General features: G+C 35.8%; 4 protein-coding genes across 20 annotated transcripts; 1 reads left to right on the forward strand and 3 right to left on the reverse strand.

Annotated features, from left to right (window-relative positions):
• Positions 1 to 24066: 24066 nt before the first annotated feature.
• Positions 24067 to 63234, reverse strand: LOC105034423 (alternative NAD(P)H-ubiquinone oxidoreductase C1, chloroplastic/mitochondrial). 9 transcript variants are annotated; one of them, XR_830154.2, is made up of 12 exons: positions 62919 to 63234; positions 51424 to 51617; positions 49100 to 49195; positions 42188 to 42254; positions 41852 to 42061; positions 41090 to 41187; positions 38630 to 38845; positions 32314 to 32718; positions 32161 to 32237; positions 25939 to 26042; positions 25004 to 25107; positions 24067 to 24906 (listed from the first exon to the last, which is right to left on the reverse strand). XR_830154.2 is itself a non-coding variant. In XM_010909586.2 (11 exons), the coding sequence occupies exons 1-11, from the start codon at positions 63082 to 63084 to the stop codon at positions 25100 to 25102; spliced, it is 1641 nt and encodes a 546-aa protein (XP_010907888.1). In that variant the 5' UTR covers positions 63085 to 63234; the 3' UTR covers positions 24067 to 25099. The 9 variants fall into 9 exon arrangements, 7 of the variants coding, with proteins under 7 accessions (XP_010907888.1, XP_010907884.1, XP_010907880.1 ...); XR_012136224.1 differs by having other exon boundaries at positions 24067 to 24110; positions 24218 to 25107; XM_010909586.2 differs by having other exon boundaries at positions 24067 to 25107.
• Positions 63235 to 89726: 26492 nt separating this feature from the next.
• Positions 89727 to 94667, forward strand: LOC105034422 (uncharacterized). Of its 6 annotated transcripts, XM_073248108.1 has the most exons (10): positions 89728 to 90089; positions 90213 to 90362; positions 90990 to 91103; positions 91231 to 91347; positions 91478 to 91960; positions 92078 to 92442; positions 92538 to 92637; positions 93094 to 93153; positions 93303 to 93386; positions 93464 to 94667. In XM_073248108.1, exons 2-10 carry the CDS (start codon positions 90303 to 90305, stop codon positions 93581 to 93583), a joined length of 1503 nt encoding a protein of 500 aa, XP_073104209.1. In that variant the 5' UTR covers positions 89728 to 90089; positions 90213 to 90302; the 3' UTR covers positions 93584 to 94667. The 6 variants fall into 6 exon arrangements, with proteins under 6 accessions (XP_073104210.1, XP_073104211.1, XP_073104209.1 ...); XM_073248109.1 differs by lacking the exon at positions 90213 to 90362 and having other exon boundaries at positions 89727 to 90089; XM_073248110.1 differs by lacking the exon at positions 90213 to 90362 and having other exon boundaries at positions 89727 to 90089; positions 90999 to 91103.
• A 19297-nt stretch (positions 94668 to 113964) lies between these two features.
• Positions 113965 to 119872, reverse strand: LOC105034421 (zinc finger protein ZOP1). 4 transcript variants are annotated; one of them, XR_012136460.1, is made up of 7 exons: positions 119713 to 119872; positions 116183 to 116383; positions 115787 to 115898; positions 115091 to 115186; positions 114522 to 114945; positions 114165 to 114259; positions 113965 to 114049 (listed from the first exon to the last, which is right to left on the reverse strand). XR_012136460.1 is itself a non-coding variant. In XM_010909576.3 (5 exons), the coding sequence occupies exons 1-5, from the start codon at positions 119719 to 119721 to the stop codon at positions 114572 to 114574; spliced, it is 768 nt and encodes a 255-aa protein (XP_010907878.1). In that variant the 5' UTR covers positions 119722 to 119872; the 3' UTR covers positions 114361 to 114571. The 4 variants fall into 4 exon arrangements, 2 of the variants coding, with proteins under 2 accessions (XP_010907878.1, XP_010907877.1); XR_830153.2 differs by having other exon boundaries at positions 113965 to 114259; XM_010909576.3 differs by lacking the exons at positions 113965 to 114049; positions 114165 to 114259 and having other exon boundaries at positions 114361 to 114945; positions 115115 to 115186.
• A 13349-nt stretch (positions 119873 to 133221) lies between these two features.
• LOC140853303 (protein ANTAGONIST OF LIKE HETEROCHROMATIN PROTEIN 1) lies at positions 133222 to 135114 on the reverse strand. Its single transcript, XM_073247759.1, is given in 2 exon segments — positions 133222 to 134448; positions 134451 to 135114. Coding segments are annotated over 2 exon segments (1443 nt in total). The 5' UTR covers positions 134935 to 135114; the 3' UTR covers positions 133222 to 133489.
• Positions 135115 to 144179: the final 9065 nt, after the last annotated feature.

Genomic DNA, 144179 nt, shown 5'->3' on the forward strand with positions numbered 1-144179 from the left:
GCTCGGTAAGGATGCGATCCTTAATTCCTTGTCCAAGTCCTTCCTCCTATTTCTTACTCATTTTCGAATGACAAAGCCTGTAGTAAACTACCACGGGTTGTTGGGGTTGCTGCAGAACTTTGAGAAGGATCACCAGCTCCATAAGGAGTCGGTGAATGTAGTGGGAGGGTCTTCTTCTCGTCGTCGACCCTTTGGGAAGGAGAAGAAGAACAAGAAGAAGAAGAAGAAGAAGGTGCAGCCTCATGCTGGGATGGTTGTACAGGATCAGACCAAGAAGCGCAAGCCCGACCAGAGCCAGGCGGAGTGCTTCTTTTGCAAGAAGCAAGGGCATTGGAAGAGGAGCTATCCTCAATACATTGCCGCCCTGGATCCGAACAGGCCGAAGAAGAAGCAAGGTAATTATATGATAACTCCTTGCAACTTTTCCATTTGTGATAATACTGCCTGGGTATTGGATACTGGAAGCCCTTATCATATTTGTAATTCGATGCAGGGTCTGTAGGTCAATAGGAGATTTGATGAAGGCGAGAGGTTCCTGAACGTTGGAGATGGAAGCAAAGTTCCAGTTCTAGCTTTAGGAATTATGAGTCTTGTAATCAATTCTCGTAATGTAATTCTGAGTGAATGTCACTATTGTCCAAGCTTTTTATTAAATATTATTTCTGTAGGCCTTTTGACCATGTACGGTTATGATTTTTTAATAAAAAAAAATATTTGCAATATCATTTTGAATGGTGTTACAATGTTTGTTGGACAATTAAATAATAGAATTTACTTACTATCACAGCCTGTTAATGTGGTTCAAAACTTCAGTAAACGTCCTAGAATAGATAATGTGTCAGAAGTCTACCTTTGGCACTGTAGGCTAGGTCATATCAATAAGAACAGGATAAACAGGTTGGCTCAAGAAGGAATTCTTGAACTTGGTGATTGTGAATACTTCCAACCTGTGAGTCTTGTCTTCTTGGAAAGATGACCAAGTCACCTTTTACTGAAAAAGGTGAGCGAGCCAGTGAACTCTTGGGTCTGGTACATTCTGATGTATGTGGATCTATGAGCTCAAGTGCAAGAGGTGAATATTTCTACTTTATAACCTTCACAGACGACCTATCGAGGTATGGGTATGTCTACTTAATGAAGCATAAGTCGGAGTCCTTTGAAATGTTCAAACTATTCCGAAATGAGGTAGAAAAATAAACTGGGAAGTGTATTAAAATTCTTCGATCTGATCGAGGAGGTGAATACCTTTCCAATAAGTTTCTGACGTATCTAGGGGAGAATGAGATTCTCTCTCAGTGGACTCCTCTTGGAACACCACAGCATAGTGGTGTGTCTGAAAGGAGGAATCGGACCTTATTGGATATGGTTCGATCCATGATGGGGTTTGCTGGTCTGTCGATCTCTCTCTGGAGATACACGCTCGAATCGGCTTGTTACCTTCTAAATAGAGTTCCGAATAAGTCTGTAGCCAAAATGCCATATGAGATATGGATAGGACGTAAGCCAGTACTCTCGCACCTTAGGATTTGGGGGTGTCCGGCTTATGTTAAACGTTTAATTACAGACAAGCTTGGACCTAGGTCTGAGTGTAATTTTATAGGGTACCCAAAAGAGACCAAAGGGTATTATTTCTACCTTGCTAATGAGCAAAAGGTGTTTGTCAGCCTTAAGGCAATCTTTTTAGAAAAGGAGTTTCTTAGTGAAGAAACTGTTGCCTCTAAGGTCAAACTTGACGAAGTTCGACAGGTGAAAAAACCGACACATGTTACTGAACCTGAACCGGATTTGATTAGATCAAATTCGGAGCCCATTGATTATGCACCCTTAAGGCGGTCTGGTAGAGTACCACATCAACCGGACAGATACTATGATTTCTTGATTCGGGATGGCGATCCTGTGGAACTTGATGAAAACGATGAGGATCCGATCACCTACATGGATGCAATGCAGAGACCTGACTCTAAGAAATAGCTAGAGGCCATGAAATCTGAAATGGAGTCCATGAAGGTCAACGATGTGTGGACAATGGTTGACTCACCCAAAGAAGTGAAACCCATAGGGTGTAAGTGGGTCTTCAAGAGGAAGAGGGCACAGACAGAAAGGTGGAGACCTATAAAGCCCGTCTGATTGCCAAGGGATATCGTCAACGTTATGGTATAGACTATGACGAGACGTTTTCTCCTGTGGCAATGCTTAAATCCATTCGGATTATGCTTGCGATAGCTGCCCATCTAGACTATGAAATCTGGCAGATGGATGTGAAGACAGCTTTCCTAAACAGAGAGCTGGATGAAGAGGTGTATATGATGCAACCTGAAGGGTTCACATCCACAGATGAGTCTAAGGTATGCAAGCTACAAAGGTCCATTTATGGACTTAAGCTGGCATCTCGGAGTTGGAACATACGTTTTGATAGGACGATCAAAACGTATGGCTTCGTTAAGAACGGAGAAGAGCCCTGTATTTATAAGTGGGCTAATGGTCCAGTAGTAGTATTTCTTGTATTGTATGTGGATGACATTCTCTTAATCGGGAATGATATCCCTGCATTACAGAGAATAAAGATTTGACTGTCGTCACAGTTCTCTATGAAGGATCTGTGAGAAGCTTCCTACATCCTAGGGATGAGGATCTATAGGGATAGATCCAAAAGGTTGCTTGGCTTATCCCAGTCCACGTACATTGATACTATGCTGAAAAGGTTCAGTATGGAGAATTCCAAGAAAGGCTATCTACCGATAGGCCATGGAATTTATCTCTCGAAAAGGAATTGTCCGACAACACCTCAAGAGAGAGAGCGTATGGGTAGGATTCCATATGCTTCGACAGTGGGATCTATCATGTACGCCATGACATGTACACGACCAGATGTGGCATACTCACTAGGGGTAGTGAGTAGATACCAATCTAATCCAGGGGAGAATCACTGGAAGGTTGTTAAAACCATCCTGAAGTATTTAAGAAATACTAAGGATCAGTGGCTTGTATATGGTGAATCGGATTTGAGACTTATAGGGTTTACAGACTCTAGTTTCCAGTCTGATCGCGATGATAGCAAGAGTATGTCAGGATTTATTTTTATGCTTAATGGTGGGGCTGTCTGCTGGAAGAGTTCCAAGCAGCACACTGTGGCTGATTCAGTATGCGAGGCGGAGTATATTGCTGCATCAGATGCTGCCAAAGAAGAAGTGTGGTTGAGAAAATTCATCACCGAGCTCGGAGTAGCACCCTCCCTTGTTGGTCCAGTTTTGCTCTACTATGACAGCTCTGGAGCCATTGCTCAGGCGAAGGAACCGAAGGCACACCAGCGGACGAAGCATATTCTGCGTCGCTACCATCTCATTCGGGAGATCGTGGATCGAGATGACATCGACCTTCAGAAGATCGACGGAAAGGAGAACCTGGCCGACCCATTCACTAAAGTCATTGTGGTGAAGGAGTTCAACGACTACAAGTCGAAGATGAGTATTAGATACTGCACCAATTGACTTTAGGCTAAGTGGGAGATTGTTGGAAATAGTGTCCAAAGCCAATTGTCAACCTGTTGACGGTTGTGCTCCTTTTGTATTAGTACATGAATTATAAATAAATAAAAATTATTTTGATATTTTTTTCATCACAAATATTTCATCTTCTAATGAACTCCTGTGTTGTGGTGAAGTCCTTAGGACTATTTAGACTCGACAAAGGAGGATTTATCGCTTAGTCCTTAAACCTGTTCGCGATCAAATGATACGTTGTTACCAAGGACGACAATGTTTATCGAGCATAGGTCGTTGTGTGCCATATGGGTTGGTTGTCCTCATAACCAAAGAGTACAGAGACACTGGTATGGCATATAGGTGAGATGTAATGGTACATCTGCACTGAACGTGACCGACTCAGGAGCTATTTTTGCTGTCAAGATTTGCTCCAATGGGATATGGGTATAAATGTCCCTCCAACCTGAGACCGCCACGGTGACTTGCAAGCAACTCACTGCACTTAGGCACTGGACTATCTGAATTTTTAATTCAGTGACGGAAGGCTGCTGGGTGTAGTCAAGTACTTGACTTGTCGGTGCGTGTGTCAAGATGGGATTGACCACTCCACTTTAGGAGCTGTGTACAGTCGTATTTTAATTTAGTAAAATCTTGACCAGGGTAGTCCTAGTGAGGAGTCACAGGACTAATTGAGTTGAGCACGATTCAGATGATCTCATCAGGGTTAACAGTTTAACCCTGAGTCGTCCTAAATATAGGGGTCAAAAGGGATGAATTATATAGTAACCATATTCACGTAGGTTCTGAGTATTGCAATTGTAACTATTCGACTTATCCGGACATCGGGTACCATTGCTAGATGGTCACTTCGATTAGTACAGGAATTGGTTCCGGTGCTACCGGCTTAGGTTCGAACCTGCGGGGTCACACACATTAGAGGTTCCTTTCTGATCTGATGGCTGATTATGAGTCTTATGTGTTTGGGACTCTATGATTGAGAATTAAGATTCTCTGATCATAAGTTCCACACATTTTGGGTACTGGGGTCAAAATTTTGAATTTCAAATTTTGAATTTGAAATTTGAACTCTTCGATCAAGGTTCATATTGATGGACTTTGATACCCGATTGCCCATCGGATTTGGACTCAATAATTATGAGAAGTTTTATTATGATTTGATCGCTAATTAACTCAATTTGATTGAGTAATTATTTTTGGATCAAATCCAATTGAATTGGATTCAGTTGGGTTTGACCCGATTAGGTTAAGAGTTGACCTAATCGTCGAGATGGTTTGGTCCCTGATTTGATCAGGGGTTGGGCTTAGTCAATTTTTGATTTGATTAAGATTTTATTGAGCCTAATTAAGCCTAATTAAGTTGGTTTAATTTAGTCTAATTGTGCTTAACCTATTTGATTAGGTTGGTTCAATTAAGATCAAACCATCATTTGAATTTGAATCCCTGCACCACCTTAAATCTCTGCACCCATTTGAATTCACGAGAAGAAACTTCTCGTGAATTTTTTCTCACGCAAAGCCCTTCTCACGCCCACTCTTGTGCGCCAATATTTGAATAAAGATGATTAGTTAGCCATTCAAATTCAAAGCGTGTTTGAATTTGAATGGATAACTTATCTCTTGCGCATACATGACATTATCCACTTTAGCGCCCCACATCTCACACGAGAAAGAGTTTCTCGTGAAACCTTTCCACGCACAAAGCAGACTCGCACCTTCTCTTCCCATGCCCAAGTGGATAGGGATGAGTTGGTTTTAGTTTGAATTCAAATTTGATTTGAATTCAAATGTGTAACCACTTGTCTTTATCCTCTCACGCGGATAAGACACGTTTTGAACTATTTTAAAAGAGATAGGGAGCTGGGGCGTGCGTAAGAAAAATTTTGAGAAAGAAAGTGGGGGAAGCCTTGTGCGTGAGGTGAAGGTCCAAAACCTTCCGAGAGAAAAAGAAAGAAAAGAAAGAAAATTGGGCGCAGGATTTTTGGTGTGTACCCTAGGGTTTCTACCTAGGGTTCGGGAAGTGAGATTGGTGTGCCACGAGTGTCGTGAGTCCACCAAATTTTAGGGAGAGATTCATCAGCCTCTCAACCAACCGTGCAGATGATCCAGAGCATCCGAGGAGTCGGCACACATCGATCGAAGGAGTTCGATCAACATCAGCCATCAAAAGGGTGAAATCACGAACTAGCATTCGTGAGGAGTCGATCAGATGGGAGCTTCGTGTGGACGATCCACAGAGGCCAGATACTAGTGTGGCTACGACGTGATGATCAGAATCCTCCGACGGTGATCAGATTATGGTGATCGACTACCCGCAAAAGGTGATGTGTTCTGAACACAGTACGGTACAAAGTTTACTGTTTCAAATTTGAATTTTAAATTTAAATGCATGCTATTGTGTCATATTTAGATCCTAGTGTAGGGTTAACTAGTATTAATTAATGAGATTAATTAATAATTCTGCTGTAAAATAGTAATTTTAAAAAAGTTTTAAAATTACCATTTTACCCCTGCACTGAATTTTTGCTTCACATATAAGCTAACTTGATTGAGAATTGAATTATGGGTCAAACGGAATTGAAGAGTTGACTATGTCTAGCTAGCACTACACATGAGGTTCAGGTTCAATCTCGAGGATGAACAATTTCTATCTATGATCCATGGAATATATGAAAGATTAAATTTAAGTACTAATTAATTTTAGATTAGATCTGAATTAATTAAATTTAAATAAGTTCAAAATCTAAGTTAGACTTGGTATAAAAATTCTAAAGAGCTTAGGATTGACTGCCTTTCAAAATTATTTCAAACTGGCTTTGAATCGGATTCGAATCGGATCAGTTTTGGATGAGATATGAGTATTCCTACTTGCACCGAGAATACTCACTCATGAAGTATGACCAAAAATTAGTTTGGTGCTTATTTGGGACGTCCCAAGTGGGTGTAGGAGTGGGTACAAAGTGGATGTCATAAATGATAGCAATTATATCTCATATAGGAGTCCTTCTTTCATGAGTATTGGACCAATTCAAATCAGATTTGAATAAAGAGTCCTTCTCTCATTGAGTCATGAGAATCATCTATAAATAGAGAGGATTTCTACCTATGGATGAAAGAAGAGAATAGAATAGCAAACCAATCAAATTAAGAGAAGAGAAAAAGAGAGAGAGACAAGCATGTGAAGAGAGAGGTCTTTCATCTTCTATATCTCTCTCTTTGTTGCCGCCTCCTCTCCTTGAACGTAGATCCTTCTTGGGCATCCTATCTATTGGTGTGAGGTGTCACATCATCACATCTCATTCCTTGATTGATTATGTATGCGAAGCCAATTGGATTAGAGTTCATCCTACTTTTCTGCAGCGTCTGATGTGCATGCGAAGTAGAGAATCTGCATATCCAGACCTTCATAAAAGTTTATATCAAAAAATTTGAGATTTAATTTCTAGTTCACTGTGATTCAAGTAAGGATTTGATCCTTAAACAAGTAGAACATTAGAAAAAATTTTTAGATATAACCTGGGCATTCTGGAGGGAAACTGTTTCCTTCTCTTCAACTGATATTTTTTATGATTATTTATATGAGATATAATTAAGATTTTTTATGTGACATTAAATTTCATTTAAATCTATTTATATAAAATATCTGATCTTATTTTGATTGGATTAGAGGTACCTAATTAATGGTTGATTGAGGTTGTTATAAATCTGTTATAACAGAATTCTACTGTTGCTGAATTTTTGATAAAAAATAACATGAATTAAAAATTTATTTTAAATCTATTTTAATAAAATTTTAATTTTATTATTTTTTATAAAATAAAAATTATTTTATATTTAAATTAAATCTATTTCAATGGATATTTAGATCTGAATCCTATCATAATTCAGTACTGCACGAAAATAGATTTTATCAAAAATTAATTCTTTTGTATTCATATTTGCATCTAATTATTTTTCTATTTGATATCAAATCTAAATTTGATATTTTATAATCAGTATAAGATAAGTTTTAGATTTGATATGATGTATATGATACATCAAATCTAATTGGATTAAATGAAGAACATAATTGATAAGATCAAAGATATGTTCAAAATATAAAATAGTTTTATCAATAATTGCATGTTGATATAATTATATATGAAATTAGATTTCAGATCTTAGTAGCTTAGTACTCGGATGGATGAGATCACCAGATCGTCCGGCCATAAGAGAATTGAAGAGATTAATCTCTTTTTTACCTATTCGATGGGTTCTCTTATGATGTGTAGGGGTGTCGTTGTAATCCAATTTCATGAAAAAAAAATGAACAGATTTTATGTATTATTTTGATCATAAATATATTTAGATTAGATCTAAAGTGATTTATGATTCATTATAATAGGATAAAATTTAGATATAAAATTATTTTAGATTCGAATTATATGTTACACATGATGTAATTGGTATTGATCTAAAAGTTATCATGATACATGAAATGTATGAATGAAGTTTAGATCATGCCTATGTATGTTTAATTGTTAAATATATTATAAAAATTTATTTTCATGTGTTGAAATATATGGTATGCTTCACTTGAAATCTTTATAGAATAGTTCTACAAACTGAAACACACGTTTCACACATAATTTTGAATTAAATTTGAATGATCTAGAATTGAGAATTGAAGATCATTAAGACACCACATAATATGATGAGCAAAGAGTTAGTATGAATCAGGTCCTTTTAATAGGCTAGACCTAGGGTTAGGAACACATATGGACCAAGTAGAGAAATTAATTAAATCTAATCAAGTGTTGAATTAGATTAGGTCAGTATTTTTCTAAATCAATCTCAATAGTTGAAGTTTGATCAAGTCCATGTGTTTGACCCTAATAAATAGACCATGATCATGGCTCCATAGTTGAGTCCGAATCTTCTGGTGTGCCAAATTGAAACTAATTAATCAGTTGATATCTAAGGTAAGTTTGGCAGATTCGATCAAGTGATTTTTAATTGAGAGCTATTCACCTAGATGCGTCCACGATGAGTTAAGGACAGATCCCTCCCGCTAATATCACTTACCTGACCAACATGGTAGATTATATTTTGATTAGGTCACTAGTCGATTCGTGCAGACCTATGCCACTAAGATGAATTAGTGTGACTGATTTATGTGTCTTTAGACCAGCTTATGTTTAATCCTTTATATGACTTGGTGAAGTTAGTGGAAGGATTTGCAGCTTACAAGTCAACTTCTTCTCTTATTCTCAGGTCAATAAAATCAAATCCTCTAAATTATTAGGTCTATAAAGTGATAAAGTTATGAGATAACTTGATCATTGCCTCCCATTAAGGTGTGTGATAATGAGTCTAATATTTCAAATAGGCATTGGAGGCACCACACACCTGGTGTCTATTACGTATTGAAATTGTCATTCATCATATGACCATCATGATGTACCTTCAGATCAATGCTCAGGTTGGTCGAGCCACACTCGGATCTGGACATTCATTTGTTGGATGTACTTGATATGTCATGTTAATGGTTGGACCTAATCAGATTTTCAGTGGAGGCGCCACATGCCTACTGAAGGAAAGTCTGGGGCAAAACCCAATGCTAGAAGTTATTTGGAGAAATAATTGATTATGAATCTACCCATAGATATACTAGGATTGGTCGAGCCACACTCGAACCCGAATGCAGTCCGTATGGATTCTAGTACCTGCTAAGAAATTAATGTAATTCTTCGAGTTGGAGGTAGAGGCTATCAATTCGTAAAAAATAGTGGGAGGACCTTTAGACTAAAGTCCGTGTCTTTAGGATTAAAAAAATAATTCATATACTAATAGGCTAATATTTTCTTCTTTTAGTTATGGTCAACATACTATCCCTCCGTTCGCTGTTGGACAGCGACAAGCTCATCGGATCCAACTTCGATAGCTGGTATTGAAAGTTGAAGATCGTATTGGAGCACCAGAGGATTTTGTATATTCTTACAGATCAGGCACCTTAAGAACCTGCAGTCAATACTTCTCATGCTACGAGAGATGCTTACATGAAGTAGCTCAATGATCACACGACTGTGCGTTACGTGATGAGGGCAGCTATGAACGATGAACTTAGTCATAAGTTCGAGGATGCGCAGCCTGAGGAGATGATTCAAATATTGAATGAGTCCTTCGCACCCCTGAGGATGCGGAGAGACATAAAATCTCCTGCGCAGTGTTCAATACCCGTATGTGAGAGGAAGCTTCGGTCACTGATCATGTATTATACATGATTGGGCAGATTGAACATCTTAGCAAACTTGGCTTTCCGTTGTATGAACAGTTAGGCAAGGATGCTATCCTCAATTCACTACCAAAATCTTACCTATCCTTTCTCAGTCATTATAGAATGATGAAGCCTACAGTAAACTACCATGGTTTGCTAGGGTTACTGCAGACTTTTGAGAAGGATCATTAGCTCCAAAAAGAGCTAGTAAATTTAGTGGGAGGTTCATTTGCAGGGCGTCGATCCTCTAGGAGAGGAAAGAAGAAAAAGATGCAAAAATTTCGTGCCGCCGATCCCAAGTAAAGCAAACCGTCAAAAGTTAACAAGAGCCAGGCAGAGTGCTTCTTCTGTAAGAAGCTGGATCATTGAAAAAAGAATTATCCTACTTATATAGCCACCCTTGACCCAAACAGGCCTAAGAACAAGAGAAAGAGGCAAGTGGTTGCTTCACAATGTATTTATATGATAACACCTTGTAATTTCTCTGTTTGTGATACTACTACCTGGGTATTGGATATCGAAAGTCCTGTTAATATATGCAATTCGTTGCAGGGACTGTAGGTAAGTAAAAAATTTCAAGAGGGCGAGCGGTTCCTTAACGTTGGAGATGAAAGTCTTGTTCCAGTTCTGGTCTTGGGAACTTTGCAATTTGTTTTCGAGTCCAGTAGTGTCATGTTAGATGATTATCATTATTGTCCCTCTTTTATGATGAATGTCATCTCTGTAGGCCTTTTGGCCAAACTTAATTACAAGTTTATAATAAAGGATAATTTTTGTGATATCATTATGAACGATACTACAATTATGCATGAACAATTAAAATATGACATATACATAATATCACGATGGCCTGTTAGTATAATATACATACCTAGTAAATGACCCAAAATAGATAATGTCAGCGAATCCTACCTTTGGCATTGTAGGCTTGGTCATGTGAACAAGAATAGGATTGACAAGTTGATCAAGGAATGTATCTTTGAGATAGATGATTGTGAATCATTGCCTATCTGTGAATCTTGTCTACTTAGTAAGATGACTAAGTCATCTTTTAAAGAAAAAGATGAAAGAGCCAGTGATGTCCTAGGTCTAATACATATTGATGTATGTGGGTCTATGAACATAAGTGCCAGAGGAGGATACTACTACTTCATTACGTTTACAGATGATCTATCGAGGTATGGGTATGTCTATCTTATGAAGCATAAGTCAGAATCATTTGAAATGTTCAAACAATTTCATGCTGAAGTAGAGAAACAAATTGAAAAGAGTATTAAGATCCTTCGGTTAGATCAAGGAGGTGAATACCTCACCAGTGAGTTTCTGATATATCTGAAAGAGAATAAGATTCTCTCACAATGGACCCCTCCTGGAACACCACAACATAATAATGTATCTGAGAGGAGGAATCGAACCTTGTTAGACATGGTCCGATCCACGATTGACTTTTTCAGTCTACCAATATCTTTTCGGGGATATGCTCTGGAGACTGCCTGCTATATTTTGAATAAGGTGCCCAACAAGTCTGTCGATAAAACTCCATATGAGATATAGACTGGACGTAAGCCGGTACTCTCACATCTTAGGGTCTGAAGGTGTCCAACTTATGTCAAGCGTTTAAAGAGAGATAAGCTTGGACCGAAGACTGATAGATGCTTGTTCGTAGGGCACCCAAAGGAAACTAAAGGGTACTACTTCTACCTCAATGCAGAACAAAAGATATTTGTCAGCAGTCAGGCAGTCTTTTTGAAAAAAAAATTCTTTGGTGAAGGAGTTAATGCCTGTAAAATTAAACTTGATGAAGTTCATGAGGTGGAAGAACCGACACATACAGAATTGGATTCGATTGGTGAATCAAATTTGGAGCCAGTAGAGGCACTATTAAGGAGATCCGATAGAGTACCACGTCAATCGGACAGATACTATGATTTTTTGATCCAGGACGGTAATCCTATTGAACTTGATGAGAACGATGAGGATCCGATCACCTATATGGAAGCCATGCAAAGGTCTGACTCTTAAAAATAGCTTGAGGCCATGAAGTCTGAGATGGAGTCCATGGAGATCCATAGTGTCTGGACACTAGTTGATCCGCCCGAAGAGATAAAACCCATAGGGTGTAAATAGATTTTCAAGAGAAAAAGAGGAGCAAACGAGAAGGTAGAGACCTATAAAGTCCGTCTAGTTGCTAAGGGTTACCGTCAGCGTTATGGTATTGACTATGACGAAATATTCTCTCCAGTGGCAATGCTCAAATACATCCGGATTATGCTTGCTGTCGCTGCACACTTAGATTATAAGATCTGGCAGATGGATGTCAAAATCATTTTTCTTAATGGAGAGCTAGAAAAAGAGGTGTATATGATACAACCTGAAGAGTTCACATTCACAGACGAGTCAAAAATGTGCAAGCTGAAAAGGTCAATTTATAGACTTAAGCAGGCATCGAGGAGTTAGAACATGCATTTTGATAAAGTAATTAAAATGTATGGCTTCGTTAGGAATGAAAAAGAGCCTTGCATCTACAAATGAGCTTGTGATTCTATGGTCATTTTTTTTTGTGCTGTATGTGGATGACATATTGTTTCTAGGAAATGACATCCCGACTTTGCAGAGTGTGAAGTTATGATTATCATCATAGTTCTCCATAAAGGACTTGGGAGAAGCATCCTACATCTTAGGGATGAAGATCTATAGGGATAGATCTAGAAGGTTACTTGGATTATCCCAATCCACGTACATTCACACCTTATTGAAGCGGTCCAACATAGATAATTTCAAGAAAGACTATCTTCTGATAGGCCATAAAATTATTCTTTTCAAGAAGGATTGTCCAACAACTCCTGAGGAGAGAAAGCACATGAGTAAAATACCATATACTTCGACAGTGGATCTATCATATACGCTATGATATGTACGAGGTCGGATGTGGCCTATTCACTAGGAATAGTGAGTAGGTACCAGTCAAATTTGGATGAGAAGCATTAGAAAATTGCAAAAGTAATTCTTAAGTATTTGAGAAATACTAAAGACCAATGGTTTATCTATGGAGACTTTGATCTGAAATTTGTGAGATATACTGATTTCAATTTTCAGTCAGACTGTGATGACAGCAGAAGCATGTCGGGCTATGTATTTACCTTGAATGGAGGAGCAATTTGCTGAAAAAGTTTCAAACAACATACTGTGGCCGATTCTATATGCGAAGCGAAATACATTGCTACATCAGATGCTGCAAAGGAGACGATGTGGTTGTGAAATTTTATTATCGAGCTGGGAGTTGTACCTTCCATTGATGGTCCTGTCCTGCTGTATTGTGACAGTTCTAGTGCCATAGCTCAAGCAAAAGAACCTAAGTCACACCATCCCACTAAACATGTTCTGCACCGCTATCACCTAGTGTGAGAGATCGTGAATCGAGGTGACGTCGAGCTTCAGAAAATCGACGAAAGGAGAACCTAACCGACCCTTTCACTAGAGCTCTCGGGATCAAAGAGTTCAATGACTTCAAATAGAAGATGGATATAAGATACTGTCCCGATTGACTTTAGTCTAAGTGAGAGTTGTTGGAAATTATGTCCTAAAACCAATCGTGTGACGATTGAGTTCATCCTTGTATATAAATTATTGATTATTGAATAATAATTATTCTGATATTTTTCATCACAAAGTGACATCTTCCTTGAACTCTTGTACTGTGATAAAGTCCCTAGAACTATGCTACTGTACGATAAAAAGAGAATTTATCGTATAGTTCTTAAACAAGTTTGCGACCAAATGATACGTCATTATGGAACAATGACGTTTATCGAATGAAGGTCGTTGTGTGCCATATAGGTTGGTTGTCCTCTTAATCAAAGAGTATAGTGATACTGGTATGGCATATAGGTGAGATGTAAGGGTACATCATCACTGAACAAGTGACTCACCTGCTGAGCATTCTGCTGTCAAGAGTTGCTCGTGAAACACATGGATATAAATATCCTTCAGATCTGAGATCACCATAGTGACTTACAAGCAAATCACTGTGCTTTGGTACCGAACTATCTAAATTTTTAATGCAGTGACGGAAGGCTATTGGGTACAGTCAAGTACTTGCAAAGTCTGTGTGTGGATCAAAATGGATTAACCTCTCCAGATTATTAGAGTTGATGTATCACTATATTTTAATTTAGTAAAGTCTTGGTCAGGATAATCCATGAGATGGATTTGAAAAGTTGAAATATAATGTGGATGAAGCAATCTCGATTGACAGTTAACCTAAGACCATCTTAGAGCATCCAAGGTCAAAAAGATGAATTATGCGGTAACCATGAGTATGAATTTTGAAATATTCTTTTGCGATAATTCGACCTATCTGGACATCGAAAATCATTGCTAGATGGTATCTCGATTAGTGCAGGAATTAGTTCTTGTGCTACTGGCTTAGTGTTTGAACCTATGAAGTCACGCACACAAGTCAGACAAAGTAGGAAGAAATTGACCTATGTTTATATATCCAATCTGAAAGTACTTAACTTGATTGAACATATAAGCTAACTTGATTGAGAATTGAGTTATGGATCAAACGGAATTGAAGAGTTAACTATGTCTAGCTAGCACTACATATGAGATTCAAGTTCAATCCCGAGGATGAATAATTTCTATCTATGATCCATAGAACATATGAAAGATTAGATTTAAGTATTAATTAATTTTAAATTAGATCTGAATTAATTAGACTTAAATAGGTTCAAAATTTAAGTTAGATTTGGTACAAAAGTCCTAAAGAGCTTGGGATTGATAGCCTTTCAAAATTATTTCGAACCAGCTTCGAATCGAATTCGAATCGGATCTTTTTGGATGAGATATGAGTATTCCTACTTGCACTGAGAATACCCACTCATGAAGCATGACCAAAAATTGGTTTGGTGCTTATTTGAGGCATCTCAAGTGGGTGTGGGAGTAGGTGCAAAGTGGATGTCATAAGTGATGGCAATTATATCTCATATAGGAGTCCTTTCAAGAGTATTGGATCAATTCAAATCAGATTTGAATAAAGAGTCCTCTCATTGGGTCATGCGAATCATTTATAAATAGAGAGGGTCTCTACTTATAGATGAAAGAAGAGAATAGAATAGCAAACAAATCAAATTGAGAGAAGAGAAAAAGAGAGAGAGACAGGTATGTGAAGAGAGAGGTCCTTCATCTTCTACATCTCTCCCTTTGTTGCTGCCTCCTCTCCTTGGGTGTGGATCCTTCTTGGGCATCCTACCTACTGGTGTGAGGTGTCACATCATCACATCTCATCCCTCGATTGATTATGTATGCAAAGCCAATTGGATTAGAGTTCATCCTACTTTCTTGCAGCATCTGACGTGCATGCAAAGTAGAAGATCTGCATATCCAGACCTTCGCGAAGATTTATATCAGATAATTTGAGATTTGATCCCTAGTTCACTGTAATTCAAGTAAGAATTTGATCCTTAAACAAGTAGAACATTAGAGAAAATTTTTAGATACAATCTAGGCATTCTGGAGGGAAACTGTTTCTTTTCCTTCAAAATATGTACAAGGATAAGTATCTCAGTGGTCCTTTTTCTCTTGTCCCATAAGAGTAGCTTGGTCATATTTTCTCAAAGAGATGATACACAAACTAGATTTGACTCAACAGTCAATTAGCCCAAAGGCCCATATTCTCCAGTTTGTTAATCATTTCTTCTTCAATATGACGTAGCCTAAGGGTCTACATATACTTTAAGATTTATCTTAATTTTGAATTTCTCAGATCTAATGGCATTCACTCTTTACTTAATTAAGTTCACAGATACATCACTATGTAAATGATAGAGACCGTCTCTCAGAACTAAATCCAAATGATGATCGTGAAGGACAGATATCCATGGCCACAACAGCAACTGTTGCCTTATAGCCAATTCAAGGGTTACTTCCTCAGTCCTCTACCTTCCATCGACTCTATCTTAGAGTCCACAGCTTAACTGAGAGAAGAAAAATCATAAGGATAGCATTGAGCAATCTTGACATGCCTACTCTAAGCGTGTCTTTGTTTCTTCAGGCTCTCCAAGTATTTACCTCTGAACTCTTTTAAGATTCTTTTGTTATCAACACTTTGAACAATTCAAATAAAGCGCCATGATGATCTTTCATATGGTAGTTTACCATAAACTACCCATAAAACTAATCAGAGATTGCAGAATCAAATTTATAAGCAATTCCTTATGCATGGTCATATCGAGCCTTTTAAGCTCCTTAATGTCCTTGATCGTTATCAAATAACGATCATAGACTGACTGCCCTTCACGCATCATATGCGCTGTGCGACTCTGATCACCTCATAATATTTGCAGATGAATCAATATGTCGTAAGCAGTAAACATGTGCTCATGCATAGCACCTATCTTAATTATCATTATCCATCCACTAATCAAGTATAGTTCGTTGACTATGGGTTGGACAAATTAGTAACATCAGAATAATCCGGTAGAAAATATAGCTTAATCTTCTAAAATTAAGAATAATTTTTAAGTTTGTGAGCCAGTCTATGTAATCAGTTTCGATTAATCGATTGATATCTAGGATTCCAGTTAGAGGATTGGAAGTTGACACAATGAACAACAGAGAGCAAAGATTCTAATTGGATATTTGTACTTATTTCAATAATTTACTCTAGAGATTTTTAAATGCAAAAAGAGACTCACTATTTTATCAGATCTCCCACATTCTCTGGGTAGAGAAATAAAAATTCTGATATGATAATTAGATTTTTAGTAGATGCTGCGGTCCCACCGATGCTGTGCACCTCATCTAACAGTTATTGGTAACACGAATAAACACCGATGCATGGATAACTTTTTGCCCAGATGCTTTCCTAAGCATATTGTAGCCACTTGGTCTCTAAGTCATGTGGGCTCACCTAACAGTTATTGTCCGCACTCCTTAGTTAAACCAGACCCACCATTCACAAGCAAGTACAAAGCCATCATTGGATCCCTCACCTAATAGTTATTGAGCCCAACTTCATTTTTACCTCATAGTAACTCTTTGCTAATAAAGTGATTGCATGTTCCCGATGCAACTGAACCACTGTAACCAGTCGAGAACAATCAACACCGATCGCACGCCCGCACATCAACAATGGTGGAAGACCTTGAACTTAATATTTGATGGAGAGATTTGGATTTAGGTCTCATCTAATCAGTCATCACATGATTGATATAATTAGCATAGGCTAGATCAAACACCAAGCAACTATATTTGTAACTCAATCTTCCAAATTGGTCAGGTAAGTGAAGATTAATGAGGATCCCCCCGTTGCTTTCCTTAAACATCAATAAATTGACCAGATAAGCAAATAAAATCAATTAAATAACTACCTTTCAATTACTTGCCTTAGACACAATTGGACAATTGATCCAAATGGGTTAGCTTAGGTGAATCAGGCTAAGCCACAGAGTCGAATTAGATCTTTAAGTTAATCGATTCTACATATGGATGTCAATCGATTCGATCAACAATAATTGTATGATCTTAGACTCTATTGACCTTACCTTAATCAATACTTGACTTGATTTGATCAACTGCTAAATCGATTCTAACCCAATGTAATCAAATCAAAAATTTTTTGATGTAATCTAATTACATGACCTAATTTGATATACCCATGACCAATCCCTCATACACAAATACTAATTTTAGATCTTAAATCAAAATTTTCAGATCTAAATTCTTTGCATGAAGAGTAAATTTTGATCTCGAAATAATTTTAGATCATGCATATAAATATGTATCACATACATAAACAAGTTCAAGTCATAGAAATAAATTTCAACCCTAAACATGCTTTCATATATATGAATTAAAACAAACCTCGAAACTCTTTTCAGATCTAAATAACAAAACATATATCACATATATATTGTAAAAATTAAATTTAAAAATTAATCTACTTGAAAATTTTAACATCATCCTAGGACAACCATACAGCATAACAAATTATGCCAGGACAACCTTATGTCAGAACGACATCGAAACCTTTCAGATCTAAAATTTTTTTCTATAAATTTTAAATCTAAATCTAAATCTCATGCATATGATGTAGCTCTAATACCACTGTTAGAGTTTTATGATTTCATGCACGTATGATTTTACAAAATTAGTATGCAACGAAATTTAAAATTTTTTCAGATTAAATCTAATTTAATCTAAACATGCATAAGATCAAATCTTCAAACTATAAATAGGATCATCATATGTGAGATAAGACTCAGATATATAAATCAAAGAGAGAAAAATAAATATAAAATATATCTGGACATGGATCAATCTTCAACGCAAACAGATGATCATGGATGTCTTCCGAAGGTTCCTTTTAGCCGTACAAGCATCCAGCCTCTACGGATAGCACTACGAACATGAAATAAAAGATGAACCTCTAGGTGCAGTTAGTACGTGATACAGTCCCTCTATCGTGAGTCTCGACCAGATGGCAAGTCATAGATGAATCGTCAAACCTCAACATCGGTCATATGATAAATTCAATCAGCTCGAGTCTATATGTGATTTTATAAAAACTCTTTTCCATCAATCATACTGCCATGGCCATAGACTTAAGGACTTAGCTTCTTAAATCCCATAAGACTACTCCCTTCTGCTAGGATCGATAGATCCCATCTTGATGCACATCCTACTCTTACAGTAGATCAATTATCGCCAACATCCACTACAAGGGCTCATTGAGATCCATGTTGATATGTCAGTCAAACTCCAGCAGCCTCACTGCGAGCAGTAGTGCCATCTCAGATCAAAGGACCAATCATACAACTGTAGCATCGAAAAAATCACTAACAAATGAGCAGACATCTATGTGACTTCTCATGTTAGTCACGCTCAGTGCTAATTATTCTCTAACAACCATCTACACTCTCGTTCCAGTGTCTCTATACTGCAGACTCGAGATCCATCTGTCCGAAAGAAGCAATCTATGTACTGATCTATCCGGATCAATCACCATCCCCATGATGATCCTATGACCAAGAGCAATTTAAGAATTAACCATTAATGACACATGTCTCAAATTCTCAACTCTTTGAGAATATGTGTCATCATCTTGTTAATTCCTTGGATGATTTATGGACACATAAATATGAATGATAATATAACTACCCAATAAGTATAAAATCATATCCTAGAGATATGAAATACGTCAGTCAAGATTGACTTCTAGAACATATATCCAACGGTCCCATCCCCCTTTTGCTATAGACCCAAGTTGACCATGGTAAAGGAGCCTTGAATTACCATGCTAGTCAAGTAGCGTATCAACTCATCAAGCTGGTCCTTATTGAGAATCTCTAGAATTCACCATCAATAATCTTTATCAAACAATCTTAGCCTTGATTGCATCTCTACTCCATGATCAACTAATCGAGTTACTTAGATCAGATTTATTTGAAGCCACCAAATGTTGTCACTCGGCCAACCATCCCCTTGTTTTTTCTTCTTTCTTTTTTCTTATTTTTCTTTTTCTTTCTCCCTCATTTTCTTTGTATTTTCACTCATTTTCTTTTTTCTCTCTTTTCTCTCCCTTTCCTTATTATCCCTTGAACTTTATCACTCCACTAGGAAATTACAAGATTGGAGGGATTTTCTATAACACATGGGGCCACCTAGCATGCATTATGTGATGAAGGTATAACTTTTGAAAATCTTACATGAATGTGACTATCAAAGGCAAAATAGAGGTTTGTTCTTAGCCATCCTCATCGGAGGGGGAGAATGACGATAGAAGATCCATAATTATTACTTCCTCTCTTCCCCTTTCTCTCCATCTCTTTTTTTTTAATTTTTTATTTAATCTAATTTAAGGTCTGCTATAGATCCTCTTTACTATAGCCATGGAGTCCAATAGGGGTTCAGCTCCTTGGATGGGGTCATAAAGGCTGCTAGCGACCAATTAGGATGATAGGTTGCCCCATGAAATTTTGATAGACAACATTTAACTTAAAAATAAAAAATAAAAAGCTTTAATATTGAGCTATATGGGGTAATATAATTAATTATATGAAGATGAAGCTATTGATGCTCTTGGTTTGATGCCAACCTTATTGCAACATGAAAGAGGAACTGGATGTGCTTTTTGTCACATATGAATAGCACCTTGGTTTTTCAGACCTAGCTCTGAGTAATCTCGATGGGAGAATCTCACAAGCATTCTCAGATGAGTTGGGGATTGAGTTTATATAGCATCCTTTTATAATATACCTTACCCATCAAAGACAGTTATAAAAATTAAGATAGATGCTATCTCCAATACAATTATGCAGAAATTATCCTTGTCGTAACCATCATAAGACATATCTCATCAATCTAATCAAGGAGGAGTTGGTTTATGATTCATAGGGTTAGGTATAGGATGAGTATAAAAATAGATTTATAAAATCGCTGATTCAAGTCATCATAATATAAAATCTAATAGGGAATTTAATGGCTAGAAAATCTGATAATAATGGACCTATAAAATCATTGATTCAAATTATCATAACATATAAATTAAATAGGACATATGCGATTAAATAGGAGGCATAAAAGAATAGAAGAAAAATCAAAATATCCAAGATGAGATTTGTGAAATATCACATCTAAAAAATATAGGTATTAAATTTTTCACATACCAGCTAATGAGGCCATCCGTAGAGACTTTAATGGATGAACATCCTTCTATTAAAGGCAAGGAAGAAGAATAATAGGCAAGGAAGAGCAATGGTGGCCCAAAAGAAATGGTGGTATTCTAAGAAGAAGATTTTAGGGCATGCCGTAATATTTTCATACTAATGTTTCACTACAAGATAATGAAGCATTACTGACACAAAAAATGACAAATTTTGATGCTAATAAGCGTCACCAAGAACAATTCCGATGCTTTCAAAAAATATCAGTAAGTAAAGTGTGGAAACTAAACTTACCGACACTTTCATGGAGAGTTATTAGTATTTTGGTGGGAAAGAAATACCATCCCTATAACTAAGGCACCCAAAAGTCCCGCACTCCTCCATCCCATCATTTTTGCTTACTGTGGTATCATTTTAGAGGCAAACAATTAGCAATAGCACTTACAAAGTATTACCTTTAGAGGCAGATATTATATTCTAATGATATTTATAATTCGTTAGAGCATGAAGTATTTTTTTAGAGGCATAATATTGATGTTGCCTCTAAAACAGTAACATTAGAGGTGCTTTTCTTTTTTTACCTCCATAAAAGAGTCGCTAAAATATACTTTTAGTGTAGTGATAGGATCCTTTCAGTCTATCAAATTTGCCTCCCAATAAAATATTACTTGATTCATGAGCAGAACTTAATTATGTAATAAATATTAACCTTGATAATTTATGAACTAATCTCATACTCTTCGATATCCAAGTCTCAAATCAAATAGGATCTCTTATATCTCGTTATCCTTACTAACTCCATCTAACAAACTTATTTTCCATAATTCTCTATCTTCCTCTCTAATAGTCTTATTCACTGCCAATCTCTCTCCCACTTTTATTTTTTTATTTTTTATTTTTTATTTTATTTTTATTCATTAATAATATTTACTATTTGTTATCTAATTTTTTTGTACTAAATGCACATCGTGCATGTATCTAGATGTTAGGTTGACTAAAGTAGAGTTGTCTCAAGATAATGAATCTGATGAGGAAAATTATATCAAAGTTAATGTTTTTTTGAGGAAAATGTCAAATTAATCTTGTAATTCAATTTTGACATCCATCTATATGCCCACTTGTTCACTCTTCTGATCTTGAATATTGAGAGTCTCCTATATTAGTTATGAAAATCTTTTACATGACAAGTATTGGCTAATATTACTGGAATTCTCGAACAGTTAATATACTTGAAAGTTAGATGCTCTAACTAGTTGCATAGGTTCAAAAATTGAGGCCAAATTAAATTTATCATTCTTGATAAAATTGCTTTACATGTATCTCCATGGGCTTCTGTCGTGCCTTCTAAATAAGCAATGAAAATTAACTTGTTTAAATATGTGTTTTACGTTTTTTTTTTTTTTTTTTTTTTTTTTTTTTTTTTTTTTTTTTTCAAATGTGAATGGGCCTTTTTCTTAAGAAAATAAAGAAAAACAAAAAGAAAAGTTGTGTGATGAATAAGCGAGCACTCAATTCGTTTTTTGAGGTCAATATATTTTAGAGACCTATGAACAAAGACTCTCCTCCATGTCACCAAAAAAGGGGGTTTTTTTTATATTTTGAAAAAAAAAAGAAGAAAATTTTATTTCTGACAAGCAGGTTAGAAATTTTATCATTTTAACCCTATATATTTTAATTAATCATAGGATCTTCACAATCTATTTTGAAACTTAATGTAAGCTCAAGATCTTTGCAACTGTTATGTATTTGGATAAGTAGCACTCCAAATTTCTAGAAACAACAAAAGAGATTAAGACTTTCTCCATTGGAATGAACAAAATGAAAGTATAACAGAACAGAACAGGAGATGACCCAAAGTTACAGCTTATGAAGAAATGAAGTCACACAGCTGATGCGTAACTTTTCATTTCCTCGTTGAAGGCTAGCTTGAGAGATATCTGGGTTATCATAGCAATTCTCAAATTTATGAGTATTGCTACTGGGGCTAAACAAATTCCCCATTTGATTTCTGATCTGGTGTGGCATGATGGTATTTGTGTTATCTTAGTGGGTTCGGTGCAATTCATGAGTGATTGGATCATTTTTAAGATGCCACAACTGATTGATCATTAGCTTGAGAAAGTATTCTCTAAAATGTAGAGGTAAAGGTGGCAATCGGCTGGGTCAGATCAACTAGTAGAGAGAAATTTCCAATTTGAAACCGACTGATTTATTAAACAGATTAGCAATCAAAACTTGAACCCAATTTGTTAAATAAACAGGTAATCTGATGTGACCTGCATAATAATATGCTTAATAAATAGGTGAGAACAAGTCTACAGTAACCTTGTCAATCATATTATCAAGCTGACAAATCATGCAAGTGTTGCTGTGCGGTCCAATGACACGTATATCCATCTTTATCTCAAGAAAATAAAGATGTACATGTAAATCTAGTTTGTGATCTACCACGCTATGAGGATTGGTGCAATTCAAGAGGCAGCCTCGATTCAGAGGGTTGGATCATTTACTGGGCACCATGTTAAGTGTCAAATCAGATTATGGACCAGCTTGTGCTTAGATTTTTCCCAAATCAGTTACTTTCTAATAGCATTTTAACAGAAGAATCTCTTGTCACACGAACGTTTGCACAAAGTAAAACATTAAAGACCGTTTGGTTGACGAAAATGGAAGAGAAAAAGGACGTTCCTAAAAAGTAGAGAGAAGGCCTCTTATTTAGTTAGAATTTTAAGAGAAGAAAGGTGGAAAAAATTATTCGCATAAAAAATTATTTCTCATATTTCATGAGAAGTGAAAACCATAGGAGAGATGGATTTTGGCACTTTTCATGGGATGAAAAATGGTGATACTCTTTTTTTTTTTTAAAATATCCTTTTAAGATCTATGGCTAAGATTTTGTACAATATCAATAGATGTTACGATGAAATACTGAATAGCGATATAATATTATCCTAATATTCATATAAATATAACATTAATATTATAATATTTATTATATTTTAATAATATTTTAATATTTACATTAATATAATATTTTTATTAATATTAATATAATACTTATATCAATATATTAATATTTATGTTAATATAATATTATATTTAATATCTATATTAATAAATTTATTATATTAAAATATTAAATAAAAATATATATATTATTATGTTAACATATAAATTATTATAGTCTAATATTATATTATAATATATTAATATTATATTTATATTAATATATATATTATTAATGTTTATATAAAATTTAGGAGTAGAAAAATATGATCTTATATCTATTAAGAATATAATACATATTTTATATAATTTTTTAAAAAATAGATGTTCAACTAAACGTAAACTATTTTGCAATTCATCATTTTTTTATGATTAATCATACATACCAAATCCTATTCTCAAAAATTTAGTTCCTGGAAGTAATTTTTTTAAAAAAAAAATTTTTTGCGAACCAAATAAATCCTAAAACCTTTTACCCAAATAGAAAAAGGCCAAAGACTAATGCTTTAGTAAGCCAAAATTCTGGTTCAAAAAAAATCACTCAACTGGTATGCTGCTTTTCCATTACTCTTTTTGAACTGTTTTTATAAGCAGTGTTATGACCATAGCGTTGCTCAAAGCTTGCTCCCAGTCCCCATCAAGAAGTTCAGCATAAAATTTTGGTTTCACTCCATTACCAGCCTACACTTGAGAGTTGTTCGTGCAGCACCATGCATTGAAAGATTTTGAGTTTATATAAGACTAGGACCATGGAAAAAGGAATACTGAACTAAGCCTAGGTTAAACACCTCCTCCAAGCTTATGCACTACTGGTTTAGTAGAAGAATTCTCTGGCAGACTTAATGTAGTAGAATAGAAATCTCGCAGCACAGGATCATCTGTAATATAACCTACATACTGATCAAAATCTATTCCATCTGGCTGCCCTGGTAGCTTCTCAATCCTGTCATCTTCCATTAGCCTCCATGAGCTCCAATATATGTTGGGGAGTACGTCACAGCACTCTCCAGTTCAAGCAACTCCCATTAATGGCATTTTAATGGATCCATCTTTAGCTCAATTTGTGCTCGTATGCTTCTCCAAGGGATCAAAACCTATGTTCACATAAGCACTAAAAAAGATGGTGAGAGAAGAGGGGGACAACAAGGCGAGGAACATAGCTTTCACCCTTACGGCTCACTATTTGCCGCAGTCAGTAGATGTCAGAGGTGTGGAGGATCCCATAACAAGAGACACACAACTCGGATAATGGCAGAAGGCAGTTCCATGGAATCCCATGAGGCTGGAAAGTGGTAGATTGTTAACATATATCCTCTCATTGCGACTTGGATTGATTTTATCATCCTGGTTCTTGTGGAAAACCAGACCCAGTATGACATCATATTAGACTTCATGTGGAAGGATTTTTGAATCTTTTCAATATATGGTGACATGTCTTGTGATACCCAAGTTGCACTTCTGAGTCGTCTTGCTTGATCTGAAGAGAATGAACTCCAAAAATTTTAAAGAAGAAAGCAGAAGAAAAGGTGGGGAAATACCTATCAAAAAAAGCATGGACTCCTTCGTCTCCTCACATATTTGATGTATTAGATTTGTCTCTAGCCAGCATTTAGTCAGATATTTCCATGTGGTCTCTCATGCTTCAGTTTCTTTACACGACAGTCACAATTTCAGCCTTCTAAAAATGATTCAAATGTCATATTCAAAGTATTTTTTAAAGAAAAAACTTTGCCAAGTGTTTACAAAGAATACAAATTATGTAAGAACCAGGAAAATTTTACTAAAAATGACATTAAATTTACAGCAACATATGCAGTGAATGCTAGGGTAGCAAGCATGGCAAGCAAATCACCAAAAACAACAGGAAGAACTCTAATAGAATCTTCCATGCATAAATTACTTAGAAATCTATTTTCAATTCCTAAGAAAACTCAAAGAATCGCCTATACCATGAAATGATCATGACGAGAACAGTGGACATATGAACATGCATCACAAAGTAATGTTTTATTGTTTCACATGTTTTAGAAGCCATAGCAGTATTGGTTGTTCCCTTCATGTGGTTATTGAACCATAGATGCTGATACTACTAGAGCAAAAATATTATTCCATGCCCCGGCTCATCAATTTGCTTGGCACAATGAGAACTGCAGCAAAATGCTTCTGATTCATCCAGGGATCGCTATATTAGCGAAAAGAAAAATAAAGAGTAGAACAAAATATCAAATTAGGGATCTGTCCAGGTTAGGTGAATGTACGGTCTAAATTTCCAGATATATTATGGATTTATGAACCCGATATCACTTTGGTCACAGTGCTCTGCAGTGAGGCAACAGAATCCACAACAGATTTTGTAAGCCAACTTATCCCGACTTTTATTCGGTGTTCATCTGTAGGCAGTCTCAGGAGGTATGCTATCTTCCTTGCTGCAACATAGAATGTTCCTTTAACCTCCGTGGACCCAGATAACAATTAATCATGCAATGGATTAGGAGAGAAGTTTACCTACCAGCATGCCCAAGGGGACCCTCCAAGGTCAGACTCTCAATGAAACTTGGTGAGATTGCAGCATCATTCCTCCCAAGAGTCATCATCTCTCCCAGTTTCTGAAACCTGATAATTAAATGGACAATACACTATATTATTGCAATGACACTTGCTACTCTCAGTCAAAGAATACATATGATTTTGCATTTAGTATTTAGTTAACAATGGGAGACCAAGACAACTGATCAAGAGGAAAGCAAGATTCAGCCTGCATATACACAAAAGAAATTTGCCAAAGCAATTTTCTAATCTACAGCAGCCACTCCACTAAAAGCAAAACTAGCCGACTCTTGAACTCTGTAGAAAAGCTTAGTTTGAAGTTTGGACCTGTTTTAAATAATTTAAGGGACACTGCAGAGAAGCACCTAACCAGCAGACTGAGTATGAATACATTTTAACCGAAAAACTGATACTAGTGAAATAAGCACTTAGCTTCAAAACCAATTTCAATTTCTCAGGACTCTATTAAGAAGCATCTCCCCTTCCAGGGGAAATAGGGCTGCAGATAAACCAGAATGTTCATGAATAGCTCGGCCTCAGCTCGATAACAGGCCCATTCAAGCTTGTTCAGCTGGGAAACAAGCCAAGCTCAAACATATTTTAAATCTTGACTTGTAAAGGAGCAAAGCCTGAACATTCAGAATAAATAGAAGCTCGGCTAGTCTTGATAACAAGCATGTCAAGCTCATTTCAGTTTACAAATGCCTGAGTTTGAACATATTTTGTTAGCCACATCTCAAGCTTGATTACCCCTTTCATGATCTGAGACAAACCTGAGCAGCTTGCCACTTGGCTCAGCTCCAGCTTATTTGCACCTAAATGAACTGCAAGAAACATACTTACCCAACCAAAAAAAAAAAAAAAATCAAATTTACTGTCCCATCTATCACAGTTACATCATATATGCCTGCCACAGCATAGTCATCACATTCCAATAGACGAAAGAGTAGATTATCAATGTAGTTATTTCAATAAAGCACGAATCCATTCAGCTTCAACATTACTATCACCAAACTCCTTGTACCAAAAAAACTGATATCAACATTCCTAATCAAAAACCAAAACTAATGATGGAGCAGGATATCCTCGTCCACTTAATTTGGTCTACTTGCCGATGGAGTCTGTGAAGCCCCCAATATAACAAGCCCAGAAAACCCTTTTTCTGGGAGGCACACCTGATACATATCAGGTTACAAGTTTTTAACTTATTTTACCGTTTACAAAGGTATGTATGTGGAGTAAGAAATGCTATGAGATATTTGATTTGTTTTAGTTTATTGATTTGTGAAGGATTCCGACATACCTCTCTCTCTTCCTCTCTCTCTCTCTCTCTCTCTATCTATCTATCTATCTATCTCTATCCTCTTATATCTTCTACTCTCTTCATCTTCCTTGTGATCTACAAGTAATTTCTTAGTACCAAACCATCCTGAACCATCTGGCATACTAGATTGAATCGGTCGGTTATCAAGATGGAATAGTCTATCTATTCTGTTCATATTTAGACTTTACAAACCTTCACTCGCCTCTTGCTTGCCTCGGCTAGGGTTTCATCATCCCCACCACCACCAATGATGACTCAATACACTGCCCCCCCTCTCTCTCTCTCCCCCTCTCCCTTCTCTCCCCCTCTCGCTTGTCTCTTGTTCGCCCTCTCTATTCAAGGAAGCCCTATCCTCTCTCTCTCTCTCTCCTGCCTCTCTCTGGCTTATCTCACACAACTCTCACTCACTTGCCTCAGCTAGGGTTTTATCATTGTGGCACCCAGTAAGCATCTCTCTCTCTCTCTCTCTCTCAGAGTCTCTCTCCCTCACCCTCTCTATTCTCTCCTTTCTCTCTCTCCTCTCCCCCCTCCCTCTCCCTCCTTGCTTCCAATATAGCTCGAGTCAGTACGGTACATATTGGTACCATACCAAACAAGTCACTAGCTGGTATGATGCCCGATACTAGTTTGGCAAACCTTTTTCCTTACCATGTACTAAATTGAAGAACCATCTTCTATGCTTTTTCATCTTATGCAACAAAGGAGCAGCATGACGTATTCATACAAGCCATTTCAGAAGAGAAGAACTGATTAAGGAGAGTTTTGATTTGCATGTAAAAAGCAAGAAGTTTGATCACCTTGCCATGATGAGAAAACCAATGTTTTACACTTTTACTAGTATAGATTGGTTCCATATGGTACATGATGTATGTGTCTCTATACCAACACACAGCACACTATTGGAGTCAACACAGCACCCATACCATGCATCATACCAGGTCCCTATATTGCACCGATACCATACCAAGTTAATGCGGTACATCCCATGCCGGTCAATATGGGTCAGTACTTAAAACCTTGGAGAAAATGCTTAATAAACTTATATCTAAGAACACTCCAATTGTGAATTGCACATAAGGATGCACCAATCATTGAGGCACACACTAATCCATGATGCCACACATAAAACTTACAGGATTGCATAAATCAAAAAGTTTCTTATATCTACCAACAAGTATGCATGTGAATTTTGGCATTAATCTCAGTCCAACTAGCATGGTATGCAGGCAATCGAAAATTTACATCAGTGACTAAGAATACACTATTATTTGGCCAATAGAGCTCACTGAATGTTTAAGCCAAGGTCAGATCGAAACCGAACCCCATGCCGGCCAACTAGCCATATGGTTTGGTATGCCCCCATATTCAGCTTGAACCAACATGGCAAAGAAAGTGGAGCAGAGAGAGAGAGAGTCAAAGAGGAAAAGAGAGAGAGAGGGGAGAGAGGGAAGGAGAGAGAGAGGCTGGCCATCCACGGTGGTAGCCACAGAGGGCCGTAGAGGGCCACAGATGACCGTGGTGCATGGAAGGGTGAACCAAAGAGAGGAAAAGAGAGAGAAAGAGAGAGAGAGGAGGAAGGGAGGGGGAGGGAGAGCTGGTCGTGATCGACGGTGGCCGTTGGAGGATGGAGGAGGCCCTTAAAGTTCCCTTCCCTTCCGTCTGGTTGAAATATGGGCGAGTAGCCTCTATTTCTATCTCGAAATCGTGATCAATTTATTTTTTTGGCTACTTCATAGCTGTCTTCACTATGAAGCAATGAAAAAAATAAATCGATCGCGATTTCGTGATCGAAACAGGGGCTACTCATCCCTGTTTCAATCGGATAGAGGGGAGGGCTCTCCAAAAGCCTCCCCGACCCTCCGTCGGCCACCACTAGCCACGGTCGGCTCTCCATCTCCTTCCATCCCTCCCTCCCTCCCTCTCTGTCTTTTTCTCCCTCTGATTCACCCTCTCCCACACACCATGATCATATGCGGCCCCCCGGCCACCTCCGACAGCTTCCCCAACCTTTCTCTCTCCCCCCCTCTATCTCTTTTCCTCTCTTTCCTTCGGTGTTTCAGATTCTACACTGGAACCGTACAGGTAAGCCACCGGTATGGTTCGACACATCTTAAACTGTCCAGTTCGGTGAATGCTGGTTTAAGCCCACTTGGAGCTAGTTAAAAAATACCTACTACCTAGTGCTGTAGTGGTATAATTTGTTTGAGACTAGAAAATGATTCCTTTTGAACACACATGATGAGTTGAAGAACATCACAACATAAGTTATCAGCAAAACACAAAATCCATTCAAGTGATTGGAAGCTGAAAATAATGCATCTCCTATGTCCCAAGGATGCTAAGGTTCAGCTTTAGCAGGTTATCGAACCAAAAATAGAAAACCACAACTCTATTTCCCCAAGTGAATTGACTAACCCATTGATACTGACCTATTTGAATGACCCGAGTCTGCATTGGACATAAGGACCATGCTAAACTCAGGCAAAGGTTACATATCACCATTCTGTCCTATTACAGAGAATAGGGCAAATTTTCCAGCAGAGTTGTGTCCAGGCACAAGCAGATTCTTGGAAGCATGGTATTCCGTACCTGCTCGAATCGGTCGATACATCCCATACCGTACTGTACCGGTGGGAAACCGACACGGTTCAAGCCGATTTTTCGGTACATAGTCCGAATCGAACCGTATCGATCGGTTCGGTACGGTACAAGCCCGAACCGCGCAAAACCAGACGGTTCAATCCGGTTCGATGTGGTACTAATCCAGTTTGGTATGGTTCAGCACGGCTTTTTTTTTTTAGTGGTGGTGGGTGAAAATTTTTTTGATTTTTTTAATGTCGGTACGGATCGGTATGATACCGTACCGTACTGAGCAGAAACCGGTACAGATCTCGATACCAATTCCTGAAACTTTGCTTGGAAGTGTAGTTGTCTGAGGGTACAACTTTGGGGGTCAATACCCCTCTTGCATACTAAAAGAAAAAAAGTAGAAAAGACTCTCTTGTTGGTCTTTATAAGAGAAATGAGTCCTAAGGATACAAATTTGCATCTGACCAGGTGACTGATGTAGGTAGATAGTTGACTAAACAAATTTTAGATCTCTGAAATAAAAGTGTGCAGAAATATGCAGGCTATGTAGAAAAGAAACATAAAATTAAGTTTAACACTATGTCTATTCAACTATTCATTTGAGAAAGAAAATAGTATATCTATTCACAGCACAAAGCAAATAGTGAAACTTACAGATTTGTGTAGTGAAGAGAATCAACATATAAGAAGAGTATCGGCAAAAGAGAATTGCAGGAGAATGAAGTAGCGAAATTCTCCTACAAGCTTGTGGATTCAACTATTCATTTTAGGTGGGAAATAGTAAAAATTACAGATCCCTTTCATGCAGAGATCAACATACAAAAAAGAGTATTGAAAAAAAAAAAAAAAGCAGAATAGCAGGAAAAAGAGGAGAATATAAGAACCAGTGCGCAAGGAGAGGGAAAAGAAAGATAAGAGACAAGGAATTATAGGTTAAGAGGGAAGAGTTGACCGAACCTGGTGATCAATCCTTTTCTTTCACCCCCAAATGGGAAAAGGCAAACAAAAAAGAATAGATGCTTTCTTTCCATGCCCATCCATAGGAACTTTCCTATATGCTTCTCATGGCTTCTGCATGCAATCTAGAACCTTTTACAATATGAAGCGCATCTTTTGAATGAATCAGCAACTACCCCTTTATTTTTTTCACTAATTTGACTCTCTTAAGACCTGTGAAAATCTGCTAATAGTAAACAAACAGGACACCCAAGTTCCTATGGGAATCTAATAGAAAGGGAAATAAATCCTTTTCATGATTGACAGCATTACAGTAGGGCCATTGATCTGTGAATGGTATCTCACCCCCCAAAGAAAATTTCTAACTAATTTAAAATCATTTCAGAAATTCAATACTTGACATAGGCTGCTAGAAAGCCTTTTGTTGATGACTAAATCTGGGCTGCGTAATTGATCCTCTACTTTTGTTCCTTCAATGCTCTAAGTAGCAGATTGTAGAATCAAACGACGATGATAAACATGATGCAATGCTATCAGAGCCTCATCACCTCTCTAGAAAAAATTTTAAGGTAGTGGGTCTAGTCAGTTGCAGGCGGACTAGGGAATTTACAGCCACAACATAAAACTCATAGCTAGTGGATTGTAAGAGAGTTTGGAATAAATTCAGGTTTTACACTGTTTTCCAGAGAATCTGACCAAAGTCTGGTAAAACACACGATTATGCATATATAAGCTTAGACAGAAAGTTTCATAATGGTAAATATGGATTTAACTCTTAAACCAAATTGCATGGAAAATACTGATTGCAAAAGAATACTGAAGATTCAAAACCTACACTACTAGGAAAAAACTATCTTAGGTTGACAATTAGCTCCTGCATAATCCACTGTAGTAAGAAATGCTTTGTGCAATCTTAGGCAGTAAGAAATTTGATGATGCAGATGCAACCCTAAGAGTATGGTATCTGCAGTTAGATGAGTATCTCAGAGTGAGATGAGCTCTTGAAAATCTCTTTTGAATTAGCTTTCCTTTTTACTCTCTTTCTTCTCTCTGTGTGTGTGTGCGTGTGTTGTGTGTGTGGGTGGGTGTGCATGAGGGAACTGAAAAACCTATTCAGCATATTGCCAAGAAAATCGGATCATGGAATGTCTCTATGTCCATTAGCTAAACTGCATGCTGAACTTAAATATTAAACATATTAAATTAAAAAGAGTGCTTGGTAAATCCATATTCTAGAGTGCAATGTTCTGTTCCCAGTTATATTAGTCTGTCACTACTCACTAATGATTTTTTTCTGTAAATAAGGAAGAAAACCTGAATGGCAATAGAGGTCTGTCATTGATTGCTGCCCAAAGATTCCAACCAGCAAAATCTGCCTGCTGAAAAGCAACCTGAGAAAGTAATACCAAAAATATTATTACAGAATAGACAATTTTACCTGATGCACTAAGGTTAGAATCATCATACCTGTGCAGTGGCAGGAAGCAGCTTGCCAGAGGAATCCCTTAATGCTGCCGAGTCACCAATTGCAAATATTCGAGGATGACCCCTTACACGGAGAGTTTCATCTGTTTCTGCTTGCCCTCTACCATTCAACGGAAATGTGTTGGATTGATCAAATGGATCTAGATGAGGAATTACGGGCTTACATCCCACTGTCCATAACACTATATCTGCTTCCAAAATCTGACTCTCTAAGCCTCTTTGGGCTGGTTGAAGTTCCAAGATGAATTTATTTCGGTGATTCTTTGCATCAATACTCATTTCTTCTCCAATTCTCGTCATCCCAACTGAATCTTCAGATGCAGAAACCTCCTTTATGCAGCTAACAAAATATCCCAAGAAAAGCTGAGTTTTCCGAGATTGAAGAACCTGATGGTATCATTGACAGAAGCTCTAGCTGTGAGCATTTGTAAAAGAATATAGCTTTATTAATGGATTAGCTTTTAACAAGTCATGAATGGAGTTAAAGGCTTTAAAAGATATTAAACATAAGCATCATGATAATGCAAAAAAAAAAAAAAAACTCATTTGTAAAATAATAATGGTTGTAGTCCTTCTGCACCAACTCTTCTAGTTAATATGACTTATAGAACACAACTATCTGAATTCATTCTGGCCACGCTAAAGGGGCCAAGAATATCACAGATTCACAGTCAGTTGGGACTTCTTTTATTACATGTTTAATTATTGGGCATTTTTTGGGTACATACCCTCTTAAATATTGGAATTTGCATGAATATCTTCCCCAAATTGATATTTTTATGTATACCCTTATAAAACACATGTTTTGCAAGTATACCATTCTTTTTCCTTTTTTTGCATTCGTACCCATGCCATCTAATGCCATTAAGAAGTTAAGAGTTTAAAATTGAAACAACTTAAGTACCCTTAATTGGTAGACATGCAAAAAGAAACATTTATAAGAGGATACATTCAAATAGCAAATTTGCGAAGGCATTCATGCAATTTCCCATATTTAGAAGGGTATACATGTAACAAAGAATTCTAATTTTATTTTTGTCTATATCAACTTATTTTAACACTTAGATTAGTTTAATGCCACTTGATGCTTTTTATGAAAACACTGCTCAGAAAAAAGATACGTTCAATGATTAGATTACACAGAGTTATACTAGTCGTGATATTATTCTATTTTATTCTTCTTCATTTTTAACAACCACTATATCTTATTTAATCGAAAACCATCTTGTAATATTTATTATTATAGATGCATAAGTGAGCTGTGGGGAATGGATCAAAATATAGAAAGGGATTGAAATCTCTTAAAGGCACACAAAAAATTGCAACGATCAGGCTTCCTTGCTACTATTGTAGTGGAAGAACAACATCAAGTATTCCCGAATAAAGCCATTAAAAGACTTCAAAACCCTTCAAACTCACTAACAACATCCGCATCGATGTGGTAGAAGGCCATCCCTTATGTTGGGTACCTTAAGCCACTTTCTTTAGAGCTTCAATTTCCTGAAAGAAAAAAAGATCTAGTATATGAGGCCCATCTTGTCACAATGATTTTAAATCAACCACCTATGTGAACACGAGAATTTTTCCACTCTAAAGGATAAACATTACAAATCTCACAAACTAAAGATAAACATTACAAATCTCTCAAAAGGCTTTCCTTTTAATAACCCATGGAGCTAAAGGGAGGACTGAACCATCTTCATGTAAAAAAGGATAAAATGAAGGGAGAACTCCGGCGGCAATGAGAGGAACTTGGATTCCAATGGTGAGAACTATGGCAAAAGGAATAGAGGGAGAAAGGTTGCTGATGGTGAAGGGAATCAAGGGAATGGTTTTGATTTCAGACAGGGGAGTGAAAGAGAGGGATCGAAAGAGATTGGAAAATCTTTCAAATGAGGAAAATGGATTAGGGCAACCTTGACTGGAAGAGAGCAGCATATGGGAAGAGTGGAAGTTCAAAAGATCAGGTAAGTTCCCACTGAGACCTGTTAGCCTGTTACCTGCTTTAGAGGTAAAAAAGTAATTTCATAATTTTAATTAATTTTTAATTTAAATAAATATGATTTTGGCTAATAATGTCAGCTAAACCATTATGTCAAAGATATTCATGGAAAAATAATATTTTGTGAGAATAGGCATGCAAATATCAATTTTGGAAGGGCATCAAAGTTCAATATTTAGGAGGGTATTTCAAATAAAAAAAACCCACAGATTTTTGGGCATGTATACCCTCTTAAATATATGAAATTATATGAATATCCTTACAAAATTGCTATTTACCCATCTACCCTCATAAATGTTTGCTTTTGCATGTTTACCCACTAAGGGTATTTCGATCATTTCAATTTTAAACTGCTAATTTCTTAACGGTGTTAGATGGCTTGAATACATATGCAAAAAAAAAAAAAAAGGAAAAAGAAGGGTATGCGCGCAAAATAAGTGTTTTGTGAAGGTATACATGCAAATATCAATTTTGCAAAGTATATTCATGCAAATTCCAATATTTATGAAGGTATATATGCAAAAATCCCTTAATTATTCCACATCTTTCTAGCTCTGTAATAATCAAACACCTATAAAGTAGGAATGATGGGCCACCCACCCATCTTATCCTATTATCACACAAAAATTAATGAGTAGAGTTGCACATGACTTGGGTCTCCACATAAATTGATCACGATTCCAATGCAATCAGAAAACACCTAAACAAAACTATATGACATCTTGGGTTGGGTTCAGTTGGTTCCAAACCTAAACTTCACTCATATAAAGGGTAGAGCTTGCCACTTGTATACTGTGACTTGATCCAACATGCTGCAAAAAGTATGGACCATAAAATGGTTTGGGTAATAACCCAAACCGACCCAACCAAACAAAACAGATACATATGTTAATACATAGATACATATAAAATTAGGTACTTAGATACATGCATAAATATATACATTTTTTTTTTGTTGCTGCAAGCATGAAGATGTACATTATACTATATATCAAAGTGCCAATGCACTCTCAGTCATTAGGCCTTCATGGCTCTCTTACTTCACTAGAACCATTTTAGCCCACAATCCGAAGTACCAAACCCAGCAACAATACTCTTTGTTGGTTGCATTTTTCTCTTGTGGTCTACACAACCACAATTTGTTGTGCCTATATCTCCCCCCAGAATTCCCTTCCCCATGAAGAAGTCATAGATAAGTTAGAAGACATCCAAAAGAATTGAAAACTTGCACAAACTCTCTCTCTCTCTCTCTCTCTCTCTCTCTCTCTCTCTCTGTGTCTGTGTCTGTCTGTCTCTGTGTGCGCGTGCAGGGATAATTCTCCATAACAAGATTCTGAGACACCAAGAAATTGTTGAGGAATAAAATATTGCTCAGCTTCCAATTTAAGGAGACATGATGAACATTTGTGTGCCTTCCAACGGAGGAATAACTGTGTGCAAATGACACTATGACATCTCCCAGCAAATGACAGATAGCGGGTGAATCAAAAGTCATGTGGGCAACTCTACCATAAGGATTATATGAAATACCAGTGATGTCATTAAAAAGTGCGCTCCAACACCCCTCCCCAGGTGAACAAAGAATGCTGAAAATCTGTTTTAAGTAAAAAGCAATCTTTCAGAAAGCTATATAAATCGAGAAACAGTAAAAAGCCTATTAACCTAATATGACCCTTTGATATCATGATAATGATAATGTCTCCTGGTGCTGAGCCATGATCAAACCCAATCAGACACTGGCTCAGTCTCATTCGGCATCAGTCACTTTGGACTTACAATATACTAGAGCTTTATTAGATTTGACACATGCAGGAAATTGAAGAGCATTTGGTGGATGGTTGTGATCAAAGGAAAATAAAAGACTGATAGAGAAGGAAGAATCTTGGATTCTTTGTCTAAAAGAAAAGCATATAGTAGAGGAGTTTACAATGGATAATCGTGATTAGAAGAGGATAAGATTTGACTGATACAAAAAGAGAAAAGTTCTCAAAATTTTGTTTTGAAGAAAAAGGGACCTCAGAAATTGAGATGTACTCAAGATTTGTAGAGTATGCACAGTATTGGGATCCAACAGGAAATACAAGAAAAAAAAAAGTCTGATCACAGTTTTCATCTTTCTTCTTTTTTCTTTTGTGTGTGTGTGTGCAGAACTGAAAATGGGAATCCAACACCAAAAGGCTGTCCCACTTAAAATGGAAGATACAGATTGGACTTTATTATACCAATCAAAATTCCGACGGAAAAGATGAAAGCAAAGGCCATTGAGTTTGCCTAACAGAATCAATTGTAAGAACATAATACATAAAAACGAAATCTTATAAGTGCTCGTCAAAATTTCTGGAAAAAAAAATTACATGTGGATATGGTTTGTTTCAATTGATAATCGAAACAATGCAATGCACAGGAGTAGCTATATGAACCAAGATTCACCATTCCAGTATTGGCCTCATACCAATACAATGCCAGTAATGTCAACAGGCCCAATATGGAGGTTGGTTCGGCCTGTTGAGACTTAGTTAGATCCATGTACCGAGTCCTAGTTCGACACCAGTATGGTATAGTATGCCTGGTATGGCGTGTATCCATCAATATGGCAAACTTTATGAACTAATCTAACTTCTTGGTCAAACTTTAGTCTAGATAAAAATAGAACCAAGAAAGCAATAGAATGCAGCCACCAAGATGTAGTTGCTCCAAAGCATGGAATGCCAAGCTACCCCGAACAGTGCCGAACTATATCAATGACCAATTGGTACGATTTAGGCATTTGATTCAGAATGCCAGTGAAAACAGAGCGAGGGAAAAAGAAAGGGAGGAAGACAAAGAGAAGAGGGGAGAGAAAGAGAGGAAAAAGCCGACAGTGGCCTGCTAAGGCCGCTGAAGGCTCTGCAGTCCTCCACGAGAGGAGATTAGAGAGAGAAATAGAGGGATGGAAAGATGGTGGGGAGGCCACCAAGTGGCCGCCATGGCCGCCAGACGACCAAAAGTGACACCTATTTCGAACCCACATACCCTTGTTCATCCTTTTTTTTTAACGCCGATGCAGGGCGGGTGAACCCTATTTTGAACCTACATCTGTGGGGTCACTTTCAACTGTCTGACAACAACGGCAGCCTCCTTGCTGCCTTCCTCTCCCTCTATTTTTCTCCCTCCCCCTTTCTCTCTATCTCTCTCTCTAATCTCCTCTTGTGGAGGACTGTGGAGCCCCTCCAATGGCCACCACCGACATCTCTGCCAACCTCCCTTTCCTTCCCTCTCTCCCCCGCTCTCTCTCTATTCCTTCCTAGTTCTCCCTCGTTTTTGTATCAATTCATGCCCAATATGGTCCGATACAGGGTTGTACCAACTTGTTCCACTAGCCAGCCAGCACGGGGTTGGTTCCGAGTTGGCAAAACTTGCTTCAAAGTCTTTTTTCTGCTAACTTAAATGCTAAGATCATAACTGAATTATATTTAGCCATACATCTCTGCAACATATCACAAAGATGAGAAGAATGACCATGTAGAAAAACCAAGAGAAAGATGGAAACTTCAAGATTTGGAGGTCAAAAAGAGAAAAAACAAAAGAAGCATTAAAAGCCCAAAGACACAAGGAAGCATCCAAGTTTTTATTACTTAAAAATATACATATACCATACAAAATCATCATCCTATATGGACTACTATTCATGCAACCCTAAACCATGACAGGGATCCCAGACTCACTATGGAGGTCCTCTGATCAATGTTTTCTTACATGAAAGATAAAATTATAGGGAAATAAATGTTTCTGATTTCATTACTCTACATATCATAAAATAAAGAAATTTCACCCTGACCAAGGACTCAAACAATGAGATTATGACTCAAACAAGACAATAATGCAATTGACTGTCCACAGCTCTCAATCTTCTCTCAGTCCACAAACCACAGACTTGTATCTCAGTGACAGCAATAACAGACGTTCAAAGCTTGCCTCAGCCATTTAGAGATAGTTGGATTGCTTACAAATTATTTTTACTGATTCAGGATTACGAATTACGTGGATTAATTTAAGGTGGTTTGATGAATATTCAGGTTGATCAAGCACATAACTAATTAAAGTTGATTTTCTATAATATTGCTCGTTGTTCAGCACTTCAACTTGTATACCGGATAGCCGATGATAGACCTTAAATTCAAGATATATATGAGATGGCAAATACTATATCTAATACTACATGAATAAAAGCCTGAATCAAAAGAATAATGTGAACGACAAATTCATAAACCCATGAATTTGTATTCCATCAAAAATATACTCAATATGAATACTTACTCGGAGTGCAGCTTCTCTATTTCCAGGTGGAGCATTCGGACAAATGGTAGTTTCAACATTGATTGCTTGAATTATCCCTCTGTCTTCCAGTCTTTCAGAAATGGTAGCTGCTAACTCAACACCAGAGTAGCCACAGCCGACAATAGCCACATGTATGGGAGGTGAATCCTTACCAAATCTCTGTCGTTCCAATGTTGTTAACTTGCTGTTGACTTTCTGCAGCATTGGAGGTTCAAAAAAAAGAAATAATGAGGATATGGTAACCATGATATTTTTTATATGCGCACAGATAATGAAAATAAGAATACTTGGAAAGTCTTAGTGAACATCAAATCAACAAACAATAAATTACTAAATAGAAATTTAAAAAATTAATCATAACGAACTGAACAAGTCTGGCCTCGTCAAAATGGTCTGAGCCACACAAGTTATATTAATCTGTGTTTTCATTTTGGGTTGCATTGCAAAGACTTTGTTAAGAAGAATATGTTGACCAAAATCTCAACAATAAACAATTCTATATTATTACCTTTCTTTATGTTCATCAATTTGAAGCTCACCTTGAGGATTATGTCATTAGTAGCATTTATTCATCTACATAATCAATTCTGCTTATTTTTATTCTGGCTTCCTTCCCAGCATCCGAAGCAGTCAGCATAAACATTTCATGTTTAAATGCGTACCACTTGATACATAAGACTCAACCAAAAATCATTCTTACTGGGAAATCATGTTGACAACTTGCATGACTGGCAAATAACAGCATCTCAAAAGTTCGACCATAAATTAGAGAAGAGAAAACGAAGAAAGTTAGATGTCACGATGTCTATCAACCTTTCATGTAAACACCCTCAGCCACAAGTGAGATGATGGAAACAGGTTCTTCTTGATATGAAATAAATTCCTAGATATCTTCTACCAACAAAACCATTTTTTAAGCATCAGCACATTCTAACATCCAACCATCTATTATATAGAACTAAACCACATACAAAACCATATCTACACTAATCAACTGTTTCAGTGAAAAGGAGGGGAGGACTCAAACTAAGAACAGTTGCCCAACTACTTCAGCTTAGACATGCAAATTATCCAAATTCTGTTTCGTTTCTCAGTGAATCAAGAACTCCTTCAACAAAGACTTAGCATGGAGAATATATGATGTTCTATGTTCATATTGTTTTGTGCTCACACCACTCATTGGTGCCAAAGAGTGAGACTAATGTTCCACGTCAGTTGGGTTTACTTTTTGTAAGATATCCTTGTTTTGCTAAATAATTTTGAAAAATACTTCATTTGCAATTAGGCCATCACAAGATACCCAGCACAAAAGACATCTTGCAGTTAAAAATCTTAAATCTCAAGCATCTCATCAGGTGAGTGGATCAAAGCATTCTATGCCAAACTGCCTCCAACCACACAGTTTGGGGCATACCGAACCGAACCAGCATGAAACTGGGACAGTTCAGCTCTCACTTTTGTAAAATGAAGAGAACAGCCTCCGAACCAGGTGCTTCAAAGAAGAACGGGTGCGAACCGAGTGTTCGCACAGGTATGAACCAATTCAGGCCCCCCACCCTTCCAATAATAAAGAGAGGCCTGACAAGGCCTCCCAAGCCTTCTCAGGCCTTCTCATTTTTTTTTCAAGCCCCCCATTTCACCAAAAAACAGCTGGTTTCACCAATTAAAGTGTAGATCCAACCTAAGACAAGGTAGGGTAGCTCTTCCCCACCTCATCTCTTTTTTCTTCTTTTTTAACATCGAAAAATACCAAAAAATTGGAAAAATAAGGGGAGACCATGCCAAAATTTTTTATTATGGTATGATTTCATGATATATTGTAGAGCTATGAATGATCTACACAATGAGACTAATATATTTAATTTTTAGTAAAAATCTAAAATTTTTAAATTAAAAAATACTTTTGGATTAAAAAATTAAAAATTAAAATAAAATTCAAAAATAAATGTAATTAAAAGGTTGTTTAGGGGCATGCAAGTTACCCTCGAAGTGCTTTGAATGCAATCATATGCACAATGGCCTAAACCCAAATTTAAATTAATTTGAGAAATAAGAAGCCCTTAATGCATAAAATACTGACTTAATTGCTGATTTATTCATTTATTCAGAATTTCACGCTAGAAACTGTAACATCCCTTCCATTGTAGGAGAAGGCTTTTGGGTGCTGCACCATGGTTAGACCTAGGTTTATCTTAAACCCATATCCGTAACCCTATACTTCGGCAATCCCTATGCAGAACCCTTTCTTCCACTTGCATGCCCCTCTGGCATCACATGACCCACCACATCTGATATTGTACCATGTCAATAAAAGTAAAGCAAAACAATATTCAAGAAAAAAATGACTAGTTATTCAGAGAGAATCTTAATTTAAGATGTGCAACTTGTAGAAACAAAAATGATATAGTAAATTATATGCATAAGCTCTTCAGAACTTACACGAGCATCCTCCAAGGTCAAGAAAGGAAAGGCATATTCAGCAGATCCTGGAACAACATCAAGTTTTGCTTCAGCTCCTAAAGCTAGAACCAGCCTGGCTGCCCAGTTTTCAATTTAAAAAAAAAAAAAAAGCAACATCAGCAAGAACACAATGAAGACAAAGAACAAGATGGATGGTGAACTTAGAGATTGTAGTCTCTCTCCCCTCTCTCACACACGCGAGACAAACATGCACGCATGCAAGTGCAGACAAGGACATCCCAGAAACAAGATGGAGTCCACAAAATAAGACCATGCAGAAGGACCAGAAGTAATATCCACTCAAGACAACAACTCCCATGACACTGCTACATGGTATACTGTGTGTGCATCTATTTTGTATCTGTATATGCTATACTATTCAAGAAAACAATTTCCACAGTACATAAGAATTTTTTATAAATCTAATAGTCAGAATCAATGATCATTCCTTTACAAGTTGCAGAATCTTTACGTGAACAGACTAATAGAGCGAATTTGCTGTGGTTGAACCATTAGAGAAGGACATAAAACCAACAACAAGAAATCAAAGCACCCAACAGATCATTTGCGCATTCATATGTCCAGATATTAAAATGCTGGAATGGACATTTCAACTTGTAAAAAGAACAAGTTTTCTTTGAAGGATAGCAATAAAGACCAGCATTGAGAGACATAATATGATGCTGATGACAAGCGAATTGATAGACAAATACAAGGTCTTAACAAAGAAAGAGATTTCACAGCATTGAGGCAGAGACCAGTCATATTCAATGATTATCCCACTCTCAAGGTGAACCAATCCTCCAGAGCATGACCTTCCAAGCTCCCCCATTTCTATATGATTTAAGTGGTCCAGAGGCCGTATAAACTTCACCCTGTCTTTGACAAATTGCACGCTGGTGTTCTTCAGTAAGTCTGTAAATGACGGTGCTATTTCCCAGTCATCCACTTCTGCCATCCAGTGATATTCACCGAGAAAATTAAATATAATGAGTAATTATAAAAATTATGAAAGGAAATTACAAAGAGGTGAATAATAATAACAATGAACTGCTTTCAACTGCAAATCTTTAGTACCTCCAGATAGTAGTTCATATAACATTGGCTTAAAAACAAATTGATCAGACTGATCTACAAGCAGCACCTGAAATGTTTTAATAAATGACATTATATTGGAGCCTTAGCTGAAAAAAATCAAAACCAGAACCAAAGCAAAGTTATGTGAGCAAATATTGGTGAAATATATTACATAAACAGTAAATTACAATTACAGCTTACATTGCTTATAGGCAGCAAGAAATCAAGATGCAACAGCAGGGAAAGAAATGAAACAGAGCAGAAAGAGAGCAGAAAATACTAGAAACCCACCTCAAAATATTCTGCAACAGAAGACAAATACAGGCATTACTTAGGAAAATCATGATCTATACTCATTTCCTATGACAATGTCAAGATTGCCGAAAACCCAAAAGAAGAATTCCCATAATTTCAAGTCAAAATTGCCTCTTGAAAGACTCAAGTGCCATCCAAAGGCAACCATTACTGAATTATATTTCATTTCAGCTTACGTTGCGAAGAGACAGCAAGAAATCAAGATATACACTTGGAACAAAATTTACAAGCAAATCCAGATTTCCAATTATTTTGCAAGGACAATAACAGGCATCACCATGGTAAGGGTTTGAGAACTATACTCATTTTCCTATCACCATGTCAATGTTGCTACAATAGGACAGAGAAGAAATAAAGAAATTTTTTTTTCACATTCCCATTCTAATCAGATTCCCTTTTTAAAGAAAATGAAGTGGCACACAGAGACTTTCCAATCAAACTATGTCTCCTGGTTTGTGTATTTGAACAATGCGATGCTCTAGTAAGAATGGACAAGCAACATAATGAGTTCCAATGGTTTTGGTCTACATATACATTTTGGAAACAGAAGGAGATGGGCAAATGAACAATGTACAAGACAATCTGACAAAAACTTACTAATTATTTTTCTCCTTGTAACTTCATAGTATGTAGGAAAATCATTTATGTGGAATCATGGATCAATGAAGCCAGTGTTGCTTAAACTTTAAGATCTTTATCTGGTTGCTTAAATTTGATTTTGGCAAATCAGCAGGAACCTAGAGAGGACTGAATGCCTGGGCTGTAGCTAACTGGGCATTATTTTATTTAAGCAGATGGATAGGTGAACATACACATGCATCCACATGTGCATGAAACCTGAAAAATACCAGACAAAAAACTCATTTTTGTTTTTCAATTGTTTTTACTTCAATGAGTCATTATATCTGTTGAGTCAAGAGCTTATGGCTCGGCACGTGAGGTATTATCTGCTTTGACCTACGGCCCATAGTCCGGGGCTATATGGCCATTTTGGGCCTCATGGTTTTGCCCCTTAAAAGGCACCTCACGTAGGAAGGATGATCCCTTCCTATATAAGCTAGATTTTTCCTTGACTCCAACTAATGTGGGACTAATGATGCCCTTTCTTCTACACCACAATATAGCCCCCCCAGTCAAGGGGAGATCTGTATACTCCACAGACCGTGTCTGTGTACTCCCACAGAATGGTATTTAAGCGAAAGGGCCCCACAATCTGTTGAGAGTGATGCCCTTCCTCCAGCGTCAATATTGCAGTCAAGAGCTCATGGCTCGGCACGTAGGTATTATCCGCTTTGGCCTACGATTTATAGTCCGGAGCTGTATGGCCATTTTGGGCCTCACAGTTTTGCCCCTTAAAAGATGCCTCATGTGGGAAGAATGGTCCTTTCCTATATAAGCAAGATTTTTCCTCGACTCTAACCAATGTGGGACTAATAATGCTCTTCCTTCTACACCACAACAATATCTTAACTATTATAATTGAAATGAACTTATAACTCAATTGAAAGTGAAAATTACAAAATTTACAATACTTTTACTTCAACTTCTCTACTGTCTCATAGAAATTGGTGATTTCTCATCTCATCCAATGCCAAGGCTAGAGGGCATACCTCCAGTATCTTTACGTAGTTCTCTACCAATTGAAGACCCAACGACAATCATCCTACCACAAACAGACCTCAATAGCCCAATGACTGCGGTCCGAGCATCACCTCTTATTCCTCTTCCTTTCCCCTCTTTTTCGACTCATCATTTTTTTCTCTCTTCCTCTACTTTTTGCCCTTTTCTCCTTTCCATCTTTTCTTCCTGTTTCTCTATTTTTCTTTCCCTTTTTTTTGTCTTATTTCCATTTCTAATCTATTTTCTCTTTAGTGATCTTTTTTGTCATTTTTCATGTCAATTCTCTGTTAATCCTCCTCATCACAATGCAAACCACAAATAGTTGTTGCATGTTGAATAAACTTTTACTCGTCAAATATCACTTATAACTATCATGCTTGACTTAGTAAATGATATGAGATGAAATAGCATCTTCTCATTAATCTTAGCTCCTACCATGCTATAATGTGTATTTCATTATTTACAATTACGAATGTTTTTGGAAAAAAATGAGGTAATTTGACCATTGTTTTGTTCTACTTTGCCTTATCTAAGGATGGACCATGAAAATTGCAATCCACCTAGGCACTTAGGCGATCGGGGGTCCCAACCAACTAGGGACTACCAGCTACCTTGACAACCATGAACACTGTAACCAAATTCATACTTTGAAACCAAGGTCCGCGAACCGAAACTAGGACCTGTGCCTGCCAGCTAATGGAACGAGTCGGTATGGGTCCGTACTGGACCGAACTAGCACAAACCAACTGAAGAGAAGGGGAGAACCAGGGAGAAGGAAAAGACAGAAAGAGGGGAGGGGGAGGGAGAAGGGGGGAGGGAAAAAGAGGGTGGCCAGAGGAGACACCAGCAGTGGTCGGAGGAGACACCGACGATGGCCATAGGCGGGCCGCCAAGGGCTCTGCTTCCTCTGCCAAATCTCGGCCGAGAGAGAGAGAGATATAGAGAGGGAGAGGGAACAAAAAGGAGGGAGAAAAGCTGCTGGAGGGCCTTCGGCTAGCCGCCATAGTCACCGGACGGTGCAATCACGGCATATGACACTATAGACATGAAACAAGGGCCCCCTATTTCATGAGATTTTTTTTCTATTTCATGAGATTTTTTTTTTAAAAAAATCCGATCATAGTGAAGCCAGTAATGGATTTGCTGACTTCACTTAACTTCACTAAAGTGAAGTAGCACATTTATTGCCGGCTTCACTGTTTTTCTCATTTTTTTAAAAAAAAATCTAAAACAGTAAAGCCAGCAATGAATTTGCCGACTTCACTATTCATCATTATTTTTAAAAATATGCAATAAACTGAATAAAGGTGGTCACTCCTGTTCCACGGTCACAGCTCTGCTTATGCATTTTTTGCTGTCCGTGGCCATGGTGGTCACCTGACATCCTCCAGCAACCTTTCCACCAACTGCACCTCCCTCCGATATTATCGCTCCTCCTCTCTCTATCTCTCTCGATTAAACATTCTATCAAATGACACCGAGCCGCGGAGACCTCTGCGGTCCTCCGATGGCCTCAGCGGGCCACAGCCAACCTCCGATGTCGTCATCCCCTCTTTCCTCCCCTCCTCTCTCTCTTTCTTCCTCGTCTGGTGTTCCAATTTGCCCAGCCAAACCATGCTGGTTTGCTACTGGTACGGCTCAGAACACCCTAAACCGTCCGGTTTGAAACGGTTTGGCGAACGCTGCTTTGAAATACATTCTGTGTTTGATACATAGTATTGAAACTATTGACAGGGATGTAGATGGATTGTATTGGCCCATCAAACAAACAGGCCAACCCAACAAACTAATCAGATTTAGTTAGAAAAATATACACTACCAAGTCAAGCATGGATTCTGATTGTTTATACTGAAAATTAATCAAGTGAGGCCCCAAATCAACCTTAGCCCAATGCTAAACCAACCAGACCAATTTTTTCCACTCAAATCCCTCATTTCTCGTTCCCTTTCAATTTCTTCATATGAACCTGCTGCTACTTCCTAGGGCATCACAATGGACAATTAAGTCACAAATGGAAACAATTTAGTTGTATCTATACTTATACAATTATACCATAAAGACTTCGCAATATCTCCCACGCATCCTCATCCCCCCACCCTAGCGACCCAACCTCATAGAGATGGCATGGCATCAACCTAGGTCAAGCTTGAGTCCAAGTTAGAAAGATGATATAGATTAACCTCGACGCACCTATGACAACACCAATTGCATCTCCAACTAAGGGAGCTCATATATTGGTACTTCGGAGCTTATCAACAGTGGGTTCTCCTAGCTTTTGTCACTATATCTATTGAAAAAGGATATCTTTTTATCATTACTGTAAGCTTCCAGATCCTTGCACCACCCAAGCCCCTCAAGAAAAAAAAAAAATAGGAGTTCCATACCATCTTGGGAATAGAAAAAAGAGCCACTCGAGAACAGCAGAATTTCAGACAACATCAGATGGATCACAATGTACAAACTCATATTGCTGCATGTTATCTTTAGCATGCAAATTGTTTCGATTAGTAATGCACATCATGGATTTGATACATAGACACAGCCTTCATGAAATGGGGATTTTATACTGAAAAAATCATCTAAGTTTCATGGTCCAATCATGTTATCATGGTTTGAAGTATATCACAAACATCATTTATGCTCTTCTCTAGGCTTAATCTCCTCACGCCAAACAAAGCAAAATAATTTAATTCATCATACTTAAGACATCATTGGATAGTGATGTACCATACTACACTCACATGAAAACAAACTTGACCCTCTTCCTTCCTTTTAAGTTCCAGAAGGAATGCCTTAATCTGATATGACAGTTGATACAGACAAATCAAAATACTATTCCAGCACTGCAAAAAGAATATAGTATTCTTCCTACTACATTAGACATGCTTAAATTAGGTCGGATTCAATTTCTTGCTGAGTTTCTAGATCAAAACCATAGAGAAATTGCTCTATAAGAGATATATAGATATCTCTCCAATGATATTCTCAATGAAATAGAAAGTCCTCAATCTTTGAGTTTGTTCTTTGTAAATATTACACTGTAAGTATTGCATAGTATATCATTATAAAATAGTAGTTCCAGAATATGTTTATCTAATCTTATTTGTTCATCAAAGGCCTCATAGCATGATGCACATCCACACACTCCCAATAGTGCTGGTTCACAAATAGCATAATATTTAGCATATGGAGACATGTCTGACATAAAAGCATGTCAAACTGTGATGAAACTGGATCCAAATGAAATCAAAATCACTCAACAATACCTACCAATCAGTCTTTGAACTTAAGTGATGCAGCAGTTCTCCAGAAAGTTTTGCATGACACTCCAAAAGAAGGTTCATGAAACATAACAGGTGGTGAACTTTCTCAAATATTTCAACTTGTTATTGTTGAAAATCTGCCGAATTCTTCTTATGAGTTAATCAATAAGTAATGTTTTATTGAGACAAGTTATCTCTACTCATTCCTGCGAGATTCCAATCACCAAATAAGATGAAATCAAGTTCACCAATTACCACGTGACACCGGAGCGCCGAGGGATCACTTGCTAGATGAGTGGGGTTGAGCCAAAAATGGAGGCAGGACTGGATTGCATGGGCCATGGAACCGTGCAGGGTGCATATGCCCGCCACAAGGGTCGTGGGTCCCATATGCACAGATCGCAGATCCCACACACACAGATCTAGGAACCCAAGCTTGCTTTGTCTTGTTGGAAAAGTTTGATGTTAGTTAATTCTAAGAAGTTCTGATTTTTGTGAAACATTTTTTTTTTGTTGAGAACTTTTGATGTTATTAGTAAAGTTAGTAGTTAGGGTTCTTCGAGTTAGAATAAGATTTCGAATCCCACATTGGAAAACTGAAGAAAAGTCCCCTTGTACTACCTATAAGTACCCCTAATGGGGCTTCTCTTGTAGTCATGCTTGAGATATTTGAGTTATTGATTATTGAGAATTTTATTGTGGGAATTATTATTGCCTTCTCTCTATTCTCTCTCCGCCCTTCTGGTAGAGTGTGTGAGAGCTATATCTTTGGAGTGGCTGACTAAGATAGCACTTTTAGCCTCAGAAGAGAGTGACCGCCCCGCTCCTTTTTGAACTATTGTCCACCCATTCTAACACCTTGAGTCATACATACCATAGTAAAGTTTTTACCGCACCACAATCGGCTGCATTGACATATCCTTCTTCGAGTTTTCAGCTAAGTTCAAGACCTCCTCAACAACACTATATGTTTTATGATAGGATTTAATTGACAACATATTATCCTTTAACTCCTAAAATCTTTGAACAGATCCATACTCTACAAGTCTACAGTGACTCTCTCTCTATATTGTTCTATAAATTTCTTAATGACAATTCAATAATCCATACTCTATAGGCCTTCTTGAGCTTTGGTGCACCATATCACCTTCCTGCCCTTTATTCTGCAGCAATCAGTAGCTAATACCTCCCTATTTATGGAGATGCTAGGGAAAAGCATGCAATGCCATGGTACCTTTTATCAGAACCACAACATGCTATTTAGTTCTTGAGATTGAATTCTATTCTCAAGCATCCAAAGAATGGTTGTAAAGTGGTTCTGATCCACCAGAACATCATCCTTCACCACTAACAGCCACTTACCAAGAAGACAAGCATTTATGTTTAAGCCCCTCACTCTCTCTTTTCCTCTTCATACTCCATTCCACCAAAAAACTGAAGGTATAATGTTGGATATTCAAAAGATCCACTTAAATAGCATTTTGTTCCACTTATCCTTCTCATAAGATGAACTGGAAGAATTTATGATTGGAAAGGTATAATTCTTCAATATGATGGCCATACATAAAACTTGAGATATAGAAAATATTATGGCATTTTAAGTAGCATTAGTTCCACAAGGGTAAACAAAGCATATATGTTGGAACAGAAATCAGTTTCAGTTTTCAGTTTATCAAAAGATTGCATTTCAAGAATTGCAGCAATGCATTTTACCTGAGGCTTTCTATCATCAGGCCATACAAGAGACTCCAATCTTAAAGCAGTGTATAAGCCCCCAAATCCACCACCTAAAATGCAGACCCTTGGTCTCTGCAACGTATAACTGCCTCAATTATTAGAGGGGAAAAGAATCTAAATTATCGTTTATTTGTAGATCTGTCAGTGATGCATCTAATTAAGATACATATCAGTAAAATAATGTCATCGAGGATAATTTTCAAACCCTAAGAAAATGAAACAGGAGGATCTTCTTTCTTTTTTAAATCATTAAGTTCGTGATTCTTAATCAACTCAAAATACACATACCGAAGCACAACGTGAGATAACTAGCTATTCATTAAGGACAGATGCTTCATTGGGAAAAATAATTTAACACAAAAAAAAAAGGATAGACAGAATGTATGCATTACTAATATGCTGTGTTTTCAATGACTGCCTTGTTTGAACTAGATATAAAGTCAATAACAATGTAAAAGTTAGTGAAACAGATCTGGTTTAAATTAATTATTCCAATACAAGAAAGCATGTTTTAATAGCATCCACCCATCAATTTTGCAGGCAGAAAAAAGAATATGGGATGGGAGACAAATTTCTACATAAAGGTTTTCAATGAACTTCTTTAAAATAATAAAAAAAACACTTTATTCTTCTGGGACTTATGCTCTTGGATTATGTTCAGTTGGGGATTCCTCTAAGTAAAATGCAGAAAATCAACTATTTAAGAGGGTTAAATTCAAAGATGTGGTAATTAATGTTAACGCACAAGTTGTGATCAGCTTGCAAAGTGTGAAAGACTATATGAGTTTTTGCAATACATACCAAATACATAAATTCTGGTAATTCGGTCTACCTAAGTGAGAAATGAAATTATAACGCAAAAGAGGAACATCAGGAATAACCTGAGCTTTTTTGTCTAACTGTTCATTTCGCTGTAGAATTAAAGAGCAAGTCAGTTAATTGATCAAATCAATCATTTATTCAAGTTTAACGTGATTGGTTGATATTTTTGTTTTGTTATTCCAACAATAGCTGAAAACTGATTCTCATTCCTCTATTAGTGTCTTTTGGTAACTGTGGCATACTGGCATGGTGACCACATGGGAGAATAAATCAGAAAAGGTCACCATTAGCCGATGTTGCATCTAATGCAATGACCAAGTATAGCCAGATTTTTTATTATGATCGCCATCACTAATACAAGTAACCTAGTAAAGGAAGTCTGTCCCATATCAGATCTGGAGTACCTTTTCCAATTCAAAGAAAAGCCAATCACCTTGTAAGGTAATGATGGTTTGGAGCAGAAGTATCGCAGGAATTCAAGCCAACCATAGCGATTGCCATTGGATGGTTACCTCCCATAATCCACATTTGAAGTTTTCCCTATATGGTCTGTATTCTTTTGCTTTATTACAAAGAACTTGTGGACCAAGCCCTAAAGAAAATGCATTTTGTCAAAAAGTATAAGTCCAACTATATAGTTGTTCTAAAGACCCCATATAGGCAAGAGAAAATACCAAAAGCGCATGTACAAACCCATGTCCAAAACAGTCATGTCTACATGCACAATCAATGGCTGCTCTGTCGAAAGTCAATTAAGTAACCCAAAAAGTACATAAATGTGACATGCAGATCCATATATCAAAGGGTCATTGGTCAGCCAGGAGATCAGCAAAAATAAATTGTCTAAAATATTGACTTTCCTAATCAAATTGACTTCCTAACCAGATAAGATTCAGATACCTAATAATTAGGAGTTTGAATGTTAAAACACCTTATGATATTCAGAATTTCAGATTTAAATAAATCACAAAATTTTAAAAAGCTGAGATAAGTTATAATAAATTTAAATCGTATATTAACAAAGTTTGGCACCAAGCAATTAAGGGCATGTTTGGTTTGGGGGGTGGGTGTGCTTAGACTATGGAATAAGAATGGGAATGAGTGACTCACATTTCAGCCATTTGGTTCTAGGGAGTCCCATTTCCATTTCGATTCCTGAGAATAATGAGAATGCCCCAATCCCCCAAAATCCAATCCCTACTCTCCCTAGTATTCAAATCCAATTCCGATTCCAATTACAGACCAAACACATTTAGGGATATGGCCATTCCGATTCCTATTCCAATCCATTCCAATTTCAATTGCGAACCAAATGCGCCCTCAGTTTATCATTTGAATTTTGACATCACATAGAAAACAAGTACTATTTGTGAAAGCTTGATGACATTATTTGTCTAACTACATTTGGAACACAAAAACACCAATTTATAACTGGAAAAAATCCAAAATATTCACACTTGAAATATATATATATTGACCTGGTTATCTGGCCATGTGTATGATGGAAGTTCTGTTTCACCTTCAGAACTGTGTCGAACAAATCTGTTATCTTGTACTCTGGATGATGAAATACTGCAAAAGAACCTTACAGGAGTCTTGCCAAATATAGATAAATCGCTGGTGTATCTCCTTGTACAATCCAGAAACAATTTCTCCCACTGATTTTGAGTTGCTGAAATTGTTCATAACAAAGACTTGTTAACCAAAACATTGGAAGAGATAGAGTTATGCTTATTCTGCAATTCTCCTTGTCATGCAAATAAGAAAGACTTCTCTTTTCACTTAGAATGCAACTAGAAGATACAATATGCAACAGAACTCTTATTGTTAAAGAAGCCCAATAACTAAGGTGACATTCATCCTGTCAGCAAAATACCTGCACATACCATGTTAATGTCCAATCAGCACATGGCAGTGACATAGATGCATGCCTTGTTTCGTGGCAGTGCATTTGAAGCACTGCCATCACACAGCATTACACGTCCAATGCCAGTGTCAAGTCAATATGGCCCAGTACCCAACACCGTCACCTTAACAAATACTAAAACTAATAGTATTATCCGCATAACAAATTTAAATTGTGAATATACCAAGAAGCATCAAAATATAGTATCACAAGCCTGTGTGTGTGACATCATAACTTATTATCATTGTCAGTTCGTGTATTTTCTTAGATTTTTACAAGATGTATAAATATGAGGGGATTCTTTGGTGCATAACTTTCATCAGTCAATTGACCTTCTAAAACAGTTGGGTGAAGCGACCCTTCCTCACTTCCCAATTTCCCATTCCACTTCAGCCATTCTATCCTTCACTTATTCATTGCTCACTTACCACTTACCTATTCTACTTCAGCCACTCTATCCTTCACTGAGTCATTGCTCATTTACCATTTTCCCATTCCACTTCAGCCACTCCATTTACTTACTAATCCAGACTCCACAAAGTGTCAGCTTACCTCTACTCCAATATACTCTACCTTCATTACCCCTAGGTAGCACTGAGTAAAGCATCATCCCATTCTCAAGCAGCAGCCCGCCTCTCCATGAGAAGCAAAAAACAGAGCACTCTCTTGTGGATATGCATCACAGTATGTGTCTGTCAATCCATACATGGTACATCCTTGCTATTAGCACATACCATGCAAAGCTTGGAACCATAGATGGCAGGAGGGCCTGCCCCAGTGCCCTGCAAATCACAGGGTATTGGTTGGTGCCATCCTATGTCAAACTATACCAGCTCAATAAAGTTCTTGCACAGCTTGACACTAACTATTATGAAGCCAAGAGGCATGGCAGACCCAGACCCTCCCCCCACCCCCCCACACCACTGCCGCCGCAAATCTTTGCCTCATTCTTGACTTTGGAGAGGGAAAGGGAGCTAGATGGTTGACTCTTGAGACAATGATGTTTCCATGTCCATTAGGCACACTATGAGGGGATGAGGTAACGACTAGAAAACATGCATGCAACAATAGTACCTCTACTTACATGGTACAATGTTAATATGTTATTAGGTGTTGTAACAGCATAATGTATCATTTGTGAAATAATGAATAGATATTCAAGCACAAATCATGCACTTTTCATTATGTTATATGTCTCAGCCATATGTGTAACTTTTATCATCTAATATCATTTTTCTTGTGAAGATGTTCTATCATGCCATCTTACATTAAACAGTATCGAGCATCACACAAAAATATCTTCATTTTTTTTATTTCAGATTGCTATTTTTTTATTTTAATTCTTGACTTCTGTGTAAGACTAATTTTAAAGCCTGAGAAAGAAGTTTAGGATAGTTTAAAATTTATCTTTTTTTAAAAAAAAAAAAAGATGATCTAAAAGTCGAATATCTCAAATACCCGTGCCTGCCAGTGAAACTGGCTGTGTGCCCATAGCATTCCAACGTATACCAAGCACTAGCACAACACCAACACACAACATCCTTCCTTCGTCACTCCCTTCCTCTATCTCAACCAAGCAGCACAAGTGATCCAAAAGTGCTATGTTCTCTCTTTGTTTCATTTTCTTTTTTCTTTTAATGCCTTATGTGATTATTTTATGATTGGGTCAAGGATGATTTTGGAGATTAACTATTTCATCCTATAGGTTTTGGTTTTGATTTAAATATGTCGATGTTGTCATTATATCTTTTATTGCTTCTCTATGCGAGCATTATGAGCTTGAATTGTAGTACCGTCCTATACCGGATGCTATGAGATGTACCTTACCATATCAATCTCATACCATACCGACACTCAATAATACCGTACTAATCCACATAGCAACAATATAATAGGATGGTACCAGTACGAGGTTTGGTACCAAGACAACGAATCTTATTTTGGATTACTATAAGTTTTTTGTCCATTGTTTCTGCATAAAACCTTGTACAGTCACTTGTTATGCCCATAACCTATCCTGCTGAAATGTCTTCATCAAGGTTTTAAATCCTATGGACAAAGGTTTCTTTATTTCTCAATAGAATGGGATACCCCACTATCCAGTCCCATCCTGACAACAATTCTGATCATGCATCCCAGTGGATATCCTCCATCTTTTTTCTCTTCTTCTTTCCTTTCTTTTGTTTTTTTTTTTTTTCTTTCTTCCTTCTTTTCTTTGTTTTCCTCTATCTTCCTCTCTTTCCATTCTTTTTTCTCTCTTCCTTCTCCCTTCCTTTTTTTTTTATTTTTCTTCTTCTTTCCTTTCATTTTTTTTCTTTTCTTCATTTTTCCTTCCCTTCTTTCCTCTTTCTTTTTCTCTCCCTGCATGGATGGGTTTCGTAGTCCCAAGCCCGTCCCGATCCTGTTTCTCATAAAAATGGGACGGGATGACTGGAACAATCCCCCGTCCTGCCGGACATAAAACCTTGGTCTCCATTAACTATAAGTTCACAAGTTATCTACTACTCAAACTTCACATCTATAAGGGGAAAAAGAAGAATGTTTGTCCCATGGCATGTATGCTCAAATGCTCTTTAACTATCAGATTAAGTAATAATATACCAATTAAATGTCTCATGTGGTTAAAAAAAAAAAGGGCATATTAGATGTAGGCTCTTTGTTTGACCGCCAGTTGACAATTGAAGCTGGTTCTGTCACATTTAAATTTAGTCCTTGGCATGTATGTTATACACACAGTAATGCATGTCCTATGCACATTTTATACCTATTTTTTACAAACTTATACCTTGCTTTTATGCACAACCTAGGGAACCAGTCAACACAGCGAAGATTTGAGAAATAACATTATTTGGTCAATAGGCCCAAATTGTAAATGGTAGGCAAACAAAACAAGTTGTCAATGTTGTTCTAAAAATGAAAGAAAGACATCTATATTATATTAAAGTTTGCTGATTTAATCACATGGTAAAGAAAGTTATGCAACCTCCTGAACATAAATTTTGTCATCTCTCTCTAAAGGCTTGCAGGGTCAACCTTCTAATAACATGTATGTTAAAATTTTAAATGTCTCCCTTATTATAACATGTATGTTAAAACTTGAAATATCTCCTTTAATTATCAAATTAGGTAATACACTATCAATTGAACTTATAATGTAAAGATAGATGCACAATATCTTCTATATGATATGAACTTTACCGAGGTTTTAAATCGAGTGGGATGGAGGTATCTTGGTTTCTCCATAGATTGCCATTCCATCCCAACAACGGTCCCGGTCATGCATCCCTACTAGGGTTAGAAATGGGCCAAGTTGGATCGGGCCACACCCCTACCCGAGCCCGGTCCAAAATATTTTTTCGGACTTCGGGTTGGGCTTAGGCCCGAAAAGATTTTAAAACTTAGGGCCCAAGCCCGATCCGAACCCAATTGGGCCGGCCCAAGCCCGAGCCCAAGACCCACCCCGAACCCCCTCCCTCTCCCTCTGTTTCTCTCTCCTTCCTCTCTCTCTCTCAAAACTTCCATACGACTTCGCCGCCTCCCTCCCCGACTGCGGCCCTATCCTCCCCTCCTCGGAAAGGGAGAGGTTGCGGAGTGACTTGAGACCAATAGGAGGGGTAAACTTAGTTGCCAATGAGGCCGAGGCCATCAAGGGCGAGGGAGACCATGATGCCGAAGTCATCGCAGAAGATCCCACCCCAGCCGCAAGGTCAAGTGGAGGATCCCTACGGTGGGTGCCTCCAGGAGTCGACAACACCAAAGGGGTCGGTGCGGATGCCCTTCTTGAACTCCAGGGGGACCGAATGTCGTTGAAAGGTGCGGCAGTAGAGAGCCGGCCAATAAAGGAGAAGACAAGAACATGTAAAAGGGGGAGATGGAGGTGGGGATCCATATCTCTCTCTCGGTGTCTTGCTTCCTTCCTGACTTAAGAGGAGGAAGAAATCCTAGCCATGGCGAAAACCCTAGAAATGGAAATGGAGGAGAAAAGAAGGGAAAGAAGAAAGAGGTAGTAGAGAGAATGGACCTTTTTTCTATAGAGAGAGGTTTGGAAGTGGATCGGATACACAGAGAGAGAGAGAGAGAGAATGAAGAATAAAGGGTGCCAACAAAGAACAGCAAAGAATGAGAGAGAGAAAGAGAGAAGGGAAAGTGCTGACAAGGAACAACCACTTGCAGAATAGACTGTAAAGAATAATTATAGTAGACGGACTTCAGCTACCATCAAACCGGACTTGGGCTCGGGCTCGGGCTGGCTCGAGTAGGATCCAGACCAGACCAAAGATATACCCGAGCCTGGCTCGAAAGATAAACGGATCCTATATTTAAGCCTAAGCCCAGGCTAAACTGTTTCAGGCCTAGCCCAAAGCCCAACCAGAAGTCGGCCTAGCCTGACGGGCCTCAAGCCGGCCCAAGTCTAGTTCCAGCCCAAATCCCTATAAATATCCTCCGTCACTCTCCCCTTTTCTTTCCTCTTTTTTTTTTCTTTCTTTCCTTCTTTTCTTTCTTTTTCTTCTACCTTTTGTTCTTTCCTTTCCTTTTTCTTTTCTTTTTCTTCTCCTTTCCTTTCTTTTTTCCTTTTTCTTTTTTTTTCTCCTTCTATTCTTACTTCTTTCCTTCCTTTCTTTTTCATCTCCCTCCTTTCTTTCATTTTTATTCTTCTTTCCTTTCACTCTTTCCTTGTCTTCATCTTTCCTTCCTTTCTTTCCTCTCTCTTCTCTCCCAATGTGAATGGGTTTTGCAATCCCAACCCCATTCCGGTCCCATTTGCTTATAGAAATGGATGAGCTGGTCAAACCACCCCAGTCCCATCGAGACATAAAACCTTGAACTTTAATCCAACTCAAAGAAACTACTTCCTATTGGTGATCATCCCCTCTTTTCATTGACACTATCAAGTTGCTAAACAATAGAATCCATAATCTATGGACAGCAATGGGTACCAACCACAAAGTTGAGGATGAGTCTATAACTACGTGTATTGTAGTAATTACAATATGTATAGTAGTATTTTATCCTTCTAAGGTATGAAAGGAGAAATATTGGAAAGGAAGTTGCAATAAATAGGAATTTCTCCTTCCAGTTATTATTTTTTGAATTTATTATTTTGGGGCGGACTAAAACATGGGCGTCAGCCTATGCATAAACCTAGAACCCAGGCTCTTGGTAGCATTTTGCCAATTCATCTACCGCCTATTGTCCTTGAGAACTTTGATTATAGGAAAGTATTGCTTGGTAGTCGTCCAGACATGACTGTGCCCAAATTATGCTCTTCATCATGGAGTTTGCTACAATTTGAAGGACTTTAGTCTTGATGACCCTAGCAACTAGGAGTGGTTCAGTTCCAGCACTTATCATGTGGACCAAAATAGAGTTTGTGTTGGTGGTATGGAAGGTTTTGTCTTCTGCATCTCACTTTCCACGACGAAAATGTTGACAATATTCATGTTCATATCACACACAAAAATCTAATAGGAGAAAATCTGAAAGGTAATGAAAAACTAGAAGAAAGATCATTAAAGAAGAAGAATGTTTCCAAGGTTACGTTCAACCCAATCACAGTGACAACAAAGATAAAAGAGAAGAAAAAGGGTAAATATAAGAGATTATATCACAAATGCATATCCCATGTTACACTTTTGTCATTGTTTCTATAGTTTCTAGAATTTGCATATGTACACATTAAAATGATGTCTTCTACTTGTAGGAAAAATTGCATATTGGAATTTTAAGGTTATCTCTGTTGTACAAAATCTCTGCCATAGTGTACGTAAACATTTTATTGATGTCTTCTACTTGTAGCAAAAAAACTCTCTGCTATGCATATCTTTTCAAAAATTCTTAACTGGTTAGTGATACTTAGCATGCTCATTCTAAAGGTAGAATGTACTCATGTTAACACTTTACAAGACATTACAAATACAGGTAAAAAGGGTACTCTCAACTTACATTAGGCTTCCGCAATTAATCAGTTGCTTATTGCTGAGAAGTAGTTAGTTAGCTGGATGGTTTAAATTATGGTTAGTTGATGTAACAGCCAGCACACGTAGCAAGTAGTTAGTGGCTTAGTTAGTTAAAGTTAGTTTCAATTTGTTATATTGTTATGGAGTTTGTATATAAGCTCTGTAGAGCTAAAGCATTAATCAATCAATAGAAAAAAAAATTCTCAAATTGTTTCTCTTTTGGTTTTAATATGGTATCAGAGCTCTTGGGCTTTAATAACCACTTTTAGCAATTCAAATCTCGCCGCAATTTTCGAGTTCTATTTTCTGATTCACAATGTCAGAAATAGAGACTAATCAATCGTGCGCTCAAAGAACTTCATCTTCTCCATTATCTGCTGTGGATATTCATCATCCACTATTCATTCTGCCTTCGGATACACCTAGAGCGAAACTTGTTTCGTATGTACTCGAAGGTACTCACAATTATGGTGCTTGGAAACAATCAATGATTGTTGTGTTGGAAGCGAAGAATAAGATCATGTTTGTCGATGGTTCATTCAAACCCCTGGATGAATCAGATCCTCTTTGGCCTCTCTAGTGTAGGTGTAATATCTTGTCAAATCGTGGCTTCTTTGTGCAGTCTCGAAGGAAATTACAAATACTATATTGTATTCTTCAACAGCTAGTGAAATTTCGAAGGAACTATCTCAGCGTTATTTAGGTAATAATCCTACTAGAATTTTTCAGTTGAAAAAGGAGATTCATTCAATTAATCAAGGAACAAATTCTATTGCTATGTATTACTCTAAATTGAGAAAGATATGGGATGAGTTGCGAAAGTTAACCAGCAGAAATAATCTTCTTGGATCTACTGATTTTGATCATTGCATGGAGTTTCTGATGGGACTCAATAAGTCTTATGGTGCTGCTCGTAGTCAAGTTCTTATGATGGATTCTCTGCCCACAGTTACTCAATTGTATGGCAAATTGGTACAAGAAGAGTCTCAAAGGCATATCTATGCCGCTCAACCAATTTCAGCTGCTTTGATTGCTCAGGAAACTGCTAATGCTGCTTATAATCGTAATTACAAAGGGAAGAGGAATATGAATGTGATATGTGAGTATTGTAATAAGCCTGATCATAAGAAAGATTCTTGTTACAAACTTATTGGATATCCTCCTAACTTCAAGTTTAATAACCCTCGTGCAAAGGCTAATGCTACCTATCAGTCTTCTAATTCTCAACAGACTCAGGCTGTCAGGAGTCAAATTGCTCAAACCACTGACGATTCTGTTCCTAATAATTCTTCATTCAACTACTTCTGGAAATTTCTTGACTCAGGCTCAGTTGTAGCAGATAGCCTCTTATCTTCAGTCTATCTTTGGCAATACTCCAATTGCATCATCTTCTGAACATGTATCTATGGCTAGTATTATTAATACACTTGCACTTTCTGTATTACTATCTAATTGGATCATAGACAGTGGTGCATCTGACCACATTACACACTCTTTAGCCCATTTTCACACTAAAACACCTGTTTTAGATTCTCAAGTTAAGCTTCCAAATGGTGGTTTAGCTTCTATCACACACATGGGTCACATTAACTTGCAACCCAATCTGTCATTAAAAAATGCTCTTTGTTGTCCTCAATTTCACTTCAATCTACTATCTATCAGCAAACTAACCAAAGATCTCAACTATAGTATTACTTTTATTCCTGATTCTTGTATTATACAGGACCTACAACCGAAGAAGCTACTGGGGATTGGTAAAGAACAACAAGGCTTAGATTGTCTACATCTAATTTCACCAACCATCTTATCCATTCATCAAGGCTACTCATCAAGCAATCAAGAGAACATTCCTTATTCAATTTGGCATGCTAGGTTAGGCCATAATTCATTTTCAAGAATAAAATCTTTGATTCCTCATCTTTCTTAATGTAATAAAATTGTCTGTGACACTTGTGCTTATTCAAAGCAATCAAGGATTCCATTTTCAATTAGTACTATTTCTTCTCGGGTGTTTGATCTGTTACATATGCATATATGGGGTCCATATAAGATTATGTCTCAAACTGGTGCAAGGTATGTTTTAACTGTGGTTGATGACTTTAGTAGAGTCACTTGGACTTTTCTAATGGCCTCTAAAACTGAAGCTAATTTTCACATTAAGAATCTTATTCATCTGATTCAAAATCAATTTCAAATTACTGTCAAAAAGTATGAACAGATAATGGTCTTGAATTTTTTTCTCATGACTTCATTTTTTTTTCCAGTCTTTGGATATCATACATGAAAGTTCTTGTGTGCATACTCTCCAATAGAATGGTTTGGTGGAGAGGAAGCACAGACATATTCTTGAAGTGGCGAGAGCCATACGTTTTCAAGCAAATTTTTTAAATCTTTTTGAAGTGATTGCATTCTTGCTGCCATATATTTGATTAACAGTTACATACTCCTATTTTATAAAATAAAACACCTTTTGAAGCCTTATTTGGTTTTCCTCCTCCATTGAATCATTTAAGAATCATTGGATGTCTTTGTTATGCAACAACAACTGTTCCTCACAAAGATAAGTTTGATCAACGAGCTGTTAAAAGTATTTTATTAGGTTATCCTCGGGGTCCAAAAAGATATGTACTCTATGATCTTACCACTAAGCAGTCATTTGTATCAAGGGATGTTATCTTTCATGAAATTATATTTCCTTTCCATGACTCCTATTTCAAATCAACCAATTTTTCCTGCATTTGATATACATTCAGCAGATATCCTTGATCCCTTAACTCTTCCCATTCATCAATCTCCACCTTTTCTACATTAAATGCTCCTTCTTTAACATCTCCTTCTCCACCTGTTACTCCACAAATTTCTTCTGATCCTATACCTCGTCATTACCATCTTTACCTATTAGAAGGAGTTCCAGACCAACCAAACCACCAGCTTGGCTTAAAGACTGTAGCTATAATGCTGTTCCATCCAAATCTCAGTCTTCTTCAACATCTTCCTCTCCTGATATTTTTTATTTTCTTTCTTCTGTTTACTCACCTAAACTTTTTTCTTCAAATTACCAAACATATCTCACTCAACTTGAACATATTCAAGAACCTAAAAACTAAGTAGAAGCTGTTCATGATGCTAGATGGGTGCAGGCAATGCAAGAGGAACTGTACACCTTAGAACGAAACAATACTTGACAGTTAGTGACTTTGCCACAAGGGAAAGCACCATTGGATGCAAATGGGTGTACAAAGTAAAGTTGAAATCAGATGAATCTATTAAAAGGTTTCAGACTTGTGGCTAAGGATTACACACAGCAAGAGGGTGAAAATTTCTATGAAACTTTTTACCAGTGGCCAAAATGTCTACTGTTCGAAGTCTATTAGCAGTTGCTGCTATCAAAAAGTGGCATTTATTTCAAATGGACGTCAATAATGCATTTTTAAATGGGGATCTTAATAAAAAGATTTATATAGACTTAGCTCTTGATTATCATTTAACCCATCCAGAGCAGAGGGTGACAGGTACACAAGTCTGCAGACTTACCAAGTCTCTGTATGGGTTAAGGCAAGCCAAAAGGCAGTGGTTTGCAAAATTATCTTCAGCTGTGATTGCTAATGGTTTTATGCAATCTAAGTCTGATTATTCTCTCTTCACAAAGTATTCTAACTCTGAAACTTTAATCATTTTAGTGTATGTTGATGATCTGATCATTGCAGTTGATAATATTGAAGAAACAAATAAGCTCAAGAAATATTTGAATATACAGTTTCTCATCAAAGACCTGGAAAGCTTGAAATACTTCCTTAGTTTTGAAGTTGCACATTCAGATAAAGGCATCTATATCTCTCAGAAAAAGTATGCATTCGAGTTGCTTCAGGATTTGGATCTTACTGCAAGTAAACCAGCAGCGACACCAATGGAGCAAAACTTAAAATTGCACAATGATCAAGGTGACTTACTTTCTGATCCTACAGTTTATCCAAGATTAATTGGTCGGTTGATTTACTTAACAATTACGAGGCCAGATATTACATTTGCTGTGCAAAATTTAAGTCAATTTATGCACTCTCCAAGAAAAGCTCACATGAAAACTGCTTATCGTGTAATGAGATATATTAAAGCTTCGCCAGGATAGGGGGTGTTTATGTCTGCTGCAAATCCTTTAACCTTGAAGGATTTTTGTGATTCAAACTAGGCTAGCTGTCCTAATACTAGAAGATCTATTACAGGGTACTGCACTTTGATTGGAGATTCTCTTGTATCCTGAAAAGCAAAGAGGCAGCACACTATCTCCAGATCATCAGCAGAAGCTAAATATAGGTCCATGACTGACCTCACTTGTGAATTGATCTGGTTAAGAAGATTGTTATTTGAAATGAAAGTGAAGTTGAAGGAAGCTACTCCAATGTATTGTGATAATCAAACAGCGTTGTATATAGCTCGGAATCCAGTATTTCACGACCGTTCTAAATACATAGAACTTGATTGCTACTTGATCAAAGACAAATTGCAAGGAGTGATATCTACTGAGTTTGCGCAATCACAGGATCAGTTAGCTGATCTACTTACTAAGCCTCCTAACAAAGCTCAGCATTCACGATTGTTAGGCAAGCTGGGAGTTCAAACTTGTTTCCACCCCCAACTTGAGGGGGTGTGTTAAGAAGTAGTTAGTTAGCTGGATGGTTTAAATTATGGTTAGCTGAAGTAACAGCTAGTACACATGGCAAGTAGTTAGTGGCTTAGTTAGTTAAAGTTAGTTTTAATTTGTTACAGTGTTATGGAGTTTGTATATAAGCTCTGTATAGCTGAAGCATTAATCAATCAATAGAAAAAAAAAAAAAAATCTCAAACTGTTTCTTTCTTGGTTTTAATACTTATTCTTTTTTTCTGGTTAGCAAAGTTGAGCCTTAAAGTTCATAGACATTTTGGAAAGCCTGCATTTGTAGTTGCAATAGCAGTTGTGAACAATAGATTCATTTGTGGCGGTGTCCCATGGTCTAGTAGATTTAAACAGGCTAACATGGATCCAGCTACTATAAAGATATGACGGTAGGCGAAAACAATTATTTCGAATTACACTGAGGAAATACAAGCGATTTGGATCAAAAGAGCGTAGTACCTTTACCTTTAAACGGTTCTCTGGAGGCCATGGCTCTCCACAAGCGCGGCGAACGAAAGTGGGCGAGCTGCCTTCTGCTTTGGGGGTGGATCTCTGCCCTCCTCGGGCCGTTCACGGCGGGTCCTCCGCCCAGAATCGGGCAGCACCGCCCGCCCAATTGGCTCATCGCTGTGGCTGACGGCAGCGGTCGCCGGAGAAGGGCCAAACCCTAGGAGCCGAAGCGGCGGGTGAAGGGGGTGGGGAGAGGGATTGGATGGCGCTGTTTTGTTGCAGCTATTGGATCTGGATGAAGCGAGCTACGGGGTGGAGCACGCATCATTGTATGGGAATCCTAGTGTGCCCGGTTGTATCCTTCGCCCGAAAGAAGGATACACCTTCAATCGCGCCCGTCGACCATTGGACGAATGACGGACGGATCGCTCGGAAATGGGTGCTTTGGATGATCCAACGGTCGATGCTTGCGAAGGAAGGTGGATCCTTCTTTCGCCCGAAGGATGCAACCGCGACCCCATTGAACGGGCGTTGTGTCCATCATTCCGACCGTTCATGTTTCTCCAAACAGAAGGGAGGCCACTTATCTTTTTTTTTTTTTTTTTTTTGGTAGAAACCACGTATCCATCTTTAAAGAGCCGAACAGTGGCCTCAGATGAAGTGGATATATGTTGGAAATCATAATTTCAAAAGATGTCTGTGACATTTTTTTTTTGGAGACAATGCATCGTCATTTCATCGAGAAACTATCATGAAACCGGAACCCATTTTATGCATCGGACCGCAAAATTAATTTTGTAACATAACTCCATGAAAGCAATCCACTAGGAAAAAAATAATTTAGGATCCTATGTAACAAGGAAGTCCTGTCAATAGAAACTTCTATTTCTGATCTATAGGGTTTGCTATGCTTTAATTCATGGTCCGTAACGCAGTTTTATATACATGAAAATGCCAATGATACCCCCGAAATTCGGAAGCATATCCTGAGCCTGTGAATCCTTAAGGATTCGTTTGGTTCACTGAAGAAAGACATTTCTTTCAAAAACTTAATTTTTGAGAAAATAATTTTTTGAAAAATTACTTTTAAAAATATAATTTTAATATATTTAATTAATCATAAAAAAATAATTTATTCTACAATAACTTATATTTAATGAACATTCATTTTTTTGAAAAATTATATAGAATAATTATTATATTTTTAATAAATATAAGATCATATCTTTTTATTCCCAAATTTATACAAATAATAATATTATATATAATATAGTATAGTATTAGATTATAATATTTTATTATAGGAATATAATACTAATATATATATATTAATATTATATTAATATATTAATATAAATATTATATTAGTATAAATATCAAAAAATAATATATATTATAAATATTAAATATATATTAAAATAAATATTATATTATATTTATAATAATATTATAATATTAATTTTGCAAGGAGGAGAAAATGGAGAGCTTGACATATATTACTATTTAATATTTATCTTAATCAGCCTTTGATATTTTACAGAATTTCAATCATAAATTTTAAAAGATATTTTTGAAAAAAAAATCATCAATTCTCATCCCACGGAAAGTTTCAAAACCTATCTCTTCTATGAGTTTCTATTTTTCATGAAATTAGGAAGTGTCTTCTTGTGAAAAAAATTTTTTCATTCTCTTTCCTCTTAAAACTTCAATTAAATAAGACGACTCCTCTCTACTTTCCTAAGTTACCTTCCCCCTCTACTTTCTGTGAACTAAATGAGTCCCAAATGAGCGCACCATGAATGCATTTCATTAAAAAAATTATGCACCATGAATGCATTCCATTAAAAAAATTATGCATGCAGGTATGCCCCAATCCCTTCTTCATCATTTGATGATCCCCTTTCTTGAAAGAAGTCCTCGATCCCTAGTGCCCTCCCACTTATTTTATTATTCTTCTTTCATCTATTACTAAAAAAAATCTGTACAACCTCTTTTCATCACCACTTTCTTCTTCAGAAAGATAAATTTCTAGCTTCGAACAATCTTATAGCATTCCAGCGGTCATGATTTCAAATGGCATTAGCAATCTGATTTTCATGGTTGTTGCTCTTATGGCGGTGAAGTGCATATAGTTGCTATCTCATAAGACACAACTCCCGATCATATTTACCATGAATAGTAGAGTAAGCGCATCTATCTCCTATAATGATAGATGTAAAATTTTATGTTCCAAGTAATTCCAAAATGCTTGTCATGCTTATGGCCAATAAGGATGCAAATAATATATATAAAATATACGTCAGGTAAATCATGCCATACTATTTCATTCAGAACACATGCATGTCCTATACGAAACTTTTTGATATCGAAACTACTAATAAGCATGATGTTGAGTGTAAGCTACTTCATAAAATTGTAATTCTATGAATACTTTACACTACACCATAATTTTATGATTTTTTATTTTATATATATTATTTTTTAATTTCTAAAAATAATATGTTTTGTATTATTCTATAATATTTTTTAATAATTTTTATTTAGCAATAGTTTTTTTGTTTCTAATTTTTTTATTTGTTTAATTTTATTTTTGTAATTTAATGCAAAAAAATTTTCCTTCCCCCATGGTGGGGTATTCTACCAATTTTTATTAAAATAATAAAAAATAAAATAAAAAGGGAATGTATATAGTTTCATATTAATGGTTAGCCTTTATGGAATACTTCCATGCGTTTCCTCATATATGCATAGTTAGACATCCCTAGGGTACTATTGAACTAAATAATTAGATGGCATTCACCTAATATTTAAGAAGTGCCACCATGATACAATTTAATTAATTGATATTTGATGTCTGGTGAGGTTTGGAGCCAATTTAGCATTGATCTACTCCCCTCTAATCAAAGAATCTTACCATAGCCACACACCTAGGCCATCAAACTATATCTCCACCTGAGTCTAATAATTGGTCTCTTTAGGGCCTGTTTGAATTGTTTGGCACAAAATCTCATGGCATTCGTAGTCCAACCATCAAAAGTATTGGATTATATACTAACTAGGCCTACGTTTTTAACTAGTCAGAGCCACTTTTGGAGTAGATTGGTCTAAATCCTATAGAGAAAAAAAATTATCTCAACAGTTCATTTTTTTCTCTCTATGAGATATACGGTAGTCCACTCAAAAGATGATCTTAGATAGTTATAAACACAAGACAAGCCAATTTATCATCAAATTCTTTTGATGATTGGGATAAGAATCTTATCACATTTTGAGTCCAACCATCCAAACAGACTCTTAGTATTGCTACTTTAGTTTTTTTTTTTTTTTTGATAAAATAGTATTGCTACTTTAGTTAGCAGTCTAGTCAATCACCTGGTTTGCTTCTCTATTGACATGTGAAGATCATCTCAATGTATGGATTTGGAACACAAGTATTAAGGATCTCAAGTACTCTGCTTCCCCCTCATATGTGCCATATATCAATTTGTTGAGATTGCAAACTAGTATTAATGCATCCCTGATGGCCATGACCAACTTTACAACCTCTGGATGTAGCCCCAACTATAATAGGAAGCTCATACTATGGCTTTCCGACTTCACCATCTCCTGTTAATTTCACCCATTCATTTCAAGGAAATCTACCTGCCCTTGTCCGTCACCTAAGAGGATCCCCAACTTAGAAAAGCTCCATTACCCAAAAGAGCTCATGGATCCGGTTAACCAAGTAAAATACATGGAGCACACCTTCCGATGGTTCCTTTTAGGTAGGCCCAAAGAAACCAGAGTTCTTTACCTAAATAATTTTTAAAAAAAATTATTTACAAAAATAATATAATTTTTAATTTATTTAATAAACTAATACAAATCTTATAAAATACTATTCAAAATGATATTTTATAGTCTCCACGTCACCACCTCTTTCCCACCTTTTTTCACGTAGATGACAAAAATAAAAAAAATCAAAAACACCATTTGAAATGGCATTTTCCAAAACACCTTTAAATGGAGAGTTTAATTATTAATTCCTCAAAAAAAAAAAAAATTATAATTTTAAATTTTTAAAAAAATAAAAATTATAATTTTGATTCAAATAAAAATCATCATTTCAAACTAATATCCCCATTTCAAATTATCTTTTCAAAAAAATATTTAAAAAATAAATATTGGTGTAAAAAAATAAAAAATATCATAAAAAAGAAAAAAGGAAAAAAATTGAAAAAAAAAATAAAAATTATAATACTAAATTTTAAGAAAATAAAAATTTTAATTTTAATTTTAATTCAAATAAAAATCATCATTTCAAATTACAATCTCCTTTTCAAATTAATTTTTTTTAAAAAATATCCAAAAAAAATAATTAAAAATTAAAAAAATTAAAAAATAAAATAAAAGAAGAAAAAAATGAGAAAAAAAAAATTATAATTTTAAATTTAAAAAAATAAAAATTTTAATTTTAATTTAAATAAAAAACACCATTTCAAATTACTTTTTCCATTTCAAATTATTTTTTTAAAAAAATATCCCAAAAAAACTTAAAATGTTAAAAAAATAAAAAATACCAAAAAAAAAAATAAGAAAAAATGAGAAAAAAATAAAAATTATAATTTTAAATTTAAAAACTTAAAATTTTAATTTTAATTTTAATTCAAATAAAAACATCATTTCAAATTACTTTCCCCATTTCAAATTAATTTAAAAAAAATTATCTAAAAAAATATCTTAAAAAATTAAAATAATATAAAATAACATAAAAAAATAAAAATAAAAATTTTGAATTTAAAAAAAATTAATTTTAATTAAAATAAAAAATATCATTTTAAATTAATTTTCATATTTTAAGTTATTTTTTTAAAAATATCACAAAAAATATCTTAAAAAATTAAAAAAATAAAAAATATGATAAAAAAGAAAAATGAGAAAAAAATAGAAAAAAAATAAAAATTATAATTTTAAATTTAAAAAATAAAAATTTTAACTTTAATTCAAATAAAAATTATCATTTCAAATTACTACTCCCATTTTAAATTAATTTTTTTATGAAAAAATCACATAAAAATAACTCAAAAAATAAAAAAATAATATGTAATATATAATATAATATATCATAATAATTATATTATTATTAGGTATTTTTTCTTTGTTTAGAATGTTTTTAAAAAATTTAATTTTAAATGGGGAAGTAATTTGAAATGAATTTTTATTTGAGTTAAATTAAAATTTATATTTTTAAATTTAAAATATAATTTTTACTTTTTTTCAATTTTTTATAATTTTTTTATATTATTTTTTTTTTTTTAATTTTTTAAGATATTTTTTGGGATATTTTTTTAAAAAAATTAATTTGAAATATGGAAAGTAATTTGAAATGACGTTTTTATTTGAATTAAAATTAAAATTTTTATTTTTATAAATTAAAATTATATTTTTTATTTTTTTATTTTTCTTATTTTTTTTTTTATGATATTTTATATTATTTTAATTTTTTAAGTTATTTTTTTGGGATATTTTTTTAAAAAAATTAATTTGAAATAGGAAAAGTAATTTGAAATGATGTTTTTTATTTGAATTAAAATTAAAATTTTTAATTTTTTAAATTCAAAATTATAACTTTATTTTTTCCTATTTTTTCTCATTTTTTTATTTTATGGTATTTTTATTTTTTTAACTTTTTAAGATTTTTTTGGGATATTTTCTTTAAAATTTAATTCGAAATGGGCAAAGTAATTTGAAATGATATTTTTTATTTGAATTAAAATTAGAATTTTTATTTTTTAAATTTAAAATTATAATTTTTATTTTTTTCTCATTTTTTCTTCTGTTATGGTATTTTTTATTTTTTATATTTTTTATGGTATTTTTTTGAAATATTTTTTAAAAAAATTAATTTTGAAAAGAAGATTATAATTTGAAATGATGATTTTTATTTGAATTAAAATTAAAATTTTTATTTTCTTAAATTTAGAATTATAATTTTATTTTTTTAATTTTTTTTTTTTTATGTTATTTTTTATTTTTTTACACCAATTTTTATTTTTTCAAATATTTTTTAAAAATATAATTTGAAATGGGATACTAATTTGAAATGATAATTTTTATTTGAATCAAAATTATAATTTTTATTTTTTAAAAAAATTAAAATTAAAATTTTATTATTTTATTATTTTCTTATTTTTTTTGGAGAATTAATAATTAAACTCTCATGGCATTTCAAAATGTCATTTCAAATGGCGTTTTCAAAAATACCATTTCAAATGATATTTTCAAAAATGCCATTTGACATGGCATTTTTGAATTTTTTTTTCGTCGTCCATGTGGAAAAAGAGTGGAAAATGGGTGGTGACGTGGATACTATAAAATATCATTTTGAATGATATTTTATAAGATTTACATTATTTGATAAATAAGTTAAAATTATATTATTTTTATAAATAATTTTTTTAATTATTTAAATAAAAGACTCAAAGAAACCACCCCCCACTTTATATCAGAGTGCTTTACTTAAATAATTTAAAAAAAATTATTTATAAAAATAATATAATTTTAACTTAGTTACCATACTAATGCAAATCCTATAAAATATCATTCAAAATGATATTTTATAGTATCCATGTCACTACCCCTTTTCTACTCTTTTCCACATAGACGACGAAAAAAAAATAATTAAACTTGCCATTTGAAATGGCATTTTTGAATATGACAATTGAAATACCGTTTTCAAAAACACCATTTCAAGTGACGAGTTTAATTATTAATTCTTTAAAAAAATAAAAAAATATAATTTTAAATTTTTAAAAAATAAAATTTATAATTTTGATTCAAATAAAAATTATTATTTTAAATTAGTATCCCCATTTCAAATTATCTTTTTAAAAAAATATTTGAAAAAATTGATATAAAAAAATAAAAAATACCAAAAAAATTAAAAAAATAAAAATTATAATTCTAAATTTTAATAAAAAAAATTAATTTTAATTCAAATAAAAATCATCATTTCAAATTACAATCTCTTTTTAAATTAATTTTTTAAAAAAAATACCATAAAAGAAGAAAAAAATGAGAAAAAATAAAAAAAATAAAAATTATAATTATAAATTTATAAAAATAAAAATTCTAATTTTAATTTAAATAAAAAATATCATTTCAAATTACTTTCTCCATTTCAAATTATTTTTTTTTAAAATATCCCTAAAAAATATCTTAAAAAATTAAAAAAATAAAAAATACCATTAAAAAAGAAAAAATGAGAAAAAAAAATAATAATTATAATTTTGAATTTATAAAAATAAAAATTTTAATTTTAATTTAAATAAAAAATATCATTTCAAATTAATTTTTTAAAAAAATATCTAAAGAAATATCTTAAAAAATTAAAAAAATAAAAAATACCATAAAAAATAATAAAAAAATAAAAATTATAATTTTAAATTTACAAAAATAAAAATTTTAATTTTAATTCAAATAAAAACATCATTTCAAATTACTTTCTATATTTTAAATTAATTATTTTAAAAAAATATCCCAAAAAATATCTTAAATAATTAAAAAATAAAAAATATCATAAAAATGAAAAAAATAAAAAAAATAAAAATTATAATTTTGAGTTTAAAAAAATAAAAATTTTAATTCAAATAAAAAATATCATTTCAAATTACTTTTCCATTTAAAATTAAATTTTTTAAAAAATATTCCAAACAAAAGAAAAAAATACCTAAAAATGAAGTGCTTTTGGATGGAAAAAAGGGTAAAAATGGAAAAAAATTGAAATTATAATTTTAAATTATAATAAAAATAAAATTTGAATTTGAATTCAAAAAGAAATTAAAAATAAAAATACCATAAAAAAGTGAAAAAAAATGGGAAAAAATAAAATTTGTAATTTTAAATTTAAAAAAATAAAAATTTAACTTTAATTCAAATAAAAATTATCATTTCAAATTACTATCACCATTTTAAATTAATTTTTTTATTAAAAAATCACATAAAAATAACTCAAAAAAATAAAAAATAATATGTAATAATAGTATAATATATCATAATAATAATATAATATAATATATAATAATATTTATATTAGTTATTACAGTATAATGTACTATATTATATTTTAATATAGTATATTAAAATATAATATAATTACTATACTATATTTTAATATAATATATTATAAAATAAAATAAAATATTATATTATAATATTATAAAAAATTATTATAAGATATTAAAATATAATAATATTATAATATATATTTTATTATAAAATATAAGATATTAATATAATATAATATAATATATTATTATAATAATATATAATAATATGATTATATCATAATATTTATATAATACTATAATCCTATCGCACCGAGCGGTTGATAAAAGCACCTTATCGTATCGATGCCTTACCAACTTATACCGACCCATATCGCACTGTGCGTAATGATTCGTGCCCTACCGATTTATCTGATTTAGCTTATTTTTGGATATTTCAAAAAATATAATTAAATTATCCAATATATTATTATTATTTATGTTATTTACGTTATTTATGTAATTTTTTAATAAAAAAATTAATTTAAAATGGGATAGTAATTTGAAATGATAATTTTTATTTGAATTAAAATTAAAATTTTTATTTTTTTAAATTTAAAATTATAATTTTTATTTTTTTCCATTTTTCTCTTTTTTTCACTTTTTTATGGCATATTTTATTTTTTTTAATTTTTTGAATTCAAATTAAAATTTTTATTTTTTTATAATTTAAAATTTTAATTTAAAATTTTTTCCCATTTTATCTATTTTTATGGCATTTTTTTAGGTATTTTTTCCTTTGTTTGGAATATTTTTTAAAAAAATTAAATTTAAATGAGGAAAGTAATTTGAAATGATATTTTTTATTTGAATTAAAATTAAAATTTTTAATTTTTTAAATTTAAAATTATAATTTTTATTTTTTCCATTTTTTCTCATTTTTTTCTTTTTATGGTTTTTTTTATTTTTTTAATTTTTTAAAATATTTTTTTGAGATATTTTTTTAAAAAATTAATTTGAAATGAAAAAAGTAATTTGAAATGATATTTTTTATTTGAATTAAATTAATATTTTTTAAATTTAAAATTATAATTATAATTTTTTTCTCATTTTTTCTTCTTTTATGTTACTTTTTTTTTTTATTTTTTAAGATATTTTTTGAGATATTTTTTTAAAAAATTAATTTGAAAAGGGATTGTAATTTGAAATGATGATTTTTATTTGAATTAAAATTAAAATTTTTATTTTCTTAAAATTTAGAATTATAAGTTTTATTTTTTTCAATTCTTTTCCCTTTTTTCTTTTTTATGATATTTTTTATTTTTTTTCCACCAATTTTTTTTTCAAATATTTTTTTATAAATATAATTTGAAATGGAGATACTAATTTGAAATGATGATTTTTATTTGAATCAAAATTATAATTTTTATTTTTAAAAAATTAAAATTAAAATTAAAATTTTTATTTTTATTTTTTTTGAAGAATTAATAATTAAACTTACATTTGAAATGAGTTTTTGAAAATTCATTTCAATGGGTTTTCAAAATATCAATTGAAATGGTGTTTCCAAAACGTCGTTTGAAATGGGAGTTTTTTTTTTATTTATTTTTATTATCTACATGAAAAAAGAGTAGAAAAGGAGTGGTGACGTGGACACTATAAAACTTTATTTTGAATGGTGTTTTATAAAATTTATATTAGTTTGATTAATAAATTAAAAATTATATTATTTTTATAAATATTTTTTTTTAATTATTTAGGTAAAGGACTCCTTTCAATCAACTCTTTACCGACCAAGAGCCCACCCTGTCCTTAAGAAGCCCCTGCCGAGGTTTAATGCGCTTGTATTATTGGATATGGACATCCTGTGGTGCATATCCTCACATCAATGTCTAATCCAATCCCTTTTTTAAGGCAAAAGATCATGCACTCTCAAGCCTAGGTGTCAGCAGACACTATTCCCTATGTAGGTTGTACCAATTTGTCATAATCTTATCCTCTAAAATCTTTAAACAAGATATGATCAGGATCAGTGCCATGAGGAGAGGAAGAGGAGAGCTAATTGAAGGAGTTGGTTTTGTGCCTAACAAATCTAAATTATATGTAGCTAAAGTTTTGGTATAAAATAGTGTACGTTGATCTTGGTAACAAAACTTGCTGCTAAAATTGTTCAGGCATACGAAGGTCCTCCATGATTTTAAAAGCAATTCTTTCACTACTACTTTAGCAGGTAATTCATTAATGTAAGTTTGAGGTCAGGAGCAACAGAGCAAAAGCTGGACGTACCATGTTGCTTCAAGAATAAGAAAAGGAGGAATAAGAATATAGTTATGCCTATGGAAATAGTTGTGCCAACATTATGGTTTCATTTTGTGTTTGGTAACGAGTGGATTACTGGCAAACAGTCAATACTAGTCTTCTTTGGGATAAGGCCGTCCAGATATTGGAGTAATGAACTTATAAAAAATTCACATAATCCCCTTATCCAAACCATGGAACAAAACTATTTTTCCTGAAAAAGAAAAACTAAATATGGAATCAAAACTACCTATCATGAATAATTGGACAACCAATGATCATCACATTGTGAACAATCTCACACCGTATGATGGAGACCTCTCGATGTCGCTTCGTTTTGCTGTCCTCCCATGTGCGAGTTACCTGAGGGTCTATAGGCATTGTTCTGTGGTACAATGCCACCACCTGTGCGTGTCCTGGAAAAAGGAATAGAATGGAGGTCTTTGGGCACATGATCACAGCTTGCTTTTGGGGTGAGCATTGTACAAGGGAGCAAACTTCCATGAAGTGGCTTATCCTAAAATCTTTTTTTGGAGATCCAGCATTGCAGGATAGGATTACTCATCATTGCAGCCACCTTGGTATATATGAGCTCATGGAAGTCTCTGTAAAAGTATAGCATATTGGCATTTGTCGGCCAATGTTTGTCTTGGAAGAAATTTTCTGAGCTATGACGAATTTATTACTACTACTCTCCATGCATGGTACTTCTTTTGGATTCTTGGCATTTGGCGATGCCCCAAGAGTAGGTTGGGCCAGCTTCATCAGATTTGTAATGTTAGGATAAGTTTGTGTGGTCTCGGCCGGAGTCGAATTGTTTCCATTCCTAACTAGTGATGAGGTTGACAAGTTTGTGATCTCATGCACAACAAAGAGCAATGCCTGACACCTACATATGATACCATGCAAGAAGGATTTTAGAGAGCAGCCTACACAGGAGGGAGTGTTCAAAGAGCAATATTATTAACTACATATCACATACTTTGGAGAACTTTCTATGCGCATATATTACTCCTATTCAAAATAATCATGTGCTGGCCCCATCACCTGATGGGAGCATGCATACTCCTTTCAAGCAGGATAAAAGTTTAAGGTCTAAGATATTGAGGTCCCAAGTCATTATATCAAGCTCTTAGGTAAAATAGGTTCTAATACCTTCAAAAATCATCAAATTGCAGGAGTAGCAAAATTTCGATGTTCTCCATTTATCCATGGTTGGACCGGAGATATCAGCTCTAGATCACCGTCTATTCACATAATAATGAACAATTATGATAGCACGGTCGTGACATTCTGCAAACTGCAATGCATGGAACAAGTTCTGTTTGATCATTAGTTGTCACGCAATGGATAGATGACAATAGGTGATTTAAAATAGAAACTCTTCGATTTAACCCCAAGTAGAATAGTATATTGACTTGGATCAATTGTTTGCCTCCTCTCTCCAACTCTACCTTTGTTCTCCATTCTCTATCTTCCTTAGTTACCTCTAGGCTTGCATATATATAAGATATGATAACAAAGGTGATGATGTACAGAAGAAAGCAAAGGGCATGCTCTAAACACACGCTTCCACACAATGAATTCGGTGCCAAAAGGCAAAGAGTGATGGCCGCGTGCTTTGAATTTTTTCAAGGCGTTGAATCCGATTTATCCTCCTCCAAGGCATCATTGCCTGCCATCAAATGCCCACTAGCCCATCCATGCCATCTTTTGCTCCGTGGTGCTAATCAATTTGTTTTGTGGACCCTTTTCCAATTCTCTTTTGTGGCAGTAACATTGTTTTATCTTAAAAGGTGTTAGCACTAATTGAACCGTACAAGTAGAAGGCTCAATTACTTTAAAAAATTTAAACTTTTTGGAGATTTTGATTTTTATCTTAAACTTCAATTTATTACTATCAGATCATCAAATATTTATAATATTATAATTTCTCTCAAGCTATTACTTTCATCTAATGGTCGTGACAGAAACAATCACGTGCTTCCATGTGAGATATAGTAGAAGCTAATGTGGCATGAAATAGTTGATGAAAAATATTTGTAAGTTTTTTTTTTCACCTTTTTCTTTCTTCTAATTATGATTTTTATTTTTCACTTCAACATTTTTTCTTTATCATTATCTTCTCTAAAACCTCACCACCTCCTATACCACCATTAGTACTTCTTTACTGTCACCAACTCCAAAACCTCCACTGTGGCCACTACCACTACTAAGATCACATTCGCCGCTGCCACCACCAAATCCACTGCCACCCCCTGATAACCTTGAGAAGCAAGCCATTTTTATGGAGTATATACTATAGAAAGCAAATCTCTCTTACACAATAGCTCATTGAAGTTATAAAACTCCTTCAAGGATACTAAATCCATATGCTTGTCTCTTCCCCAAACACCTAAAAGAGGAGGTACAAATGGTGAAAATTTTGGAGAAGGTAGTGGTGGAGGAAAATTGAAGAAAATGGGAAGTAAAAATTCTCACTAGAAAAGGAGGAAGGAGGAAGGAGGAAGAAAGAGTTTAAATCCTAATTAGAATCAGAGGAAAAGAAAAAAAAAAGAAGTTTAAACCCTAACTAAAAGAGGAGAAAAAGGGAAAAAAAGTTTAGGATTTATATTAGCTAGTTGCATGCAACATTAGCTTCCACTATATATCATGTGATGGCACATGATCATTTTTGTCGCGGTCTTCAGATGGTGGTAATCGATGAGAAATTGGAATATTTTAAAATTTTGATGACTTAATTGTAATGAATTGAAGTTAAGGATAAAAATGAAAAGCTTTCAAAAAATTTAAGATTTCCAAAGTAATTAAGACTAAATAGAAAATTATTTTTAAATTTTTTATTAATATAAGAGTCAAAAATCCCCTTCTTTGACTTCTTCCCCTTATTCCAATTCACCTTAAAGTATATGTAATAAAGATAGGAAAAGAATCTTAATGCCAGCATATAAAATTCTTTAGCTTTTATGCAGTAGATATCAAAGCAACAAAAGTATAAAAGACAACTTTACGTAAGTCATATTCCAAAGACCTAAACTACCAATGCTAAAGTTTCTTTGATTAAAGATAATTATGCTTGAAATACATGCGACATTAACCCCTCTAAGCCAATGAACAATACTTACCTCATATTGATTGTAGAAACATTGCCACATGAGATTTATTTTTTTATGTCAAAAAAATATTCTTAATCTACTCTCTATAAACAAGACAAATACACACACATCCATCCACAAATATATGCATGCATGCACAAATTCATATGCACACACACACATGCATGCATGCTTGTTTTATGTATGTGCATACACACGCATGATGATTCATATTACACCAGGACAAAACCAAGCAGTACGAAAGAATACTGACCTGCCCGCACTAAATTAAGAGAGAATTTTGTGCTAAGCCAACCCCTCCACGCCATCTAATTCTAGGAAACGGCGCTTTTCTTACCACCTAGCATTAGCTTGGATGATATTATCTCTCGCCTCTTAAAAGAAAGATCGGGAAGTCCAATTCTACTTTCCAAGAGATGTTGGTCCTGATTTCTGCCTGTTTACATGAGTCCTAGTTCCCCAAACTTAGGCTTTATCTGCCCAAGGATCTGGGTTTCTAGCTTAGGTGAGGTTGGTTGGGTCATGGAATGGAGTGGCTCTAGTCTCCTCCATTTTGGAAAAAGTAAAAGGACAATGCCTTTCTGGGATCATTATCATGTTGAAATCCTAATTCTAGAAGTTCTAATACAAGTTTTTAAAGTTATCTATATACGTGACTTTATTTTCATATAAATTGGCTGTTGCATGGGTCAAAATCAAGTGAAATTTACTAACAAATTGGTGCTTTACAGCCCATTTCAGAATATATATATATAAGATGCCCCTCTGAAAACAACAAATTGAGTCTTCCAAACCTAAGTGATAACTCACTTGTTCCATCCCTTAGCTGGTTCCAGTTGGAGGGACTCTAGATTCAAAAAGTTACGAGAATAATCTGACAAGGATCTAACTAAAAACAACGACAAAATATAGCTTCAACATCCTTATAGATATGCATACCAAAGCTGCAAGATGGAGTTCTCTTTTGTTTTCTTTGGTACTGAAAGTAGCCTTCTTGGCTTGCTCAAGAGTCCAATGTACCAACTTTTCAGTTAGTGTCGACAAATTATTCGCTGTATTACACCCCCACATCAAACCCATCTTCATTCAGTAGTATAGTTCTTTATAGTCTGTTAGTTCTCGTCCGAGAGAGAGCTTTACTCCCCTCAACTAATATAATTATGCCAACGTTTTCCTTTGCATTGAGTCACTATTTCTGTAAAGTTCATTAAGCCCATAATTAGATCATGGATCTATTGCCTTTGTTCATATCATCCCCACCTTCACCATGGTTCTCTTGTAAATTGATCAAGAATATTGCACACCATTTGCAAGCATTATTTGGCTATTTAACAAGGCTTCTTAGACCATGATCTAGATTCTAGATTTAGGGATATTGGTAGTAAAAGGGGCACAGGAACCAGTTTGAAAATGTTAGCCTATATATGTTAATCAATTACACTGAGTAATAAAAAACATCAAAACAAGTTTAATAATGTGAAAATGTACAATCCAATGAATGGATTAAGAATATTTTCACTTGTCATGACTTAATAATTGAAGGCAGCTCCTACACCAATGTAGTCTTTGTGAGTTCCTACAAAATTGACTAGGTCAAAATCTTGCAGAATTATAATAATCCCTCCCATATTTATTATAATTAGGGCATCCTTGGAATCATAGAGATGGTCTCTTGGTGATTAGCATCGACATTTCCTGCGAATACTCAGGGCAAGCATCATATTTCTTAAATTTTAGATATTTGGTGAGTTCTTTGTCTTAATTGTAACCATGATGGGACTCGCAACATATGATATTATGCAGGGATACTGCAGAGACCTAATTTTTTTTACAGGCGATATGATTAGCGGAGGTGTAAGCATTGGGAGTTAATTACATGGTAGTCATCTCCCTCCTCTACCCTGCACTGCATTTTTATTTATTTATTTATTTTTTGGTAGAACACTACATTTTTATTTAAGGTAGAATGTTAATGCATCTTACCCATTATAAAAATGAACATTGTCTGCATAACACTGACATGTTTCTAAATTAATTACATGAACACAGTTCAATCACATGCCCATATAAAAAAAAAAAAAAACCGTCACATCCTCTCTCCCATCAAGATCCTAAACAATTAATTCCTAAAATTTGATTTATAAATCTATAATATATATCTTATCACTAGGAACACGACAAGGAACAGTTTAGTAGTGTACGGTATATGTTCATTCAAACTTTAAATATTAGCTAAAATATGCCTAATGGACGCGTAGAATATATGATGCCAGGGATGAATGCTTGTCTCCTTCCTCTCACGGTATTTATTTTATTACCCTTTGAACAAAGCAAGCCAAGGCCATGCTATTACATACGTGTGATGTTCTTTGTACCTTTCTTGCAAAAGGATAGGGAAATAAGTTTCTGTTCTCAAAAAAAATAAGCAAGGGACTGGAGTGTGGAGGCATTTTTAAGTGCCAACTTCAAACAACTTGCCTTCTGTTTGTCAAATAACTTAAATTAGCATATTTATGTATATATTTTTTTGGGAGTCAGAAAATAAGAGATCTTGAAGCTATATAGGAACAAAGAAGATGGAGTTCTAGATGACACAATTTGACAGATTTGAAACATGAGTGGCGACCCCATCCGTCGCAATATTAGTTTCTTGATAGGCATGGATAGTCTTGAATAAAATAAGAGCAACATTAATCCTGTAAATATCAATAAAAATGAACGACTACCAATAGCTTCATCCTCTGATTTGGTTATATAGTTGACTATAATTTTTGAGTCTCCCTCCAACTAAGGGTGTAATTGAGCCACATCGAGTTGAATAGTTAGAAGTTTAAGTCCAACTATATCCAAAATACTCGGGCTCAAAAATTGACTTGAAACTGATCGAGTATTAATATTCCAAGTTCAAATCGACTTGATGAAAAAAAAATAAAACTTACGATAACTCAATTTGACTCAAATATCAAGTAAACTATATTCGAACTCGAAATTAAACCATAACCTATTGATAATGTATATATATATATATATATATATATATATATATTATATATATATATATATATATATATATATATATTAAAAATATATATATAAATTTGAATAGACTCGCAAGTTCTTGAACAAAATATCTTTCTCTTCGAGCTCAATTTAAAAAATTATTCCGGCTACTCGAGCTTGATAATAATAAAATTGAATCGAGTTCGAACTCGAATCGAAATCAAGTAGCTCATGAACAATTCGACTCCTTTGCATCTCTATCTCCAATATAATGTGAGTCGATGGTAGTAGTATAAATGAGGCCTTCTCATGCCTCTCAATTCCTCCAATAAAATTGAAATATTAAAGAGGTGGGAATCACTCACTGCCACAAGGAATCATCGGGGCTTTAACGACAAAGCCTACTCTACCATTGGTAGTTCTTTTGAAGCTTGGAGAAAGTTGCTGTCCTTTGCCTCGTCCTTGATTCTGAGAAACCTCAATTAATTAAACCTTCTTAGGCTTTGCCATCTATTACTACCATTCCATATACATGGCATTGGGATAACCGGCTTATTATTTATCACTGTCTATAACTAGTCATCAATTCAGCTTTTATGCTGTAATCCCCTGGAATTTAACTCCAAACGGTTGAAGCAAACTGGCCAATCACATAGTATGAATGCCCTCGTGTGTATATATATATATATATATATATATATATAGAGAGAGAGAGAGAGAGAGAGAGAGAGGGAGATGGGGAACAAACTTTTAGAGGCCCATTGATGGGGACATGCATGCTCGATAAGTGGTCCATGATCTATAATGCATCCCATTCTGTCCATGCAATTCTAATTCTAAGAGATTGTCCTGCAATACCTCAATTTGAACAGGAGATTGACACGTGAATACAACTACATAGAGGTTGGAGATTCCCCCCTCCAATAAAATTTGGAAAATAAGGTTCTTTCAATTTGAGTTGTAGGGAATCCAAGCCCGGGTATGGTCGCAATAGCGTGGACAGTGTGGTTGGTTCGTGGTGCACTTTGAAGGCACATGGCACGTACGCTGTTCATTCCCTTGTCTCGCTATTTATTTGTATCAAATGGTGGGACTAATTTGGACACATTAAGCACGTCGGCTATGCGTGCAGGAGTTAATTTTGGATCCAATGTAAGCCATTATGCTAGATAGCCCGAGATAAGGCCTAGTTTGGATCGGGATCGGGGGATGTCATTTCCACCTAGACTGCAATTGAGTTTTTAGTAAAAATGGCAATTGGATATTGGATCAATTAGATATGAAGTGGGTTGGAATATAAGATTAAATAAAAAAATCTATCAATTAGAATCTGATTTATTTATTAAATAGATTAAAAATCTAAATATAAACTTGAATATATTATTAAAAGATAGCTTAATCCGAACTACAATGTATTAAATTAAGTTAAGCAGATTAAATGATGAAGCATTTTATACAGAATTTAAAAGAAAAGATAATTTTTTTTTTGAAATAAATGATACTATTCTATGTCATTTCTTCTCTCTTCTTCTTCTTCTTCTTCTTCTTCTTCTTCTTCTTTTTTTTTTTTTTTTTTTTTTTTTTTTTTTCACCTCCTCTTTACTGTAACTCGGCCACAACCACCCTTTATTTGTAATCCATCCAAATATCATTTACTTGTCTTTAGAATGCATTCAAATTAAAGAATAATAAAATTATAATTATTCTATCGCATAAAAGCTTTAATCCCAAATAAAAATAAGGGTCAATCTCAACTAAACCTAATCTTCAAATTAAAAAAAAAAAAAAAAAGCTACCCGAATAGATTCTATTTGTATAATTCTGTCTCCAAAGTAGCCTTAGGGATTCTGACTAACCGGCCATCAGTGGGAACGAAATGCCACGATGATCTGCGGTCTTTTCTCGGAAAAGATGATTTATAGGTTTTATATATATCAAAAAATATTATTTTTAGGTTCAGGAGGGACTTGGTGACCGCCTCAAACGCCGGGAGCAGCCCATTTGTCTTGCTTCGTATTGAAACAAAATTGATATATGTCTGGTCCCAGGTGACAGATTGGAGGGACTAATTTGGACAGAGGAAATGACACGCCCTTTTAGGTCCCGGAGTTAAACGAACCCCACTTGACAGGGCCTAAGTTACCTATTAAGATCAATTAGTTCGACATGGAAAGGTTGTTTCATGCCCCACACATGCATACCATGGCTAATCTCAGCCACCCAACCATGGTAGGAGGTTCTTGTTGATCAGTAAGGACTGGGATGTCTCACTTGTATAGTTCACATCAGTTAACATCCTTAATAAATGTTGACATACTTTGGATTTGATGAATTAGTAAACATGCTTGATAGATGTTAATACACCTTGGATCTGATCTTTGCTGATGTAATCTAACGGACGAATAGAAGCTTGCCATGTGGTCTCCATTAAAGGCTCTATAAAGGTGTTAAAGCTCGTCCAACGGATGGTCATTATCGGTTAGCCCATGAAAGCATGTCCCATGTAGTCAAGTCCAGCAACATGCATAACATACAGGTAATTACAGAGTAGTTAAGGTGCATGTTTGTCTTTTCCCATGATTGACACTAACTCTCATCCTACATAAATAATGTCCAGGCGACCTTCAAGTGCCAGTTCTCTTACACTGACTCTTGTTTTCTCTTAAATCTTTACTATTCTTCGTAATTTTTGTCTGACTGAAACATCGAAAAATTTATTATAAAATTTTTATTTTTATTTTTTTTATTTTCATATCGGAATCGTAGCTCCAAATAGATCTTATTCAAGCAGACCAATCCGAACATTCCAAGTAGAGGTAGTTAGTCACCATTCATCAACACATTAAGTTTAATTGACCAGATTTTCACAAGAACATATGTAGTTGGCTAAAAACAAGTTTATTTTAATTATTAGTTGCATGGAGAAAAATATTGACTGATCTTTTCAATCGGATTTTTAAACAATTATGTTGGGTGGATGTTTGACCAGAACACCACCCAACAAGTGGTATCAGAGTAAGGCGGTACAAGGACGCAGATTGCAGCAGTGGTGAGCAAGACTGAAGATGGAGAAAACATGATCAATCAAGATGGAGATCAACCAGTTTGATGGTAAGAACAATTTCTCTTTGTGGCAGGCAAGGGTGAAGAACATGCTCATCCAACAGGGGTTGATCGATGCTCTCTTGTGATGAGAAGCCGACTACCATGGAGGTGTGGGATTGGAAATGGCTACAGATGCAGGCGGTGAGCACCATCCGCATGTACCTGACGGATGAGGTGGTGATCCATATACTGAGCGAGACTTTTCCGACGGTGCTGTGATCGAAGCTCGAGGAGTTGTACATGTCGAAGTCTCTCACCAACACTCTTTTTCTCTGGAAGTAGTTCTACCAACTACGGATAGCTGAGGGACAGAGCATGCAGGAGCATCTCAGTCACTTCCAGAAGATCCTCACCGACCTCCTTAGCGTTGGTGAGAATGTTGAGGAGAAGACCAGGGTGCTGGTTTTGCTGGCGTCGCTTCTCCCTTCGTACGAGTCTTTGGTGACTACTCTTCTAGTGAGGAAGAGCACCATCAAGATGGATGAGGTCACTGCAGCGATACTCTAGAATGAGATTTTTAGGAGGGAGAACCCGGCTTCGAGCTCAGATAGCGGTAGCTCAGCTTTGGTGGCTTTTGGAGGAGCAGGAGATGGTAGACGGAGCGACAGGAGATCGCAACGAGGGTGGTCTAAGTCCAGGAGGGACTTGAGCAAAATCAAGTATTACTGGTGTGAGGAGTTGGGGCATCTAGCCAAAGATTGTCCTCAACTCAAAAATCGGACGGTGGCTGCTGTAGCGAAGGCTGGCAGTGATTCAGATAGAAATATCCTGGAGATATCTGATGAGGTATTTACTTCTTTCCAGCAGTGGATATTAGATTCTGCATGCCCCTATCATGTATGTTGCAGAGAGGAGCAGTTTGACTCCCTAGAGAACAGTGAGGGCACTGTATATCTGTCGGATGAATCGAGCTGTGCGATCAGAGACATCAGGACGGTCAACTGGAGGATACATGACGGTGCAGTGAGAAAATTGAGGGAGGTCCGATACATATCCGATTTCAGACGGAATCTTATCTCACTTAGCAGACTGGATTTGAGAGGCTACAGGACGATAGCTGGTGGAGGAATCCTGAGGGTGCTACACAGCGATAGGATTGTGCTGGAGGAGAAGAAGGGAAGCAAAGAATATTATTATCTGGCGGGGAGCCCAGTGCGAGGTGGAGCTTCGGAAGCCAGGCGGAGCCCAGAGCGAGGTGGAGCTCCAGGAGGAGGTGGATCGGGCACGAGATAGGAGACTCGAGAGTACGAGAGGCGACGTCGTAAGGTGAGATTCCTATTACCGCAGGACAATACCCGAGTAGGTCTCAGGTCAGGAGGAGCACAGCATACAACGGAGATGGGATCGAGTGGTCTGGCTCGACTCCCATGTTTGCCCATATATGATCCGCGGCGATTGCCCTAGGGTATGAGGCGAGGAGATCCAGAATCTCTCGAAGTTTGGAGGAGACCGAATATCGAGTCGAAGTAGAGATTGTTAGGATTTGACGTCTCAAGATTCAACCCACACTGAGCCACAGTGAGGTTCGCGATGAAAAACGGAGTCCAACGAGATCAAGATCACCCAAAATGGAGCTCGTACGGAGAAGATACGAGCTTTTGAAGTCGGCACGAGATTCGAGGCAGTAGAGGACCGTCGGTGGGCCGGCGGAGCGGCGGTGGCGTGGTCGCAGGTGGTGGCGTGCGGCCTAGGCATGGCCAACGCGCGGGACGCGCGACCCAGGTGCGCGGCCCAGCCCTTGTGCGGGGCCGCGTGCGGGCGTGGCCCAAGCCCGTGCGCGCGGGCTGGCCCAGGCCCAGGCACCTTGCCTGGGCCTATACCCCGGTCCACTGTGGATCGGGCGGTCCACGGCTGGGCCTGTGGACTGCGTGGGTGTTTTCCATGCATTTTTCACGGTCCACGATACTATTTCATGGACCGATCGCGATCGGAGGGCCCAGGGAGTTTTCGATGATGATCCAATGGTTTGGGGCCTTAATTGGGTTTGATTAGGACTCTTAAACCTAATCTAACTGAGTTTTAGCCCTATAGAAGGGCCTGAACAGTGAAGAAAGAAGGCGTGGCTCGATTTTTTTTTTTGGGCTCGTGTGCGTGCAAGTGTGGTCACGCGGAAACCAGAGAAGATCAAGGCCCGTGAAGGAGATAGAGAAGGCCGTACGTTGTGAGAGAAGGAGCAGGAGGCTCCTAGACAATGGATGCCGGTCACTTCAAAGGTTGAGGGGGTCTTCCAAGAGAGAGAGCTTTTGTGAGGAGAATTTTCTGTGAGAGAGAATTGGGTATACAAGGATTGAGGATAAGGTCTCTTCTTATAAATTTTTTTTTCATAGTGCAATTTGCATGCCCCGTAGAGGCGAGCCCTTTTATGGCTGATCCACGTATTTTGATTATTTTGTTTTGTTTCTTCTTTCTTCCTACTACATCGCTTGATACTGAAAAGGTCTTGGGAGGTGGTGTCCTGACCAGACATCTACCCAACAAATCATTTTAACTTGAACAATTGCTTCAGTTGTTTTTTCAGTCCAAGATACTTTTCATGGCTTTTAAGATACTTATAATATTAAAGAATGGCAATAGATCGGGCATGGATTAGGTCGGCCAATATTCGTATCCATTTTGCAATTAAAAACTTGATGCCCATACCCATCGGTGCTCATCTTGGGTTGGGTCAAGTAGTGGAGTGGGTCGGATTGAATAGATAAGATGGATTGGATCGGATTAGATCAGATGTGGTAAAGAACTCGCCATTTAAATATTATAAAATAATTATAAATTTGAAAAAGAGAGATTTCAATTAAGGTTATATCTGATCAGCTTCAAAGTAGGGCATATTATTATGTGTATCGAGTCTATTTTGAATATTTTATCTATAATCTATATTCATTTTGAATTTTAATCGGATTGAATAAAATCTGTTTCATTCGAATTAGAGTGGATTGGATATCCGGTGGATCGATTTTAATTGTCATTCCTAATAATAATGGATGTAGTATTCTAATGCAACATTTCTTCATTTGATGTGCGGATCGTTGAAGTATATGATCCAACACATCCTTCTCGTTGAGAAAAAATAATAGAAGTACCATCTTTCGTATTTGAACTTGGAATTTTTTTGCCCTGATGAAGGAACATGCCAACAAATAAGTCGAACTCCATTCAACCATGCTCAGGACAATAATGCAAGTACACATGATCCATGCCTAGCAAGTGCTTGCACTCTTGCTAAAATATATAATGCCAGCAATCGAGCGCATGAATCAGAATCCAATAAAAAATTTTCATAATTAATGAATCCAATTAGATAGAAGCCTTCTCAAATCAAATATGAAAGCATAGCAACGTTAACAGTGTAACATAATGTTCGTTATGCTGAATTATAATATTCAAAGGTGTCCATGTCACGTGGATTGTAGTCGGATCTGAAAGTTAGTAAGAAGTCTCTCCGCATCGCTGGCCTGGAAAGCGAACTCTGATAACGTGTCTCGTCGGTCGCGCGCATGTGCATGCGATCCTCTCTCTCCCTACAAAACCAAAGGATTGGAGGAAAAAAAAAAAAGATATGCACATATGGCCATGGAGGAGCTGAGAGGAGCACAGCGAAAGGGTTGATTTTTCTGGATGGTCAATGTTCTGATAGAATTTGAAATGATAGTTTTCCGTTACCGTTATTCATCTGGGATATTTTTTTTTAATTTTTTGAATTATCCTCATATAAAAATTATATACATAGTTATTAAATCCAATCTAATCCGATCGATCTGATCAGAAATCCAATGACCCGATTATGGAACCGGACTAGTTACTTAATTGAACCGCTTATATTTAAAATTCAATCAAATCCATATGAATCGATTGATTGGATCATGAACCACTTGATCCGACGTAACCTGATTGAGCTAACAAATCGTTTAAAGTTTAAACTTTAAAGTCTTGAACCAGAAATACTGGGTCGGACGATTTAACCCTTAAGAATTTATTGTTTATCCATCATTCCTTCGACTTCCTGAGTTCAAGACCCTGTTTTCTCCTTCTTTGGGGATCAAGTCGGTGGCGATAGTAGCGAAGGAGGAGGACCGAGCAACCGACGGTGGCAAAGACTGAGGACAAGTCGACGTGGATAATCGGAGCCTCCTTCTTCGGTGAGTAACCGTTAATTTTTTTTTTCAAATATCTAATGAACAGGGCTCGGGATCGGCCCCTTCGCCTTCTCCTCCTCCTCCATCCGTGACCTCCTCCTCTTCCGCTTGAGCCCCTCCCTCCTCCTTCTCCGCTTGAGCCCCTCCCCCTCCACCTCCTTCTCCATCATCCGGGACCTTCTTCTATCTCCTCCTCCTCCGTTCGGCCCCCTCTGCCTCCTCCTCCTTTTTCGCCATCCGAGACATCCTCCCTCCGCCTCCTCCTCCTTCGCTCGACCCCTTCTCCTCTTCGTCTCCTCCTCCTCCGTCGTCCGGGACATCTTTCCTCCACCTCCTCTTCCTCCTTCGCTCGACCCCCTCCCCTTGTCTCCTTCTTCGCTGTCCGAGACATCCTCCCAACTCCTCTTTCTTCTCCTCCTCCACTCGGCTCCCTCCCCCTCCACCTCCTCCTCCTCCTCCACCTTCGCTTGGCTCCCTCCCCCCTCCATCTCCTCCTCCATCCAGATAATGGTGGTTGGAAGATCAATGACTTATTGTTCGTGCCTTTGTGGGACTGGGAGGTTGGGATTTGGGAGCCGTGGATAGCATGGAGGAATTTTTTTTTTTTTATGTTTTATGTTTTGCGTATTGACCCAACGGTTGGACTGCTGACCATTGATCCGGTACTTTATCTTGATCAAGATCCGAATCGAATTTAATAACTTTGGTTATACGAAGCATCTGTCTAATCAGGAAAAAAAAAAAAAAAAGGAGAAGGAAAAGGGAGGATTGGTCTTTGTTGTTACCATGTTTAAAGCCATCGATGTAGTATTGGAGATGGACTAAAAGATGGTGAGTGATACTTGGCTATGGAGGGTGCTGCCATTTTTTGGGTAGATCTGAGGAGATAGATACCCCGGGTCTTTCGGGATAATTCATGTTTTTACGGGGACTAATAATGCTACGGACTAGGTTGCTTCGTGTACATATGTCCAACCGTATGAGATTAGTTCTTTGGGAATCTACCATATCGTTACGAGACTTACTGTATTCTGATGCCTGGATGTGTTTGCGGCAGAGCTGTGCAATGCAAATGGCTATAAAGTTGATTCGAACTCATTATTTTTTCTCTCTAATACCCCCTAAGCTTCCAAGAATGCCCTGCTGCTCCGATCTGGTCCCCTTCATGCTTTTCTTTTTCCAAAATCGTAGCTTCCACTGACCGGCTTTCGTAAAGGTGGCAGCGGAATCCGCTGGCATAGCTTAGCAAAGATATTCACGTGGCTGGTGGGTGTCCTGGCATTTGATTACCAAAATGCCCCCATTCCTTTATAAAGAAAGGAAAATTTAAAGGGACAAGGCCTAGAATTCATGATCTTGAATCTTTTCTACACTTGCAGGGCCTGCACAGATAGCTAATATCAATCAATGACCAATTAATATTTCTGACCTACATGGAACTGCGATTCTATGTTGGTTATGTTATGGGAAGATAAAAGGAAGAAAATTCGAAGAATATGGTAATAGAATGATTTATAGATAATGCGAGCCAGTTGGGACAACATTTAACATCTTCGCTTTTTTAATAGAATATAAACATAGGGCTAGGAAGGTATATTCAATCTTTCCGAAAATGAAAAAGGTATATTCAAAAGAGAATCATGAATCAAACAATTTTTTGTTGAAAGTGTGATGTTTATTAGTATGGGTTATTTCTATATATAAGTTTATAATATATAATCATCTAATCATCTAATTAAAGAACAGTAAATAACTTGGTTGAAGAAAATCACAACTGTAAGCATGTTCGATCGAAATTGAATAATTTAGTTATCATCACTACTACGTTGATATCTGTGCCATAAACAAATCATAGGAACTGGAAGTACAAGGTTAGTCATAGTGTTAGCGATATAATTTCAATTCCTTAAATTTGTATATTTTTATCCATAATGCTTTTGTAATAAAAAAAGAATAATTTTATAAAGATAATACGAGACAGTTGGGTAATATTGTATGGGTTTGCCTTTTTTTATCATAATATGAACATAGGGTTATGAAGGTATATTAATCTTTCTAAAAATATAAAAATGTATATTCAAAATGGGATTACGAATCAAATAATTATTTATCAAGTGCGACTATTTATGTTGTTTTGACTCATTTCTATATATAAGTTTATCATATTAATCAAGTTGGTTGAAGAAAAATCATAACCATGACTTATTTTTGATTATAATTGTATAATTGAGCTATTATTGCCCTTGTCTTTTTTGATATCTATGTCATAAAGAAACCATAGAAATGGGAAGTATAAGGTTTGTTATGGTGTTACCAATATAATTTCAACTCCTTAAATTTATATATTTTTATCCACAAATGCCTTCTTGTAATCAAATTAAAATTCATCGGATTGATCTTAGAGGGAGACTTTTTGACACAAACTTACAAAACAAAACAAATAAAAATATTCTAATTATAAAGAAAAGAAATCAACCTAATTTTTTAAAAAAATCTTTAACTTTCAAGTAAAAGTATAAATATATTATTTTTATTAATTAAATTGAATGTAAATTCTAAGCAATTATTCTAAATTTTACTAGCATTGCTCCAATTGGATTCGTTATAGTTTTCAAGCTAGGGTATCTATTATGTTCCCCACCACATAGATTTTCTCTTTTCCTGATCAAATATAATGCAATGATTTATCATTACAAAATGTTATTCAAATTATCAAAATATTATTAGATCACTCGTAGTCGAGCAACGATCACATAACTAAATGTAGATTTTACCGTGGACATGAAAAAAAGTTTGCACTTATTATTCAAATATTTGTAATTGTGACCAAATAACTCCAACAAATTCGTTCATCCACGAAAACACTCTAGCATCTTGAAGTTTTTTATTTTAAATAATTTTTTTAGATTATTGCCGCATGAGAAAATATGCGCATTTTTGAAAGGTATTTTGGTCATGTTATATCCAAGAGGACACGCTTAACAGGAGACCCAGGAGCTGGAAAGGAGCCGTGGGGAACGCGCACGTTAGCTCATGATGAATCGTGCGGCGCTGGCCCAAGCTCTCTGCACCGCCAGCCACGCTACAGTACGCCGCCGTGAGCAACGTTAACACCCACCCCCACCCACTCTGGTCCTTCGCGGTAAGAATAAAAGAGAAAGAGAAAGAGAGAGAGTAAAATTCTGCGTGAGAGCTCGCTCGCTCTATTCTGCGTGAGAGCTCGCTCAGGGAGAGAGAGTGGGGGAGTGAGAAAAGCGCAGCGTTTTCCGATGAAAGAGATTGTCGCATCGCCTCTCCTGTCCGCTTGGCCATTGTCTGTTATAAGATTATAGAAGAAGAGCACTAGAAGAGCAAACTCGCTAAGCTTTCCTTACTTATTTTCTCTATTCTTCTTCCTTCAATGGATTCTGGAGTTAAAAATGGTTCCTTTGATATCCTCTCCGCCATTGCATTAAATTTTCCCGCTCCCAAGAGGGAATGAATGAGTTCGAGACCTGTCACCAGGTTAAATTTTACACAGCTCTTTCTTTAATACTCCGTGTGCCCTTTTTTATATAGTTTCTGTGGCATTGGAGGGTGGGGTGGGGTTTGTTAAGGTTTGCAGCCTTTTTACGCTCTCTTTTTCAGAGAGGATTTGCCGATAAGCGGTGGAGACTGGACATATAGAGAGAGAGAGAGAGAGAGAGAGGAGTGAGGAGAGGAAAAGGGGAGGAGGAGATGAATACCAGAGTTCGGACCGCGGTGCAGGGCATAAGAGCTCCACCGAAGCACGATAAAGTAGGCTTCTTTGGCGCTAATCCGAGTTGGGTCTCTCTTTTCTTTGGGTTTTGTGGCGTTTTGTCTCGAAAAAGGTGGCTCCTTTCATGCAATCGAGGGACTTCCCCTGGGTTTTTTTTCTCGGTCACCGATGGTTCTTTTCCGAAAGAAAGATTGGATTTCTTTAATGCTTTGTGGGATGTAGATTGTAAGCATCTCTTTCCGAAGTACGAACGGAGCAAAAAAAAAAAGATTTTGTCGTTGGAACTGTGAAAAAATGTTTTTTCTTTTTCCCCGAAGAATTTGGTTATGAATCGATGGAAGTGGCCCTGTTTTTGCTTGGATGTTTCAAAATTTGGCGGTTTTGATCAAAATTCGAAATGGGTTCCGTGATTTCAATGGCAAAATCCACTCCTATGAAGAATGAAATGTCCTCAGATTGGAATTCGGGATTGGTATATTATAATTTCTCGAAAAAGATGTCCTTTTTTCTCTCCCCTTGCAAGGATTCCGTCTTAATCTGGACAATTCAATCGGAACTTTTACTTTTTTTAACTCTCCAATTCTTTTTTTTTTTTTTTTTGGAGAAAACTCTCGAATTCATTAGTTCGATTGCTTCTTTCTTATATAAATCTTTCATTGGTGAAGGAGATGCAGAAGGAGAGGAAGACTGACGTGCAGGGAAGTAGATTAATGGATGCAGGGAAGGGGCTCAATCAATGCCAGTCCAGAAGACAGAGGAAGATTGCATTGCAGCAAGATGTATCTTTTCTTACTTCATTTCATCTATAAATAGATCTCTCTCATACAATTTTGCTCTATTTAAGTTTGGTTTAGTTGTTTCTCTATGTTGCCTGTATTCATGTTCCTCTTCTCACTTTATTTGCAGGTTGATAAGCTAAAAAAGAAGCTTAGACATGAAGAGAATGTCCACAGAGCTCTGGAGAGGGCTTTCACTCGACCTTTGGGTGCTCTTCCTCGACTTCCACCATATCTCCCTTCATATGTAATTATCCTTTCCTTTCCTCACTCTGTTCTGGTTTCCTATGTATATCTATCAATGTATCAAACTATCAGTTTTAATAGATGTACCAAGGTTCAATTTTGAATTGGTTTTCTTTTCCCTTTCAATCAAGACTCTAGAGCTGCTGGCTGAAGTAGCTGTTTTGGAGGAAGAGGTGGTTCGGCTCGAAGAACAGGTGGTGAATTTCCGGCAAGGCCTCTATCAGGAGGCCATCTACATCTCATCCTCCAAGAAAACCAAGGAAAGCAATTCTGATTCATATTGTGACCGAAACCCATATCAGAATTCCAAAATCATTGAGCGGCCGAAACCTTGCGTCCACTTAGCTAATTCTGAAGATTCAAACATCAGCAAGACTTCGGTGTCGATGAGGTGGTCTTTGGATGCAGATTCAAATCGACCTTCCTCCAATCAGTTTGCCAATGTCAAAAAGACACCTAAGAAGCCAAAGTCTTCTTTGGCCTTGCTAGAAGATTGCCGTGGTAAAGAGAACCAGTTGAATGCCAACTCTGCTGGGAATTGCAAGCAATCACCAGTAAAGAAAGTTCCAAAAGTAACAATGCCTGCGCCGGTGGAAAAGCATTCAGATGCTAAGGTGAATAGCTTTATGAATTCTAAGATCTATGCAGAGCTGGTCTGATAATATTCCTTCATAATTTTTTTTGGTGAATCTGATATCTGTATCGACTATTGCACCATTGCTTGGTTCCAGACAGGTGGCCAAGTGACGATGAATAGAGAAAGAGTTGAAGAGAGCTTTCGTGGTGCTCTAGATAAGGCAGCATCAGATGATTCCAGTGGCCCAAACAAAATATCTGAGGATATCCTAAGATGTCTTGTAAGTATTTTCTCACAGATGAGTTCGCCAAAGAGCACAATGGAGGACATGGAGATGTCTCCATCTGTTTCAGGTTCTTCTGTGAGTTCGGAGGAGAACGACTTTCAAGATCCTTATGGTATCTGTTTCGAATTTGGAAGAAGGGATATTGGGCCATATAAACATTGCTGTGCAGTTGAAGCAAGCTCAGTTGATCCAAATGTTATCACGAGCGCTCCATTACTTAATCGTAGACTAAAGTGAGTTTCTGTACTTAATTTGTTTCAACAGTCAATTTATCAAATTTGATGGCATATTATATGTGACAATTGCTTCTTGATTTGTTTGAATTCAGGCATTTACTCAGAAAGCTTGCATTGATGGATTTGTCAGGGCTTACCCACCAGCAGAAGCTTGCTTTCTGGATCAACATTTACAATTCATGCATGATGAATGTAAGCTGTTAATAAAAATCCTTTTAAAATTTGAAGTAACCTTGCAATTTTTGTTTTTTTTTTTTCCCACTAATATTTATGTCTCAAGGTTTCTTCATTTATGGAGCAGTACATATAGAAATTAATAATTGCTTGACAGTTCTTCAGCTATACTACAATTTATAGCTCAGATTACATGGTTTGGTGGTTGAAGTCTAGGAGTAAAATTTCTTTTCAAAAAAAAAAAAAAAGGCATGTCTGCACATTGTAACATCCACTTAAAAAAATCATCTCATGGGATGCTGGTTGCTTCCTTATTTGCTAGCCAAAGAATAAATCAATATTGTTTATGCCTTCAATTAGATATTTGACCATCTGCTCATCTCTGTTAGTGAATTATATAGGAGCTGTGTAGCCATCAGAAGTAAAAAGTTTCTGATAGATCGCTTTCTGTTTTTTATTATTATCTTGTTACAGGCATTTCTAGAGCAAGGGATACCTACTACTCCTCAGATGGTTGTCACTCTGATGCAGAAGGTGTGATTTTTTCACTGTTTTCTTTTCCTCTGTCTTTTTTATTTCTGAAATCCATACTTGGAATAGGAATTTCACTACAACTTGTTAGGTTGGAATGCCGCTATGTGACGAACAACTCAGTTATCCATCTTTCTGTATTATTATCTCAGGCTTTGATTAATGTGGGCGGCCACTTGCTCAGTGCAATGACAATAGAGCATTTCATTTTGAGGTTGCCCTATCACTCAAAGCATGTGAGTGTTTCTCTTCTTCTGTTTCCTCAAAGGCCTGAGTATTCTATTTTTAACCGCTGCTTGCGTAAATTCAACAGGCCTACCCAAAAGGATCAAAAAATGATGACATTACTACAAGAGCCATATTTGGTTTGGAGTGGCCTGAACCCTTGGTAACGTTTGCACTCTCATGTGGAAGCTGGTCCTCCCCGCTGTAAGTTTCTTTAACCACATTGAATGGCTATAAATTGTGCACGGTTTTGTAGTTGTTTCTGCAGCTTTTTTTCATTGAATGGTGTTGCTGCTAAGAGTGACAGCATTTCCTCTGTGCGTATATTGTTTAGCTCTTTTAACACATTTCAACGTGCATCGTACTTTCAAGTTGATATAAGTGGTTGGCATGATATTTAGTATAATAAATTCCAAGTAAATAACAACACGATGTGGTGTTCTACATGTTATATTTTGGGTTGGTGCGGATGGTTTTCAGTGGTTTTCCATGTGGGTCCTATTGTGTTCTTTATTCTTTCTCTAAATACTTGATGAAGAACGCAATGACAAGGGTAATCTAAGAGAGTAAAATGAGAAAATGATAAACTAATATGATTTATGTTGTGCCATTACACAATCAGTTACTTTGTAGTATCTTGGAACAGTTTAGCAATTGGTTGGTCTTATTCCAGTGACACTTTCAATTTATGTTTTCGGTGGCTTCTGCTGGTGGCCGAAATTTGTTTCTTTCTCTTTACACGTAATAAAACAAAATGCAATGATAAGGGTAAGCCAATATAGTAAAAACAGAAGAGTAATAAACTAATATGAGTGATGCTGTTGTGCCAGTACATCAGTTTGTTTACAGTGTTTTGGAGCAGTTTAGCACTGTGCTTAGTCTTATTCCAATGACACTTCTGATTTATGTTTTACATGGCTTCTCCTGGTGATCCCAATGTATATTATTCTCTCTCTTCCTCTTTGAACTTTCTAAAATAAAATGCCATGACAAGAGTAATCCAAGAAAACAAACAGGAAAAGGTAATAAACTAATATGATTTATGTTATGTCAGTGCATGTAATCAGATTTTTTGCAGTATTTTGAGACAGTTTAGCACTGTGATCAGTCTTATTCCAGTGACACTTACTAATATTGTTTTAATATAGGTGAGAGTTTACACTGCATCTCAGGTCGAGAATGAGTTGGAAACTGCCAAAAGGGATTACTTACAAGCAGCAGTCGGTATTTCCGCACCAAATAAATTGGCGATTCCAAAGCTGTTAGATTGGTACCTGCTTGATTTCGCAAAGGATGTGGAGTCGCTGATGGACTGGATTTGCTTACAACTACCAAGTGAATTGAGGAATGATGCAGTTAAATGCCATGAGATGGGAAGAAGAAGTGCAATTCCACAGCCTATACAAGTCCTTCCATATGAGTTCAAGTTCAGGTACCTATTGGCCCCATAGAAGCTTCTCTCTGCATACTCCATAGTTCACGGACTGAAGGTCTTTGGTGCACATCTTTATAATAAAACAGGTTGAAAATGAATAGATTATTTATTTGTTTGATTCTGGGAATGTTTTTTTTTTTTGGGTAAATCGGTATGGGGTTTTTGCTCTTCAGATTTCTCTGTGCACGCCCATTTTGGGAATGTTACCTTTGTAAAAAAACTGTAGAAACATCATCAATGAGATTAAACAATGGCTGAACAGAAACAACAGCAGTTGCAGTACTTCTGTTAGCTTCATTATTCTGCAAGATAACGTGTCAAAAAAGAAAATATAATCGGTTTCATGGAAGTATTGTTGACTTAATCATGAAACAAGTACTTATGGTTCAGAGGTAAATTATCATCAATCATAATTATCTTATAAAACACCATGGAAATATTAAAAGAAAATGTTATAATGGCATTTACGATACATAAATCATATTAGAGTTTGTCAGACGGACAACTAATTATGCTCTGCTCTTAAAATATTCATCTAGGAATGTCAGTTGCTTTTCAACTAAGCAAAATCATGGGCAAATATTGGCTAATTATTGTTACCTACTGTTTCAGCTATAGCACCGAAGCAAGTAATAAACTACAAGGTTTGGAAGTTTGCTCTCTGGCATATGCTTAATCTCAATAATTAGCACTTCCTATGCAGTGTTTATGATCAGGTTGTAGGTTCAATAATCACTACCACTAAGGAAATAATTGAAACGAAGGGTCCCCCATCATGTTAAAAAGTATAAGGAGACCAAACAGGGTCCTTGTCAGTGTCTTAGTCCCTTGTGAGGACTTAATTGATTTTGGCAACTAGTAAACTGGCAGTCTGTGCTCTTTAATCTTACCCCTGCTTAATACTAGAGACAGTCCTTTTCACAGGGCTCGCTCATATGGGTCAAGGCTGGATATTAGCTGTGGAACACTCAAGTCTGGTACTGTATCTTAGTGGGGGAAGGCACTGGGTTTCTGTTGTCTATCATGTTGTCTTGTTATTGAATAGTCAAATTGGAGGTTTGTTGCCTCATTGGTCGCTATAAAGGATCTATAAGACAGGTTGTAATGGGCACCCATGCCACACACTGGTCCATCCTTGTTGACCTTCATTAATTGTGCTTCCCAATGATTGCTTTTTCATAACTTTTCTTAGGATCCTTGCTACCTCTGAACAATATAATGGGTTAGATACCTTTGTAGTCTTTGCCAACTTCAAACAAGTTAGATATCAGCAGAAGAATTTGACATTTTCATTTACCATTCCAACAATCAATTTTTAATTAGGACAACCAACCACCTTAGCTCAGCTGGATGGCATCCCTCTTGATATTGGAGAGGTCTAGGGTTTGAACCTTGGCCGCGGCGGCATCACTAATATATTATTCAAACAAATATCCATACTTATAAACGCCTATACTCTTATTGTCTAAATATTGATTTTATTTAATGAGGTTCAGACTGCTCAGTTGATGGTCAGCTTGATAAGCCAGTGAAGTGCAATTCCCATTGTTGCCTGCCACTAGGATAGGCTTAGTGCGCAAGATGCAAGAAGAGTTGGTGAAGGGGCAGCGTCTTGGTTCAATTGCTCAAATTCCTTGACCAGCTTGCTTCAGGCCATGGACCTGTTTGGATGTACAAGAAAAAGATTTACCATTAGTTAAAAAGAATGCAGTAAAGAAATAATCCATTAGGAGAAAATTACAAGCAGAATTTACTATCCCATTCATCTTTCAGGTTTCTACATGAAATTCTACAAAAGAAAAAGTCATCAGAATTATTTGTTCTGAATAATAACTATGTGAAGTTTGAATGTTGCTGTTGCAAAACAATCATTAGCTACTAGCATTATAAAGGCATCCACATACAACCGTTAGGAGTGAGCTGTGATGACTTGTCATTTAAATGCAAACAGGTCACGACATGATCACACTTCGTGATATACTAGGCCTTCTAATTCTTTAAGTGGTTTATCTAAAACATTCACAATATAATTCGGAAGGTGTTTCAAATGCCATGGATTGTCACCTAACTTTTGTGAGTTTGATATTTTATGAACTATGGATTGCCTTAGTTTTCACATCCCTTCATCTGAAGATTTTTTGTTTACGTCCTGGGTAGTGTGTTTTCAAGAATTTAAACTGAGGTAATTATAAGAGTCTTTTTTCTAATTAATATAAAAAAAATTATTTACATAAATAATTAAAATTTTAATTTATTTATCAGATTGATACAAAAATGATAAAACGCCATTTTGAATGGCGTTTTATCATCGCCACGTCACCCCCATTTTCCACGTAGACGACGCTTAAAAAAAAAAATTTAAAATTATCAAATAATATGGTGTTTTTAAAAATGTCATATTATTTGGCGATTTTTAATTTTTTCCCCCCAAAAAAAGGAAAAAAAAGGTAAAAAATGAGAAAAAAATAAAATTAAAAATTAAAAAAAAATAAAATTTTAATTTTGATAAAAATAAAAAATTATCATTTCAAAATAGTATCCCCATTTTAAATTATTTTTTAAAAAAATATCTGAAAAAAATTATAGTAAAAAAAATTAAAAATATCATAAAAAAAGAATTGAAAAGAAATAGAAATTATAATTCTAAATTTTAAGAAAATAAAAATTTTAATTTTAATTCAAATAAAAATCATCATTTCAAATTACAATCTCCTTTTCAAATTAATTTTTTTTAAAAAAATATCATAAAAGAAGAAAAAAATAAAAAAAATAAAAATTATAAATTTGAATGAATTTTAAAGAATAAAAATTCTAATTTTAATTCAAATAAAAAAAATAATTTTAAATTATTTTATCCATTTAAAATTATTTTTTTTAAAAAAATATCTCAAAAAAAATCTTAAAAAATTAAAAAAATAAAAAATACCATAAAAAAATGAGAAAGAAATAAGAAAAAATAAAAAATATAATTTTAAATTTAAAAAATTAAAAATTTTAATTTTAATTCAAATAAAAACTATCATTGCAAATTACTTTTCCCATTTCAAATTAATTTTTTTAAAAAAATATGTCAAAAAAATAAAAAATTTAAAAAAAGTGCCATAAAAAAACAAAATATTTAAAAAATGAGAAAAAATAAAAATTATAAATTTTAATTTAAAAAATAAAAATTTTAATTTTAATTAAAATAAAAAATATCATTTCAAATTACTTTTCCCATTTCAAATTATTTTTTTTAAAAAATATTTCAAACAAAGAAGTAAAAAATGAGAAAAAAATGAGAAAAAAATAAAAATTCAAATGTTAATTCAAATAAAAAACATAAATTCAAATTATTTTTCCCATTTAAAATTAATTTTTTAAAAAATATCCCAAAAAAATCTTAAAAAAATAAAAAAATATCATAAAAAAAGAAAAATGATAAAAAAATGAGAATAAATAAAAATTATAATTTTGAATTTAAAAAAATAAAAAATTTAATTTTAATTCAAATAAAAAATATCATTTCAAATTATTTTCTCCATTTCAAATTAATTAATTTTTTTTCATACTGCACTGTACGTAGCTGTTCGTGCCCGTACTAGATCGGGATATACCAGTGCAGTCCGATTCATCTCATAATTAAATTATCCAATATATTATTATTATTTACGTTATAATCTTTATAGCCCTTTTAGCATAACTTTTTCTCTCCTAATGTTTTGAGACACATTAGAGCATGTGTAACCATATCCACAAAGCATAATATTTGATCCCTTGAAATTAAATAATATAAAATAAAATTAATAATTAATAATATTAAATAAAAAAAATATCAAGCGTACAAAAAATAGTACAATAAAGTTTCAAAAATAATAAGTACAAATCTAAAAAAGACTAAGTCCCACAAGGACGTCGAGGTGCCCATGGTCGTTTGGACCTTCTCAGGAAGGTCCTCAACGGTTGCTCCTGCTCCTGCTGTGATGGCTCTTCTCCTATAATAGTGGAGAAAGTCTGCTGGTCATGCTGCTCAGGAATAACTGATGCTATCGGATCATCTACGGACTGAGCGACCCGCTCAACCCTCTCATCTGGATACACGGATGGGCCTGAAAAGAAAGTATCATACTCATGTGGCCAACTGGTACCCGATGATATCATCTGGGGGATGTAGGAAGAAGAAGGTACTGCCATCTGTGAATCAAAAGGCGGTGGCATCTGTGCAGCATCTAGTGATAACATCTGCGGAATATACGGTGATGGCATATGTGAAACATATAGTGACGGCGTATATCTTATATCTGGCGCATCGGCTGCTCCATATCAAGGCACAGCTATATGGATCAACACCAATCGCCATCAATGTTTCGAAACTTGTTCTCTCTATCTCACGCAGTATCCGAATCCGTTCGTTCTCATCAGTCGTAGATAAAGCACGACGAGCGTCCAACACAAGACTCGACATAGAATCAGTCTACAAAATAAAAATAAAACAGTCAATGTACTGTAAAATATAAAACAAAAATATAACACAAATAACATAAACTAATTTTCGTAGTCTTACCAAAAGACGCACAGCAGAACTCTCGCCCTCGTATCCGAGAACTGCATACCGAGGCTGTCCAATGACTCGCACTGTAATGCTAAAAAACCAAACCATGTAGTCATCGGTATATGAACGGCCTCTCAAAATGAGATCACCATGAACAATGTGATCTCGACGTGCATCCCAAATATCGATGTACTCTGCATGTCTGATACACCAGTCAATATGAGCTCTCCCTCGTCGATTAATACGATGAAGTTCTTGGCTGGTATCAAACTGCTCTGGGATGTCCTGAATCTGACCAAACTGCCGCAGGACACGATCGGAAAGATGCCACTCTACCACATCAAAATAAATAAGTGGTACTCTAGCAGTCCATATGTCATGTCCAACTGTACACATCTGTGGTAATACAGCCAATATCTCATCTGTATATGGCTCCCACAAAAACTGATAGAGTTAAAATAAAAAAAATTAGTAAGCTAAAATTTTAATAGATTATGAATACTGTAAAATGATATTTATAAAAAATTTAAAATTTATTCATCTATACGTATCAACTAATGTATCCAACTAGTACCTACAATCCCGTGCCACTCTCGTCGATACGCGATGAACGTTGAATGCAACGTTCCATCTATTTCACAATCAACTCATGTTAAATAAATTTTATCGAATTTAAAATAATAAGTTTCAAATAAAAAAAATAATATTTTTATACCTATATTTCAATGATCCGTTTAGTTTGAATGGAACATCACGATCATGCTGCTCTGATTTCATCTCGAGCAACTGTCGTCGTAATAGACTGATAGTCGGCATACGCTCCCATACCCAAATCTGCAAATTTTAAAAAAATCATACATCATATACCCAATGTTTGAAATATAATTGAATATTAAAAATAAAAATTTTTAATTTACATATCTGTAATAATACAAGATAACCACCAATCTCGCTCTTATCAGCATAAGAACCCCGACACATAGCTCTGTATAGGCAAGCTAGTACTGCACTGCCCCAACTAAGTCTACGAGCGAAGTCTAAATCCTCTAATAATGGCAAAAATATCAACTTCATCTTATTCGATGAAGTATCGGGTAACAGGACACTACCTAACAACCACAGCACCTGACCCCTAACATACTGCTGCACCATCTCCTCGGGTGCATCATTCGCAATATGAAAATGTCGATAACGATCATCCAAACACTCAATCCTGAGTCGTGAATAATCGAAAAAATATGCGTCGGGCTTAAACCCTAGCAATTGCAAGCACAAAGCCTGCCACTCCGGAATGGTAAGCATGGGATCAACTCCGGTAACTGGATCGCCATCAACTGGTAGTCCAGTAAGGATGCTGATATCCTGTAAAGTGATGGTCGCCTCACCAAATAGAAGATGAAATGTGTGTGTCTCTGGATGCCATCTCTCAAGCAAAGCAGTAATAAGACCAACGTCCATCTGTATACGACCAATCCGATATACTCCATAAAATCCAAGATATTGTAAATAATCCAACACTCTATGTGGGATGTTCTCTGTCCTCCAGAAGTCGGCATCAGATCGTCGTAGACAAAGATGTCTGGGCTCCTGCAATAAAATATAATAATTAGATAATATATATGACTTTTCAAAAAAAAAATTAAATAGCAAATAGGATTGGAATGCTTACGCCGTCATCTAAAATAGTCTGTGATTGATAGTGCTCCTGTAATGTAAGAATACTGCTGTCTCGAGAATTGGGATACCGCAAATTGTAAGCCATAATACGCTAATGAATATAAAATAGTCTGTCGCCGGCAGCCAAGGAAAAAGAGGGAGAGAAAGATAGGAAGAGGGAGAGAAGAGGGGGCCGGCCAAGGGAAGGGGAGGGCCGGGGCCGGCCAAGGGGGGCCGTCGTCGGGGCGCGCGGGCCCGCTGCCGGCCATCTGTCACCGTCGGCCAAGGAAAAAGAGGGAGAGAGAGAGGAAGAGGGAGAGGAGGGGGCCAGCCAAGGGAAGGGGAGGGTCGAGGCCCGCCATCGAGGCGTGCGGGCCTGCCGTCGGCCCTCTATCGCCGACGGTCAAGGAAAAAGAGGGAGAGAGAGAGAGAGGAAAAGGGAGAGAAGAGGGAGAGAGAGAGAGGAAGAGGGAGAGAGAGAGGAAGAGGAAAGAGAGAGGAGGGAGCTCACGCCGTCGGGAGCTCGTCGCCGTGCCGTCGGAGAGGAGAAAATACCGGAGAAGAGGGAGAAGAGGGAGAGAGGGTTTTTTTTTTGAATTTTATGTTTGAAAAATGCCAAAGGAAATGGTATTTTCAAAAACGTCATTCCCTTTGGCGAAAATGCCATTTTCTTTGACGTTTTCCTTCATTTTTTTAATGATTTTTTAAATTTTTTTAGTTATTTTTATATGATTTTTTAATAAATAAAATTAATTTAAAATGGGTATAGTAATTTGAAATGATAATTTTTTATTTAAATTAAAGTTAATTTTTTTTTAAAATTTATAATTAAAATTTTTATTTTTTACCATTTTTATTTGAATTATAATTAAAATTTTTATTCTTTTAAATTCAAATTATAATTTTTATTTTTGAATTAGAATTAGAATTTTATTTTTTTCAATTCAATTGTTTTCCCTTTTTTCTTTTTATGATATTTTTTATTTTTTTTAAAATAATTTTTTTCAGATATTTTTTTTAAAAAATAATTTAAAATAGAGAAAGTAATTTGAAATGATATTTTTAATTTGAATTAAAGTTAAATTTTTTTAAAATTTTAATTTATAATTTTTATTTTTTTCATTTTTTTTCCTTTTTTCACTTTTTTATGGCATTCTTTTTCATTTATTTTTCTTGAATTCAAATTAAATTTTTAATTTTTTTTATAACTTAAAATTTTGATTTTCATTTTTTCCCATTTTTACCATTTTTTTCTATTTTTACAAATTTTTTTAGGTATTTTTTCATTTATTTGGAATATTTTTTAAAAAAATTAATTTGAAATGGAAAAGTAATTTGAAATGATGTCTTTTATTTTAATTAAAATTAAAAAAATTATTTTTTTTAAATTTAAAATTATAATTTTTTTCCCATTTTTTTAAATTTTTGACTTTTTTATGGCACTCTTATTTTTTTTAATTTTTTATTTTTTTGAACATCTTTTTTTAAAAAATTAATTTGAAATGGAGAAAGTAATTTGAAATGATATTTTTTATTTGAATTAAAAATAAAATTTTTATTTTTTTAAATTCAAAATTCAAAATTTTATTTTTTTTTCATTTTTTCTTATTTTTTCTTTTTATGGTATTTTTTATTTCTTAAATTTTTTAAATTTTTTTTAGATATTTTTTTGAAAAAAAATAAATTTAAATGGAAAAAATAATTTAAAATTATCTTTTTTTTATTTCAATTAAAATTAAAATTTTTATTTTTTAAAATTCATTCAAAATTATAATTTTTATTTTTTTCTCATTTTTTTCTTCTTTTATGATATTTTTTTAAAAAAATTAATTTGAAAAGGAGATTATAATTTGAAATGTTGATTTTTATTTGAATTAAAATTTGAATTTTTATTTTTTAAAATTCATTCAAAATTTTAATTTTTATTTTTTTCTCATTTTTTTCTAATTTTTTTCTTCTTTTATGATATTTTTTTTAAAAAATTAATTTGAAAAGGAGATTGTAATTTGAAATGATGATTTTTATTTGAATTAAAATTAAAATTTTTATTTTTTAAAATTTAGAATTATAATTTTTATTTCTTTTCAATTCTTTTTTATGGTATTTTTAAATTTTTTTACAATAATTTTTTTCTGATATTTTTTTTTAAAAATAATTTGAAATAGGGATATTAATTTGAAATGATAATTTTTATTTTTATCAAAATTAAAATTTTATTTTTTTAAAATTTTATTTTTATTTTTTTTATTTTTTATCTTTTTTTCTTTTTTTGAGGGAAAAATTAAAAATTACCAAATAATATGGCATTTTTAAAAACGTCATTTGGAATGGCATTTTGAAAAATGCCATTCCAAATGATGTTTTTAAAAATACCATATTAATTGGTGATTTTTATTTTTTTTTTTTGGCGTTGTCTACGTGAAAAATAGAGATGACGTGGCGGTAATAAAACGCCATTCAAAATAGTATTTTATTATTTTTGCATCAATCTGGTAAATAAGTTAAAAACTTGATTATTTATGTAAATAATTTTTTTTACATTAATTAGGAAAAGGACTCTAATTATAATATAGGTGGGTCTCCATTATTTTTTCTCTCTTAAAAAAAAGAAAAAGAATGATGGGATTTTAAAGAAAAGTATTCTTCAAAATAGTTGGTCAATCTATGATCATTTATACTATAAGCTGCCACAAGAAGTCTCAACATCTATGCCGGATGAACCAAATCTCTCAAAATTCTAGCGGTGGCAGAGGAGCAGTTGGTTGATGCTCAAGAGAAAAAGAGAAACAGCTCCGAGAAAAGAGATCAGAGGCAAGATTGTTAGAGGAGAGATAGAATCAAAAGAAGAGAAGAAGTGAGAGTCTAGAAAGGATGAGGATGAGGTGAAGAGGCAAGATTGTTAGAGAAAGAGAGAGAGCCGGCTTGGGAGAGAAAAGAGATCAGTGGTGAGGAGGGGGGGGAGGTGGAGAGGTCTAGGATTTCGATTTGGAGATGGAGGGAGAGATAAGGCTTGAATTTTGATGCACTTCATGACTTCCATCAACGCTTTTACGTATCACAATTTGTCGCCGCTTTAAAGTATCATAACATATCGATGCTTTTAAAAAGCATCAGTAGGTAAATGCAGCATTTTAAATTTGCCAATGCTTTCTCTTAGCGTCGACAAAATATAATCACTATTTGTAATAATTCATGTATTGTATCCTACGGAATATGCTGGAATAGAAAATTTATATCCTACAGAGTAGGTCAAACTATTGCATTTATGCTTTCTAGAGTAGGCTAAAATATCATATTTATATCCTATGGTAGGATCAAAATACCATATGTACACATTATGGCTGGATTAAAATTATCAGTTCTAGCACAGTCAAAGTACTAAAGTATAGCCCCCAATCAGTATAGTCCAAAATATAATCAGGTTGAGAGTTTGCCTATCAAAGATATTCATAAATCATATATATATGTCAAATTATATACAAAGGATGTGCCTTCAACAAAAGATTTGTAAATATATATGCATAATTGTGATAATAAAATAACATACTCAATTTACAATTTTGATTTTCTTTCTAAAATACATGTTGATAAAATTCATGAATTACATTTATAGTTTATTTGATATCAATATTTATTCTGCATAAATAATTAAAAAAATCTAGAAAAAGAAAATCATTACTTAATTTGCCAGTATATAGACAAATCTAAATAAATTCTGAAAATACTCTCTGAAAATCTTGATTTATGAGTATGATACAATACACCCTTTATGGACTTTTTTATCCAAATGACCATCCCTACATAGAGTTGAGTCAAATAATTAGAAAAGGTATAGACAATTATAGAAAAATAGAAGGAAGAGTTGAAGGAAAGGAATAGGGTCAACTGGGTGGTGGCATCTAGTGGCCCAGGTTGGTTAACCAGATAAGCCAATCGATCAGATCAAGAAACGAGAAGCAGATCAGGGTAATCCTAATACAACAGAGGTTGACGATGATGGAGTTTAGTGGTACCTGACAAGGATTGAGGTGGGGATTGATAAGTTATGCTATTATCAAGATAATTTAAAACACATTTATCAAGGTTGACTAAGATCACAAGGAAATGTCCCTCTACTAGGTCCACCCATCATAAGAGAGAGCGAGAGACAGAAAAGGAGTAGATAGAGAGAGAGAGAGAGAGAGAGAGAGAGAGAGAAGGGTAAACAAGGTTGGCAGTGAGGTGGTTCTGGATTGCTGGTGGAGGAGCTATGTCTAGCGATCATCGATGATGGTGGGCGATGGCAAGTGGCTAGAAGAAAAAGGAATAGCAGGGAAAAGGAAAAAAACTAGGTCTAAGCATCAAATTGAGCCTCGGCACTCTCACTCGGTAGTTGGGGCTTTGATGGTGGCTATAGATCATCGAGGAGTGACGACCAGAGAGAGGATAGTAACAACCAACTTCGGAAATTGGAGACAAGATGGATGAATAATGAAATGAGGGATGGATATTCCATAGTGAAATCCAAGCTCTTTCAGTGAAGGAAAGAGAGCTTAGAAGAGTCAGAGGTCTTGATTACAGAGCCGATCCTGGCATTTTTTAGACCTAGGGCTAAATGAAAAAATGGGATCTTCTCTATTAAAAATTAACATACTTTAAATATTAATTATCATTGAAAAATTAATCTACGTGTAATAATTTTCTATAGATATATTCGTTAAGCAGTGTATAAAATCTATCATTAACCTATATAATTATTTTTCTTGTTATAATATTGTAGAAAGTCATCCTTGCACCCTATTGGAACATCAATACAAGGTTTAGGCCTGGGGCCTGGGGCGGTCGCCCAGTTTGACCTGCCTCAGGGCCGGCCCTGCTTGATTACTTCACCTTTGAAAATATTTAGCTACAACCATAATGATGGTGGCACATGATAGGAAAACTTAAGAAAAAGTGAGAAGAAAAAAATGATAAAGAGGTTCAACTGCTTCAGCATATGGTGCCACGAGGGATAACAGGGATCTTATATCGATGGAGGCTAGCGTTTCGTAGCTCCTATTCATGATCGAAGAGGAGGTGATTTCCGTCTCTTTTATTGAATCGGAATAGGGGTTGTGCCTATTTAACCTGAGAGCAGGTCATTTCGAGCCTTGCTTTTATAACAAATCATGCCTCGTATGGCTTAGGCAGATTGGTTGGCGGACCAAGGCAGGACATGGCTCGCATTCAATTTGTAATAAATTAGAATTTTATTTAGTCTAAAACTTTTTGATCTTGTATAAGTACCTAGGTCTACCTAATGTGTAGTTAATGCATGACCAAACATGCATGAATTTTCATATTGCACTTCAAAGGCTACAACTATTAACTTAGATAAACCTGTTTTAGTTGCAGAGTCACTATTCCATGATTTAATCCAAGTCATTCTATTAAACTATAGCTTCATAAATAGTAAAATACATATCAATAAGTAATAAGAACTTTTAATTTTTTTTAAAAGGAAAAACGTATGAAAATTTACAATAATAATTCAATCATTCAATTTTAGGAAAAAATGTAAGAAAAAATTGTAGGATATAGAAAATATCTGAAACTAATTGATATTTCCAATTATTATAAATATAAAATATTTAAAATAATAAATGGACATATTTTTTATTTTCTACCAAAGGGAAAAGTCTTTTATTTTTTTATTTAAAGAATCAATCCAATGAGATACATATTTCATAACTCTAATAAAATATGATACAATGAAACGTCATCAAATGTTGTCCTACAGGATAAAAGATTGGTAACCCTCAAAGGGATTGCCAGTTGAATTCCCTTACTAAACTTTGGCTGCAGCCTCTCTGACGACATATTGCATAATTAATTATGTCCCATCTAGCTACCTCACATTTTGCACCTGGGCCACTTTCCCTCTTTTCTTTCTCACTTCGGTGTTTGGGAGCCTGCCTTCCTATTTGTCGTTTTAAATAGTCGTTTTTCTACCATTACCTCATTCCTATTTTGTATGAGGATGGATGATGGTTTCCTTTGTAGGGTGAATTTTGATTAGCAACAAGAACTAGCTAGGCTTTATTTATCTTTAGATAACTTGTTCTACTTGTGTTTTCTTTTTATTTTGTTTACTTCCTTTTTGCACCATCTCCTCCTTGGTGGGTTCATTTGTATATATATTTCATCCATTCAATGAAATGGTTGGTGGGCTATCATTGATTTCTCAAAATGAAGGGACATCTTGGAAATTATCAATGGGATCTACCTTAGAAGAACATTTAGACACCATTGCAATTATTGAAGATATGGAACAGTTATGTCTGCACTTTTGTTTGCAATTGTTGGTTGTTCACTCACTAAAAGCGGCTGTTGGATGTATGGTCCATTCTCTAACATGACATGCAAGTAATATAGATGCTTCTGAAGCATCACTGGGATCCCATAATTCAATAGCAGAATAATTGCCCATTGATGCTTTCTTTTTTATCTTATAGTAAAAATTCTGTTTTGCATCTTTTGATTTTTTTTTAAAAAAATAAAAATAGCAAACTTTAATAAAGGAAATCGAGAAGTACCAAATGGAAAAGACTTGCAACTATTTGAAACAGCACGTAGTTTGGTACAGAAATCTCTTTATGAAGCTCCACACTGATGGCCGTAGAACCAAGTACACAGACTGAGGGAATCAAAACGCCATGACTTGAAAGGCGGGGACAAGGTGCAGCTGGTAGCACAGTTCTTTTTGACAGGGACATGCTCAGCTGTCAACGAGCTGGATTTATCGAGATGCGAGCTGAGGTTACGTGGTGTCCCAGCCTCACCTTCTCTGGGCTTATCCGCTTGGAGCGCCGCCATACTGGCGCATTACGAAGGTCCAAGATTAGATCTAAACTAAAGATGAAAGTGGGGTAGGTATTATCTATCGTATCTATTTTCACATTCAAATTTATTTAAGTACAAATAAAAATTTAAATATTTAATTAATATTTATATTTATATTTATATTTATAAAAAATAAATATAAATTTAGATAGACAATCATCCAATCCATATCTTAATATCTAATTCTATTCATAATCATATTTAATTTTATATAACACTCATAAAATTTTTAAAAAATATATAATTATATTAATATATTATTAATTTATTTGTCATCTATTCAGTAATATTTTTGATTTTATAATTATAATATTTAATTATTTGATTGATATCTATATTTGTATCCATACTTTTCATATCCAATCTGTACCTATATCTATTTAAAATAAATATGAATATAAATTTTTATGTCCGACTAATATTCATATTCATATCTGCATTTGTTAAACAAAATAAATATGGATACAGACATATCAATATTTGATTTGATTTCAACTCTAGTCTAAACCTAATTGATGGTGAGTCAAAAATCATCCAAATATAATTAACGATACATTAGTCACCATTAGAGGGCCATCCACCAAAATCAGAGGAATGTTACCTTTAGACTACACCTGAGGCTTTTACGCCTGAATGCTCCAACTCAAACAAACGAATTGAATCCATTTCGGAGTACCAAGAAGAATTTGATTAACTTACAAACCAAGTTTGACTCAAAGAAACCTTGAACTAGCTGGTTGGTCAATTTTACAATGACCTTCCCGTAGAAATGTGATGACCCTGATCTGGGCTTGCTCTATTGACCTACCTAGAGTCCTAACTCAGGCCCAAAATAGAAAAATGGGATAAAAAAGAGATGATGGAGAAGAAGACTCCTAATAGGAGTCTTCTTCTCTTCGACTCCTATTAAGAATTTTCTTCCTCCTCTAATTTCACTAGTGAAGCCGATTCCCGAAGGGATTCGGCCTTCCCTTTACTTTATTTAAGGACCCTATCTTTCCTCCTTCCATCTCAATCCAAGCTTGCCAAAGGATCACCAATGATTTTTGTCCTTTCGTTTCTTCTTTCTTTGCAGAAGTTTATCACCATATTTGCCGGAATCACAGCCCTAGACTGTTAGCAAGCCAGGTAAGATGTTCGAATCTATTGATTTACCCTCTTCTAATCCTTCCATAGCCTTTCGAGCTTGATTCTAGATGATCCATCACCAAATTTCTTCTTCAAAAACTGAGCTCTATTTTCTCCTATTTTTTCATGCTTTTCCTTCATTTTTTTCTGATCCTGTTCATCACCGCCGATCATTGGATTGGGGATCCTCGATTGCACTGTCGAGGCCCCAACCACTGCCAACCATAGCCACATCGGTTGTGGCCTCTATTCTAGGGAAAGAACAGGGAACATGAGTCCCCTGCTTTGCCTAAATATAAGGGAAAAAAGAAAAAAAGAGAAGAAAATGAAAAGAAAAAAAAAGTGAAGAAAAAAGAAAAAAGGAAGGTGCTCTCTTTTCCCTCTATATTTTTTTAATTTCTCTCTCCTCTTCCATCCTTCCTCTCTCTTCCCATTTTCTCTCTCCACCTTCTCTCTAGTTTCTTCTTCTAGAATTATTTCTCTCCTTATGAAGTTTATTTCTCTAGGATTGCTTCAGTAAAGAGCTTTCTTTTTAATGATTTTGACATGACCCTAATATAGAGAGTTTCGATTTATGGTCATTGGACAATGTACGATACCTATTTTGGTCAAATCGGATATTCCTAGATTTGATCATCCATGATTTTTAATGAACTATCTGTATACTAGTTCAATCATAACTAGATTAAATTAGTTTGATTGGACCGATTGGGATGTTGGGTAGTGTCGATGCTTGATCAGCCTTATTCAATCTTGTTAATTTTTTTCTCCTTTGATATTCTCTCTTTACTTAATTTATAAACCGAATGAAGAGTTTCGAGTCCTATTACTTTCAATCCGAGTTAACCTAATAGAAATAGTTCGAATCATCTTACTAGTTGGATAGCATGTCCACACTATCTGAGTCTTTATCAAGTATCACAGATCTAGTTGTTATTGACCTCTATCAGATCCTTATATCTTAAATGATCTAGATTAAATGATGTTATTTGATCAAATTGATATCTGATCGTTGGACAGCATATTGATCTCATTTTGGTTCTTGTTGAACATTACCGATTTGATCATCCTCAATCTCTGTTGAACCATCTATCTCTTAGCCTAATCTTGATCGATGAAGTTAAGATAATCAGATCGATCTAAACTGTTAGATGTGACTATCCGTTTAATTATGCTTTTGTAATTATCTATATCCTTTTTAATTATTGGATTCAATTTTATATAGGAGTGTAGTCGTCTCAACAAGAAGATATTCAACAATGAAAATATTACGATGTGATCTATTGATTAAAGATTTTAATTTTTTTTTTTTGAAATTATATGGATTTTTGGACTATGTATGTGGTAAGTAATATTTTACTTTTTTTAGATTTATCAATAAATTATAAAATATTTTCTATATTGAATTATTCATGATCTATAAATTTGATGTATGATATTTTAGATTGTCGAATATTTTTTTTCGATATGTTCAATGATTTATATTTGAACATAATGAAATTGCTATATATTATATTGATTGATTTTGATGTTGCATGGTTTATGAACTTTTCGAATTGAAATATGAAAAAGTATTTTGATATGAGATGGATTTTGACTCACAGCATGGCTATGTATCAAACCCTACTAATAGAGGTTAAATATTTATATTTCGATATCATACCAGTGGGGGTTGTACAATGGCACTTTGATTGAGTTCATGGTTGTCAAGACGAATGCAATGTTTTGAAAGAAATTGATTTATGAACAAAAATAAATTTTGATGAGATTGAATTTGTATAGAATCTTAGTTTGATTAGTGCTGTATATTTTGAATTGATGCACATTATAGGCTTATTTTTGGTATATTATTATTGCTGAATTTATTCAGTCAAAGTGTTCATTATTTACTAGACTGTGTAATTCATTACTCTATATTTTGCTATTTTGTAAATTCAGATGACTAGTTTGACTTGATAATTCATTATGGGAGAGTGAATTAGAAACATAATTTGATATCTTTATTTTAGATTAAGATTTATTGAAGATAATGCAAAATTATGGAATATTATTTTACAAAATATTTGATTTAGTTATTTAAACTAAATTTGAATGTTAATTTATTAATTATTTATTCTACCGTTGCTTTATAATATCGTGAAGAGATATATTGCATGTTTGTAGGGAGAGTTCTCTGTAAATATACAATAATTATTATGATCTTTGACTCACGATCTTGGATCGAGGGTGTGACAGAAAAATCCAAGATCAGATGGTGATAGCTCAAATTGAAACCCTAGACAAGGCTTACTCCATAGCCAAGCAAGTCCAGGAGCGATTTAAAAACAAAGCTAGCACGTTGACTTTCCAAAATAGGGGCCCAAACCCACATCATGCCGGCAACGCACCGACTCAGAATTTAACCGACATTGCAACAGTCATCACGAGACGGCCGTCCACTGTGAAAAGCAACTGGTGGCGAGAAGCAAAGCATGGAGGCAAAGTCCAAGCCAATTGATGGTTGACAAGTCACCGTCAGACCCTTAGGGACCCAAGGGAGCAGACGACAGATGTATCTACCATTCGATCTATCTAAAACTGCCATAACTGGCATTTGGGAGGCTACCGACAGCAGACATGTCACTGTCCATACGTGATTTCTTAACGAACGCCCAGAGCAATGTACTTAGTTTAGGTGAACAGTACTGAGGTGCGTAGACCGTCCCACCTGGTTCAATGACGCCACATTAGCAGAAGAACCAAGTAAGGGTTCATGGTGTGCCTAACCAAAGGGACCTCAGTTGCGCTCTCTTGGTTATGGAGGACCGATGATGCACAGTACTTGGGCCTTTTCTATTCTATGATCTTTCAGAAGGTCAACTTTTTGGAAGGGAGGCCCAATTGAGATCCTGCCTGGCTTTTGCCCAAGGCATTAATGGAGAGGCAGAAGCAATCTTTTGGACCAATAAATGGTTTGTTATACCTCACTTGCTGGAGCTTTCCCCAAGTCTTTACTCCACTGCATGGAATAAATCTGCCCCGGTTGCTGATTTCGCTGGCGAATATCATGGAGAGTTGTAGTGCGATCAGAATTTCAATTCATGGCTGTCTTTTGAACAGCAGATCTGCGATTGCTAATTGATGCGAGAAATGGAGTAGTTCAGATATTAATCACTTTAATACAAGTGGGACTCGAATGCTAAATGAAGCAAAAATTGTAAAAAGACTTGAGAAGAGGGCATGAATGAACAAGAAAATGTATGTGTTTGAATAAGATTTGTTTGATGCCACGAGATTCATAGAAGAGGCAAATGGATTGATACCAAAGCATCATAGTTGTTCTCCTCAAAAGCCTAAATTGATGGCTAAGCATAACATGCAGTGGTAGTTGGCCTAAGGATGCCCGAAGAGCTCAAATTTTGCTAGTGGTAGGAAGAGTTATATGAACCCATTGCTTCAAAAATTCCCTAAAAAAGGAACTTTACGGTGTACCCACTTCCAACATGTCCATTGTCCTTCCCAATGCAAATTTGATCACGTTAATTGGAGGTTGGATGAGGAAGTAATGGCTGATTTACTGAAGAGATGTTATTTCTGATGAAGTTACCGTTAATTATGAAAATGCTATTCCATGGTCACCGAATAAGAATGATTTTTCTTTAATTTTTGCTCTTCTCATTTCTTTCTTCTTGAGAGATTTCCTAGAGGAGCTAGAAGTGCTATCAGGATTATTATCTTTTTTATTTGTTCTAGATTGATTGTATTCTGGGGGAATTTAAAAATTCAATAAGCCTTAGAAAATCTCCTCCAAAACTATCCATGTCAGCTTCTCTTTTGCACCATAGTGAATAGCAGACCAAGTTGAAGTTTTCTTCCTTACTATGGTACAAGTTCATAGCAATCTTCAGGCAACTTGAAAGCTCTACTCCTCTTGGTGTATATCTGGAAAGCTTTATGTGAAGCTGATGCAATATCGATGGAATAGAGAAAGTTGGAATGAAGACGGGTGCGACTCTAGTTCGATCAAGGGATTTGGTTAATAAGAATCTGAGCAATTATCCTAGATTAGTTTACTTTCTTCTTTGTTTCTTGCTTTCTAGTTGTAGTTTAGATTCAAAACCTTCTGGTTGGAGTCATTCTTTCTATTAGAGTTTGTTTGGATGATCGAGCTCAAAATTCCATAAGATTCGTGAGTTGGATCGATGCAATCTCCAGAAACATTGAATCATAGGCCGAACTAAGCCCATGTCTACGGCCATCCAAAATTGCCTTTTATATGAACCGGTCCGAATCTCGTAGAGAGAAAAAAAAAAACCTTTAGTTGATTTTGGATCCAACCATCCAAAGAGACCCTTATTTATTTTAAATTCCTTCCAAAACAATTTTAAAAAATAAAAAAGAAGTATATTGTTTTATTTTATGAAATTCTAGAAAATCTCAATTCCTATCCGTATGAAAGGCCTTCTTCAGTTTCTATCAAGTTTATCCTAGTAATATGTGCATCCAAGAATGTCTCCTACTCATAGCATCCCTGGCCTGTGTGACTTGCGCAGCTCCATTAGATTATGCTTCCATGCATGCATTCTGACCTCATGCAGCCAGATTCTTAGTTCTTTATGTCCCATCTGAACCGCCCTCAACATGAGGATTTTCCTTTCGTTGCTAACCTGGAACAAAAGGTTCACAGTCGATGACGTGCGAAAGCAAGGCCGAGTGGCCGGTTAGGTTTGTATTTTGCGTAGAAGAGCACCATAGAGTGCTGATCATTTGTTCTTCATTGTCCCCATCACCACTGCTTTGGCAGAGAGAATTAAACTCAAATTTAAAGTCAAGTGGAGGCCTGGTTCCATTAGATCTATGTTTTACACTGTGGAGCACTCAACATGTGACTAGAAGACATTGGCAGAAATAGGATTTTTGTTTGGCAGCATTATGCTGATCATTTGGTTGGCAAGGAATGCTCGAATTTTCATCCATAAAAAGCAATCTACCGTACGGATGCATCAAATTATTGTATGCTTCATTCGTGCATGGTGATTACCTTGTGCCGACAACAAGGTAGATGAAGAATGCCCATTGACAGCCTATTCATCCGTGACCATGGCATCTAAGTCAATAATCCAATATACTTGGCAAAACAATAACATTGAAAAAATAAAAGACAAGATAAACAAAAATGGATGTCAAAATATGCTGTACCGGCACTAATTGGCTGCACCAAGGCAAATGGTGATCCATATCCTTTGTCATAGTGGTGTTATATGGTGTGGTTGGCCAACCATGGTTCACAGTACCTAAAAACATTTGAATTCTTCAGGCAAATCTGAATATTTTATCCAAAGAGGACAAAAAAATCATTGTAAATTGCCATGTGAACATTTCACAACATATATCATCAGTCAGAATATATATATATTCTCCTTCAGAAACACGGACAAAACACATTTGAGAGAAAAATATAAATCCAATGCAAGCTTTTACATAACTGGAAAAGTCATCATACACTTCTGATCAATTTCATTACGAGAATAGGTCGATATTATATTGAGGTCATACCTTCAATTCGCTCAAATAAGCATTAACAGGTTTTTTCCTGCTCCAGCAAATCAGTATGACCTATAGAGGCCCATTAATGGTGCCTCCCTCTGCTCCACTCTCTTTCTTGCAGCCTCCCTTGCTTTAAGAGCAGCTTCTTCCTCTTTGGTCATCACCTTTGTTTTCCCGTCCTCTCGTTTTCTCTTATTAACAGCAATTGATGATGGAGCACCTTTAACGGTTCGCATAGGATTTAGAGATGTTGACATGACCAGTCCTGGAGCTGGGCCACCTTTATATTTGGAAGCAGCACCATCTTCAGCAACAGATTTAGTCTGTGATGTCTTTGAAATAAGTTTGTCATTTTTAGATTCTGATAAATGGCCGATATCAGGTCTTGAAACTTGAGAAGATTTAAATGCCTCTTCCTGTGGAACCCACTTGCCTTTTTCCACAACATCATTTCAACAAAAATTATCATTAGTGCTAAAAAAACAGCATTTAGGTCAAGGGTTAAAATGATAATGAAAAAAATCAACCTTCAAATATTTAAAGAAAACTGAAAGCAAGCTCAGTTGTGATTTTAATACCTAAATTACTAGAATAATATAAACCTGAGTTCGGATCATAGTGAAACCCATTAGCCTGGCTGTAGTAATATCCTGAAGCAGCATCATACTCCCACTCTGCAACCAGAAAACATGTTTTAAGTGTATTGCTGCCAATAGCAAGAAAGCAGGACAAGTGCCACTTATGAGATTGGTTTTGCAATATAGCATTGTTACTGATATCTACTTAATAACATGGAGGGAAGATGATAAGTTGTTTATAAAATCTAATAGCAGCAGCTTTAACCAAGCTATGAAGTAATATAACTACAGCCTTGAAACCCATCTAATTGATATGGTGATAATGGATGAAACTATATAATCTCAAAGTTTATAAACATCACAGCAACCTCTAGCTGAAGTGAATCATAGAGAATGGTGCCAATACACAGCAACACAACTCTCGGGATGAGAACAGCCTATCATGAAATAAAAAAACAGTTGGGATGTAGGAAAACCTGCAGTGTAATGCAGTTTAAGTTCGTGAAGGAGAAACCCTAAGATACCCTACAATAATGGTGGATATTAAGAGGAAAGGGCAAGCTTTTTTTCCATTCTGTGCTGTGCAAATGATAATGATTTGTGTTTTATAACAATAAACTCCCCCAATATGGCACTGTAAAGTACTAGGGCTTTAATTTATTATAGAAATAGACAAAAAACAAAAGGTTACATTACCATCTCTATTTGCCGCTGAACATGTGGCATCATTGGACTCTAATGCATGGCTACTGGATTTCGCAGCTTCCTTGAAAGTTGCTAAATCCTTCTGATAACTGCGTTTAGCTTTCTGCACAAAATTTTCATACAAGAAAAAAAAAAAAGCAATAACATTTCAATAATTGCTCGATTCTGAATATTCTGCATAAAAATGTTTCTAGTAGTTAATGATGGGTCCTTAAGCAAAGTTTTGCACCTTGAACATTATCATAACTTTCTTTCTGTTCCACAACATGCAGGCTACTTTGCATAACTAAACAGGTAATATTCTCTCTGACCAATCAAAAGCATGCAATCCAATGTAATCAAAGAAGAAACTCAAAAAAACTCTCTTATAAATCACCAAAAGCTTACAGCTTCTATTTGCTCAAGCGCTCGGGCAGCTTCTTTCTGTTCCTTCTCCCTGGCAGCATTTTCCTTTCTCATAGAAGCCAGCCTCTTAGCAACATTGTCCTTGTGGCGTTGACCAAGTTCATGGGTTCTGATGGTCAAGGGATTGTTGGATATATAGATCTTGCAGAAGTCGCACCATTTGTTTCCCTGACTCACCCAGTACTGTAATATGCATACAAGAGGAACAGTTAATAGGCAACTGCCTCTCTAAAGTTAATTCAGAATAAAAATATAAAGTTGAAGACAACATGGAATTTAGTAGTTAGCTCAAGCTACGACATAGAAGACAAACATAATTAACAGAAAATACCAGCCAGAAAATTGATCACATATGATGATGAACCAAGAATCAAACAAGTAATATTACTTTATTAGTTAAATTAAGAGTCATAAACCATCTGAGGAAAGGCTTAAACAAGAAGCAAAGAAAGGCAACAACAAGCATCACTGAAGAACATCAAGGATGAACTCACCATAATGTCTTAGCAAAATTAAAGTGACAAGCTAACAGCAGAAATATAAGTGAAGTCACGAAAGATTCTGTAAGGGGAGCGATGTACTTTGTATTGCTCAATGAATGGGAGCAAAAGAAACAACAATGAAGATATGAAACACGACCGACACCATAAATTAGCAATCCCTACTTACATGGGCTAAAGAACCATGATTGAACAGAGATATAGATGGACGAAAGAAGACCATCACAAAAATAGATATAAGAACCTAATCTAGCAGACTATTAAGACTTTTGAATAACAACTATGTAGCATAAAACTAAAAGCACATATACCTATTAACAATAATAAATGGTTTCAAAGTATTACTTTTAATGTAAGCACACTTCTATCATGTATAATGATGGGTCAACTGATATGTAGATCAATAAGGGAAATATGACAAGATGCAGTTTGCTAGCATCAAGGATGATAAAGAAACAAATAGCAGAAATACTTGAGAAGATTACAAACCAAAGCAGTACCAGTGTAAGTATGAACTAGAATAAAATGAATGTGTAAAGATAAGGAGATAAATACTAATGGAGATGCAAAGGTCACGAACTGGACAACTCACGAGCAGGGAATTGGTGAATATATATTGTGCACAATTAAAAACCATGTTGAGCTAAGAGAGAGTCAACTAAAAAGGACCAGCATAGAATGAAACCTCACTTCGAGTCTGATCACGGTACTAGGGATAAACAAAAGAAATAGACAAAGATGGAATCTATGGTGATAGTAAGTACCTCCATAGAAGGCAAACTTGAGGGCAAAAAATTAGAAAGAGCACATCAGCTAAAAATGCTGTTAAGGACGATGGAGGATCATATCAACAAGACAAAAATGTAAAACAATAACAATGCATAAAAAACACCAATTAAGGAGAGTACAACTACAATGGTTCTAGATAAACTTAAGACATAGGACAGTGCCTTGGATGTGCTAAATCAAACATAAGGGACATTTTTAAGCCCGTGCAACTACAGCAGGTGCAACAGGCACAACAGGAAGAGTGTAAAAGGCCAAAAGTTGCATGTAGACATCAGATAGATCACCAAAAGGATGACCGTTCACATCCATCAAGGAAACTATTCATAACTAGCACCAGCACTGCCGCATGAATAGTAGTCAATTTCATTCCAAGGGCAATGGATTCATTATAATCTACACAATAATCCTGAGTAAAACCACACATAAAGAAAGAGATTTATAGTCTCCTACTGGGATATTATAGCAAATCTTAATATAGGCTTCTCTTGACCCATTTATAGCATATGAGTACCACTCATTTATTGAAGAACATGATCCCAATCATGGGAGTGCTAAACAACTTGGAGCTTGCCACCCATGTTTACTTTCCCCTCTATAAAGTATGCCACTCATGAAATGTCTTGCATGATGGAGCTAAAAAGTTACTACGAAACAAAACAAATTGAACAGAGATCCATAGCAATTAGTGATGCATGCACGCAGTCATGATAGTGGTGATGTAACAAGAACTTCATATACTTAAGATGGGAAGGCTGCAGCAGACAATTGAAGGAAGCATCAGCAGAAAAGGAACCCACTAAACAGACATAAAGAGTTAGAAGAATATAAAAGATGTTTGGGACAAGAAGACATTAAAGAAGAAACTTGATATTTAGAAATATGTTGACACAGACAAATTTATTGATTGATATTCAGTTTTATTAACTAATATTTAGAAATACATTATACACAGACGGTTTTATTAATTGATATTTTAAAATTTTAAAATTTTATTAAATTTAATTAAATAAATCTGATTGATTACCTTTGTTAGAGACCGAATAAGCATCCTTAGGGCAAGATGCCGATAACTCAATCACTACACTAATTCTTATTTTTATTTTTTATGAAATTGGATTTCAGTTTTAAGTTGAATCCAAGGTTTTGGAGTGGCACTCTACCCAGAGGCTTCAGTGATAGCTCAAGCATATAGCTTCCTCATGGGTTCCCTCAGCAAGATCTAACTAGTGGAGTTAGCAGGCGATCCAATAATGAGCACTATGAATTCTCTCAAAATGATTAGACTAGTGGACTTAGTAGGATATTTGATGACAAGCACTATAGGTTTGCTCAACATGATCTTGACTGATGTACTCGGCAGGCTCATAAGGAAGCCAAACAAGAGGGCTTCTTGTAGTTAAAAGAAATTTTAAGTCTTGCTTATAGTTAAAAGCAAATGACTCAATTGAAGATTAAAAGAAACCTTATTGTAGTTAAAGAAATTTTAATTATGATGGGTTTTCTCCTTTTTATCATAAAGCATGATAGCATAGGCATAAATACAAACAAGTCCTGAAAGCTGAATGTCACTCTATAGCAGTAAAATAAGTAATTTAAACATAAACAAAATATTTGATTTTTCACACCAAATATTAAAGAAATAATTAGGTATTCATCTCCATAGCTAGAAGATGACAACTAAACCAAATCAAAAGTCTCTCAGAAGTGAAGATCATCCTGTCTTTATTCTCGTTTAGTATAGAGATTGACAATTCTCATCCCTCTTAATGGATTCTGAGATACATTAGAATTTCGTTTGAGCAGCTGAATACAGTCACGTTCTTCATGGCAATGAATTAAAGATTGCAATTAGGACTAAAAAGCTATTTCGGTAGGATATATCTTTCAAAAAATCCAACACAGACAAAAGTTTCAGATCTCTTATATTCATAAACGAAGTTAATGGCATTAAACGAAAAAAATCCTCATTCCCAAGGCCACTATTCAAAGATTAACCAAAAAAAAAAAAAAAATCCAATCGACCATTCTTAAAACGTTCAAATTCCGAGACTCTTGTGCGTCAATTCATGCAAAAAGGAAAGAATTTGAAGTCAAATCTTCCATAGAACGCCTTATAATTGAATCCAAACGAATAAAATGGCAAAGAGGCCCAAAAGAAACCCTAGTTCAGAGCATTGCATGGATCGAAACACAAAGATAGAGCGTGCGAGAGAGAAAGATCACCTCAGTCATCTTGGAAAGGATCGAGCCTTCTTCTTTTGGCGAGACAAAGAAGGATCTTTGAGCGGTCGAAATACGGGATCAAGGGCTTCTTGGATGCTTTGCTCGGGGAAATCGAACCCTAGCTGAAGGCTGGGGTTTAAAATTCCCGAAATCACGAAAACCAAATAAATAATAATAAAAGGAGGAGGGGGAAAAGGAGGTCCAGGAGGCGCAGGAAAACCGGGTCCGGTCCTGTTTGAACTTGGACCGGACCGGACCGTTGTCTTATCGCTTGCAATAAAACGCTGAAACCGCTAGTGCCATCATAACAGTTACAACCGGCGTTATTTTCCTCAAAATGTGCCATTTAAGGACTTTTTAGAGGGTAATCAAGCAGGAATTGGGCTGAATATCTACTAGATTCATGTACTGGAAAGTCCATTTCAGTATGGCACCACCCAACCCATCATTCCTCTGTGCAAACTAAGGGAAAAAAAAAAACCCCATGAATCATTTATTCTTCTTTCGGACCAGCAGACTTGCGCGTTGTGATTTAGGCTAGAATTTCGCTTTTTGAAGATGGTTTAATTCCTACAATAATATCCCATGGGAATATCCAAGGAGGTCCCTAGTATTGAAATAAGAAATAATCACTAGTTGCACCCGCTATAATGGCCTTGTAATGGAAAATAATGGGCAATAAAGGAAGGGCAATTTTCTGCTCATTATTTACTTGATAAAATTATTGTTTTTTGATGGCACAATGTATTCTAGAGAGAAATTTAATGAAAATATTTTGAATTTAAAAATAAGACCGTATTTAGATAAATGATGCAAATGAAAATGATAGTTATTATTTATATTATAACAATTCATTATAATGTTAGAATTATTTTGATAAAGTTAATATAGGATAGTAAGTTTTTAGGGGTTAGAAAAAAGAGTAATTCTTTGCACACTGCATGCGGTACAGTAAAAATACACCATCCTATCTTATTGAGCCACCTAACTATCACTTTTTAACATGCATTTAATATTGATAGTTTTATTTTTTCTTTTGACATTTTGAATGATGAAAATATCTTTTCTCTTTTGAAAAAATTATGACATTCTGTGACTATATTATGATATCCTGCGATCAAATTATGACTTCTTACATAACATTAGGTAATAATTTTCTTTCAAAAGTCATAAAAAAAGAAGGATATTTTCATCATTGAAAATTTATGAAATTTTTAAATGATAAAAATACTCCTCCTTTCGACATCCTATAGTCAAATTATAACTTACTATTATACAAAAAAATCATAATTTGACTACAGGATGTCATAATATGGTTACAGAATGTCATAATTTTTTCAAAAAAGATAAATATTTTTATTATTTAAAATTTTAAATAAAAAAATAAAATGCAGGTATTAAAAAATACATGTTGAAAAATGATGGCTATGTAGTCAATAAATAGAACGGTGTATTTTTGCTACATTGCGTGCGGTGCACAAAAACTTCCTCTAGAAAAAAAGATCTTATGGTATGCTAATTCCTCTTCAAAGTCTAAGTTGGATGTACTATATTTGTTAAAACTTAGATAAAATTGTCTTATTTTGTTATTGCATAGGGTGGTGTTAATCTATAGTATGGAATACCATGGTGCATTAATGTAAATACTTGTAATGATTCACATAATTTTATTTCTTCAAAAAGCTAGATGAGAATTACAAGAGTCTAATCGGTAATCTTTTGAACTAGAAAGTTATTTTATCATAAAATTGGATTGCTCCAAGCCTAACACCACTTGGATTTAGACAAACACATCCTAACTAGGTTGCAAACAAGTTGGGTGGGATCAAGGCATGTTAGACTCGACCTAACCAAATTTCACAGTGGTTTGTGATTTTTGACCTAAACTTGACCTATAACTTGATTGGGTTGGTTGGGGTTTAGTCTATAAAAAAGATTCCATATCCAATAGATCAATTGGGTTAGGCTGGGTCAAGTATGACCTTGATCCTACCTGAAATGTCTAACTTCAGATCAGTCAAGTCTACAATTCAGATCAAACAATTAGTTAGTATTTTATAAACAACATGATAATTAACAATTAAATATATTCTCTAATTTTTTAAAAAACAAGATAACTTAAATTTTTTTTTTTTAATTTGATCCAAGAAAGTGATCATTCTTAAGATATACATTTAAATTTTAAAAATATATATTGATGTACTTGATAATATTATAAATAAAAATCTAGTAATACAAACAAGAAATGATTAAATATAATTAAGTGAAAGTAGATGAAAGAAGATACGATTTTCTAGATGAAAAAAGGGTTGGTTTTAATAATCTTTATTTGATGGATTGGAAAGACATATAGGATCAAGGAGAATAGATCTTACATAATCTGAGTTTCAAGGTCAAGTTGGATCAATTTGGGTTGGATCTCTCTTTTGTTAACCCTAATTAGACCCAAATGTTATATAGGTTGAGTCAAGTCAGAATAAACAACATCCATACTCGATTTGATTTCCAAATTGGATTAATTTTGATCCTAACCTAACTTAACAGTCTCAAAAATTAGATTGGATCATGTCTATAGTAGGTTAATGTACCGTATTTAATTTTAATAGAGTAGACCCATAGTATCGTACTTAACTCTTATGAAGTAGGCCTATAATATCGCACCTAATTCCTACAAAGTAAATCCATATTACCAAAAAACTTAATCCTTACGGAGTAGGTCCGTAGTATTGTACTTATCTCTTGCAGAGTAAGTCCATAATAATCAAATTCAAGAATAATCAAAGTATCGATATTTAACCTCCATTGTCAAAATCCAAACATAGTTAGTCTAAGAGTTTAAATTCAAAATGTGTCAAAGTTTTTTTTTTAATCAAAAATCAAATCAAATAACAACAAGCATAACATTTTGGATTAAAAATATTACTTCTAAATTACAAATTTATTTTTTATTCAAAACATAGTTTCATAAAATTTATAAATTGCATATAAATTAATTTATAATTTATCTAATGTCAAAAATATATTCATATTAATTAATTGAAGAATATAGGAAAGTGGAGCATTACTTACGTTACAAGTACAAATAAATCCAAATAAATTCTGAAAATTTTCCCTCAAAAACTATGATTTAAGGACTATAGTGTAATCCCCCCTTTGTTGGACTTGTTCTTGTCTAGATGATTGCATTTTTGCATGGAATTGTAAAATAATGATTGCAAAGGTAATATGGGCAATTGTAGATAAATAGGAGGAAGAGTTGAAGGAAGGAGTAGGACTAGCTAGGAAGCAGCATCCAATGGCCCAGGTCAATCCAATTTGGTAATCCGGTTGATCAAATCATGAAAATAGAGTCAGACTAGCATAACAATAATATAATGGGTTTATTCAACGTTGGGCCAAATGGTGCTTGACAGAAGGTTAGGGTGATGATGAACATGCTCCATGATCATCCAAGCAATTTAGGACCCGTTATCAGGACTGATCAAAGAACACATAGGAGAGACCTACTGCTAGAGCCCACCCAACACATGAGAGAGAGAGAGAGAGAGAGAGAGAGAGAGAGAGTTTTTTTTTTTTTTGAGAGAGAGAAAGAGAGTTGAGAGAGAGAATGAGAGAAAGCGTGAGAGGTAAAGAAAGGTTGGATGAAATATAGGTCACATCGGCCTCTCTTAGGGGGAAGGAGGGTGGCATCCAATGTGCAGAGCAGTTGAAAGACTAGCAATCAAGACAATAGTGAAGGTAGCGAGCAACGGTAGAAGAAAATGAAGGAAAAAAAAGGCAAATTTGGGTTGAAATAGGAGTCGAGTTCGCAACTCCATTTCGAGGCTCGACTCACTGACTGATGGCTAGGGACTAAATTATTGAGGAGAGATGAGCAGAGAGGAAAGTAGTGGAAATTCACATCAAAATAGGGGATAGCATTTTTCAGTTTGATATCCAACGATTCCTTTTTAAATCCAAGCGGTAGCGATAACTTGGCGAGGGAAAGGGTGAGGCGCTATAACCTCATCTCTAGCAAGGTTTGGCCATGGCCATTGTGAGCATAAAGAATGGGGTGCTCCTTCGTGGGGGAGTGGTTGGGGTTTAATAATGATGGAGGCTACAGTTTCGTGGTCCTTGTCGGAGTCTGAAGAGGAGCCAAAGTCCTCCTTCAAGTCTAATTCGAACGGGGTTTTGCCCTGTTGGAAAGAAAGTGGGCTTTTGTAGGCCTTGCTCTTGCTCTAGGTTTAGAAAATATTCGTTGCAACGGTGATACGCACCATCATTGTAACAAACTAATGAAAAATTGGAAATAGATGAAATATACGGAAATAATATAGGGTATTATCCACTGAAATCAATATAATATACGATAATCAATGAAATATAAAGATTTTTATTAGTTTGTTATAAATTTGACATGGTATCATCATTGTAATGCATATTTTTTCCTCTAGATCAGGCCACGGGGGTTGGGTGTTAGCTAGGCTAATTAATGGACTAGGCCAAGCTTTCCTCTCTTTCAAAATTTCATCCTTCAAATTTTCTTACCTTAGTTTTCAATTGTTGGGGGTATTTTTATGCCATTTTATCCTCTAATTCTCAAATGTCTTCTCTCTCAAAATAATGATTTCAGTATACTTTGACATAATAAATGATACGATGCCGCAGCACTTGATCAGTAGAGTCTATCCCTCGCATGGCAAGTCCTGTCTAAGATATACAGATTTGAGCTCTACAACATGGCTTAAATTTGACATATACTTTCTCAACATGGAAACATAGAAGACATCATGTACACTAGCTAGTAAAGGTGGCAAAATAACTCCACAAGCTATCTTATCAATTCTTTTTAATATCTTAAATGGACCAACAAACTTCGGACGACTCAACTTGCGTTGTATTCTGATACCTACAATTCCATTTGTAGGAGACACCTTAAGGAATACGTGATCACCAACTTGAAACTCTAGTTTCCATCTCCTCAAATTTGCATAATTCTTCTATCTATTTTGGACCACACAAATGGCTCTCTAATTAATTAAGTCTTTTCCACAGTTTGGTTTACATGCTCGGATCCAAATCTTCCATGTTTGAATAGTCCTTTTTGATTAACCATTAGTCTGTACGTAGAATGTGGCATTGAAGTCTACGTAGTTTCCAAGATCTTATGCAAACTCTTCAAGTATTATGGGACAAATCAAATATCTATATCTAATACAATAGTCACAAGAGTCGTGTGCAGCTTCACAACTTCTATTGCATATAATGTTGACAACTTCTCCAGACTAAAGCCAACTCTAATAGATAGAATGTATATACACTTCGTCAACCTACCCACAATCATCCAAACCACATAATTTGCAATAAGAGTCTAGGATAACCCATATACAAAATTCATAGTAATAAGCTGTTCATCTCGACAACTTAGCTGAAGGATATGAGCAAATGCCATGTAGATCAAACTTGATGGAATCAGAGCAAATGAGGGTCATGTATCTCTTGTTGAATTGGATAAGAGTTCAGCCATAATAAATTGCACGAAGTGAGCAGTTATAGGCCAAATGAGGAGGGTTCTAAGCTCCATCGGTACATATCACTCTCTTCTCTAACCACATACGCACAATAGTACCCTGGCAACAACTAATGCTCTGAATCTAAGGAAAGAAAAGATTAGATAGAACTCAATAGACTAAGAAGTAATGATTACCTCAACTAAATAACTTATATAGTAAATTTAATATATTTTCTTTTAGATAATAAGCATATAAACAAAATCATTATATTTAACTAAACAAATCTAGTAAATCCTGATTTCTTGATTATTCGTTTTACATTCATAAGTTCAATTTAAAATATCATGCTTCAAATCAACAATCTTTTTGATAATGACCACATTATCTCTAATAGGGCCAAAAATACCTTATTTGACCCTTTCAGAATAGGTCCATAGTATTTCTTCCAGTGATTGCATTTGTCTTAAAAACTCGAATCCAACCTAACTAGAAAGAATTCTTATATAAATCTATATAAAATAATTTAGAGGTGGCATATCATATCCAACAGCAAAGATTATTGATGTAAGATCTACATCATCCAATTTAGACTTGATCAGATTTGCATAGAAATTCATGTAAGTGTAATTACATACGTATTTAGTTGCATGCATGTATATTTATATATTATCCCTACATTTGCATATGTATATATATTATCCTTATATTTGCATATGTACGTACGTACCTATAACATTATGGTGAAAGATACAAGAAGACTGCAGCATAATGTAAGAGGAGTGGGCAACATAGTTTCTCTCTTCAGAAAATAGCTTTACCATCGCATCACCGTTAAAGACGCAAGAAGATAGCAGCATAATGTAAGAGGAGCAGGCAACATTGTTTCCCTTATTTTTCAGAATATAGCTTTAACATCACATGCCGGATTCTGATGGACCATGCTCATATATCTGCACTCAAAGTTACTTGAATGTGCCTTATTATTTCCCAACAACTTTGTTAGAAGAAATAAGTCACATCTAATGACTACCTGAGAAGATCCACTATGAAAAAACCAATTTGCACGTACCCCAAGTGCTTGATTACTCTGCTCAGAGGGCTGAGCTCTTAAACTTGTCAAGCTGCTACAAGATTTTTTTGCCTTATCATTGCTGGTGTAATGTTAATTGTGTTTGTTATGTGTGTAATACCGGACTTCCCACCTAGGCCAAGGAGATTGTGTTCAGCCTCCAAGAGTAACCCCCACCAACCAAGAAAAAACTAGAAAGCAAAATGCGCATTGGTCCACCTTGTGTTTTAGCAACACATCACCCTCAATCCCATAATTATATACTGCAAAACTGCGGACAACAAAAAATGCTCATTTGACTTAACGCTCATGGTCTGATAAGCATGTCATTCAGCACAATGAAAACTTCCAACCCAAACCAGCCTGATTGTGACCGAATAGGGCCCATCTCAACATCAATGGCTCAGATCAAATTCATGAAATCCTGCAAATCCAATGAAATCAAGATAATTCTGACCAACATGAACTTAGTCATTTGATTTAACTAGACCAAGATAGTTTAAATGATTGAAACTGGCCCACATAATTCAGAACCAAGACTGGACAACCTAGATGGTGCAGTATTATGACCATAATCTTTAGCTATCACCTAATTCGACTCAGCAGAGCTAAAACAGCAGTAAAATATCTCCACAATATCACATAATTCATTTAAAGAGGAAGGGAAAAATCACAGATTCATAACTGCTTCAATATCAACCGTTGCTTATTCATAACCTCTAATATTCATTTCTTTAGATTGTCACCTCTGCAACAAATAAAACGTTATCCCTTTTTCCCTATAAATGATCATGCTTGCAACTGTTTATCTATCCAATAACATTCTCAGAGACAGGTTAAGAACATTCCTTTTGGGGTTTCACATGCACCTTCTAGCTTCAAAAATCACCAGGAAAATAAATGTTACGACTAGGCATTGCTATTGGTATTTCATTATCAAATAAAAGCATAGCAGAGCCAAAGTGTGATGCTTCCTCAACATGAAAATCCAAAAGTTCTTTTGAAAGCGACATCTGCCAACATCCATTCTGAGAGATTGCAACATGAAAGTTGTTTTGCCAAATCAGTGAGCAAATTCTCAGGTGGAAAACAAAAATAAAATGATGACATTTAAGGGTTTGCATGCATATTGAATGTAATAATAGCTATTGCAGTAACCATATGACCATGCCCTTATAACAATGCACATAAGATTAGGCTTAGGCCGGTTGACAGTTTCCAGTTATTAGAGAATTTAAATCTGGGAATTTGATCAAAACAGAACTTAAATCTGGGAATGGAAGATTGCATGGCTGCAGACTCAGATGACAGAGATAGGAATCTAGCTGAAAGTGAGGCTGCCGGACCAGCCCATCAACATCCATAGGTCTACATATGAGAAGAACAAATCTAAAGCTGGCAATTAATCAAGCAGATTTTCAAGCAATTGGTGCCAATACTCAAGCCAGCATGAATTGCATAATTAGTAAGATGGTCCAGCCTGCTGACATCTGGCAATACATTATAGACCAACAGAAAGACCAATAAGTAGGATGACAAAATTCTTTGACCCTTCTCAAATGGCACCATGGTGATGGATCATCTGCTCAGTGGACATGTCTCAGATGCCCATAAAAGAAAAAAATCTGAGATGAAATCATAATTATTTTCTTGTCTTTTGCTCTACTATTACAAATACGCCAATACATGAATGCTCGTAGGCATGCATGAGTATAAGTATGCAGTACACACATTTGTATATTTTGATGCTATTTGTCGACTGAGATCTATAGAGTTAATGCTTTCAATTTTTCCCCCATTATGCATAAGGACCAGTTGGAACCTCATATATGGTCTATTGCTCAAATATATATAAACCTATTTCTCAATCTAAAATACACACACACATATGCACACAGAAACAAGACCATGTACATGAAAGCATACATGTATCTATACACCCCAAAAATTGCCTATGATTAAAAGGTACTCAAGATTCCTTAAGAAAAGAAAGAAGTTAAAAAACCTAAAAGAAGTTTTGCATAGTGTGACCTCTATGAAAATTTCTGCCAGATGATCCATCATGCTGAAGGCATTCTAGAATTTGTTAATAAACACATGCAGATCACTTTTCCAAAGATTAAGATCATTAATAAGATATAACAATGGAGCCAACAAAAGAATGAATGTGGGATTCAAAGGGTTTGCATCACTCATCTTATAGAAAACAAAGAAAATAAACTTTTTTCATGAAAATTGAAAATTCTAGCATTAAAATTACTGAGTACAGTCCTTTACAAAAAGAAAAGAAAGATAAAACCATATGCAGTTGTAACAGACAAAGGCAAACTAAACTAATATTGAAAAGCAAACATTTTGACCAACCAAATAAACCTGGATTATCTGAATCGAGAGTATGTAGGAGGTATTGGGTGCAAGAGCTGGTAGCAGCTTTTAGAAAGATTTAGATCTGGAAACAATCACAGAAGTGGATGTTGGGAGTGAGCTTCCGAAAAGGGTGTATTTATAAGTAAGATTTCAGCATAAAACTACCTGGAAGATTTGGTTGAGAAATTCATCCAAGTAGCTGTAAAAATTAGTCCAGCAATTCCCCAAGATGGTACTTAAAACTAAAGGGTGGCCATATAATTGAGAACACAGCTTGGACTGAAAAATTTGCACAATTTTATGCTTAATAAACCAGATAACTGAATATCTCATCATGGCCATGAAAAGCAATATCACTTGGAAAACATGATGCATGAACATTGCCAGTGATTCAACTAATCATGTTTTGATGGTAGGAGTTTTTGATCTAGGTCTCACATTGCAGGGCCATATCCTCAGTTTGTTTGCCGGACACCATCGACAATGTTGCACTCATATAATCAATGTGTAGCTATAATTGGACATCAGATCATGGTGAGGCAAAGATGTAGCAGGATGTTCTGTTTGTTGCAACATATTTTCATGCTACAAGGTAGTTGGTTACGATCCATGTCAAAACCTACATTATACATTGCCAGAATTTGAGATGCGCATACCAGCCGTGTCATGGAAAGACATGTCTTTGGTTCTCTAGTTCCACATGACAAACTTGTTCACTTACCATCATTGTTGATTGATACTGTTTCAGATTTGAGACATCCATCTGAGAATCTGCTCTTCAAGAACTCAGAATTTGCAATAGTATACATATTTTAAACCAGCAACACAAGTCTAAGGTTCTCATTCTACATTTTCCCTTACACTTAACTAAAATGTAAGATGACTAACTTTATCATCTTTAATCAGCACTGCAAATAACCATGTTTTGACTCAAAGTTGATGTCATCACTTGAGAAACTACTTACAAGCAAGTGAAAGAGCTGGTTAACCATAGATTCGGTTTCGATAAAATTATTGAGAATAAAAAAACATTTGACAAGACTAAAAGGAGTCAGCCCACCAAGTATCCTCACAAAGCATAATTTTATATTTAACACTTGAAAAAAAGGAGGTGTTACAGATAAAAAAGTTACAGTTTTAGTTGGAGTACAAGTGAAGACAATGTCACCCTCCAGTATTTGCAGTTGCACCATATCAATAATTCAATTTTTTTATATTAAGTGTCAGCATTCTATCTTAAATTTATCATGCCCATTATATTAAGACTTTGAAAGCTATCTCTACACAATATGACACTCAAATATGAACTCCCAAACCCAGTAAATTAACAAAGCAAGCAAAAATAGGCTCCCAAAGAAAAGGAAAAATGACCAAAGGGATCAAAGATTCAGATATTCTTGCCTTGTGGGGAGGCTAAGGATGGAGTCTTCACTACAATAGAATTCAAACTCATCATCAGGCTTGAAGACATACCAAAGAAAAAAAGATATTATGATTCAAATTAGTCAATCTGAAAACATGTTTATTAAGATCAAAAACTAGCTCTAAACACGCTAAAAATAAAGAAAAAATACTTCCATCCTGATTTGCTTACAAATTAAGAGACTAGGAATCAAGGTTCGCCGTCTCGAAACTGGATCTTGTATCGGTACCATTCTATTACATCGTCAGTATGCGATATGAGATTGCGTACCAAGTATCGGTATGGTATGAGATAGCATAGCGGTATGAGACCAGTATAGTATAGTATGCCCTGTATCAAGCAGGACAAGATGGAATGACAGACCATGTTAGGAATAAATTTTGCCTTAGAACAGCTTTCCCACTCCAAGCGATTTACTGTACACATCTCACAAAGCAATCTAGGACCAAGTGAAAAGCCATATAACAACTCAAATCACATGAGAACTCAAAAATCTGAATCAAAATAAATTCAAAATTACAGTAAAACACCAAAAAAGCCCTAGGTCAGAAAAAAGATTATGTATGGATCAGATATTGATATAATCCGTGTCCCCATCCATTTTCATTTAACATTTGCACTATAAAGACAAACATCAGTTAGACTACTTTAATCAAGCATTGAAGTATTTACATGTTAGCTCAGAATTAGCACATATTGTACCATGTTGTGCCATTCCAGTGCTTGGCATGAAGGAGCATGGCAGCATGCCAAGTAGGCGCACACCCCATATTGTGCTAGTGTTGCATGAGAGAATTCCCCTAGCATTATGTATGGGAGCAACTAAAGATATGATCTAAGAATAACTACTTGGTCATCGTCTACTTTTTGGATGGTTCATTAAAAAAAATGACCAATTAAAAATGAGAGCCTTTTGATCTTTCTTTTAAGTGCTTACATGCTTTAATTCTTTTTAATTTCAGATGAGGTGCCAGCTACAATCATTAAGCATTTAGGGGTTTTTCCTAACTGTAATTGCTTGTAGAAAGCCTTTTGTGACAGCTGTCATGGCATCAAATTATAGCATCATTATTAGATCCCACTTGAAGCCTTTCGTAGCCATCAGACCATAAGTTTCATCATTAGATAGATGGAAATATCCAATTAAGTCCATTTTTATCACTCAACATGACCTTTGGAATTGTTAGATCATTTCTTCCATTAAACAACTCGATCTGGTCCATCTGTCTGTCTGGCCTTTAGAGTCATGGGATTATAAGTTCAATTGGATAGATGAAACATTTTATTCTAGTCCATCTATCAATCAGCATAACTTTTTATAGCTGTTAGATGATTGTTTGTGCCTATTAAAAAGATGAGACAGACCAATATGATCAGTGTACCTATTAGGAAGGACTTCGCAGCCGCTAGATGATTGGAAGAAAATGTGGGTAAACTGTACTGAAGGATGTGCACAGGCACGGACGGCGTGTCATGTCCCATCCTGTTAATTATTTGGTTTTTTTTGTTTTATGGAATGGTAGCAGGTAACAGCTAACAGAAGCTTTGGATTCTTCCCAATTCATGCCAATCAGATGGTAGTAGGGCAACCGGGGTTGGGACTCGCTACACTCAACTGTAGCATGGTCAATTTCTCTCTCTCTCTCTCTAATATGCATAAAAGATCTTTTTGATGCTGAGCCATATGAAAGATTTTCGAAAAGCTATTAAACTCTTAGTGGTATTAGGTGAATGTCTTGCTAAACAAACCATGCCCAACTAATCTCTTTAGATCTAGGTGCCTTTGGAAGATAAATTGTGATCTTACTTTAGTGAGACCAGAGAGATACTTCAAAGATGATATGCTCCTAAAAGTCCTTTATAAGGACCTTGCTCCTCTATTCTATAAACAATAGACGCTCAATGTCATAAAAGAAAATTTGTAGTTTGTTTTCCTTGAGGTTTACTATCACTTTTTTCTCTTATCTCCTACCATCCTCTCTAACTGCTTTCTTTTGCTTCTATTCTTCTTCGCCTCCCCTTTTTCTGTTTTTTTCAATATCATGTTTCCTATTATTCTCACACACTTTCTCATCAAACTAAGCCTTAGTCCCTAAATAAACCCTTTTAAGTATCAATATAGGCCAATCTATCAATTCTACATACAAACAGCTACTCACGATGGCCCTCAATGAAGTCCTAGACATCCATCACAAATCATTATCAAAATCTCTAGGTCTGCTTAAATCTGTGTGCACAAATATTTACCGACAGCAAACATATAAGATCTCAAATGCTACTAATCTGATTTGTTAGCCTCCTCATATTTTTTGCACCTGATCTCAATAACAGGAAGCAATCCAATTACTTAGTAGGTTCAAAATGTTTCATGAGCACTGTTAGGGGAGAAACCAGTATAATCTAGCATCAAAATAAGAGCTGAACTGAAGTTTTGGAGAGTTACATGGTGTGTGGATATTGTTAAACAGGCCTTCTCTGATTCTTTCATAATGAAATGAGGATCATCATGATTTTATCATGATTGCTCTGACAAAATTTACCAATGCACATAGGCTAATAGAGTTGAAAGATTACATATTTGTAGAAGTCTTCACGTGCTTTAGTTTAGACTGGTAATGTAATGCTGATGTTGGTGATAATATATAAGCTTGGAATAGATAAATGGGTTTAAATTTGGTCTAACGTTTACCATAATTAATATCAACAGTGGTGCCGATCCAAGCCTAAAAGCACATGAATAACTCTCATCTTTAGCAAAGTGTTTAGGTTTTCCTTTTTCAGGGAAAAGAAGTGATGCATGGTCAGTTTGTTCCTCCGTATCTTGATTCAATCTTAATGCATAAATCAATACTACCACTAGAAAGGCCACTGCTCCAATGTTCAGTAACTGAGTCATTTACAGAGCCGTCAACTATGGTTCTTTCTGAAAACCCAAGGTACATTCACATTCAAATGCTAATGTTCAGCACTTATTTGACGCCGTATTTTATCTCCAACCTTGAAATTCTGATAGCATTAACCTATTTGTCATAAAAGTATCAAACAGTACCTAATATCCATGGAATATTAAGAAAGTCTATTCACATTGTTGTCATTTTTTACATTTTCAAAATAGGGAACCTCAGAACACTTCAAAACACATTAAAACATTGATATTGAATTGCAAACATTTAGTTCCGATAAGGGAAAAGGAAACGTCCATAAAATCACACATACAATTTTGAACACAACACTCTACAAACAGAATCCAACATCCTATCCTACGGCATTGTTAGCTAGAAACACAGAACGACCACAGATTATCCACCTAAGGTTCTAGAAAAGTAAGCAAGAAGCCCAATTCAAGTAAGTAAATCTAAATCAATTACAAGTGGAAATCCCTTCACGTCACCTCAGTTCACATCCTGATGAGTTTGTCTGCTGTCATCTCGCCCCAGACAGCCTCTGCTGCCTGTCATAGAGATCATCCGCCAAGGCCTTCCGCAGGCTCTCCCCGTGGTAGTACAGGGACCGCTCGCTCTCCAGCGGCCGGGCAGGCTGCGGGGTCTCCGGCGGGTCGCGCCACAGGTACTTGCCCTCATCGTCAGGCTCGCCAGCGATCTGGCACATGTTGTGCAGCACGACGCAGGCGACGATGGTCTGCGCAGCGTGGTCGAGTCCGACGTTGAGGTTGCGGAGGATCTTCCAGCGGCCCTTTAGGAGGGCGACGGCAGGCTCGACGGAGGCGGCGCGAGCCTTGGCGAGGGCGGCGTCGAAGGCCTCATGGGCGGGATAGGAGGAGGAGGAGGACGAGGAGGAGAAGGGGATTAGGAGGAAGGGGAGGAGGGGGAAGGAGGGGTCGCCAGAGAGGAAGGGACGAAGGTGGAGGGAGCCGCCATGGAGGGGGATGGCGGATTCGCGGAGGATCTCGGAGGAGGTGAGGCGGCGGTAGAGGCGGCTGTCGCGGAGGTGGGAGGCGGGGTCGGCGGCGCCGGGGGCGCGGACGCAGGCGTCCCAGAAGATGCGGCGGTGGTCGGCGACGGCCTGGAGGAGGACGGAGGGGAAGGGGCGGTGAGGCGAGCGAAGGTCGGCGTCGGAGGCGGAGGAGGAAGGGGGGAGTCGGAGGCGAACAGGGGAGGAAGCGATGCAGCCGCAGAGGTTGGGTAGTGAGGAGAGGTCGCGGAAGGACTGGATGGTGGAGAGGAGGCGGTGGGAGGAGGGGATTTCGACGAAGGCCGGGTAGAGGCGGGTGGCGAGGAGGCGGGTAACGGCGTGGGTGGCGCGAGAGACGAGGGAGGGGTTTAGGGAGAGGGAGCGGGCGAGGGCGGGTGAGGAGAGGCCGCGGGAGAGACGGGAGAGGGCGAGGGCGAGGACGTGGTCGACGGGGAGGGGGACGGGGAGGGGACGGGCCGGAGCATGTCGAGAAGCTTCGCGAAGAGAGGGTAGGAGAGGCCGTAGAGGGAGCGCCACCGGGCGTCGCGGGCGGTGGGTTCCATGGACCAGATGCGATCCGAGTTCAGAAGAGAGAAGAAGGCGGCGGCAGAGGAGGAGGAAGAGGGGGATCGGCGGGGGCGAGGAGGGGGAGGAGGAGGAGGAGGAGAAGAGGAGGAACTGGCGTCGTCCCCATCCTCGTCGGAGTAGGAGGACGAGGAGCGGCGGCGTTTGGAGCCGCGGCGGATGGAGGAGGAGGCGTAGGAGAGGACAGAGGCGATGGCGAAGAAGAGGAGCGGGGCGGCTGAGGAAGAGGTGGCGGCGGCGACGGCGGAGGAGGAGGAGAAGGAGGAGGAGGGAGGAGGGGAGCAGTCGGAGAGGAGGGAGGAGCCGGGGTCGAGGTAGTTGTGGAGGTGGAGGAGGTTGGAGAGCATCAGCACCAAGGACGGATCCATCATCGCCTCCTCTCTCTCTCTCTCTCTCAACGTGAACGGTGGAGTGAGCGGATGGGAACGTAGGGGAGAGAGGTTTATTTGTGTGCTCCGCCGCCGCCGGGGTCACCGCGACCGTGGCCCCGGCATAATTTTGATCCTTGCCAGACTACAGCGATTAGACTGCTTCCTGAGGTGTTGTCATTAATTGATGTTAAGGTTGTCTCGAGGGTATGATAGCCATTATCTTTAGAGATGGCGTATGCATCATCGTATAACCCGCGTAGTTGTATGAGATACGATTTCTTCTTCTTTGTTTGTGTGTACTTAAAGAAGTATAATATACGTCAGTAAATATAGTAGTTTTCTATGGAAACTTTTTTAAAGTTTTAATCTACAAACTTATGGGTTTGATTCGAAAAGTATCTGCAGAATTAATGAAAATTATCATAACAAGTTCAAAACTTATATCGGTCTATGTTATAATTCTTTTCTATCAATTAACTAAATTACCATATTATATTTCTGCTTATTTAATATATTGCTTATAAAAATATTGTAATTAATATATGCTTATTTAATATTATATTTCTGCATTTGGTGATTCCATCCGTTACAGGTAGCTTCAGGTCACTCTTCACAGAAAGGTTTAGGTAACACCAGCAACAAGTATAATCGATCTTTTCTAAAGCATCTGATGGCATTGTTTGAATCGTACTCTACAAGACTCTTGGTATCTACATCACAAGTATAAAGCCATTCCAAACAAATCTTCAAAAGCATGGGTGCTCCACTGAGCAAAGAGGTGCAGTATCTAAGGACTAAAATCAAAACCAAAATTCCTCACAGATATGGACGCATCAACTCTCTGCTTCTCCCGATTAACATGACCTTATCTTCTTTGCCGCAATAATCGATACAAAGAGCATGATTTCTGGGTTTTCTCAAAGAATGCTGAGAAGAGATGAGCACTTAGCTGGTTTTTTTATAAATCAACGTAGACTAAGACATAAAAGAGACAAAAAAAAAGCTGCAGTGGAAAAAAAAAAAGAAAAAAAAGAAAAAGAAAAGAGATGTGTTGATAATATTAAACAGTTCATCCACATGAGATTGGATTCATTATCAGATAGAAGATTAAATTCGAATTAAGCTGACCCCTATTTGATAAGGTGATAGCTAGGAGATTAAATTCGAATAAAGCTCTATCTTTTGTAAGATAGAATTTGAGAGGTAACTATAAATCTTTCATTATACTTATGTATAATCCATGTGATTCACATATCATGTCCGTGTATAAATATTCAACAAGATGCACATATATGAAGTGCTATCAAAATTATGGAGAGGACATGTACATGAATTTTCTCCTTCAAATAGCTAGCAAGATGCGGGCAACATTTCTTAGAAAATCATTTGAGTGCCAAACAGACTATGAATTGACCTATAGGTTGTAGGGTTGATAGATAAAATTTGCGAGCATCTAAAAGTGGAAGGCTAAATTATAACCTGAAATAAGAAAGGAAAATATCAGACAAAAGAACATAAAAGAATTCAATAAAATGGAAATGGTGTATATCTGGGGAAATATAAGCTAATTACAAAACCCTCACCAACTTGATGACCAATATATATCCTTTATGATCTTTATGATATTTTTGGATCTCTTGGTTCTCTATAATTTTCTTTAATCTATTGCCTAGAAGAATTTGTAAGTACTTGTGGATGGTAGGAGTGGGGGTTGGAAGCGGATAGAGAATGTTGGAGATGTCTGATCAGAATATTATTTCTCAGGACCTTTTCGATACTACGCATCGCAGCAAGAAGAGAAGAAAAAATAAAACAGAAACAATCAAATACGTAGATCAGCCAAACAAAAGTTCGCCTCTACGGGGCATGCAAGCTTCACTATGAGAAAAAAAAATTATAAGAGGGGATCACACTCTCGACCTTCGTACACCTAATCTCTCTCACACACAGAAAGTTCTTCCTCACAAAAGCTCTCTCTTTAGGAAGACCCATTGAAGCGACCGTTGTCTGCTGTCTAACAGTCTGCCTGAAGCCCTCTGCTCCTGCTTCTGTTGGCACCTCGCCTCTGCTCTCAGGGTTCTCTGCCGAACAAAGCCGCACAGACCCTCTGTTCCGTGAACAAATCCTTTTAAAGGCTTAAAACACAGATTATATTAGAATCCAACTCCTGATGGGACTTCTGCCGCTTCTCGGCCATTCGATCTGCATCAAACAATCAAAACAACATGCTGGATCACGTCTAAAATGAATTGAAAAAGTTCTCAACTGTTGGATCATCACCGAGAGAGCGAACCACCATCCGATCGCACCTTCGGTCCACCAAAAAATGCATAGATCGCGAGAAATGCTAGGGAAACGACTGTCGATCTATAGTGGACCGCGAGAAATCGATGGAAAACAGGCGCTCGATCCACGCACCGCTCGATCCACCATGGATCGGGATTTATCGCGCGCATACTCCCATGCATGCGCACGTGGGCTTGGGCCGCACTCGCGCGTGCGCGCATGGGCCAAGGCTACACCCGTGCATGCCTATGCGTCCGTGCATTGGGTCGTGTGCTCGCAGCCTGGTCACACGCTGCCACGTGCGGCCACGCCACCGCTGCCTCCGCCGGCCCATCACCGGCCCACCGTCGGCCTCCGTCGCTCCAAATTTTGTGCCATCTTCAATCGAGCGTATCTCCTTCATCCGAACTTCATTTGAGGTGATCTTGGATTCGTTGGACTCCGTTCGTTGTTGCGGACCTCGCTGTGGGCTCAATATAGATCGAATCTTGAGGTATCAAATTTTAACAATCTCCACCTCAACTCGATATTTGATCTCCTCCTAACTCTGAGAGTTTCTGGATCTCCTCGCTCTCATACCCTGGGCAATCGCCTGTTGATCATGGATGAGCAGACATGGGAGTCGAGCCAGATTGCTCGATCCCATCTCCATCGTATGCTGGTCTCCTCCTGACCTGAGATTTGTTCGGGGTATCATCCTGCGGTAATAGGAATCTCACCTTGCGATATCACTGATCATCCTCTCGAGTCTCATGTCTCGTGCTCGATCCACCTCCATCTGGAGCTCCACTTCGCTCTGGGCTCTTTCTGGCTCCTAAAGCTCCACCTCGCACTGGGCTCCCCACTAGGTAGTAATATCCTCTCATCCTCTTTTTTTCCTCCAGAATAATCCTATCGTCGTGCAGCATCTTGAGGATTCATCTACCAGCTACCGTCCTGTAGTCTCTCGAATCCAGTCTGTTCAGTGAGATAAGATTCAATCTGAAATCGATATGTATCGGACCTCCCTTAATCTCCTCACTGCACCATCATGTGTCTTCTAGCTGATCGTCTCGATACCTCTGATCGCACAGCTCGATCCATCCGGTAGATAAATAGTGCCCTCACTGCTCTCCAGGGAGTCAAACTACTCCTCTCTGCAATATACATGATTGGTGCATGCAGAATCTAAAATCCACTGCTGGAAAAAAGTAAATACCTTATCAGATATCTTCAGGGTATCACCCTCTGAGTCGCTACTAGCTGTTGTTGCAATAGCCTTCGTCCGATCCCTGAGTTGTGAGTAATCTCTGACTAGATGCTCCAACTCATCATACTGGTAATATCTGATCTTGCTCAAGTCCCTCATCTTGGACTTGGACCGTCCTCATCACGATCTCCTATCACTCCGTCTACCGCTTCCTGCTCCTTCAGAAACCATCAAAACTGAGCTGCCGCCACCTGAGCTTAAAGCTGGGTTCTCCCTCCTGAGAATCTCATTTTGGAGAATCGCCGCAGTGATCTCGTCCATCTTGATGGTGCTCTTTTTCACTAGAAGAGCAGTCACCAAGGATTCATATGAAGGGGGAAGCGATGCTAGCAAGACCAACGTCCTAATCTTCTCCTCAACTTTCTCGCCAATACTGAAGAGGTCGGTAAGGATCTTCTAGAAGTGGCTGAGATGCTCCTGCACGCTCTGTCCCTCAATCATCCGCAGCTGGTAGAACTGTCTCCAGAGGAAAAGGGTGTTGGTGAGAGACTTTGCCATGTACATCTCTTCGAGCTTCGACCACAGCACCGTCAGGAATATCTCGCCAAGCACATGCATCACTACCTCATCCGTTAGGTACATATGGATGGTACTCACCATCTACATCTGTAGCCGTCTCCAATCCTGTACCTCCATGATGATCGACTTCTCCTCACACAAGAGAGCATCGATCAACCCTTACTGGATGAGCACGTCCTTCACCATTGTCTGCCACAAAGAGAAATTGCTCTTTCTATCAAACTTGTTGATCTCCATCTTGATTGATCCTGTCTTCTCCATCTTCAATCTTGCTCACCACCACTGCAATTTGCATTTTGGTACCATCTCGCTTTGATACCACTTGTTGGGGATGTCTGACCAGGACACCATCTCCCAGGACTTTTTCGATACTGCGCGTCACAACAGAAAGAGAGAAAAAATAAAATAGAAATAATTAAATATGTGGATCACCCAAAAAAAAACTTGTTTCCATGAGGCATGCAAGCTTCACTATGAGAAAAGAAAAAAAAAATATAAGAGGAGATCACACTCTCAACCCTCGTACACCCAATCTCTCTCTCACAGGAAGTTCTCTCTCACAAAAGCTCTCTCTTTAGGAAGACCTCCTAAACCCCTAAAGCGACCGCTGTTTGCTGTCTAACAGTCTATCGAAGTCCTCTGCTCCTGCTCCTGTCGGTGCCTCATCTCTGCTCTCTGGGTTCTCTACCGAACAAAGCCGCATACACCCTCTGTTCCATAAGCAGGTCCTTTTAAAGGCTTAAAACCTAGATTATATCGGAATCCAACTCCTGATGGGACTTCTACAGCTTCTCGGCCATCCGATCTACATCAAACGATCAAAACAACGCGCTGGATCACGCCCAAAATGAATCGAAAAAGCTCTCATCCATTGGATCGTCATCGAGAGAGCGAACCACCATCCAATCACGCCTTCGATCCACCAGAAAATGCATAGACCGCGAGAAACTTCGGAGAAATGGCTGTCGGTCCATGGTGGACCGCGAGAAACCAATGGGAAACGGGTGCCCGATCCACACGCCGGCCCATGCATTGCCCGGTCCACCGTGGATCGAGATTTATTGCGCGCCTGCTCCCGCGCTGCGTGCGTGGGCCTGGACCGTGCCTGTGTGCACCCGCACGTCCGTGCACTCGCGGCTTGATCGCGTGCTGCCGCGTGCGGCCACACCACTGCTGCCTCCGCCGGCCCATCGCCGGCCTCCGACGGGCCTTCATCACTCCAATTTTCATGCTATCTTTAATCGAGCGTATATCCTTCATCCGAATTTCGTTTGAGATGATCTTGGACTCGTTGGACTTCGTTCGTCGTCGCGGATCTTGCTGTGGGCTCAATATGAACTAAATCTCGAAACATCAAATTCTAACAGAGAAAAAAAGTGTAAGCACGACAGTTTGGGAGAGATATACATCCACTAAAAATGGTGGTGTTTGGATGAGTGATGAACAAGCACACAAGATGGGAGTAGCATAAATGACAATATTGGTTGGATTTATATAAATCTGAATATCTTCTTTAGAAATGAGCATATAAAGTGCAATAGTTGCAAGATAATGCAGAGATAAGAATGTTGACATAGATATATGATAAAAATATAAATATAAAGTATTAAAAATATATATAATTAATAAATAAATATATTTACGCTCTTGATTTTCAACCATTTGCACAAATACTTCTTTTTTTTAAAAAGTTTCAATTAAACTCCTTAACTTTTAATTTGAGTCGATATAACCTTTTCATTTGTATAGTCTTTTGCCATCATTAGAAATAGGGCGGGTGAAGACAAGGAATCGTGCAAAATCCCTAACATCCCTGTGTCAGCCTTTGTCAACCTTTGATGACCCTCCATTGTGGCAAGATCCTTCTCCAGCAAATATTCATCCACTCTCTATCTCCTATTTGTATTTTCTTATTGGCTCAATGACCCGCTTCGACTTTGTCAACCTCTCAATTAAATCCACAGATGGATGGTAATTATTGGTCATCCTGATCATCTAGATTTTCTTTATTGAATTCATGGTGTTAGGGCATTTTCATAGGAATATTCACATTGAACTTTTACGCTAAAATTTTACTGAAATATTTGTATATAGACTTCATCTTATTATAGTACTATTATCACATCAACCCTATTTTATGGCATTCAGAACTTGTCTTTTGCGTCATTCGGAGCCTGTTTGAATGATTTAACTAAAAATCCTATAAAATTTGCAGCAGTTGGATTACAAATTAGATTAGAACTATATTCATAAATATCTAAAAGTACCTTTAAAATGAGCTAACTTGAATCCCAAAAGAAAGAAAAAAAGACCTTAGCAATTTTTGTGTTCTCCCAACAGAATTCGGGCCGATCCACTGACATTTTTTGATATTTATGAATATAAATTTAGTCCAATGTGTAATCCAATAATTTTTTTGTTGCATTTGTTATATCCATAAATTTTATAAAATTTTTAGTCCAATCATCCAAATAAACTCTCAACATTTTAAAACTCTTCATTTGGTTCTCGATACTACAATCATAGTTTTCTATAGTATAATGTAAATATGAATTGAATATAATGTAATAAAGTAATAGTGTGCAAAAAAGAGATGGCAATTTCGGCGGCTAGAAAAGGAAGTATCAATTATGACAAGCCAAAGTGGACGAGAGCCAAACTATTGTTAGATTTGTGCTCTTAGATCATTATCTACTATTCCCCTTAAATGCAACAACCGAAAATCTTCACTCAACTTCTGTGCAAAAGCTTTGTAGTGACCATAGTTTCATTGTTAAACTCTAGTAATCATCCTAAATGAATGAAAGATATGTGAACTATAATTTCTTGTTGCTTTGTAGCAGTCAGCCCATGCATTAATGTTCTTTTCAACTTCATAAGGACATTTTTAATATAGAAAGTTACAATCAACCATGAGATTTCTTATCCCTTTCATATTTTAATAATAATTAGTTATATACTTTACACTTTTATTTTATTTCTGATCTTTTTTTTTTACTTTTATTATTTATTTTTTAACTTAATTAGCTGTTTATTGGGTTTCTAATGTTTGTCTAACGTATTTTTTTAATCTTTTCTATTCAATACTATTTAATAATTTCTAAATCTATTTTATTTTTCTTTAATATGCACTATGCAATGCCAATTTGATATGATACATGGTAAACCTTTAAATAAGAGTTGATATAATATTACAAATTTTCACTAGTTGCTATAAAATAATATTTAAATCTTATATTTAGTAAATTATTTTTATTTAGTATCATAATTATTGATAATTGATTGATATCAAATTTATTATTAGTTATTATTGAATATTATAATATTATTAATTAGTTTATTATATAAGATACCAGTTATTCCTATTTTCATGGGAATGACCGTTCCTCGGACTATAAGTGACATCACATTCTTTCAAATATAGAGATCATGGTTCCATAGAAAATATGATTCCGTCTTTTATTATCATATGAAACATTGTAATGAGGTCAAGTTGGGATTCCTATTCCATTCCAATGCTCATTCTAGTGAAAAATTCATATGTCTTTGATAACATAAATAATTAATAACAAACAAAATACAATGTTTAAAATACCAAGATAATTTCGAAAGTAGGTTCTAGATCTCTATTCTAGGGAGGAAAACTAAATCTAATGTATGGGGTTGAGAGAGCCCATTTGGTACATATATTGTTGTTGAAATATAAATTTAAGAATTTGCAAGTTTTTAGATTATCTTGCATTGAAAAAAAATGAAACAGTATTTTCTTCCTATAAATCAGATCACGATCAAACCATACAACTCTTGGATCAGAAGTATAATTACAAGACAGAACACAGTTGATTTTCACAACCCAAATGCCTCCAAAATAAGTGTTTTGCTTTTGAGAGAGCTTTTTTTCAAATGTTTTGTTGGAGTGTTTTTACAAAAACGTTAAAAAAAACTCTTTTCAAGACAATGTTCAGGATGCTGTAGTGACCGGAAGTTACCAAAATTACTCTCAAGGATTAGATTTTTAGTCGGATCGGATTTTGCCCACGTGGGCAATCTAAACCCGTATTTAAAATCCAACAATTGTCATAGTCCATTTTAATCTTGAATGAAGTTAAAAGACATCCCAAATGAGTCTTTCAGTCTAATAATGCAGAAAATGGTCATGTCCAACAACAATTATCTCCTTTGGGATGGTTACAGGTCCTTGTAACTCTTTCCGGATGGTTGTTGGTATCTCCGGTATGAATACACACACTTATCCTAGTAATTTTAATTCATTAATTAATTTCAGCAATAAATTATGCAAATTGATTGCTTGTATTAGTGACAAGCAGTCAATTATGACCTCTCCAATAATAACGCATAAATAATATAGCAAATCTTGCTTGATATAATATTCTGGTCTATCCACTACTGTCGATTGACGGCTGATTAATTTTTTGGATGTAAGTAATTATATGTTGAAGTATAATTAGAAGACAGTGATTTTTGAGAAAAGATATTTATTTTCCAATTTGTAAGAAAGAATGTATATTACGCTGGGATGCTTTTAATAGCATTTTGCTCCAAATAATTCCTCATCAAAAACAATAAAAAGATTTTTTAAAATGAAAATTAGTACTGTTGATCATGACTTAATATTATATAAAACACTTGGGAACTAATTTTTATGATAAAAATTACTTAATAATCTACATTAACAAAAAGAGAAGTATCACCTCAATAAAACTGAGAGGATAAAAAGACTTGCCCTTCTTTTGGGTGCGGCAATGGGTCCGGTGATCAGGCCGAACAGCAATCATGTTTGGGTTCCTATAGGTTCAACTATTCAATCAGGATGAACTAATTTATTTTCTTACATTTGTTGATCTCCTGATTGTCTTTAATTTTTTCTCTTTTTCTATCTTCTTCTTCATCATTGCTACAAGCCAAGCGGTCACTAGTGTGGGATCACTCTGGAGTCCTTTACCATATTAATGTAATTTAAAATTTTTTTATCAATTTAATATAGATTTCAATTTTTTTATAGAAACGATGCAAAAGTTATACAACGCCATTTCAAATGGCATTTTTCTTGAGAAAATATCAATTGAAATGACATTTTTTTGATCCAATTCAACTTCTACGTAGAATTCAATCACAAAAAAAAAAAAAAAAACGTCATTCAAAATGATGTTTCTTTTAAAAAATACTATTT

This window comes from Elaeis guineensis, chromosome 13, assembly GCF_000442705.2.
Source record: "Elaeis guineensis isolate ETL-2024a chromosome 13, EG11, whole genome shotgun sequence".
NCBI classification, from domain to species: domain Eukaryota; kingdom Viridiplantae; phylum Streptophyta; class Magnoliopsida; order Arecales; family Arecaceae; genus Elaeis; species Elaeis guineensis.

Coding starts and splice junctions, on each gene's coding strand:
- LOC105034423 (XM_010909578.2), bottom strand. CDS start 63,084: ATGAGCCAATTGGGCGGGCGGTGCTGCCCGATTCTGGGCGGAGGACCC. Junction 42,062..42,187: donor ATATGAACTACTATCTGGAG/GTACTAAAGATT, acceptor ACTGGATGGCAG/AAGTGGATGACTGGGAAATA. Junction 25,856..25,938: donor GGGTCCCCTTGGGCATGCTG/GTAGGTAAACTT, acceptor TCTATGTTGCAG/CAAGGAAGATAGCATACCTC.
- LOC105034422 (XM_073248107.1), top strand. CDS start 90,722: ATGGGTTCCGTGATTTCAATGGCAAAATCCACTCCTATGAAGAATGAA. Junction 91,348..91,477: donor CACCATATCTCCCTTCATAT/GTAATTATCCTT, acceptor CTTTCAATCAAG/ACTCTAGAGCTGCTGGCTGA. Junction 91,961..92,077: donor AAAAGCATTCAGATGCTAAG/GTGAATAGCTTT, acceptor GCTTGGTTCCAG/ACAGGTGGCCAAGTGACGAT.
- LOC105034421 (XM_010909575.3), bottom strand. Junction 115,899..116,182: donor CGCTTGAGCAAATAGAAGCT/GTAAGCTTTTGG, acceptor AATTTTGTGCAG/AAAGCTAAACGCAGTTATCA. Junction 115,187..115,786: donor TTCAGCGGCAAATAGAGATG/GTAATGTAACCT, acceptor TTCTGGTTGCAG/AGTGGGAGTATGATGCTGCT.